Below are 144,179 nucleotides of genomic sequence, written 5' to 3' on the forward strand. Positions count from 1 at the left end.
AGAAGCCGAAGCTCGTTGATCATTGTAGTGTTTTGCTGACCGGGTGATAATCATTCCGTTGTACGGGACCAGAACTGAAAGGGGAAAACTCAAAAGTAGAATGATTAACAGTAGACGAATATAAAGATAATTATGAACTATCCAGTTCACAACGGGTTTTTCGGGAGTTTTGAATAAGCACTACCAAGTTTGTTACCTCTCAAATTAGAACTAATCAACTGCGCTCCACACAGTTGCCAGTTGTTTTATTAACATATTTTAATCTTTCGATGGGTTTGTACTCCTAATTTAATACTAATATTTCTAGGTATTAATTAAACCGTACACTACAATCATGACTAGGGATGTCGATCGATTAATCGAGTAATCAATTAATAACCCAGATAATCGAGTTTAAAAATTCGGTTGGTTTGAATCGATAATTGTGCTCGCGTTTTTTTTTGTAATTTTGTCTCAGCAGTCCTGGACTCCTTATATCGTTCCTTGCTTTGATGTGTAATCGCTGCAAGCATTTGACTTCTTGTCTGAATTTTATCGTTCATCACTCTCTGACAGTTTATCAACTGTTACGCTAGTTCATCCGTGTGCTGCCCAACACTTATGTAGCTGTTGTATCGACCGCCTTGTGGAGTTGTTTCCACATTGCGTTCAATTTACCGGTTATTGCATTACTGTGACCTTAATCTCTCGACTCCACCATTTTGCTTATATATTAAAACCATAGAGTTAGAGTTTAGTTAGAGTGAGATGTACTACCTCTGGCTTTAAGGATAAGGCAAAAAGTGGCACACATGCTTGAACATTTCACTGCGCTATAAAACAAGCATCTCATATTTAGTAGGTAGACTATTAAATTGACAAATGGAACAATTTCCAGATTTTGCTTTGCTTGACTTGCTGTCGATGTGCATAAAAATGTGGTGCAAGGTACATGACTTGCCGATGTTAGTAATCAGTTACGAGCGGATCAGCTCTTCTTGATCGAAGAAAGTTCAAGAAAACGCCTGAAGCGGGGTATTAAGTGGAAAACAAAATTAGTAACGATTTAGCACGAAAATAATGAATGAAAACATGTTATAGGAAAAGCCAAAAGCCACATTTTTAACATTTGTAGTTAAATAAAGCTAACGGAATATTTTAAATGATTTGGCCTTCCTTTTTTAGCTTCTTTATTATGTTTAGTGTATAAAATATGTTGAAATGACATCATTAAAATAGCCCTCTAATACCACCTCGCGGATCAACATAACCCGCTAAACAGACGTAAAGTTATTGCTATATGCGCCGAAGTGCCGAATGCCGACAAGCCGAAAGAAACGAAACCAATTGACGGCATACTGGTCTTCAACGAATAGTAGTTATTTAGGGTGTTTAGTACCTCATGGATCAGAAAATTGTGTTGATTATGTTGATCCGCGAGCTGACATTAGCAACCCGACATAATCTTCTAATGCACTGTTGAGCTAAGGAAGAAACATCAAATAAATAAAATTTTTCCCGTCCATCTTAGCACAAACCGGTACCCATGAGATACTAAGACCCCCAAAGCCCCAAAGGATTTTAAGTTTGCCAGACGGAAGTGGTTTGACTCGAAGTTTGGCGGTTGAGAGCACATTTTACTCTTCATTCTATATTTTATCATACTATCATACTGTGACTATTCAGATTTACCGTGTAGGAAATATAATTTCTGTGAACCACCATAACAGTTCAATCAAACCTTCATGCTACCATTTTTCTTGAATTTCAGACTATCATAGTTTTCTTAGCAGTTATCGTTGCCGCAGTTGCCACTAAGCCTGATCATGGAAACAAACAACACCACCCGCAGCAGCATACACACGGAAAACAAGTCGTAGGGCACGGAAAGTCTTCCTCGGCTGGTCATGGTCACAGTCAGAGTCACAGTCAACCCGGAGTTCATGGTCATGATAGCTCACACAAGACTCACGGATCTAATCATGGCCAGCAGCACGTCAAATCACAGCACAATCAGAAAAAGCACGGACATTAGATACCGGATTAGATTCACAAATTCTTGACAAAAAATAAACTTTATTTTACATAAGAAACAAAAATATTTGGTTATTGCATATCGTTCTAGAAGCGCCTGTCGGTATTAATTTTGAAGTTTGTTTTTGTCCGGTTTTTGCATTGAAAGTTTTTTGAGCGATTTTTGCAAAAAAGATGTTTTAAAACAATTTTCGGATTGCATTGCGTGTACGACTGGGTGTGTGTGGGTGTGTGTGTCGAATGCAAACAGTTGACTATGGAAAACCTTTCGAGGAAATTAATAACTCGATCCATTGATAATGAAACTTCTCTTAAGCAAGCAACAAACAACCCCAGTACTTTTGAGACAGAAACTGAAAACAGCCCCATCAAATAATCTCATCAAATAATCCATCAACTGTTGCCAATGTACAACGAAACGAAAACATGATAGAAAACCCTTCAACGTTACTGCCCAAGTAGCAATTAAAATTTGTTAAAATTGACATGTTTCACAATTGCTACAGAACGGTTATTCATGTTAGATATGTTTGACAAATGATTTCACGTGCAAAATTCCGATTCCAGAAATGAGCAAAACGAGTCATGATTTGGGGAAAATAGTGTATTTTCATATTATGATAATACAGCATGGTTAAAAGTTCTCAGATCATAATCCATTTGGACTGATTTCGCTGAAATTTAAGGGTGACTTGAAAAAACGCGTGGTAATCCAACCTCATACAAACAAACTCGACGTCGAATTCTTGCAAATATCACGGAATGAATTTTTCTTGATTTCAAAAAATTATTTAACAAAATAATATTAAAATATTAATAATATTTGGGTGAATCAATACAGCTTGTGTAGTTATGTCAAGGAAACAAATTAATCAAAATAGTTGAACAAATAAAATTTTCTGATTCTCGTTAAATGGTGTTCCAAATTCACGGGCAAATTTATTTCTCGGTTTACGCTAGCTCTCGAAATATTATTCTGACAACAACAGTCGCACCAAATGTGGAAGAACACATTCATATATATCTAATATATAAAATCTAACGTTGATGTTTGCCAAATGAAAGACGTAGCCGTGTTGAGTCTCTCCTGATGTCAATTTTGGGGTCATTATCTTTATGTTGTCAATTCTCTGTTAGCCTGTGGGTAATACAACACCATTATGAAATGCATATGTCTAAGGATCAAGTAAACATTTTCAGTAGTTCTTGCTTTTCAAAGTCTGCTTTTGGCCTTACCATTATTCTATTAAGCAATCCTTCACATCACTTGAGGGAGAGGGTTCAAAGAGAGTAGAAAATTGGTGTTACGACCTTTGAAAGAAGTACATTTCTCAAGTAACGAATTTTCGGACCACGATTAATTTTCATGGGAAAAAATTTATTGCTCATGGTTTCATGTGGAATAAAAATAAATGGTTTCATAATTTTCTAATCATTACAGCAGTAGCGGATTTCTTTCCCTGTGTACATGTTTTTGTAACAAATGTGAAAATCATTCATATTACTGCTTGTGAAACCAAATCAAAAACCTAAAAGGATTAAGTTCCACATCGGTTTATTGAACTGCTTCTACAATAAGTTCATTGCCGGTTTCTACTTAACAAATATTACTACTATGAAAAATATCAAACAAGAAACTTGTTGCTCATCATACACGCAAACTGCACTTTTTCAATCGCACAATCGTTGCGAGAATAGCGAAGAAATACAATGTTAGAACAATGTTTGCTACTTGGGTATCAACAACACCATAAAAACTAATAGCAGCAGCAATAATAACAGCAACATCAATTACAATAACAACGGACAATCAATGGACGATGGGGCGAATAGTGAACCAATAGCTTAATCATAGCTGGACGATAATTATATTGCCTCTCTCCCCAAGAAAGGGTTTTAACGAGATACAGATGTAAAAAAAACAGTTATATAAAAATAAGATAAGCAAAGCAGTCTTCGTATTACATTTTTATTATGGAATTTGCCTGTTCTGCTTCAACCGATTTTGCAGCCGATTCTAGGCGTACAGAACCATTTTATGGCTAGTACTACTAGCAACAATGTTGTACATAACTTCTTCGTGTAACTAATTCATTCATCCATCTTCAGTGCGAGCATCTTTATACCTATCATACACACCCGACTCGAATAATGTTGAACTGTTCTCCGCACAGAAGAGCGAAAGGTGGAAATGAACAAGTAATACTCATAGAAAACCCGAATCTACAAATGCATTCTATGCGTCGCAGTTGTACATCGTGCATGTTCATTTTTTACATTCGTTGTTTGACGTATTGCTTGAATTGGGTTGAATAGCGTTACAGCGACGATCATTGGATTCCATTATTCACGAAGCTTACTTTATCTCATACATTCGTTGATAAGTTCGAAATCAACACAGTTTCATGAAAAGTGTTTGTTTAATGAAACTACCCTGGGTCAGTTTCAGTTTTCTCAAGCGAAACGACATTAGTATGTCGAGCGTTTTTCCGGAATAGATAAGAATGGCAATTGTGTAGATTATAGCTATGACCCCATTGGTTATCGTGAACAATAAAAAACAACCTATCGCACAGTAGGATCAGCTGGACTACTATTACAACCAGCTCACAATAATTAGAAAGGTATCAGTACAGATTGAGGAAGCCGAATATGTTATAAAGAATGCATTCAATTCAGTGAAAAACATTCAAGCGGAGAGGTTGTGATTTGATTATACTGACTCGTGAGTTAACGGCTGCTACCGAGACAAATCTAATCTGCAGGTAGTTAAACTGCTGGTGCTAATCGCAAAAGCAATATTCGGGGCGTTTCCCGACTGGAAAGCTAGCAACGAAGGCTAGGCAGCACACACCAAGTTCAGTGGTGACTACGACGGTAGAGCATCGGAGATAGCAGAAAACGATACCAGAAGAATGTCGATTAGAAATCGTTGGGTGAGCTTCACGTCGTTCTTCACAACAGAGCATCAGAGACAACTGCAACAAGGTAGATTTAATTTTTTTATTTTTACTATAACTGAAATTTTATTATTCATAAGTTTTGATATTATTAATTGAAAAAAGGTAATGTAATGGGTGATCTCATGGAAGATCATCCGAATCCGGATACTATTAAGAACTTAAATGCTCACAGGGCTAAACATTATCCAGAGGGTACTTCTGGGCCATGGATAGTCTATTTTCGGCGCAAATAAAAGCCTTTGAATTTGATGCAAATTACAAAAGATTTGACATCACATTTCTCTGAAGTTGCAGAAATCTCAAAAGTTAATAGAGAAAAAACTCAAGTTGTTGTTAACGATTTGAAACATGCTAACAAATAGTAATCTGTGTTTTATTCGTTCTTGAATATCGAGTTTACATTCCATCGAAAGATGTGGAAATTGACGGTGTTGTCACTGAAGCAAGTCTGACAGTCGAAGACTTAAAATGGAGTTCGTCGTTTCAAAAACTCTATGCTTGAGGGAGTTAAGATACTCGAGTGCAAGCAATTGTACTCAGTATCCATTAATGATGGAAACAACACAGAAAGAAATAATGTAATTTACACGCCATGTAAATTAATAGTGACATTAAGCAGACATGGGTTGAATCGGAAGTTTGATTGAAAACCATCAACGATGCAAAATTGAATTGAGTTTTCAATGAATAAAACTGTATCTTTCAATTGACGTTTACTTTTGCGATTATATCATATTGAAACCTACAGAATTGTAAAGTAACTTTATGTTTAATTGCCTGCTTCAAATATGTGCATAAAAATAGATCTAAATTCACAACATATTTTTATCTGTGAAGTCTTATCGTCTCTTAGATTCATTTTTAATGACATTTGCTAGATCTGCGTTGCCGTTGTCGTCTTCTTGTTCGACTCTGTTTCACAGGTTATGAATCGCACGACCTGCAAAAAAATTCGGCCACATAGCTATTTATTGTACCATCTCGAAACAAAAAACGGGTTTTCAAATCTAGAGTCAGAGGAATCTGACTGTTGAAAATAGTTAAGGTAATAACACATGGGCTGAAAAGTCCCGGGCCTAACAAAGAGGACACGGTTTTTTTGGTTCAAAATTAACTTTATTCATCAATGTAACCTCCATGAAGAACAACGCAATCATTCCAGCACCGCTCTAACATTTCAATACCATTTTTGTAGAACGATTTATCTTTTGCCCCAGAATAGGCCTTAGTTTCAGCGATTCGTGCTTTTCTTTCGTGCAAAATTTCTTAACGGCCAGCATTTTTTTCTTGTCTGCGAACAGCCAGTTGTCGCTGGGAGCCAAATCTAGCGAATATAGTGGAAATGGGAGCAATTCGAAGTTCAATCCAAGTAGTTTTGCCATTGTGACTTGTGAAGGTACGTTTTCTGAAACAAAATTTTTTTCTTTGTCATATGCGGTTGTTTTTTTTGCAATTTCATCCTTCAAACGCTCCAATAACGCTATACAATATTCACTGTTGATTGTATTTCCTTTCTCAAGATAGTTGATAAATATTACATTAAATATTATCGAGGCCATAACCTTCCCAGCCGATTGTTGTGCTTTTGGGCGTTTTGGACGAGATTCACCAGTTGCTGTCCACTGGGATGATTTCGTCGTTGAATGCAAATCAAAGGCATGGTTCAGGGAGCTGAATTTGAGTAGGGATTTCATTCGTGTGATGTCCAGACTCATGTCCAATCATTACACGTTAAACGCACATCTCCTTTGTAGCGGACTTTCCGAAACTAATCATTGTTCTTGTGGCGAAGGTTATCGCGATATTGGCCATGTCTTTCTGAAATGCGTGGAGTATCGTGATGTCAAGTCTCAACTAATAAATTCTTTGCGTATCCAAGGTAGACTATCCAATGTCCCACATTCTTGCTCTTCGCGACATTCTCGCTATTCGTGACCTTGAAACTTCTTTATCATTTTATTAAGACCATCGGAGTTTCAAATTAATTTTTATTTTTTTATGCTAACCTTTTTCCTCCTCCATGTGTTCAACCAATAGCCAGCTAGCTTACTTACTTGATATACTGATACAAACAAGCCTGAAATAGTTATAAGACCATGAACAGTATATACAAAAATATTATATTTATTCTCTTTAATGTAATTTGTAAGCTGCTAATCGTTTGAGAAAAACAGTGTTTTTTAGTCGATTAAATAATGAATACCGAAATAATAATACGATATTCAAGGAAATTACTAGTAGTATGTTTTATTAAATAGTAACTGTCGAGACTGTGTTCGAAATATATTAAGTTTAAGGTACTATATATGGTGGGAGCTACGGCGAAAAAAACTGCCTATACTGCTGTCTGCTTTATGAAATAAAGTAATTTATAAAAAAAAATCGTCGCGGTCTTTTTCTTGCTCGCTAGACCACAAAATTGTACTCTATTCTTCATAGACTTTTTCATTCAATTTCCCGATTCAGCTGGAAAATTACTCGCTGTAGTGCTTATGAAACCTACTAAGAAATAATAATAAAAAAAGTTTCCGAATCAGTTAACATAATTGATTGTGTAATGTATTAAAACAATCAGATTCATGCGAGATTTCCATTAAAATAAGTTTAAATATTGTGAATCTTCCATGAATTACATGAAGAATGTTGCACGACTATTACTGACAATATCTCCTGGAAAGAGAAAGTAGTTGCTCAGCATAAAAGTAAAGATGACCAAGTTGTACAGTATCAATGTGTAGGGGAAAGTATTATAAAGCGTCCTTGCTGGCCAAAACGGCCCTCTTCCATTTTTAAGCGTTTAAGACCTTTCTAAACAAAAATTTTATCACTAACACTATCTTTTTGTAGGATCCTTCTGCTATGCAAGTATGGCAGTTGTCTTTTGCTGGAAAATATGAAAAAACTGAAAATATCATTAGGCAGCTTTTCGATGTAAGGCTTTGATTCGACTTAATAAGCATTTTATCCGTATGAAACGTCTAATGATCGGTTGCAATTCAGTAACTAACTTTTAGCAGTGCAAATGTCTTTATTCACGGTATAAATATGCAGAGAAACAAAGCCATATCTTGGATATACTAATTATCTCAAAACAGTCACTTTACGAACATTATGCCACATGGCAAACGAATACACTGAGAATGTGGTCGTTTTGAAAATGGGTTTATATCAATCAATTGTTATTACTTCTATATTAATCATTAAAAATTATATCCCTCAGCCGTGCTTGAATGAAATGCCCCCATTCTCGAATAAAACATATTAATACATTTATAAATATCTCAATGTTTTCTTAAACGGGCATATTATAGCACTTTACTCTAATATTTATGATAGTTCTTTCGTTGCTATGAGAGATCACATGAGCATTGGATTAATTAAAAGTTAAAACCACAAATTGGAGATTTGAGAACTTTATTAAGAAACAGATAAATTCGACCAAAAACATAGCCTTTCTTTATAGGGTTTAGATGCGACATCCATTGGTAACTGTTCTGTGAACATTTGATACCATTTACCATGGATTCCAGGCACGGTTCGCAGCGGCGCCACCAGCTGGCCAAGTTCCAGCACGGTTCCATTGGTTCCATCCAGCATTAGCTCCTCCCCAACGATTCCAGGGATCAGCATTGGCTCCCCAACGGTTCCAGCGTTGTTCGGAAGGATTGTTCCAACGGTTCCAGCTGTTGGCGCCCCAAGCGTTCGGGTTTTGCCAGGCAGCATTCGGATTGGCGTGGTTAGACCATGCAGGGTTCCACGACGTTTCTGATATATCCATGCGGTCCTATCAAAGAATACAGAATATAGAAACTGTATTTAAATTATATAATAATGGAATAAAAAAACCTACCTGTCCCGCTTTATCCGCTGGGGCGCAATAAACTGCCGCAATTAGAGCAGAGATGAGAATCTATAACAATACGAAAATGCGATTTAAAATAATTATGCTAAATTCGATGTTCGATTCACAAAGTTTAGCTTATGATTTACCAGTTTGAACATGTTGGTTGTGGGAATATTAGTTGCGTACGGAAGCAATTACTTGTTGACTACAGAAATTGCAGCTCGACACTGGATAAAATTTGAGCTAATTGGAAGGCTTTATATAGTGATTGCTTGCCATACGTCGCCTTGTACCAAAACAAGCCGGTAAATACTGGAGACTATAAGGGCTCAGTGATATTTCATCGGATGCTGCATGTACCGATAGGTTACAGCTAATGGTAACCATAGTGTTATTAACGTCAACGTGAACGCGGCTAAGAATGTCAGTTAAACTTAAATATGAGCCATAGAACCCAGTGAGGGTGGCGATTCTGAATAAATTCTAGGTAAGATCACAGCCGCGTTTCCCGTCTCCACCCTTTCTAGCAGAGATTTTCAGCAGGTGAAGTTGTCATGATTATTAATGGAAGGTAATTTGCAATAATATATTATTTATTTTATTAGTGCAAAGATTAATGGATTAGGATCGAATCTTCTGCCTTCAAGTGGTGGCTATTAATCATAACTTCATTTGCCACCCTCCGCTAGTGCTCTTTACTTTCGTGTGCAAAACTCAGAGTCTATCTTTCTATATATAAAATAATAGCTGAAAAAATGTGTGTAGCTAATGTTCTCTGGTATGCGTGGACCGATCTACAAATGATTTAGGCTATAGTACATAAGGAAAATCCTTCGGGAAAGTAGAGAAAAACTATAAAATTGTTTCGTTTGGAATTGGAAATTTCCCACTCAATGCATGCTAGATCTTCGATGATTGTTTGGCGTGTATAGAGTTGTGAAATGCTAGCTGACTATAGAGCAAAATGTGAACAATAGATTATTATTGAAATCGTATGGCGCCAAACGAGCTGATTTGTGCAAAAATTATACTGAACCTACTTGATTCACGTGTTTCTTTATTTCGAATCACATGTTCAATTAAGTAAGTGCGCCAAACGAACAGCGTACAGGTTTACATTTTCCAATATATAAATTTGGGTTCAATGCCGTCAAGTCAAATTATAGAACGACTATAAGAAAAGAAAGTAATTAACGTTATTTATGATTTGTTGTTTTCCTGAAAATCCAGAAATGTTAATCTTATCTTCACGATAGATATAATTATTGCTGTCACAATGCGCTGAAATGTTATTCAGAGACAACGGGGTTCCACTTCAAATTAACACCAAAACGGTTCGGCTCTCTACTTTTTGGAACAATTCCATTCGAATTAGAAGGATGTTTTCTGTTTTTTACGGTTCAAATTTTTCATAAGCATTTTCTATGCTATACTTTTGAAGGATTCTTCAGACGAGATTTCGTGTAAATTTTTCGCGAAACGACCTCCAAATTTCGTCAATTGCTTCAAATAGCAAGTTCGGTTATTTATTTGAGTCTAAACGTCTTCAATTGGCCCAAACACAATCCAAATTATATCAAACCCAGAGTACTACGAAATTTCAATTTTTTGAGGTTTGCTATGAACAGTTTCATACAATGTACTCGAACTATCCCCTTAGCCTCCTATTATTAAATTACATTGATGTATGAACAGTTTCATACAATGTATTCGAACTATCCCCTTAGCCTCCTGTTATTAAATTACATTGATGGAACCGAGATTTGGGAACTCATCGACATATTTTATCTATTCGAACGACTCATAAAACTCACTCTCTTGCTCATAAACTGTCAAACTGATTTTGGTTGCATTTTGCTTGGGTGATTTGGGACCTTTAAAAGCAGGAAAAACTGCTTTCCAGTGCGAAGTGTACGTTTGTACCTGTTGGGGGGAAAAAATGTTAAGATCGAATCAAAAACATTTGTCAGATGATTCATTTTTACGGAACATGAAGGAAAATACTTCTCACTGTGCCAGAAAAATACCATTTTACTTCACTGATCGTGAGCAATCATGAGGGTCGTTCGATTATTCTGACTTTAGAGTAATCGAAATAATTTCCATCCAAAGATAATTTTGAGCTGTGAGAAATTCACAGGGACAGGTACAGAAATAAAAGGAACAAGTACAGAAGCTAAGTTCAAGAAAAAATAAAGAAGGTACAGGAACAAGTGCAGAAAGTATAAAATCGAGTACAGAAATGAGAGAAACAAGTACAGGAAGTACTGGCACAATTGCAGAAAGTGCAGAAAAAGGTACAGAATGTGCAGATGGTACAGATATAAGTACAGAAGTTATAGGACCAAATACAGAAAATACTGGAGCAGGTACAGAAAGTACAGGAACAAATTCTGAAACAAGCACAGAAGGTACAGGAACAAACACATAAATTACAGAAACAAGCACACAAAGTACAAAATAAAGTGCAGAAAAATAAAGGAACAAGTACAGAAAAAAGTTTAAAGTTAATCGCAAATGTTGTCGAGGTAACAATTTTGAATGACTGATTAGAAGAAGAAAAAGTTTTTATTCAACGTATTCCAATGATGCTCACTGATATGTCATTTTAATTTGAACGTCATTTTCTCATATGTTTAACTTTTCTGTTACCGTCAATAATCGTTAGGAGTTTATAGCATGGGCAATGAGTCTGTAGCGTGAATTTAGAGTTTTTTCAGATGGCAAACTGTATGCTGCCTGTACGCGTTTCGCAAACCATCGGTTTTATACATTTTGTCCTGTTGCCCGCGATATAAAAAGGTTGGGGCCACTATCATAGAGCATTATAATGATTTTTCTCCAATAATCATTAAAATTGGTAAGTAGTTTTGATTTTCTACATCTAATCTAATATTATTGCGCTACGAAGTGTGCAGGGGTCCGCTAGTTACAAATAAAATTCATATTACAATTAACAGTTCGGCTGAAAAGTTCGTATCGTTTAATAGAAACAGACATTTTTTTGCCAAAACTCGTTTTTATTATTCAATATAATTGCCATCAGAGGCGATACAGCAATTATAGCGATCTTCCAACTTTCCGATACCATTTTTTGTAGTACGATTTGTCCTTTGCCTCAAAATAGGCCTCAGTTTCAGCGATTACCTCTTCATTGCTTCTAAATTTTTTACCAGCGAACATTCTCTTGAGGTCTGAGAACAGGAAAAAGTCACTGGGTGCCAAATCTGGAGAATACGGTGTATGAGGGAGCAATTCGAAGTTCAATTCGTTCAATTTCAGCATGGTTTTCATCGACTTGTGACACGGTGCATTGTCTTGATAAAACAAAACTTTTTTCTTCTTCAAATGAGGCCGTTTTTTTTTTTAATTTCGTCCTTCAAACGCTCTAATAACGCTATATAATAGTCACTGTTGATGGTTTTTCCCTTTTCAAGGTAGTCGATGAAAATTATACCATGCGAATCCCAAAATACAGACGCCGAAATTTTGCAAAGCACTTACGAATTGTTGCAGTCTAGATAACACTCATCAAGCCATTTTTTGGTATCGGCGGCACTTTTTTACATCAAAAAGTAGTGTTTCATCAACACACGAAATTCCTTTTTTCCATTTTTTTCACTATAACAAAAGTAGCTTAACTCAAAATGCAATATCTCACAAACTAATAATCAGACAGCTGTCGAATTTATACACGTATCTTTTGAAGGTTGGTACTAACTGAAAATGGTATGGATTTAATTCTAGTGGCGCCCTCTCATAGAAACGATACGAACTTTTCAGCCGATCTTTTATTCCTGAATATTATTTGGATCCGACTTCCGGTTCCGGAGTTATGGGGTAAAATGAGCAAAAAAAAGAAAATATGTGTTCTAACTTTTTTTCGCGACCGATTGGCACGAACTTAGGTTCAAATGAAAGGTCCTGTGGTCCCATACGTAATTACTGAATTTCATGCGGATTCGACTTCCGGATATAGGGTAAAGTGGGTTAAAAATCATCACTGAAAATGGGGAAAAACCTTAAAAAAATTTCTAAATCGACCTCAAATCTTTTCCAATTGATAGTTTTTATCAGTAGACGGTCAAACAAACCGATTTCGGTTATTCTTTTAAGAATTGAAGAAAATTATTTTGAAGAATACCACAGTATTATATATGATAGTATGATTTATATGAGAAAGGCATCATTACACCACAAGGTGGATTAAAACAGCTTTTTAAACGCGCGCTCACAATGATCAATATCAATGATCAAGTTCGTGAAAATCGGTTAAGCCATCTCTGAGAAAAGTTAGTGCACTTTTTTTCACAATATTTTGCACGTTTTACCCAATAATTCCGGAAGTCGGCACCAAATAATATTCAGGAATTTTGTATGGGACCATAAGACCTTTTTCCTTTGTATCTAAGTTTGTGAAAATCGGTTCAGCCATCTCCGAGATAAGTTAGTGCCAAAAAACGTTACATAAACACATACACACATACACACACAGACATTTTGCGTACTCGATGAACTGAGTCGAATAATATATGACACTCGGCCAGTGATTGCATAACCTTTTTATATGAAAAAGGCAAAAAGAATTATGTAAATGCGTCCATCCGTTCTTGTGTGATGCGATTACAAAGAATGATCTCTGCATTTATATATATATATATATATATATATATATATATATATATATATATATATATATATATATATATATATATATATATATGTAAATATATATATATATATATATATATATATATATATACATATATATATATATATATATATATATATATATATATATATATATATATATATATATATATATATATATATATATATATATATATATATATATATATATATATATATATATATATATATATATATATATATATATATATATATATATATTACATGTTATGTATTTTCGGACAGTTCATGTCAATGTAACTAACTACGCTTAACGCTTTGAAATTACTTCTGAACTGAAGCGATACTATTTGTATTTTCATGAAAGTGCAGTAGACTAGCATTAGGCTTATCAGCTACATTCTGGAAAACGGAATTAGAAATGCTCTTCAGTGAGCTAGCCTGAAAGTGTAGTAAAAATTTCTTAATGCCCTGTGAACATATAGTTGGTTAACTCTATCTTCGGAATTAGTATCTATTGTTGCATTTCTACTCATATGTGAGTTTAGTGTTAAAGCTATAAGCAGCTACTTAGGCAACATTTCGTAGTTTAAATTGTGAACGAATAGCTGCCCCGAAGAGACTAATAGTAAAAAAATATTTATTGCAATAGGCATCTTAAGTTCAAATTACTGAATAATTGGTTGAAACAACTGCGACAGTTTTTGCTTTCATGCATTCAGGTATCTTTGCAGGGAGTGTGTCATTGCTCAGTTGCACGAGTGACACTTCATTGAAACGTTTCATTTTCTGTTTAGGGTGTATGTCATTGCTCAACCGTAACGTTTCATTACTCGTTTGTTACTCGTTTGTGGTGCGTGTACGATAAATAAAAAAGGTAAAAATTACAGTTTAGTTAAAACAACAATTGTTTAGTTTTACCAAGTTTTAACCAATCAAATTCAGAAAAAAAACAACTAATATTTTAGTTGTATTGCGATCGCTGGCTTTTCCGTGCACACATACAAAGAGATTTTTCGATCTCATTGAGCTGAGTCGAATGGTATATAATACTATGGGTCTCCGAGGCTCCGTTCAAAAGTTGGGTTTTCCAGCAATTCTAGAGAAATGGAAAAACCTTCTTAATCCACCTAGTGGTGTGATAATACATTTCTCTTACCATATAAATAGTCTCATTAAAACATTAAACAAACAGGATGAAAAAATCTTTGAAAGATGCACACACATACACTTTCCGACGAGCTAAGTCAAATGCTATATAACACCAAATGTCTTCGAGTGCTCTGTTCACAAGTCATTTAAGAACAATTTATAATGTAAGGTCGAAATTAATATGGATTCTTAATTTAAATTATCACCATAATAAAGGGATGATAGATTTGACTTTTACTTTTGTGTAAGGTTTAAAACACAACATAAAAAATTTCTCAAAGGTAATTATATAACAGACAGTCAAAATTCCATTTATAAGGTTTTTTATTCTTCTTACTGTAAACGTTGTGCCATATTATCCGAATGAATCAAAAAGAAAATTTGAGTTTAAAAAATTATTTTGATGTCAAGTTGTCACACTAAAAGATAGATAACACTATTTGGTACCGACTACCATGTCGTAGAAGACGACCAAACCAGAAGTTACTTTCTTATACATTCAGCTGTCATGAGCTTGCAATGTTTTACCCTTTTTTAAAGGTATAGAATATGCTCAAACTTTAGAAAGTTTTTCCTAGGAGGGCCGAGTCTCTTACATCAATCGATTCAGCTCGACAAACGGAGCTAATGTTAATGTGTGTCTGTATGTGTGTTGTTAACGAAGAGTTAAAAGTTAAAATCTCTTCATTTTTAACGAAGATATCTATACTTTTTTATAAGCGACTAATTACAATAATAGCTGGAAGTACATAACGTCTTACATCCATATACCATTCGAATCAGTTCATCGAGATCAGCAAATGTGTGTGTGTGACTGATAATTTCACTCAATTTTCTCGGAGGTGGCCTAACCGATTTTTATAAACTTAGATTCAGATGAAAAGTCCTATGCTCACGTACAAGGACCTACAGGATAATATGTTTAACGAAATTTAAATAATGGTACTCATTTTTCTCGTAGATGGGTGAACCGATTTCCTCGATCTAAGATTCCAATAAAATGACAATCAAGTAGTTTTATGAAAACATCGAACAATATTCATGCAAAAAAAAGAAACACATGCGTAATGATATAAAAAGATATCATCTCACTGCTAGGTAAATTAAGCACGTTTTGTCTATCGTAATCAAATGAAAAAATGGTGTCCGATGCGAAATTGGTCAAAGATTTATTTAAATCTGTTTTCTATATTCTACATCTTTCTTATAAATATTTTAATGGGATAAATTGTTTCATATTTATTTTGGTAAATTTACAGAGATGTAGTACCCATATCACTGACGTAGGCTCGTTCTTGATAAAATTACATATGGTATTATAATTTCTTTCATTTTAGAATTCTCCACATGATACCCTCACAAGATTCTTTCGAATAAGAGTACTAAACAACTCAAGCAAGCAGAAGTTCCACAATTACTTAAAACATCCACTTTCTTGCTGCTCAAAAGTACACGCGGAACTTTTGAGAACTTGAAAGTACAGAACAAGTTCCACGTGAACTTTCTCACTGCTTAAGAGTACACGTGGTACCTTTTGGCAACTTGAAAGTTCACTGCAAAGAAGCTGAACAATGTATTTTAGAAGCAGCTTGGAAGTTCGTTTACGTTTGGTTAGTTGGAAAATTATTAGCTACACGCATATTTGGGATATTTAAGTAAAAAACCTATTTCAATCCACCTAGTGGTGTAATGATGTCTTTCTCATATCAATCATACTATCATATATAATACTGTGGTATTCCACACCTACTAAGTTTGTGAAAACACACACACACACACTCCGGGTCTCGGTTCAAAAGTCGGTTTTCACAGTGATTGCATAACCTTTCTATATGAGAAAGGCAAAAAATAATGTACATAACATTATCCGAAACACTATATTTTCACAACACTGAGCTTTGGGTGGGCATCTAAACATAGACGTAAGTCCTGCTACAATTAGTGGTAATAAAAAACCGAACTTACAACTTACCAAATGAATAATCATGTTCAACTATACGTCATGGAAAATGATGATATTTATCGACATTCAAAACAATTTGTTACTTTCATTAGAAGTAAGACATTAGATATGAATATAATGAACTTGTTTACATTAGGTAAATTAAGTACATATAATAAATAAAATTGGTATGACCTCATACAAACTGTCCAGCTGTATGCTGACTCCAATTGATATTTTCTACTATTTCATATTGCAAACTACGATTTACGATTCAGCGAAGCGTACGTCATAGTTCAGAGGAAAATGTCACTGATATAAAATTTCCGGAGACACCATTAAAGTATTAGTGTTATTCCTCTCAAACTACGATCGATTTATTGAATGTTAGTCAGTCAGTTCGTTCAGTAAACATATATAATAAATATCATGGTCGACGTTAAGCAGTAGCGGCACTTGCATCGCATCAAACGCGTTTTGTAAGCAACAAAAAGTTGAAAAGACCAGAAGCTCAATATTTCCATTGGAGCAGTTTAGCTCAACCGCATACGTTATGCCGGCGACCTGTTGAATGTTGAATACAAAACATCAAGAGAACCTTTGCAAATATCTGATGATGAAAAAGATCACAATGAAGTAATTTTATGCTTTGTTACAATATCATATTGGAAAAAGGCAATTGAAAGTTCGTAAATAGATAACACAAGACAAACATTCAAGATAGAATGAAATTACTCAAAAAAGTTAGGTTGTACGAAGTTAGAATTATACACTGAAAATATTATATTATTTAGTAATTTATAATGTTTCAACATAGTAAACAAGTACTTAAAATTTCACTTTGTGAATTTGGAACTATATTTCTTAAGGTATTTTGGCATGTAGAACAAATGTGTAGATTTATTCTGTGCAACCAGGTCTGTAACTTTCTTTTAAAACAAACTGCAAGAAACAACCCAGTAATGTAAAATTGCTTATTTATAAACAACAATATTGTAGCTTTTGTGTAGGGTACTAAACCATGATTGACGAAAATGGCAAAATTGTGTAATCAATATTTTTACAGGCATATACCGGATTTAAGTGAGTTAGATAAGAATGCTGGAGAAAATAAGAATAAGTGAAGTTAGATAAGAATGCTGGAGAAAACATATTTTTCTTCATATTTGTTCTCGTAATTGAGTGAAAATTTCTGAAAATGCAACGCAAAATAATCGGAACTTAAAGAGCATCCTCCATAAACAAACGATGATTTAGAAGCAAATTTATAAAATATACAACATGGTGTACATGGTCATTTTCAAATATCACGTGCATTCTGCGATAATGGAGTATTTTTTAAAGTAAAATAGAGCTTTTGTGTATTAGAAACTTTATTGGTTTTTCAATATTTTTTACGTAAAGTCAATCAAGTAAATGTGTTTTAATCTGTAATTGTGTATGAATATTATTTGTGCGTTTTTGTCATTTTTCGAGTAGATAATATATATTTCTAAGTGGTTTATCGTTCCAAATAACATATATTAGAATATCTCTGACACTAAGAATCTTTTTATTTATTTTATATTGTCATATCCATCGGATACGAAATCTACATGGATATGGGTGAAGAAAAACTCCTTTGAGTTGAACATTATATATGTCATTCTCTAACGGGCGCAAAAACCACAACCTTTAACAGAACAACACAAAAATCTCAATACATCTTAAAACTAATTGTTTCATAACATTATTAAAATACACAAAATTTAATTAAAAACAAAAGTAGAGACTAGTAAACGCAGCCTGCCTTCGATGCTGAACCCCGCACATAGGGTCAGAAAGTTTTGCTGGCCCGAAGAAACGAATGACCATAAGGTTAAAATCTCTATAATCGAAACAAAACAAACAAACCTTAGCGTCTGCTTAGCGGTTTTTGATAAACCGCGAGGTAGCATTAGCAGTGTTTTAACACAAACTGCTACTGCACTGATGAGTCTGAGACGAGACGTAAAAGTAAAGTATTCTTTCATGTGTCTAGTAGAAGCGATGAAAATTAAATGATAAAAACACATTTATCAAAACGTCCCCATTCTCAGTTTTTTCAATCAACATTATGCCCCATAACAATAATGCATCATGCCCCTTAAAATGTCAAAGTAGAAAAGAACGAAAAAAGTGTTTGAGTTATAAATTATTTGTGTAATCGAATACAGTTTTGTTACACATGATACTACAATTTTTTTGAATAATTGTGAAAAATCTATAAAACAATATTTTGAAACGGCACTTGATCTACAATATAAAATTTCTAGCCTTTGAACTTTCACTTATAACTACTGAATAAACTCGAATTTTCAAATTCTGCAGTTACTAAAACGCATCATTTTCTCCTAGTTTAACCACCTCAAGTGTTCAAAAATCACATTATTCGGGTAAGTAATCAGTTAGAGTGTTCGAAAAGATTTTTGATTTAAATCTATGTTTGCAATAATCGGTCCAACCATCTTCGAAAAACAGATAAATGTTTCGTCCCCGGTTGCGTCCAGTTAATCAGAAAAACTTTCTGACCCTATGTGCGGGGTTGGGAATCAAAAGGAAAATATTTGATATGATTAATCATCTCACTCCTGGTAACCGATAGTACATATTTAGTTAGATTACACGTCACACTTTAAACTATTACAACTTTCCGGATAAACTTTTTTGAATATATTGGTTTGAGAGAATGTTTCAAGTTTTTCATCGCGCTTTGTGTTAATTTTTTGTTCTATAATATTTCAATCGGTCGATACATTATGAATTACTTTTCATCGTAACGACAAAAAAAAAAGAAAAACTGACAAGTCTGTCTGTAGTTTTAAGAATTATGAAAATTCATTGTTTATCAAGATATTCTCTCATTCCTACTAACACATCTCCTATCACGAAGTACAACTATGGGCGACCTAATTCAGTTAAGCTCAGCTCTTACAAATTGGGATCCAATGAAAAAAATTTTTCAACGATTTTCTCTAATTAACCAGCGTTTTTTTTGTGTGTACACACACTCTCACAAACATTTTTCGATCATGAATTATTTTTAGTAATTGCTTAACTTTTATATATGAGGAAGACAAAAAGTTATCATAGTGTCTAAGAATTCATACCACAGCTGCCTTTAATGGAAATTCTATCTTAATTTGAACTCTAAAATCAACTGTAATTGTTACATTTAGAGCAAATACTTTCATGATCCAAATAATCAGAATCAGTTGCTGAAATACTGTAACCAAACCTGTACACCAAAACCTCAATTAACACGCCTTTTATATGTATAACAGATCGGCTGAAAAGTTCGTATCTTTTCTATGAGAGGGCGCCACTAGAATTAAATCCATACCATTTTTAGTTAGTACCAACCTTCAAAAGATACGTGTATAAATTTGACAGCTGTCTGATTATTTGTTTTGTGAGATATTGCATTTTGAGTGAAGCTACTTTTGTTATTGTGGAAAAAATGGAAAAAAAGGAATTTCGTGTGTTGATGAAACACTACTTTTTGATGAAAAAAAGTGCCGCCGATACCAAAAAATGGCTTGATGAGTGTTATCCAGACTCTGCACCGGGCAAAGCAACAATTCGTAAGTTGTTTGCAAAATTTCTTACTGGTCATATGAGCACCGAAGACGATGAACGCAGTGGACGTCCAAAAGAGGCTGTTACCGATGAAAACGTGAAAAAAATCCACAAAATGATTTTCAATGACCGTAAAGTGAAGTTGATCGAGATAGCTGACACCCTAAAGATATCAATGGAACGTGTTGGACATATTATTCACGAATATTTGGATATGAGAAAGCTTTGTGCAAAATGGGTGCCGCGTGAGCTCACAATCGATCAAAAACAACAACGAAAACCCATGCTGAAATTGAACGAATTGGGCTTCGAATTGCTCCCTCATCCACCGTATTCTCCAGATTTGGCCCCCAGCGACTTTTTCCTGTTCTCAGACCTCAAGAGAATGCTCGCTGGTAAAAAATTTAGAAGCAATGAAGAGTTAATCGCTGAAACTGAGGCCTATTTTGAGGCAAAGGACAAATCGTACTACCAAAAATGGTATCGAAAAGTTGGAAGATTGCTATAATCACTGTATCGCCTCTGATGGCAATTATGTTTAATAATAAAAACGAATTTTGGCAAAAAAAATGTGTGTTTCTATTAAACGGTACGAACTTTTCAGCCGAACTGTTATATGTATTCATAAGGGGCGGTTCAATGCATAGGGCGCTGCTCTTACAAGCCAGTTGTCGTATGTTCGAGCCACAACCTGGAAGGATTCTTAGTGTCAAGTAGGATCGTAGTAGTAGTCATGGAATGATTATGTATGCTATGAATCGGCTGCGAAGTCTGTTGGAACAGAAAGGACAAATTGCACAAAAGAAATGTAATGCCAAGGCTTTGCTTTTTACGTATTCATAGAGGCACTGTAATGTACACATATTTTATATATATATATATATATATATATATATATATATATATATATATATATATATATATATATATATATATATATATATATATATATATATATATATATATATATATATATATATATATATATATAAGCGCGTAAATTTAAGTTTTAGCACGGAACGACCGAAATTAGCTCTGTGCCTAATTCGTATTACTGTTTTTGAATTAGTTGATTTTAACAACAAAATTTCCAAAGTAACTATGAAATTAGTTAAAATTGAGAATTTACTTTGCTGGAAAAAACTCTTACTTTTAGAGAATTTGTTTAGTTGGCGAATATCCTGGACAAAAACCAGCCATATTTCAATCCAACACGAAATTCTCATTGACAACTAATTTGTTATTAAAATCAGAAAATTTGTTTCTATTTATCAATCACCATCATTACTGAAGGACAGCACAAAGAACACAAAAATGAAATTGGTTTAATTAACAAGTTTATTAGCCAAAAGCCATGAGACGTGTCAAAGCAAAACAATCCATTAAAAAGCTAAAAGGACAGTCTTGTTGAAACTGCTTGCAAATTGTTTTGATGTATTTCGTATGTGTTAAGATATATCCATATATAAATTTCAGATTCGATTTGTAAAAATGACGTAAACTCTTAGTGGAAAGTGTATTTATTCAGAATTTGTGCGCATTTGAAGCGATTGTGCGAAATAATGTTTTTGCGCGGAACAGTGAAGTGAGTTTCGAATGTTGCACTCTAATTGTATATGTCAAATGATGATTTTTGTATCTTCCAACCTTCCGGGCTACGCCGTCCGATGTGTTACTTGTATACGGTTTTTGTTTTCAGCGTGCTCAAAGTTTTCAGTGAGAGAATAGATTTCGCGAAGTCGAATGAAGAAAGCAACGATTTAGAAGAAAAATATTCAAAAAGAAGTTTATGTTTCGCTTATGTCTTTTTCTGAAATACAACATCGTATTTTTACCTGCCAATATAGAAAAGACTACCGCATCTGAAATATTTTTCGGTAGTAGTGTGCCATCTAGTGGCTAGTAGTCATTACGGTGTTAACGTTTTTTTCGGTGACAGTGCGCCACATAGCTGCAAATTGCAGAAGCTAATTCAGCCATTTATGTTGGTTGAAAACAACGTTTTAATTCTCTAATTCAACTAAAAAATTAGTCGAATGGAAATAAAGTGTGCCTTAGCTAAGAAATGACAGCACGTTGAATTGGTGAATTCAACTAAAAAAATAGCCATTTCAATGAATATTTTATTATTATTAAGGGAATCAGAAATAAAAAATCTAAATTAGCAAAAGTAAGATTTTTTTAGTTGTCTCTAAAAATAACTAACTAAAATCAGAAAATCAACTAATTTTTTCGCCAAAATGCTGATTTCGGTCTTTCCGTGAGTAAACTAAAATATGTGTTAATGATATTTCCGTCATGAAACTTTCCGTGGATTAGGAATACTTCCTATGAAATAGGTCTATAAATTACATTTATTCGTTCATGAATCATTAGGAACATTACATATACAAACGAATTTTAAATTTATTTGAATATTCAAAAAATGTTAGATCCGAAGAGAATTATTATATTATACGGATTTCCGGATCATAAATCACAACTCCAGTACTATAAGATACTATCGGTAATAGGCTTCATAATTGTCGATACTTGAAAAAAACGAGCTATGTATTAACTGCTAATTCAAATTTTCTTATACTTTATCTACAAACGTCTTCAAAAACTGATGTTTCCAGACAATTGCTGACAGATAAACTAAGGTTTGTGTACCGGCTATGACATATACTGTACGTGCCAGACCTCTACACGGCCGACGATCATACTAAATTTAACATTTCATCCTTCAAACCGACAGTCGTCTTTGCCACATCGGGCAAGCCCAACTTGATCATTGCCTTTTTTGGATTGATCGTGATACATTAAAAATTAAATATATCCTGTTTTGAGTTTTTGTTACAAGTTTAGGGGTAGAAATTGTTGATTTTTCTGAGTATTTTCCATGTAGGTATCAATTGTGAACGATGTGATATCTTGAGCCGGTTCGATAACATTTAGTTTCATTAACAAAACGAGTGTATTTTAGGCCGAAACACCCCGACGGGGGCGTTTGTGTGCGAAGGAATTTGTTGCCTTTTCTCCTTTCCCTCGGTGTGAAACGCGATTATTTTTTTTTCAAGCTTGTGTTACCGACGAACGCAAGAATGACGGACTAGACGATGAGCGGCATGTGAAATTTGTGTGTTTAAAACAAGAAACAAAGTGGCGAGTGAAAAATACGAAAACCCTTCAATGTATTATTTACTCGAACAACTACTCCCAAAGTTCCAAATTTAGAAGAACTTTATATTTGTGCCAATTCAGAAATAATCTTTACCATTACGATAGCGGTGGCAAATGAGTTATGCATTTTGCGTATCTATTCCAATGTGAAGACACGCAACTCAACTAATGTGGTCTGATTGAAGGCAATAGAAAGTTAATTTTAAAATGCTCAAACTGTTATGATACAAGAATAGATTCTATGTTTTATGCGGCGATTTACGGTTCATACTTTTTTTTTGGCTAAATATTCCAATGTAGCAGCGCCGTTCACATCACAGAATTGGCATGGTGTAGTAACTGGTAGTAGACACAAAAAGAGAAATGTTGAGTGTGTGCATTAGCAGAAGTGTTTTTTGTGGCCGTGTAATTTCCTAGATAGAGAAGAGTTTCAACGAAAGGTCCTACTATAAGCAGTTGTGTCTCGGCCGTTAAAAAATGACGTGTTTATTTGTGTTGTGAACTTAATATTGGGAGTGTCATAGCAATATTGAAAATAATTCTGGTACTGTAATTATTTGTTCTACCGCTGTGAAACGGGTGCCTAATAATCGCTGCAATACCGGGTTGTGTGTGTTAAGTATACAGTGCCGACAATCCTATATGTCTTATTTGTGATCCTCGATAGATACGTGAAGCGGATATTCGACCCATGGTGAGGTTATGTTATTGAAGCTATGAACAACACTGAGAATCGTTTTTTGTGTTATCTTAAACAGTGCCGATACCGAGACCTAAGTACGGCTTAAGATTCGATTGATTGGCGAGTGGGTTGAAAATTTCACCAACTCTCCAACTTTACTACTCAAACGCTGACCGTCATGTCGGTGTACGCAAACTAGGTCAAATGATGATGTGTTTGCATATATAGTGAAGAGTTGACGTGAGAAGAAAATAAAATCAGTCACAAAGTGTATCGCTCACCTCGCTGATTTGTTGGTCAAGCTACCCTGAACCAAGAATCGTCGCCACACACCCAATTTCCAGGGACTCAGCCGAACCAATTTTACAACATCTCTATTTTCGTTGACGTCGTCTTGGTACTACCATGCACAGTCAGCATATCTATAGTCAAAAAACGGCGAAGCAACAGTGACTAACAAACTCGCAAATACTGCAGAAACTCCGTGGGTGTGTTTATTTTTTACTCCTCGAGGTGTGGATTACAGTAGATTTTAGTGTGTTCCGAGAATAATGCAGAATATTTCAATGACCGGGATGTTATTTTAGTGTATGATATGAAGATGGTGTTGGTGGTGTCATCACTATTTCAAGAGAAATTATGAGGATGAGGGAGCAGGGAGATACAATGATTATGAAGATGTAGCATCAGTGCTTGTTGTGCTATCTGCGCTCGAAAGGAAACTATGTAACTGTATGATATCATCACGCACTGTGGTTAACAGTTGAGTTTAAGTGCGAACATAGAATGATTGTCGTTGCTCAGCTGATAATAAGCTTCAATAAATTTTGTTCTATGAAACAAGTTCATTACTTGCATACATGAAAGTATATCCTCATCTCTATGGTTGAAGTACGTACGTAAACTAATAGTGCATTAGAAATCATTGTACTCACCGAAGCATCTGAATGTAGAAAGTTAATTACAGGACTTGAATGAATTATTACATTTTATTAATACAGTTTACTGCAATTGCAAATAATATTGCAAAATGACAATGTCCTCAAAACTTTGTTATTGTTGAGCAATAGTGCAAAATTCATCACAAGAATAGGAAAACAATTTCACCGCTTTCTGAAATTTTTCAGCTACACGGAAACACTCGCAATCGCAATACAACTAAAATATTTGTTAGCTTTTTTGCATTCAATTCGCTAAAATTTTGTACAACTAATCGATTGTTGTCATTTCCAAACTGTCTTTTCAGTCTTCAAAACAACAGAACTAATGGTCAAAATAACTAACATTCTAGTGCAATTTTTCATGCTGACAGCTTAGCGAAGACACACGTCAATCAGATCGATTTTAAAATTTGTATGAGTTTTTAAATTTTTAAAGCATTATAAATGTTTCAATCACTATTTTATAGACAAAGCTCAAACGAAATGAAATAATTACCGTATTCATCTCACGCTTGATATACGCTGGGTAGAGTCAAACAACAGTTTTTAAATACTTGTCAAATCAAATTTCGTAATTTTTTAAACTTATTCAAACATATGAGAGCAAAGTTTTAATGCATCATTGTTAGCATAAATATCTATTGTTAAAGTTTGCTGTTATAATTGCCTATGGATTTTTGAAATTTTTCATTCACTTAAATTGCAACAAACTCATTGCTTTCGTTACTGTTAATTCGGAGTTCAATGTAATTATTTATCGCAATTCAATTAATTTGAGTTGATGTTGCGTTAAATGCCGATGTGAACAATATTTCAGGAAACGAATAAAAAAACTATTATCTTTTCATTTCAACAGGAATTAAACTTCCAGTTACTTTATTCTCAAATTGGTCTAAACATTTGAATTCGATGGAAAAAATAATCAATATCAAGCCTTTTGTTGGTTCAACTGGAGAGATTTATATTTGACCATTCTGAACATCTTAGTTTACATTTACAATGAAAGGAGGAATTTTGAATTGTAACAACGAGGATAAATTTTAATGATAAATTAAGTTGTGCTATGATTAAATATTAAGGAGTATAAATAAATTCGCGTCGTTGTTTTTTTCGACATTCGAAACTTTATTGTCCATCGCTAGTACTACTTTGTCCCGTCTTTCTGGCAATTCACGGATATCCGTTTCAAAAACTCAACCGGTTTCCGATCAGAAACCCATATCTGAATTATATTAAAATTATAGCTCGTTTAGATATTTATACCAAAAAGACATGTAATTAGGATGTACAGATTTCCAGTTCATAGAAATTTTCTATTTAAATTGTACCAAAATTTGATTTGTCAGTAGTGTCAACTATGATCAACAAATTTTTTGTTCTGAATATTATAGTGAAATTAATCTTTTTCTCTTTCTGTAAGCAAAGGCAAATAAACTTCAATTTACGATACACAATTTTAAACTAATTATGATACAAAAACCAATTTTGCATTAAAATAATCTTAGATATTCTCAGATACAATCGATACAAATGTTTGATAGAAAAGCTTGAAATTTTAACAGCTATCCCTAGAGAATTTTTTCAAATTCAGATAGGTTTTGTGTTATTTATAATATCAAAATTTGATACAATTTTGATAATCTCATCTGATCGGATTTGGTTCGAATTAACAAATCGAACCATTTTTTGACTTCATCATAATCGGAAAGCGTCCATGTCTGGACTATACGGCGTGTGGAGTAGAGCTCTCCATTTGAGCATTTCTAAGTACATTTTTACCGTTATGTGGACGAGCATTGTCATGTTGCAAAATTACTTTGTCGTATCTATCGGTGTATTGTAGTCGTTTATCTTGCAATGTTCGGCTCAAACGCATCAATTGTCGTTGGTCTCTCGTGATCATTTCACTCGACTGCAGTAGCTCATAATACACCACACACAGCTGGTTCTACCATATACAGAGCATAACCTTCAAGCCGAGAAAATTCTAAATGGCCATCGATGATGATGCATGGTCTGGGTATCCATAAGTTGCCCGACGTTTTAGGTTATCGTAATGGACCCCCTTTTCATCGTGAGTAACAAAGGGAAAAACCTTTTCTTTTGTACCATTGGCTACAATTCATACGGCACCCAATTGCCTGCATTTTGGTTTGCAACAGGTCTTGATCGAGAAATTCTTACAATTCTTCATCTTCAAACTTTGATTGCGATCCGGCTCGATCTTCGTTTTCCAAATCACAATTGCCTAAACCGTGCAAACCACTTCCGACACTGTTTTTGGATTTGTATGGCAGTAACCTTCCAACGCATATTAGGTAAGGTAAAACAGTGAAAAAACGTCAAATCACGCCATCTGCAAGGAAACAGCACGAACTTATGTATACACCTATTACATTAAGCAACGTTTGTGTATGGAAAAAACAGTAACTTAGTTATTGCAATTGGAGTTTTAATCAACACGATTGTTTCTTGAAATCTTTTGAATGAAGATTATTGATTAGTATCTATTAAATGGGACATTATGAAAACAGCAATGGGACATGAAACCGAGATCAAATTTATTGAAATTTGATTATTTGTAAAATAAACTTATTTTTTGCCTTTATTTTTTTCTTGACGTTAACTGATGTTTATTCTAAACATGTTCTTGCAAAGTTCATCTTTAAGCAGTAAGTTAACATTGTTAGTTTTTTTTTAAATTACTTACTGCTTACTTTTTTAGGTTCCTCGTCTATAAAATGAAAAAAAAAAAAATACTTCTGAAAGTAGTGAAATCGATTAAAAATTTTATTGACCTGCAGTATACTTTCACACAGATATGCATATTTTTTCTGCAGACATCTGAAGTTATGCTGTTTCTTTTTATTATTATAAGATACAGCCGTAATTCGTTAGTTGAAACTGTGTTGATTGAGATGTTTGGTTGTTGGATATTCGGTAGACACAAATAAAAAGCACTGCTATATCAAAATTTAATTTAAAATTTCATGGCTCGTGCTTCGATGATACTAAAACTTCGATTGCTCAACCGAAGCAACATTTTTAATTTCAATAAATACTGGTAGCAGTCTTCAGTATTACATCATAAACGTCACTTTACACCAGGGGTTCCCAAACTATTTTAGGTCATGGACCCCTTTACTAAAATAAACTTAGACCTCAGACCCCCAGTAACAAATTCCTTTGAAAATTCAATTTCTTGCTTTATTAATATTGATGAAAAATACTTACCAATTTCTTCGGATGGTCAAATAAACACAACTTTTTTAGCATGAATATTTCAAATAACAACTTATATCAAACAATAGGGGGTCGATTGCAAGACCTCGTCGACCCCCACAGTCAGTTTATGTTTACGTCGACCCCCGCAAAAAGGACATCGACCCCAAGGGGTCTATATCGACCACTTTGGGAACCCCTGCTTTACACTGTCAGAACAACTTTCAGACAATAGAGTAATTCCTATTGAAAAAACAAACCTCCAAAAAACACCCGTTATATGATCAATATTTTATTTATTTAGAAGGAATAAATTCCGTAATAAATAAACTAGCATTTTGTCATTTTTCTTGATCATGTATGTGTTATGTAGTTTTCGAAAGACTTTATAGCAAGAATATTTTTGATTTTATTCATGACTTTCTCTGAATGTAAAAACCTTTTGCGCTTTTATTATTGTGAATAATAGATAAAAATAACAATTATATGTAATCAATTCGAAATAAATACGGTTTATGCAAAAGACTAAATGATTAATAAAAACTAGTTTTTGAGATTGTAATTTTGGTGTCAAAAATTCCAAACCTGTCCAGCTGTTCTGAAAATTAATGGAAATCAATCATGTTTCCTCCATTTCTGAAAATTAATGGAAATCAATCATGTTTTCTCTATTTTGAAATTTATTCGATGTCAACAAATAACACGGTAGAACATCAAAAAGGTGACCTTGAAAATTTTCCTAATGCAAATTACACTTAGTTTTGTGAAAGAATTGAATTGACAAAAATGTTTTAAAGAGGATTCTTGAAGGCAATATTGAGAATTTTTTCATTGTTGTACACCAGGGGTTCCCAAAGTGGTCGATATAGACCCCTTGGGGTCGATATCCTTTTTGCGGGGGTCGACGAAAATGAAAACTGACTATGGGGGTCGACGAGGTCTAGAAATCGACGCCCTATTGTTTGATATAAGTTATATAAGTTTTTAGAATTATTTACGCTAAAAAAGTTGTGTTTATTTGACCATCCGCAAAAATTGGTAAGTATTTTGCATCACTATTAAAAAAGTAAGAAATTAAATTTTCAAAGGAATTTGTTGATGGGGGTCTGAGACCTAAGGTTATTTTAGTAAAGGGTTCCATGACTCAAAATAGTTTGGGAACCCCTGTTTTACACTATCACTAGTTCGTTTATTTTTCTTATCAGCTCGTGTGAAAGGTTTTATGATTGCTTCAAAAACAATTTCAAACCCGCTATATCACTTGTCAAAAGAGCAGTTATAAAACTTGTAGTTATTACTACAAAACTCTGGAAATGAAAATTACCTCTTAATTGTATCAATCCACCTAAAAACATCTTTTATAATATCACATACAATTTTGTAAGAGGAATATGATTATATATTTTCTTTCAGAAACAAGAAATTGGTCAGTCTAACAATAATGCTTTCCATTAATAAGTGAATCATACCGATTCATTTGTAGAATATACTTTTTTTAAACCTACTTAAAGCATTGACTTTTTGCATGGCATTAATATTCTCAATGTCCATTTCACTTATTTAATAAACATATTATTCACATATTATAAACACTGACATTCTAAGAAAGCTACTATATTTGTATAAAAAGTAATTTTCATTATGGATATTTGAAAAAGTTGAATTAAACGTTTTTTACTGCTTGGTCGTATTGCGGAAAATATGGGAAGAATGACAAATGTTTCTATTGTATGGAAGTTTTCAGATGGCTATAAAGTGCCACTGTTTGACAAGTCGATTTAAATACTAATATTTTATTGATTTTGATCTACAACAGAATTAGTTATTTGTTCCAAAAAGCGTCTTCCCGGATTACATAGGGTTTTTTTATCATTTCGAAACATTTAGATGAATGTTCATTTTGCCAAAATATAGTTCTGAATTCATGTTGATCAGCTGCTTATTCTGAAGAAGACGTTAATTCAATTTTTTTAAATGATTATTTTTTAGTAATACATTTTTGTTGTTTTATTAAATAAACTATCCAATATATATTACAATTTGAAAAATACTAACAAATAATAACTCTCTTTTGAATTATCTAGTGATTATATGCTTTTCACATTAATATGACATAAACATTAAATATAATTGAAATCAATAGTTTTAAAAAGATCAGATATCAGAAAAGAAAAATATTCATTATCAAACTACCGACGATACAGGGCGATGCAAAAGACGGGTTAGTTTTTGTCCGGTTTTTGTATTCAAATATTTTTCATTCGATTTTTGCAAAACAGGTCTTTTCAAACGATTTTTGCATTGCAAAATCCATGTCCGGGTTTGTACTCAATATTGTTATGTTTTTTGCATTCAAACATACTTGAACGGTTCTCCCAAACTATGTTGCACCTAGCCAATTTTTGCATTCAGTCGCTCAATTCTATCAAACATTATGCGTTTCATGAGAGATCTTGTATCGTTTTCCCATGAGCTGCTGCTGTGTATAATCAACAATAGTGTGATTCGGTAAAGTAGCAGAACAGCCAATAGTCAAGCTGTTACTTCTTCGCATTATAGTACAAATTTATCATTCTATAAGATTCAGTTATCTTTTGGAATATGTTATCATTTACTGTGGATTTATTATCGGCAATTTTATCATTTTTCGTCTGATAATAGTAGTTGAAATATACCTGTACATGTATAAGCCAAAATACTCAACCAAAGTAAAAATCAAAATTAAACATGTGAAAGATCGTTATATAGCTAAACATACATTTTTAAACTCAGCAATTGGTTTCGTATCGTTTGACAACAAATTAGGCAACGTTAAAACCTTAGTTTGGCTCATATACTATAAATACTGGCAGCGGGCCTTCAATTTCCTAATAATAAATTCTAAATCTAACGCTATGACATCATCTACTTCAAAATTCATTTCTCGTATGGTCTACACAAATGCCGCTCATCCATCCGATCGGCAAAAATCAACCCGAGCACGAGAATTGCTACATTGACTGGTATGCGCTTCACCTTTGCGTAATCATTCTTAGACGTCGAGCTATCATTATGTGAGAAGATAAACCAAACGGTATCATAAAACAAAGTAAACAGGGCGTATTCGATACTTTTATCAGTTTTTTTTGGAGCGGGTTGTGGATAATTTTTAGATGGTTTTTATGAAAAAAAAACCTGTTTAAAGAACCTAGTAGCGTAATAATGTAATTCCCAGAAATATTGACAGGACCTACAATTTGGAACAGTTTTGATACTAGTTTCGAAGAATTAGTTTCTTTTTTCGCTTCGTCATTCAAATGCCGGTTTGCATTTTTTTATCAGCCTGTAATTCTAGAAGCGGTATTCGGATCCGGATATCATCCGATAGCAGTCGATGCGGCTGCATGACCTTGAAATCTAAGTGTGTTAAAATTGGTTGAACCTCTGAGAATTCAATACGAGTTGCATTGTGGAGTTGTTTAACCACAACTTCTAATATTTCCGGAAACAGAAATCGGCGAGTCAGTATAATTGAATTAGGTTTGTTTGGTGATCAGTCCATATAAAATTTGGAATTTGGCTCTTCTTACCTTTCTCATATAGAAATGTGATACAATCGCTGTGAAAGACGACTTATGGATTAGTATCATATACCATTCGTCTCAGTTTGTGAAGTACGCATGTAAAGGTCTTTTGCCACAGAAAAAAAATTTCGGCAAAAGTCAAACATTAAACCGATCATCTCCAAACTTTCAGAGAATTAAATCAAAGATATTAATATACTTTTGATAAACCTTCCTCTTAACATTAAACACAAGGCCTTGTACGAGCATTTTTTGTTTGAAAATCTATTCATCCAGTTTCTCTTCCTTAAGATGTTCTCGACCGGTTGTCACAAATGGAGTGCTCCGCTTTCCACATGAGCAAATTGCTTGTCAAATCATATATTTTTGGCATCTTTGACATCATCTACTTTCTAACGTCTTCTGAGATTCGGTGCATTTTGAACTTTGTACGCGTGTAGTCCTTTAAAACGTTTCGTGCCTTGCACGAAAGTTTTACTTAAATGCAGTTTCACTACATCTCTCACTGAACTGTTTATTCCTCTTGAAAGCTTCACTATACGGAAATTCATTTCGGTCACTTGTGTTTCCCAGCTTCCTGCCCATTACGAATTGAGAAAGATCCAGCTTTTCAAGGTGCGAGCGCAAAATTATTTTGCGCCGCTCTTGTGTACTTCCTACTCCATCTTCGCAACGATTGCAAAACCTTCATTTACACAATGTAAACATTACACATTGAACTAGTTTCACTCGAAATTCCAATTGAAAATACCGAATGGATTGAAAGTTGCAGCCATTTGAAAGTGATGAAATTTGAGTCCGCACACCCTTTACATGTGTATGTAACGTGTGCACTAACTTTTCTAAATTCCTAAAATTTATTTGGAGTTAACTTCCGGTTCCGGAATCACAGAATGGCGAGTGTACATAATTTAATTCAGATCATTTGCTCACTTTGGCTTGACCGAATTAGATTCAAATGAAAGGCCATACTTAATTCTTAAATTTTGTTCTGATCTGACTTTTTGTTTCGGAATTACAAGGTGATGAGTGTTCAAGTCGTCGTTAAGATCACGGATGCATAAAAGGAAAAATTCTTCTTCTTTGGTTCAAATCTATTCAAATTTGTAGAATATATTTGTTGTTGGTCATTCGATTCGACTTCTAGCTTTGAAAGTATCGGAAATAGTAGTTAAAACTGCTTAAAAGATCTCACTTACTGTTGTATGGTCGAAATCATGGAAAAAATCATAATTTTTGCTTTTTTTCAGAATTATCATTCAACAAAATAAATTCGTATGTTTTGCATGATAAAAAGCATCATTCGAACAACATTTTGTAATTTTTTCGTTGAAAAATATTGAGAAATAAATCGGTGAAGAGGGTTTTTGAGAACGCTTATTAAAGATTTAGACCCCAACGTTTCTGTTTGAATTTTTTTTCAATTTTTTCAACTTTTCGCGAAAAAATTCGCCATTTTGTAGCTGTAAAACCTCCCCAAAGTAGAAAAGGAAAACGTTGGGGTATGATTTTTTATATGTAGAAAGTGTGTGCAAAATTTGAAAAAAAAATTGGTGCAGTGGTTCTTGAATGACGATGGACACGGACTTTCAAAATCTGCTTTCGAGAAAAACGCGTTTAAAGCGTTCAATGGAAACAATTTATTTCGAAATCAATGGAAACAATTTATTTCTCAAGGGAGCCCGTATGGTCTAACATTTTCAAAAAATCATATTTTTGCTTTTATAATTTATCATAATGAAACATTTCACGAATGTTTTGTCAGGTTTGAAGTCAATCGAAGCAGAAATCTTGGGCCTGTGCGCCTAGCAGTATGAGATAAGCAAAAATAAAGGCTCATAACTTGCTGAGTTTTGTTCCGATAGGCTTGAAAAAAAAAATAAAATAAAAAGAAAAAAAAGATTTTTCAAAAGTGTTAGACCCTACCCGCCCCTTAACAAACTTTGATTCAAATGAAAGGTCTAGTGATCCCATACAAAATTCCTGAATTTTATCTCGATCCGACCGTCGGTTTCGCAAATTTTGAAGGAAAACATGTGCTGTAACTTTTCTAGGAAATGTAGAAAAACTTTCTGACCCTATGTGCGGGGTTGGGAATTGAACTCAGGTGGGCATCGACTAACCCATCACGCTATACCCATCCCCTAATATCTGAACTAATTTTCACAGTTAAGTCTAACTTCTAAGAGTCCAAAGACCAAAGCAACAATTTCCTTAAAATTGGTTTACAGATATTTTGAAGACCTTGTTAGCAGATAACCCCGCTTCCGGTTCCGGGAGCACAGGTTATAGTGACAAAAAAACTCTAAAATGGAACACTTTTCAATTTCTTAGAGATGGTTGAGTCGATTTTCACAAACTTACACGGAACGACCGAAATTAGCTCTGCGCCTAATTCGTATTACTGTTTTTGAATTAGTTGATTTTAACAACAAAATTTCCAAAATAACTATAAAATTAGTTAAAATTTAGAATTTACTGTGCTGAAAAAAACTCTTATTTTTAGAGAAAGTGTTTAGTTGGCGAATATTTTGGACACAAACCAGCAATATTTCAATCCAACACGAAATTCTCATTGACAACTAATTTCGTTATTAAAATCAGAAACTTTGATTCTATTTATCTATCACCGTCATTACTGAAGGACAGCAGTGTCAAAGCAAAACAATCCATTAAAAAGCTAAAAGGGACAGTCTTGTTTAAACTGCTCGCAAATTGTTTAGATGTTTTTCGCATGTGCTACGATATATCCCTATATAATTTTCTAAACCGATATGTAAAAATGACGTAAACTGTTAGTGGAAAGTGTATTTATTCAGAATTTGTGCGCAGTTAAAGCGATTGTGGGTAATAATGTTTTTACGCGAAACAGTGAAGTGAGTTTCGAATGTTGCACTCTAATTGTACACGTCAAATGATGTTTTTTTGTATCTTCTCATTCCGGGCTACGCCGTCCGGTGTACTACTTGTATTCGGTTTTTGTTTTCCGAGTGCTCAAAGTTTTCAATGAGAGAGTCGATTTCGCGAAGTCGAAAGAAGAAAACAGCGATTTAGAAGTAAAATTTTCAAAAAGAAGTTTATGTTTCGCTTATGTCTTTTTCTCCAATACAACATCGTATTTATACCTGCAAATATAGAAAAGATAACCGCGACTGAAATTTTTTTCGGTAGTAGTGTGCCATCTAGTGGCTAGTAGTTATTAACGTGTTAACGAGCGCCATATAGCTGCTAATTGCAGAAACCAATTCAACCATTTATGTTGGTTGAAAACAACGTTTTATTTCTCTAATTCAACTAAAAAATTAGTTGAATGGATGTGAAGCGTGCCTTAGCTAAGAAATGACAGCACGTTTAATTGGTGAATTCAACTAAAAAAATAGCCATTTCAACAAATATTTTATTATTATTAAGAAAATTAGAATTAAAAAATCTAAATTAGCAAAAGTAAGATTTTTTTAGTTGTCTCAAAAAATAACTAACTAAAATCAGAAAATCAACTAATTTTTTCGCCAAAATGCTAATTTCGGTCTTTCCGTGTAGAATCAAATTAAAGGTCTTACAGTACAGTACATTTTGACCGGTTCCGAACGATTCTGGAATTGTATAGTGATGAACGCTAAGAATTTCAAAGTCATTCTAAGTGATGATAAAATAAACTTTTCAAAACTGCGCTAAAAACTATTGTAATTTGAATGTCTCGTTAGTTGATGACCAATCGAACCAACCTTGGTTGTAAGGGTCACCAGTTTCCGAATACGCAATCGTAGAAAATCTTTTAAATTGAGCTAGATCCTCGGCGAACAACGCCATTCGCATGAATTTTACACATATAATTCAACATAGAAGTAACAGGAGCTCAGAATTCAGCTTTCCTAGCTAACATTTGAAATCTTGTTTGTGTTTGTTGGGTTCATCAGACAAGCAAAGTCATGAGCTCCTGTTACTCTTGTGTGTAAACTCTAGAAACAAATTTTTAACTTCAATTATATAAAGTGACAAATCCTACATGAATGTTTCAAAATTGTTCAATTTCAATTTAATACAGTTTATCTGTTGAACAATCGATTGGGTATTCAAGGTCATCTTTCATAAAAACTTGGAATCTGCAAAGCGCTAAAATTGAATAACATTCCTCGCATTTCGCGATAAGACAAGTTCTCTCGAAATGTCGGTAATACAAACTACCCACACATCCCCTATTCTATGACTTCAAAGTGGCATACGACACAATCGATCGAGAACAGCTATGCTATATCCGTGTATTTTGAACGCTCTCGAGTTCCTTCGATATTGATACAAATATTGATAGACGGAGACGATATCGAGGTGGTTGACGCGTTCGTGTATTTGGGTTCACTGGTGAACGCCGATAATGACACCAGCAGAGAGTATTTTGGCAGGAAATCGTGCGTACTTTCGACACAAAAAAGCCCTTCGATCCAGTAAAGTACGTCACCACAAGAAATTGACCATCTACAGAACGCTCATTAGTTCAGTTGTTCTCTATGACCACGAGACCTAGACTATGTTGGCAGAGGATCAACGCGCCTTTAGTGTTTGGACAACTACGTTGGGCTGGGTATGTCATTAGGATGCCGGACGGCAATCCAGTGAAAATGATTCTTGAATCTGATCCGGTAGGCTCAAGTAAAAGTGGAGCACAGCGAGCAAGGTGGATCGATCAAGTGAAGGGGGATTTACGAAGTATTCGAGCTTTGAGTGGCTGGCGAAGAGCGGCCATGGATCGAGCTACCTGGGGACGTTTGCAGACGTTCTTAGATACTGCAAAAAACACCACAGGACTAGGTTGAAAGATCATCATCATGTTCGTTTCATTTCCCATTCGAATTTGGCGAAAAAAGTACTTTTTTCATTTGGAGTAAAAATTTACTCAAATTCCGATATGTTTATTACTCAAATCAAAGATGCGTTAATGGGTGGAGACTATGAGAACTGTGGTTAAGTCCGAAAAGCTTATTGTTCCACTGAATAACCTTTTTTTATGCATTTATTGCAATATTCTTGATTCTTCGAAACACATTGTTTCAACATTCAGTTGTATACAAACTCTATAACACTAGTATTCTAAGAAAGGTTAGTTTAAACAAAAATTTTCTGATTCGGGCTGGTGCCTTTCAACAGATGCCACGCAACTACAGAAGAAAAAAGGCGGGTGGGTTAAGTCAGGGGCATAACTGGATGTCGTGAATACGAAAACAACTGACATGTTCCTTAACACTTCCGAATATCAATTAGTTGATCAATTGTATGAATTATGCAAGCATTCCCCTTTTCACATTTTTCGCAAAAACAAAGAAGGCTTCACTTGATCTCGATTACTGTGAATTTCACACAGCGAAAAGTGCACACATTTAATCAAATTGTTCTAGATTTGCACTAAACTGAGGATATTTACCTTCGATTTGCAAAGAAGAAATCCTAATAGTTCTTTAGAAATCGTTTAGCAGCTGTGACGTAATCGCTCTTGTCGGAAGAGAAACTAGCTTTGCAAACGACACACAGTACATTTGCTCGCAGTGGCGATAGAATCCAAACTGATCCAATTTTTGTTAAGAGGTTTCTTTTTACGTGATTTCGTTTGCAGTTTTTTCACTAAAGGGCGGTCCTAACGGCTATAAAAATAGCAGCATATAGAATTTTAAAGTCGATTATTTCATTTCGAGTTTGTATTTCACTGAAAGAAACTATCAGGAAGCTGTACGGGGTTCATTCCAGCCTTTCAGAAGGACCAAATTGTGAAACTCACTACGATATTAAGCACTGTTCCGAACATTTTTCTCGGACGATTTGTTGAACAGCAGCAGATATTTTGTTATCTTCCTCAGAACGCGTTCTGATTGGCTCGATTCTATTGGTAATTAGATTATATGAATCCTTCCACAGATTACTGAGCTATGAGCTTTAAAAATACGAGAAAGGCAAACGCGCCTTATGAATTATCCTATTTGATACTCTTTTATACCAAACATTTCAGAAAAGTTTAATTTTTAATTATTTGTGATTATGTCACACAACTGAATATATTATCATAAAATTGTGATCATATTTCCGATGGCATGTAGCAAAATTATGTTGATTCGTTAGATACAACAAGAGATATTCACGATCAAAAACTTATCACTCTCTCAGAGGGTAAATTTTGAAAAGGCACCCCATAGTAAAGTAAGTCGTATTCACGACAAAAGAGCCGTGTGGGTTGGAGCCAACAATAAATGAATCTTACCACGGATGCAGTAGCTCGAAAAATGTGCTTCCAAGACGTATAAATGTTCTACTTTTAATTATGAATCAAATCATACTAGAAATGAATAACAATATTAACTTTACTTGTATTTGTCAGAATTTTTGGGCGAATTTGGGCAATTTTACCCGCATTGTTAAATACAACTCAATTATAAAAAAGTTTGTTAAGCTCGTTGCCGAAGTACATATGTTGTAGAAATGTGCATTAATTATGATATAGGTTGGAACAAATGCGTAGGGTGTCTGGCTTACTCTCATTTCCCCTTCGTGTATGTTTCAACAGACTTCACAGTCGATCCATAGCGTACAGAATCATTGCATCACTGGTACAACGATCCTAATGACACTAAGAATCCTTCCATGTCGGGGCTCGAACATTCATCAACTAATGACACTAAGAATCCTTCCAGGTCGGGGATCGAACATTCGTCAACTGACTTGTAAGACCAGCGCCCTATGCATTGAGTCGCTAACTCGGGAATTTGAATCGCATGTCACTTATTTTTAGTTTAGTTCAATAAGTGTATACTCACAAAAATTTTCCGTTCCTGACAAACTAATTCGATTGGGGTATGAAACTCGCTTCTTAAGATAAAAAAATCACTGTAATTGCATAACCTTGAATTAAACAGAAATGTGTGTATGGAGGTATATTCACATTCATCAGTGGCTCCCAACTCTTTTATATCGTGGACCTCTTTGAAACCATAAAAGTTCTCCGTGGACTCCCACGTATGAAATTAATTTCGTGCGCTGGAAATATATTTACTTTCTTTTTCGGAAATTACATAGTATCAACGGAAAATGACACACACGTTCGAGTAAACGAAAACATGGTCGTTGTATTGACTTAAAACCATTTTTATTAGAGTACCTAAAACTAGAGTGACTATAATCCTAAAACCAGAGTGGCGACATCTCATCCGTAATGTTGGCAACAATTCAAAACATTTAATCCAAAAAGTTGAAAGTTTGGATAGGTTTATCTTGTATTTGACAGGTCGTTTTCTCGTTTGGAACAAAGCTGTCATTCCAAACGAACAGCTGTCCTCACTCTGGTTTTAGGTACTCTAATTATTATATTGAATTTGATGCAACATAACAGCATGTACTGCTAAAAACAATTGCTGATAGATAGCTGACATACATAATACAATGATTACTATTCAATGAAAGATTAGTAGGCAGTTAAATACATCAAATGTAATATTTACTTTTTCTGAGAGTGATGAATTCGGTTATTGTTTTTGACTACATGCATAATGTGCTACAAAATTTGGCCTAAGGTGACTAAAATTAGTTTAAAAGCGATAAATTTGTTTGTTACAGAAAACTTATGTATTCTTCTTTTATTGTTACAGGTTGTAAATCTTAGTGTTGTGCTTTAAATTAGTAAATAAATTTTAGTAAATAATTGAAATTCGAGTTTCATAAAATTGGAAAACACAAATTAAAGAGCGGTGATATTTTACATACTTTGTGTGGAAAAACAAATTTTTATTGTTCTAAGTTTCGACGGCGACGACCATGTCATTTCGCGTAGTGAGAAGTTCAAAATTTCGGCATGTGTATGGCCAGGCACTGAAACGCGAACAGTGCTACGATAATATCAGGGTATCCAAAAGTAGCTGGGATTCCACGTTTTGCGCAGTCAACCCGAAGTTTCTCGCCATCATTGTAGAATCAGCGGGTGGAGGTGCCTTCATTGTACTACCCCACAATAAGGTAAGATCATAATCGAAACAAAATACGAAATCATTTTAAAATCATTTGATGAAACGGAAGTATATGCTAATTATATTGATTTACAGTCTGTTATAAGAGATCACAGTCACTGTTGTGAGAAAAAAATGAAAAATTCGTTCAAATATGTAATGGAATTCAAAGGAAACAAAGTGAAATTATTCCTAATATTGTTTTATTGAATCGACTTTTTTTACATATACATTAATATCACCTTCAGCATCACCTTCGGGGCATGCTTTGAAGGATTTCGCGCGTATTCCTTTGAATACATCCCCTAAGTTTTGTGAATTCGGCGAACAAACTGATTAACTCCAACAACAGGTCTTGTTTCGATGTTTCGAATCGTTGTCATTCTGGAGAATCCAATCGTCAAGGTTCATTTTCACAGAGTTTAGGTTAACTGAGAAAACGTACAACTTCCCAAATTCTTATTTTGAGAAACATCTCCAAACGTGAACCTTCACAGGATGTTCGACGGGCCCTTCAAGCTATTATTTGGTGGGTCTGGTCTATACATGCTAGTGATAGGATAGGCCTTAAAGGAAGTCTCATAGGTGAAGATAATATTGCCCCTGTTACGATACAGTGATCCATGTTCCATTCGAGACGATCATTCAATATTGGTTTTAGCAGAGTACTTCGAAATTTCAAATTATTCACAATGCATAGTCCCAGTTCTGTACGATATAGGTATTCAAACATTTTTTGAGCAATTAACATTTTTATATAACAGCAACTCCATATGAAATAGAAGGTTGATTTATTTATATAATGTATATAATATTTTCCGTTTGGCTTAAATTTTGCATAAGCATTCTTCATAACCAAAAAGGACAATTTGCATTATCAGTTTGCTATTTTAATTCTAGTCTTACTTTTGAAAAGGTCATAAGAAAAAATTCTTTGAAAATTTTCTATTTTACTGGTCGCTCTTTTCCGATTGCGCACGTCCAGCGAGTGCGAGGTATACGCCGCAGTCGACGTCTTATTGATGATGGTTCCGCTTCTCTGCACGCCGTATCTTCATATCGCACCTTCGAGCACTATATTGAACAACAAATTTGAGAGCGCGTCGCCCTGCTTCAATACATCTAACGTCACGAAAGCATCGGATGTCGTACCAGCTATCTTGACGCTTGATTCGATTTATCGAGTGCCTAACGAATCAGTCTAAATTAGCTTTGTCGAAAAGCCATATTCTAACATGATTTGTCACAATTCGTTTCGTTCTACTGAGTCCACTGAGGCTTCGAAATTTACAAACAGATGATGAGTCCGTAAGTTGTACTCCCGAAACACATCGAGAATTTGTCACAAGGTCTAGTCCGCCCGTTACAGCCGAAAATAGATTTTTTGGAAGTCAAAGCACTTTCTGAAACCCAATAAAATTTATTCAAACCAAAACTCATTGTGCGTCGTTTTCCGGTTCCTTTAGGCTATTCGGTACATAAGTGGATGAGTAAGAAGGGCTAGTGTCATAGGCGTCTCGGCACGATGTGGATAAAAATATTTGCATTTTACTAACTTGCATCAACTTGTTGGAATGGTTGTCGAGATCATGAAAATTTCTGTTCATAGATTTATCATGGCCAACTAGTTCGAAATAACCATATTACACAATATCTCTAATCCTCAGTTGCTAAAACTCAATTGAAGTAGTTATTTTAGTAATAAATTAATTAAAATTGTTCTGCAATCTATTTTCGGCTGTAGTTTTTGTGTGTCTCATTTCTCGGAAGGACAATGTATAGAACACTTGTAGAACTTATTTGATACTATCATTTTTCCGAAGGAAGTATGTTGATACGTTAAGGCGTTTAAGAGTTATGCGATGTTTTTGAGTTTTTTGAAGGTATTTTTAAAACTAATTTAAATAAGTTAAAAAAATAACTCCCTCCCAATTTTCTCTTACATTTTTACTTATATTATGACCTTTCAGGAACCGCATAGGATACATTTTTATCGATCTGGCATCTAATGAATATTGATATTTGAAGCTTGACTAGTTTTTGATGAAAAAATAATTATAACTTTTTACTGTTAGCTCATATGAAAAAGTTTGGTTGAGCAAAATTGTGCGCAATAATTAGTACAATAATTCTTCTGAAGACAACTTTTCCGTAGAACGTTTCACAAAAAAGTTAGAAAAAATAAAGTGAATTTTCAGGAGCCACCCTTTTTTTATTTGGGAAATTTAATGTAACTCGATCAAATGAAAAGCTAGAGAGGTGCTTTTTTCAGCAAAGTTGCTCAAAAATAAATTTCCTACAACTTTATTGTATAACAAAATCATTTTTGGGTTCAATTAAGAAAGTTAGATTTTAGATTTCAATCTAAATGAGGACCACCCTAGTAACATTTTTCATCAAAAGGAGCGCCATTTGATTACAAACAACTTTTGTGAAGACACCAACTACAAAAAACTAATATTTAATAGTAAAAATATTTTTGTCATCCTAATTTCCCGTTTCGGACCATAGTGCAATGGACGGGTTTTTAATGGTATCCTTTGTAGTACGCGTAACTTTTTATCTGATTGGTTTTCTTCCATTGTAAAAAATTTACCTGTTTCAATCGCTTGATGAACACATGATGTTTTTTTTGCACTCCTCGTTAAGTTCCTAGTACTGTTAAGATTTGAAAATGTAAGTAAAAATATCGAGTTTTTATTAGATTTTCAGTATGTATAGTAGAATTTTTTTTCTACAAATTTTAGTTATTTCTATTCAATCTACATAAAAGATCATAGATGTTTGTTTTACATTTTACAATACACTGGTACACTAACATTCTTGAATGCGTGCTTAGCTAAGTCACAAAAAACCCTAAGATTCAAAAGTTTCTGTAGAAATACATATTTCTTGAGATTTTAATTTTAAAATTTCTGTGAAATATCTAATTTCGGGATTTTCTTCAGTAAAATTGAAACTATTTTCCCGTATATTATTGCTGGTATTAAATTCAATCGATTGGTGTACAAAAATGCTTAGCATTCTTCGATTACTTCTAATATTCTAAAATTTCTATGAAAATATCGAATTTTTGAGATATTCTCAATATAGTTGAAATTTGATTTTTTCTAAAACATATAGCTGATGTCAAATGCAATCTATTGGTATATAAAAATGCATATGTCGTCGCTTTGAATTTAAAGATATGTCGAAAATACAGTTTTCGATAATTTATGCTTGGACTTTAGGTTACGTTTCTGATCATAACTTTCATTAATTGAAAAAACAGCTGAGATATGGCCAGCCAAAGTAAGCATCACTTTTTTCAACAGACTTTAGCTGGAACCTTTTCTAATAACTTTGAATAGAATATTCGGTTTTCCATCGTTTCAAATGGATTTTATTCCAAATGAATTTATCTATCTAATGGTAAAAAAAATTGAAATCGGTCCAAAAATGACTAGCATATAGTCAGTCAAAATTAACGTCTCCACTTTTCATGGTACCCTTGGTAGTCCGCGTAACTTTTTACCCGCTTGGTATTCGGAGTGTTAAGAACTTCGTTTTTGCAATAACCGGACAAATTCGTATTCTTGCATTCAAAGTTCTCTTGCCAACTGCCGTAGTGGACGACATGGACGTAGCATGGTTTGAATGTTTGTTACGGACAGCCAGATCCATTCTGTGTTCCGCCTCGACGTACTTAGGTCGTATCGTTTCGTAATCTATGATATGATCATCAACTCTGCACGAGAATCCAAAATCGGTATTATACATGGACGAAATTTCACAGCTCATAAATAAATCAGCTGACCAATACGTAACGTACGAATGCTTTGCCAATCCATCAATTTCATTTCGTTAACGCACAAAGTCAAAAGCTTCAACGTCAGCCGGCGGAGGATTCTGTATGCTCTGACCTAGCACAAAATGATTTTACTGGATGCTTTTTGGCAGTGGGCGACAGTGTTGGCGATGGAAAATCTAAATCTGCATAGAGGACGCTATACATCTGTGTGAAAAAGATCGTGGATATGTTGTGTGCATTCTGTTTATACTAGATAATGTAACATATGATTCGAAAGAGCCGGCACGACAACCTCGGACATTTATTTCTAGATAGAAAGTGCGTGAGCAAGCAAAAGTGAAGAAAAAAACATTTTATTTTTCAAATTTGGATAGTATAAAAATAGATGTTCGAACGTACAGTTATATTTTCGACACCAAGTTTGATACTACACCAGTTGCGCACGATATTCATAGGGATCGCTAAATATTACGTCTATAGGATTTGTGATTTTTTTTACTAAGTTAAGTTGAAAAATCATCAAAATGAATGATCAGTAGATGTAATAGACGTAATAAGTAATTTTTTGATAACCCACAAATCGATGGAAATGAAAAGTGTGTATCAGAATTTGTCTCTCCAAAGCATGTATGATGTGCCGGGAGTGTTTGAAGTTAATTTCAATAACATTTTTATTATTAACATGAAAAATCTTTATTAAGATTATAGTTAAACTCCTTGTAAATTTTTCTTGCTTAACAAACTTGTATGTTTGATTTGCACTGTATTTATGAAAATATAACTGTCTTATATAATTAAATAAATTATTTTAATACGATTAAACTATTAAAATGTATTCTATTTCAGCGATCCTTAAAATAAGATTGACTGTCTTACACTTCCCGATGTTTCGACCACTGGTTTTGGTCCGGATAAAGACGTGTTTCGATTCACTTTGGTACCAAATATTGTAATATCTGTTGAATATTTAGATAAATTCACCAACATATTTGTATAATGATATTCATTGCCCGTAATTAGTTTATTGTCTAAATAGATCATGAGATTATATTGTATTTCTATAAATCCCAAGAGGGGTGATGCTTTTATAGATCAAACACGCTGAAAACCGGTTTACAACTGCTCAGCTGTATGAAATAAAAAACAAGCCTGTTTAAGCCATCTATTCGTGCATTGATGCTTTTCTCAAAAATGTATGTTTTGTTAAAAGCTTCTGAAGTATAAATATAATTTTTACAATGTTGACACCAATCTGGTAAAATGTATCCCTCCTTCAAACTTGTTGCCTTTCTCATATAGAAAAGCTGTCCAATCACTGTGAAAACGCTGTCATATTTTGTCATAATTTTATAAAAATCAGGAAGTTCAGATAAATCACTGTGAATTCCATTTTGAACCAAGTATTTTGGTAGGGGAGACCGGGGCTAAACCGCACAGTTAACATATATTCAAAACCAGCAATCATTCGTAACCGAATGTTCGAAGTGAGCACACGCGATTTTTAACAATCGACATTGGTAAGACGAAGGTGCCTATCACAGCAGAGGCTGTAGTATAGGCATTAAATAAAAGTGATAAAAAGTAGCATCCCCGCAAGTGAGTTCTGTCTGTGCACCGGTTTTGTATCGGTATCGACAGTAGACGCTATTGTGCTATCCTCGGGCAGCAGTTATTTCTATTGTTTGCTACCCGCATCGCAGCAGCCAAATCCTGAGTCAAGGTCACGCTGAAGCACAACGAAGGAGTGAAGGAGCAACTCACCTAACAGCTTACCGTGACATACTGTTAAGTATTTTCTCAAACTTTTTCTTTCAACTTTTACTATTCATATATTTTCTTTTCATTTTATTTCTTTCTTTCTCATTTCAAGTGCGGGAGACTTCTTTACTCCCGCACTTTAAATATGAATATTGATGACAGTGGGGGTGTCTCGGAGGAGGGCGAAGCTGAACGAATGAACGAAGAACATTTAGAGGCTGAGTTTGCTTCCGAGATGCCATCTACCCCTCCTATACCATCTCCCCCTCCGATACCATCTCCCCCTCCGATACCATCTCCCTCTCCGATGCCATCTCCCTCTCCGATGCCTCCATCTCCCTCTAAGATATTGTCTGCTCGCCAAAAAGTTTACCAAGACGATGGCTCGGGGGGTCCGTGGGTGGTATACTTCCGGCCCAAATTAAGTCTCTCAGAGTTTTAAATATTGCTCGGGACCTGGAAAAACATTACTCGGCAATAAAAACAATAGATAAGGTTTCGCCAAACAAGTTACGCGTTGTTGTGTCCGACCTGAAGCAAGCAAACGAGATTGCTACCTGCGAGTTGTTCACGAAGGAGTACCGCGTGTACGTCCCGTCTCATGTGGTGGAGATCGACGGTGTGGTCCGTGACGAAAGTCTGACAATCGAAGATCTGATGAAGGACGGGGTAGGCCGTTTCAAAAACCCCGAACTTCAACCAGTGAAAATTTTGGAGTGCAAGCAATTGCACTCCAAATCGATAGATGGTAAATTTTACCAATCGGACTCATTTCGCGTGACTTTTGCCGGATCTGCACTTCCAAATTATTTGGTAGTGAGTGGAGTTCGTCTACCTGTTCGGCTGTATGTACCGCTGCAAACAGCTAGGTCATACGGCAACCTATTGTTGCAACAAACTGCGATGCGGCAAATGCGGAGAGGCCCATGAGGACGATCTCTGCAGAAGAGCAGTGGAAAAGTGTTGCTACTGCGGGGAGAATCCTCATGATCTTTCGGTGTGCCCTACGTACATACAGCGTGCGGAGAAATTGAAGCGATCCGTGAAAGAACGTTCCAAACGTTCTTATGCGGAAATCTTAAAAAGAACCACTCCATCGACCCCTGAGAACCCGTTTGCAATCTTGCCAGTTGAAGAGGATACCTCTGACGACCCAGGCGAAGGACCTTCCTACACACAGGTTGAAGGAAGCAGGAAAAGACAAAATCTGGCTTCTCCCAAGCTTCCTCGTAAAAGCCTCAGACTGTCCTCTTCGTCACAAAAGAACCAAACGGAAACAAAAAGTGCTGACTCAAAACCGAAGCAAACACCTCCTGGGTTCAAAAAACTTAGGGATGATAAGGAGTACCCAGCACTTCCTGGGGCATCAAAAAACCCGAATGACCCCAAAGCACAACCAGAAAATCCAACAAACGCTGGATTATTGAAATTTTCTGATATCGTGGACTGGATATTAACAGCCTTCAATATTACTGATCCTCTGAAAAGCTTCCTAACTGCTCTACTGCCAACAGTAAGGGCATTTTTAAAACAGTTGACTGAACAATGGCCCCTCCTTGCAGCGATCGTATCTTTTGATGGATAATTTACCACTGAGAATCGAAGATATGATCATTGTGCTTCAGTGGAATTGCAGAAGTATCATCCCAAAACTTGATTCTTTCAAACACTTAATACATACTCATAATTGCGATGTATTCTCCTTGAGTGAAACTTGGCTTACTTCTAACATCAACCTCGACTTCCATAATTTTAACATAATCCGCCTGGACCGAGAAGACTCTTATGGAGGGGTACTTTTAGGGATTAAAAAGTGCTATTCATTTTATCGTATTAACCTCCCCTCGACACCGGGAATTGAAGTTGTTGCTTGCCAAATTAATATTAAAGGCAAAGATCTATGTATAGCTTCTATCTACATTCCTCCCAGAGTCTCGATAGGGCATCGTCGGCTTGCAGACATCATAGAACTTCTTCCTTCACCGCGGCTGGTTTTAGGGGACTTTAACTCGCATGGTACAGGATGGGGCTGCTTATATGATCATAATCGTTCTTCGTTAATCCAAGATCTGTGTGACAACTTCAATTTGACAATTCTAAACACGGGAGAAATGACACGGAACCCTAGACCGCCAGCACAACCAAGTGCGCTGGATTTATCCCTTTGCTCGACTTCGCTACAGTTAGATTGCAAGTGGAAGGTAATCTGTGATCCTCACGGTAGCGATCACTTGCCGATCATAGTTTCTATCACCAACCGTGGAAGACCATCGGAAACAATCAATGTTTCGTACGATTTCACACGAAACATTGATTGGAAACGTTACGCGAGCTCGATATCTGAGAAACTAGAAACATCACAGGAGCTTCCTCCGGAGGAAGAGTATACTTTTTTGGCTGGCTTGATTCTTGACACCGCAATTCAAGCTCAGACGAAACGAGTACCTAGCGCGCAAACTAGTATGCGTTCTCCCAACCCATGGTGGGACAAAGAGTGCTCAGAGCTGAAAACGAAAAAAGCTTCAGCCTTCATCTCGTTTAGAAGGAACGGAACTCCAGATAATTATCGGAAATACGCGGCGTTAGAATTTCAAATGAAAAGTCTGATTAAAGCTAAGAAACGCGGTTACTGGCGAAGGTTTGTTGACGGATTAACGAGAGAAACAGCAATGAGCACTCTTTGGAATACGGCCCGTCGCATGCGCAATCGAAATCACGCGAACGAAAGCGAGGAATATTCTAACCGCTGGATATTTGATTTCGCTAAGAAAGTATGTCCTGATTCTGTTCCGGAACAGAAGATATCCCGCGTCGCGACATTGAATACAAACGAAACACCGTTTTCGATGGTAGAGTTCTCACTTGCGCTCTTGTCGTGTAATAATAGAGCCCCGGGGTTAGACAGAATTAAATTCAACTTGTTGAAAAATCTGCCCGACTCTGTCAAAAGGCGCTTGTTGAATTTATTCAACAAGTTCCTCGAGGGTAATATTGTCCCACACGAATGGAGCCTGGGTAATATTGTCCCACACGAATGAAACCTGGAAAACCAGCCTCCGATCACAATTCGTATCGGCCGATTGCTATGCTTTCCTGTATTCGGAAATTGTTGGAGAAAATGATTCTCTTCCGTCTAGACAATTGGGTCGAAACAAATGGATTGCTTTCAGGTACACAATTTGGGTTCCGCAGGGGCAAAGGAACGAACGATTGTCTAGCGTTGCTCTCAACAGAAATTCAAATGGCATTTGCTCGTAAAGAACAAATGGCATCAGTTTTCCTCGACATCAAGGGGGCATTCGATTCAGTTTCCATTGACGTTCTATCTGAGAAGTTGCATCAGCATGGTCTTTCACCAGTTTTGAACAACTTTTTATATAATCTATTGTCCGAGAAACACATGCATTTTGAGCATGGTGATTTGACGACAAAGCGATTCAGTTACATGGGTCTTCCTCAGGGCTCATGCTTAAGCCCCCTTTTATACAACTTTTACGTAAATAACATTGATGAATGTATCAACACATCTTGCACGCTAAGACAACTTGCCGACGACAGTGTTGTGTCTATTATAGGACCCAAAGCTGCCGATCTCCAAGGACCATTGCAAGATACCCTCGACAACTTGTCGACATGGGCTTTTCAAATGGGTATCGAGTTCTCTACGGAGAAAACTGAGCTGGTTGTATTTTCAAGGAAGCGAGAACCTGCGCAATTACAGCTTCAACTAGGGGGTGAAACCATAGCTCAGGTTTTCACATTTAAATATCTCGGGGTCTGGTTCGATTCCAAAGGTACCTGGGGATGTCACATTAGGTATTTGAAACGAAAATGCCTACAGATAATCAATTTCCTTCGTACAATAACCGGAACTTGGTGGGGCTCTCACCCAGGAGATCTGATCAGGTTGTACAAAACGACGATATTGTCAGTAATGGAGTATGGATGTTTCTGTTTCCGCTCCGCTACGAATATTCATTTCATTAAACTGGAAAGAATTCAGTATCGTTGTTTACGTATTGCCTTGGGTTGCATGCAATCAACCCATACGATGAGTCTTGAAGTGCTGGCGGGCGTCTTACCGTTGAAAAGCAGGTTCTGGGATCTCTCATATCGACTGCTAATCCGATGCGACATTTTGAATCCGATGGTGATAGAAAACTTTGAAAAGCTCGTCGAGCTTAATTCACAAACCCGTTTTATGTCCTTGTATATTGACTACATGGCTCAGAATATAAATCCTTCTTCGTTTGTTCCCAATCGTGTTCATTTTGTGGATACTTCTAATTCTACTGTGTTTTTCGACACATCCATGAAAGAAGAAATTCGTGGAATCCCGGATCCTGTACGCCCTCAAGAGATCCCAAAAATTTTTAATAATAAATTTAAAGAAGTCGACTGTAATAAAATGTTTTACACTGACGGATCATATCTAGACGGGTCCACTGGCTTCGGTATATTCAATGTAAATTTCACCGCTTCCTATAAACTCAGTGATCCAGCTTCAGTTTACGTCGCAGAACTAGCTGCAATTCAGTATACCCTTGAGATCATTGACACTCTGCCCACAGATCACTACTTCATTGTATCGGACAGTCTCAGTTCCATTGAGGCTCTCCGTTCAGTGAAGCCTGGAAAGCACTCACCGTATTTCCTGGGGAAAATACGGGAACAATTGAGTGCTTTATCTGCAAAATCATACCAGATTACCTTGGTTTGGGTCCCCTCACATTGTTCCATACGGGGCAATGAGAGAGCGGACTCGTTAGCCAAGGTGGGCGCACTAGAAGGTGATATCTATGAAAGACCAATCTGCTTCAATGAATTTTTCAGTTGCTGTCGTCAGAAAACTCTAGCTAGCTGGCAGAATACATGGAATAGTGGAACTCTGGGACGATGGTTACACTCAATAATTCCACAGGTATTGACGAAACCTTGGTTCCGGGGGTTAGACGTGAGCCGTGACTTTATTCATGTAATGTCAAGGCTCATGTCTAATCATTATATGTTCAGCGCGCATCTCCGTCGTGTGGGGTTCGCCGAGAATGGTGTTTGCGGTGAGGGTTATCATGACATCGAACATGTTGTTTGGACATGTGTCGAGTATTGTGATGCCAGGTCCCAACTTATAGGTTCCCTTCGGGCCCGAGGTATACCACCCTTCGTACCAGTCCGCGACTTCTTGGCAACTCGAAATCTTCCTTATATGACTCTCATCTATAACTTCTTGAAAACTATCAATGCTCAAATTTAGTGCTCTCCCTATCTCTTTCTCGTCTACAGCTCTACCGCACTCTTCTTTACGTTGCTGGAAGTATGGCCTGTGTAAACGATGCTTCGGAGCATGCACCTGCCTTGAACTGACTGAGTTGCTGGAAGCTACCCAAAAACGTCACATCAACGTCAGAACACACCAACGAAGCATCCCAATCCAGAATAATCTCTTCATTGCTACAAGCTGAAAAACATGAAGATTCATCGAACGCAAAATGTGTCTAAAAGATGTATGCCACAAACCAATGATGTATTCAAATTTCAATTCAATACTGTGTAGGTCCCACCCTCCCTATGTCCCCTTACTAACTGGGGAGTATGCCGCCCCGTAATACGGCATCCCTTTCTCTCTCCCTAACAACAAGACAATCGGCCACGTTAAGCTAAAGCAAATGAGCCTAATAAAAATTTTATTTGAAAAAAAACCAGCAATTATTTCGATTCATTGACTTTTTAAACGTAAGTTAGCTGGATGGCGCTGAGTCAATTTAGTTTGGCGTCAATCATGCCATGTCGAAACACGTTTTGCCTTTCTATATAGAAAGAAGGTATTAGAATTGCTGGAAAAACCGACTTTCGAACGGAGCCTCGGAGACCCATAGTGTTATATACCATTCGACTCACTTCGACGAGATCGGAAAATGTGTGTGTGTGTGTGTGTGTGTGTGTGTGTGTGTGTGTGTGTGTGTGTGTGTGTGTGTGTGTGTGTGTGTGTGTGTGTGTGTGTGTGTGTGTGTGTGGGTGTGTGTGTGTGTATGTACGTATGTGTGTGTACGTATGTGTGTGTGCACTTTTCGAAGATATTTGAACGCGCTCAATTTTCTAAGAGATGGCAGAACCGATTTTAACAAACTTGGGCTCGTTTGAAAGCTACTGTCGGACCATTGATCAAGTTCGAAGATCAAATGGATTTTTTTGGATACCGAAACTCTTAAAACACTTTTCGAAGATATTTGAACGCGCTCAATTTTCTAAGAGATGGCAGAACCGATTTTAACAAACTTGGGCTCGTTTGAAAGCTACTGTCGGACCATTGATCAAGTTCGAAGATCAAATGGATTTTTTTGGATACCGAAACTCTTAAAACTGCATTAAACATCTAAATTTAGTGTCATCTCGAAAAAAATTTTTTTGAAAATATCAACTTTCTGGGACTGTCCCAAAAAGTCAAAGTCCCAAAAAGTCGATTTTTTCAAAACAAATTTTTTTCGAGATGACACTAAATCTCGACGTTTCATGCAATTCTAAGCCTTTTGGCATCAAAAATTTTTTTTCGATTTCGAAAATTTCATGTACTCCCCCCTATGGTGATTTTTCAAGATATATGAAAATTCCACTAAGTGGACTGAGAAGCCCTTTTGAAAGTTACGAAAAATAATGATCATTACTCAAGTTTTAAACATGAAATTCAAGCATATTGCGCACAATTTCGTAGATTGGGCTTCTATCTGCGAGATTATATCGATTATTGTGTAAATTGAAGTTGTAGAGCCGAGCAATGAGCATTATATTTTGTAACATTCGCAAGGGCCTATCGTGCGATATGCCCTAATCGCATGTTACTACCGAAATGTCAAACACTAGTTTGGAAAAATGATGCTGACTGTGTGACATAAACACTGAAGCATGCTTTTGTAAACTACTCGAATCAATCTGAATCAATTGGTGTCAAAATTAGTATCCGAACATATTTAATAAAAGTAATAAAATATAGTAATATAGTAATAGTAATAAAATATAATGAAAGTAATAAAAATTAATAAAAGAAATATATTTCATGAGACTGTTATGAAAGAAGAGAAAGGCATTATCACACCACTAGGTGGATTAAGAAGGGTTTTTTACTAAAATGTTTTCTTTTAAATTTCCTGATTTAAGTTTGGTTTTTTTTTCACAATAAAACATTTTATTCGGGCCTTTTCGCGTACAAGTTTTACGTGACCGATTGGCTCAAAATTTTTGTAAATGTAGTCAGCTTCCATTTCCATCTAGCGAGGATCGAGGGTTACTTTGTCCGTGGCTCATCTCATCATCCGTTGCTTCATCATCGGTGTTTTGTGTGGTTTCCGTTTTCTTTGCGCCTTGTTGTTTATTGATGGCAGTTGATGGTTGGTTTGAGGCTTTTGATTTTTAAAGCAGATGTATCGGGTACACTAGTTACCAATTTTAATCTGGTTGGTGATTTTTAAAGTGGTGCTATGATGCTGAATTCAATGATTATTGAGTGTTTTCGAGAGAATAAATTTATTATTGCGTCTCGAAAATGGAACTGTTTGTACGGGACTGAACCGGACAAAGGAAGTGGGACTAAACCGGACACAAAATCATCGATTTGAAATTCTTAACGGATTATTGACACATACCTAAATATTGATATCTATCTTTCAATTCTATTTCATATCTCCTACTAAAACTATATTCACGCTTTTTCTGAAATATTGGATTTTGAGTTATTCACTTCATGACGACTTGGTACGAAAACTGTGCAAAAACTAAACTATGCATATTTTTCGAAATCACAAATTGGGATTTGTAGCTGAAAGTTGAAGCTACACAATGATATAGATTACTTGGATGAAAACCTAGTTGTAATTGGTGTTTTCAATTTCAAAAAAGTGTCTGGTCTGGCCCGGTCGCACCTACTACAACAATAGTTACCAGACTTAGCAATTTCGTTTTTTTTTTCTTTTTTTTAACGTCATATCTTAAAAGGTTATTTTATATCCAGTTGTATTCATCAACCCGTAGCTCCATAAACAAAACTCAGATCCGGATGAAATTGTTTAAAAGTAGATGATGTTAAATTAGCTTTCATTTAAATCTGGGTAAAAATTTGTTGTGTCATCTCTAAGAAATCGATGTGAACGTATGTGAGCTATGCGAGAAGGATGGTCAGAGTGGACTAGATTAGCACAGCTTAGAAAAAAAGAAGATGGATCCAGTGAGTGAATACGAAGAATGAAGAGGTTTTTACCTTTACCTTCTACATTTTGAATCAGGGCAGTTTTCGTAAGTATTTTCTCCGGTGTAACCACGCAGCATTACTGTCATCTGAGTATGAGTGTGAGGAAACATCGGAGCATATGGTCTTCGACTAAGCTTAGGTAAACTTAGGGCCTATATGATACTAATTCATCTTTGACCGAAGCCACAATATCATACTGTGGAAATAGATCATTCATAATCTTTTTCAGATAGTTCGAGCACATTTCATCAAGTGTGTCTGAAGCTTTAATCTTCAACAACTTCCTGCTAAAATTCGACTGGTTACAAGAATTGTGCAAATAATTTTCTAGCAAATTACTGAGTTGGATTTTATCTTGATTAAAATAACATGTCGTCCAACCGGTTCAAAGAGAAACGCCTAGAATCATCACGGAAGATGTGTCGCGATGAAAGCACCTGGATCTTGGCCTAGACAAAACAATACTCAGCTCTGAGAATGTGAATATACAAGATGAATACATATTTACTCCAGAATATACTCGATAAATTTCGTCAGCGTCTGACTTCATATTATGGATTGCAATAACTCTAATCAAAATGAATACACGAAATATGACAAATAGATAATATACATAAATGCACACGCACATGGGCGGCAACTATGGGGGGCAAAGCACGTTTACCCCTTTCGAAAGATTCATTGGAGTGGCAATGCTCTCCAAATATTTCAGCAAGTGGAATAAATATTTAAATATTTGCTAGGAATATCTTGTGATATAATACATTTTTTGTTATCCCCGTAATTCGTTTCCGTAATAGTTCATATTATTTAACTAAGTTACTAAAATTTTCAAACTAATTTACTACAATGTGAAATGTGCTATACTTTACCACTTTCGAATATTGATTATTACTGGAATAGTCAGGGCCGCCGAGAAAAAACACGAACCCGCGGAGATTGCAATACGGGCATCTTCGTTTAGTGAGCAAAAAAAAGGTCTCAAGAAATGATTTGATATTGAAGAATAAGAAACACTTTTAAATGTTGGATTTTCCGGGCTCCCCTGGGCCCGGGGGAATTCCCGTCTTTCCCCCCTCTCGGCAGCCTAGGGAATAGTAAGGAAAATGTTTGTGATTGTGTCACAACATTCGGAAGAGAAACTAAACTTGTTTACTTGGTTGCTTTTTATTTGCTCTAACCTCTCCGCTCCCTTTATAAAAATGCTTTATATATTGCAAAATTTAATGATCTGTAGTAATAATTTTTTGTGCCCCACCAATATTTCATGGAATTTGCCGCTCCTGCACACACGTACGATAACATGTACGCTGTAGTTTTTTTTACGCGGGGGATACGTACCGCACAAAATACCGCAAAACAATAGATTTCTTTTGTTGCTAAATGGTTTCAAAAGTTCATGAAACATCGAGATCTGATGTCTCGATAAACATTTGTTTGAAATAAATCGACTTTGGAATTTTCAAAATTGATAAAAAAAACTCTTTTGATGCCAAATGTCTTAGAAATGCATGAAACGTCGAGATCTGGTGTAATCTCGAAAAATATTTTATTGTGTCAGAGAATAACACCACTCGACTCTTCGAGCATTTGTAAGACAAAACAAGAAAACCGCAAAGTTCACTTTGAAAGTTCGCATAAAACACCGCGACTTCGAAAATTCGTGTTCAAAATCGCGTAACTACGAAGATCCGCATAAAAAAAGACCTCAGTGTACGAAAATAAAAACAACCACCCAAGTAGCAAACATTGTTCTAGCATTGTACTTCTTCACTCTTCTCGCAACGATTGTCACCAAATCTTTTTCATCTTAAACAAAGTTAACTTTATCACAATACCGCTGATAGATAAACACTTGTTATCGAAAATTTCTCAAATCGAATGAACACAATTTCATCAAACACTTTAACCATCGATGTTGTTTTCATTGACATTTTGAAGCGACGCGAACAGATTTCAACAAAAAAGTTGTTGATTTTGCATTGCGATTATTGTTTTGCTTTCAATTGTCTTCGGCATTTGACAGCATTCAAAACAACATATTTTTTAACTACTTAAATATATGCAAATCAAAACCCAATTTGGTTGAATCAAAAAGAAAAAAACTGCGATATCGCAATTTTATGATCGAAGGGTTCTCCGTGTGTGAAATCATTTGTCAAACATATCATGAATAACCGTTCTGTAGCAATTGTGAAACATGTCAATTTCAACAAGTTTTTATTGCTACTTGGGCAATCTTGTGAGCAATTTAACTATTTTGAACACTCGTTCGAGAAATCGATGCAAAGAAATTAGAGATCAAAAGCAAAGTCCTGGCATTACATTCCTTCCGTGGAATTTGGCCTTTCTGTTTCAACAGACTTCACAGCCGATTCTTAGTGTACAGAATCATTGCATGGCTAGTACTATGGATCCTACTGAATCCTTCCAGGTCGGAGCTCGAACATACGACAACTGGCTTGTAAGACCAGCGCCCTATGCATTGAACCACCAACCCGGGCTTAGAGATCAACAGCCTTTGATTCATGCGATCATACAAAACATAAAACATACAAAACAGCACAATAAATCTTAAAAGACTAAACAATAATTCGTTCAAATGAATACTTAGCGAAGTGAACATTTTGACATACAACAATTCACCTCGTCACACTAGCAGAGTCTTCTTTCAGGGACTATGCAGAGATTTACTCTAACATGGATGGGATCTACCTTAACATCCTGTTCTTCTTAGATGACCGTAAAAACATGGTTAGCACCGCTTTTGACTTAACTTGTTAAATTGTACTTGATACAATATTCGGGGATCATCCAGAACGAACTTAGTAGCATGTTTTTAGTTTCGAGAAAAACAGAATCAAAATTTGTTTCGCAATTTAGTTTTTAGGAGACATGGAAACTCGAAAATAAAGGAATTTTATCACGAAAATGAATATGTCTCTTGTTCAATTATTGATTCTATTACAGGTTAATGACCCTGATTTTCAAGGAATTAATTTAAAACGTGGGTAAACAATTCCTGCTTTCGAATGCTCAGATTTTATTCCCTCTAATAAATACCATAAAGTATGAAAATAGTTGGCAATATTACAAAGACTGACATAAATATAACTGTTTAATACTTATTACGTTATTAGTCTTTTGGTGCACCACCAACCCGCGATTAAAATCTCAATTAAAAAGATAAAAAATAAAAGTGGTCTGGCAAGAAAATGTCGCAAAAATATTAATCATCATTTGCGTTTTTCCTTACACGTCAGAAATTAAAAATACATTTTACAATCGTCATATAAATGCATGATCTATTTACGAACGGATATGTACAAATCCATGGAGAGGAAATACTTATTTTTTATTGTCGAGATTCTAGGCCAGGTTCAAAGTCGTACATAATAATCTAGAACGAAAAACAACGCCCGCGCGCATTTGTCAGAATTTAAGGTCAAACGTGGAAAATAGTCTTAGGATGTGTCCCATCCAATATTAGTATTTGTGGAAAAGCCATTACTGAGAAAACGTAGGTTAGCGAACGTGACCCTCGACTTCGATCGCGGTGCTCTTCGTTCGAACAGTGACGATGTTCGTGCGCAAAACTATTTTTAGCCCTTGAAAAGTCCAACAGGCATAGTGGAAATCATCATTTCGTTGCGTAGGTGGAAAATTATTGATCGAAAACGGTTAGGGCGCAACCGATGAAGCGCCAAAAAAAACTTGGATTGATAGAATCGCAATGTTTGATCGAAACCACACGTGCATTCTGTTTGTATGTTTAAAATACTTAGTCTGACATTTTTGTCTGCTTGTTTCAGGTTGGTCGAATCGCAGCCGATCATGCACTCGTCGGTGGACACAAAGGACCCGTACTAGATATTGCCTGGTGCCCGCACAATGACAACGTGATTGCATCCGGATCTGAAGATTGTGTCGTCAAGGTGAGTTAAGCTACAGCTTTGATTGTTGTATTTCTAGGGATAAATACAAATTATTTATAGTTTATGTATAAAAAAACATCGTAGTATTTTTATTGCTGGGTCTTCATTGCCATTTTCCTAGGGGGAGAGGCTGACTACTTTTCATCTAGCGAAGCTTAAAGAGCTATTGGCTCACAAATCGCGCCTTTGTCCTTTAATTCGTCCTAACTGTAGCTACTTTCGATGTTGTTTCTATTATTTTCGGATCGTTCTTGTCCGTAGCCGACGTATCTTTTTGTGATATTTCATTGATCTTAAAACAAAAGTTTTCAGTGTCCTTGGATGCAGGTGTTATTTTGCCTGATTTTTTCGCAAGGCCTGCCGAAGTGGGTAGTTTTTTGATAGTACGCCTCCGAAAACGAAGTACGAAGGAATTGACCTCTTCAAACGCATATTTAATACCATCCCGTATGCCAGGGAAAAAGTTTTTCCACACCTCTCTCTCGCTGGAAACCTCACCTTACTGCTCCATGTATTTCTGAATAAAGCTATGACTAAAGTTCGGTGGAAGATTACGCTTAGGTGCATTATTTCACAAATGAAAACCAAATAATAGCGAAGCATACACCACTTTTATAACACGATTTTTCCCAGTGACAAAATAGCGATCGTTCGATGCAAATCTCTTTCCAGTAAGCTGTTTTTTAATCTGAGAACAGAAAATATTTGCTGGGGAGCTAAATATGGTGGATGAGGTAGTAATTCGAATTTCATTTCATGAAATTTTGCCATCGTATTGAAAAGTTGTTTTTGATCAGCTGTGGGAAAACGTGGTTTCATGCTTATGCAAAAATGTTGGTATGTTTTACGATGCAGCTAGCTGGCATTGAGACGATTTCCGTAAAGCAGCTTCATTTGAACGACCATAGCATTGAGCATAATGGTATTTGCACGATTCGTTTAAATTCAGCATACCAGTCAATAATGGTTCATTTGCTTAAAGAAGAACCCGAATATTTTTTTTGCATTTTTTATAGGTTCTAGTTTTTTCAAAGTAGCGTAACTAAATGCACAACAACCTATACACTAATAATCCGGAAGTCGAGAAATTGTGAAAGATAATATCTGAAGGATATCTCTATTGAACGCTAGAAAACTTTTAAAATGGTGACACCATCTGTCTGTCAGACTGGGAACTTCGTGACTGACGTATCCTAATCGGTACGACAAGGCGAAAGAATTCATTCTTTTTCTACAGTTTTAATGGTACGATTCATGGTTACCTTTAGAGATCGCTTGTCGAACTTTAATAGAGAAATTCAGGATTTTAGATGGTATTTTCTTACTTGGTAGCTTTCAAATGAGTCTGAGACTGTTGAAATCGACTTGAGAAAATTGAGCGAATAGAAAAAAATGTGTTTTGTTGTCATTTATTCAATTATATTCTCAGAACTGGAAGTGACAACTATTTGGTCTTCGAATTTGCAAATATTCATTTCATCGCAATATCATTCGTCGATCTATCTTCTCTGTCTATTTCTCTATTGCAGTCTTTAAATAAACTTACCTTTAGAGATCGCTTGTCGAACTTTAATAGAGAAATTCAGGATTTTAGATGGTATTTTCTTACTTGGTAGCTTTCAAATGAGTCTGAGACTGTTGAAATCGACTTGAGAAAATTGAGCGAATAGAAAAAAATGTGTTTTGTTGTCATTTATTCAATTATATTCTCAGAACTGGAAGTGACAGCTATTTGGTCTTCGAATTTGCAAATATTCATTTCATCGCAATATCATTCATCGATCTATCTTCACTGTCTGTTTCTCTATTGCAGTCTTTAAATAAACTTACCTTTCCTAACAGCTATAGTCTTGGGGTGTCCTTTGCTGTATCAAGCATGCATCTCCACATAACTCAGTCCATGGCTGCACGTCGCCAGCAACTCAAGGCACGGATGCTTCTGAGATTATCCTCCACTTGATCGAACCACCTTACTCGCTGCGCTTCTCTTGTTGTTGTACCAGTCGGATTAGATTCAAGAACCATTTTCACTGGGCTGTCATCCGACATCCTTATGACATGCCCAACCCATCGTAGACGTCCGATTTTAGCTGTCCGTACGATGGGTGGTTCTCCTAGCAGCTGTTGCAATTCGTGATTCATACGCCGTCTACACGTTCCGTCTTCCATCTGCACTCCGCCATAGATGGTCCTCAGTACCTTTCTTTCGAAAACACTGAGGGCGCGTTGGTCCTCTGCCAACATAGTCCAGGTCTCGTGACCGTAGAGAACAACCGGTCTAATGAGCGTTTTGTAGATGGTCAATTTCGTGCGGTGGCGTACTTTGCTCGATCGAAGGGTATTTCTGAGTCCAAAGTACGCACGATTCACTGCCAAAATACGTCTCTGAATATCTCTGCTGGTGTCATTGTCGGCGGTTACCAGTGAGCCCAAATACACGAACTCGTCAACCACCTCGATATCGTCACCGTCTATCAATATTCGTGGTGGGAGGCGTAGTGGTTCTTCTCTAGACCCTCTTCCTCTCATGTATTTTGTTTTTGACGCATTTATGCCCAGTCCAATACGCCCAGCTTCAGCTTTCAGTCCGATGTAGGTTTCCATCATCTTCTCAAGGTTACGTGTCACAATATCAATATCGTCTCGCTCTTCGAATCACACCTTCCAAGGCAATATTGAACAAGATATAAGATTGAACAAGATACACCTTGCCGTAGCCCTCTCCGAGATTCGAAGGGACTCGAGAGCGTCCCAGATACTCGGACGTAGCCCATCACTCTATCCATCGTTGCTTTGACCAATTGCGTCAGTTTATCCGGAAAACCGTATTCGTACATTATCTGCCATAGCTGTTCTCGATCGATTGTGTCGTATGACGCTTTATCAACGAATAGGTGATGCGTGGGTACGTTGTATTCACCACACTTCTGGAATACTTGTCTTATCGCGAATATGTGATCCGTAGTGGCGCAGGCTCCAGTAAATCCCGCTTGGTACGGCCCTACGAATTCTTTAGCTAATGGTGATAGACGACGGCAAAGGATTTGGGAGAGTGCCTTGAAGGTGGCGTTCAGCAATGTGATTGCGTGGTAATTGCAACAATCTAACTTATCACCCTTTTTGTAGACGGGACATAGTACTCCATCCATCCATTCCTGCGGTAGAATCTCCTCCTCCCGAATCTTAGAAATCACCCAGTGCAGCGCTCTACCCAGTGTCTCTCCTCCATGTTTAAGCAACTCGCCTGGTAACTGGTCATTGCCCGCGGCTTTGTTGTTCCTCAGCTTGCCGATCTCCTCACTTATCCTCACTCCAACAGATCAGGTGCTGGGAGTCTATCGTCGGCTGAGCGTGCACCCAGATTGATTCCTGTGTCGTTCTCTGTATCTTGCGCTTCGCCATTCAGATGCTCATCATAGTACTGCTTCCACCTGTCGATCACCTCACGTTCGTTCGTGAGAAGGTTACCATTGGTATCTCTGCACATTTCGGCATGTGACGTGTAGCGTCTACGTGAGCGGTTCACCTTTTCATAGAACTTCCATGTGTCATTTGCGCGGTACAGCTGTTCCATCGCTTCGCGATCTTGGTCTTCCTGGTGGCGCTTTTTCCACCGGAAAACCGTGTTCTGTCTGTTCCGCGCCTGTCTGTATCGTTCCTTGTTCGCTGTCGTGCGGTGTTGCAGCATCCTTGCCCTTGCTGCATTCTTTTCTTCGACCAACTGCTGACATTCGCCGTCAAACCAGTCATTTCCTCGATTTGATAACCTCGTACCTAGTACGGTTGCATCAGTGCTACTCACGGCGGACCCACGGCAATTTTTTCCCATATGGTGTAAACTAATTTAATTATTTAGAAGTGGAAATAGTTATTATAGAACATATTTAAAAATTTCTTTTCTATTTTCCAGGTATGGCAAATACCAGACGGAGGGCTGTCCAGGACTATGACTGATCCAGTTGTAGACTTGGTATACCATCAACGCAGAGTCGGTCTGGTCCTTTGGCATCCTTCTGCGTTGAATGTTCTGCTAACGGCCGGTTCCGATAATCTGATAGTAATTTGGAATGTCGGAACCGGTGAAGTGCTGGTACGCATCGAGTGTCACCCGGACACTATCTACAGTGCATGCTGGAATTGGGACGGCTCACAATTAGTCACTACTTGCAAAGATAAGAAAATTCGCATACTCAACCCACGGTCCGGAGAAATTCTGAACGAAGCCATTGCGCACGAAGGATCGAAAGCAACACGTGCAATATTTCTACGACATGGTCTCATCTTCACCACCGGTTTCAATCGATCCTCGGAACGACAGTATTCTTTAAGAGCACCGGATGCGCTAGGTGATCCGATTGTTATGGTAGACTTGGACACATCAAACGGTGTAATGTTCCCTCTGTACGATCCGGACACAAACCTTATCTATCTGTGTGGCAAAGGCGATTCGGTTATTCGATACTTCGAAGTCACGCCAGAGCAACCATTTGTGCACTACATCAATCAGTTCCAAACACCGGATTCGCAACGAGCTATCGGAATGATGCCAAAACGAGGATGTGACGTAGCAACTTGCGAAGTGGCACGGTTTTATCGGCTCAACAACGGAGGTCTATGTCAAGTGATCTCAATGACAGTACCTAGGAAGAGTGAACTTTTCCAGGAAGATCTATATCCAGATACTCTGGCAGACGAAGCGTCCATTTCGGCGGAGGATTGGATATCCGGGTCTGATGCGGATCCACAGCTAGTATCATTGAAAGTAAGTTTCTGAAGCAATAATACACCTTTTTATTCAACAAGACAGACTTTACACGAAATGGACATGATTTAAATCAGAAACGTATAAAATCAATATTTCCTTAAATTCTATTAAAAAGTGAGTTTCAATCTTTTAGTTCATGTCCTTTTCTATCAAAACAATACACTGTTAATAAAAGCATTTAATAATACTACTTGTTATTGTAAATATTGCCTCGTGTGCTTAAGTATGTGTTGATTTGGCTTTCCCGGTGTTAAAGCATGTTGAAGCAATAGTATAGAACAAATATTGTCTTCTTGTATCTGTTTATTAATGAGATTTTGATAGAGTCAATACTCCCTAATAGTGTTTCATCAATTGAGAGAAGTTTTTTTTAAAGATTTGGTTAAAAGTGCATCGAATTATGAGAAATTCTTGTGAGATAATAAAATGTCATAAGATCTACCAGTTTAAATTATCAAATTTTGTCATTATTTTAAATTACTTTGATTTTTTTGTCAATGATAGCAGGCCCTGTCAGCTTAGAGTGAAATTAGCCCTCGCACGATATCACATTTAACATATCATGTGAAATGTATGACTGTGCAATGCTGCTATCTTCACGAGTATGCGTTTGACATTTCCCTCATCTACTTGTATGTACGAGTTTGCGTCATGCTCGCAAAAAAGTATGTCGCTTATAATTTGTTCGTAAAATGTGATATCTTGGTATTATGATATCATTGATGGGGTTTTGCTTGAACGAATTTTCTAAACTTAGACGCTCTTATTCTATTTTTGCATTAGGCCGTTCATATACTACTGATTACAAACGATTACATTGAATTGTAACACAGAATGTTGATGATGTGTATCACTTTCTGAATCATTGTTTCGTTCATTTTGAGTTTACCAGTGAAACAATAATGTGGTGGCATGGTGTGCAAATAACTACAGCATGCCATATAGTTGTACTAAGAACAATATAGATTTTCCAGATAACATATGACACAAATCACCTTTGGCCAGAGTAAGGCCAGAAAAAAAGAATGCATATGAAACAAATGGAAACCCAAACCGCTTTTGAATTCTTCTAAAAAAGTTCAAATGAGAATGATATTGGAGAAGTTTAGTGGAATTAAACACAATTGATTAAATTAACAACGGAACAATTTAGTCAGCTTAAGTAACAAAATTAAATTACTCGAAAATGTCGTAATATTTTTATGTTGGCTCAATTTTCAGAGTTATTTCCCTATCATAATATCAAACAGTTTCAGAATTTATTATTTTTTGAATCTACTATTTTAGTGTAATATCAATAATAAATTTTAATTCCAAGTTTGAATGGAATATTCAAAATGTTCATGTCATAATCAAATTCACCGTCTTGGTAATATCGAACTTATTCAAACCGTTTCAATTGCCTTCTACTTAGAAAGAAAATAGAATCCAATTAGAATCCTTACAGTACATAATTTGCATGAAGCTTTAACAGAACACACTCATGATGTTAGCTCGTTGTTTGGATTGCGTTTGATACACACCGTATACCAGCCCAAAAACACATATTTAGTTTATAAGGCACCTGTAGTATTATTAATGCAAGAGCATGGTATGAAAATCGCTCAATAGGAACATGTCTTCCTCGAAAAGGGTGGCTATGTCTCACAATCGCAAAGTACACAATTGACCGTGACGAAAAAATCGAATGTGCTGGACAAGATGCCACCTCGTGGACCAAAGAGCTCTCTATTATCTGGAGCACCATCGGGAGGATCACCACCGACCGTTACACCAGCATCGAACGGGTCATCTCCGGCCAATGGAACAACCCCGTCTGCATCGCAGGCAAACACAGTCAATGCAGTTAGTCAACAACCTGCCCCAGTTATTATCAGTGGTGTCTCGGTAAGTTTAGTAATATAATCCACAGTATTATCATCACTCACGAACAAACGATTTCAGGAACAAGCATTGACTGATCTTCGAAGTAAGTTTGAAGATGAATTCAGGAAGTTAAAGGCAATCATTGTCAAACACGAGAACCGCATTCGATCTCTTGAGGCCAACATGAAAGCCATGGCGGATCGAGCCTTAACGGAAACGGAAGGTTCCTTACTCAACACCTCAACGCCTTCTCCTACGATTGCAGCAGCGAATCAATCGAGTCATGATGACCATCATGGCGATGGTGGCAGTCACTACACCAACACACATTTGGCACCCGATGAGGTATAGACAAACAATCAAACAAATAAAGAAAACTGGAGAATTCAAGCAGTGTACTACATGCCAAGCAATGGAACGCTTCCTTTTCGATCGACGCATGCTTTTTTAACAAGGTATGCCAAAGGAAAAAAAACATACTAGCGCTCAAACAAAACTTTATTTTTTGAACATTATTTTTAAAATTATACTAAAACGAAACAGTAAACAAAAGATTATTTATTTGTAATCATTTTATTGCAAACAAAACAAAAGAATTTTTCTTCCAAAATTTGTCAAATGCGAAGAATAATGCCTTACTGCTTGAAGCTAAACAACATACTTAAGATATAATGAAATGCCTATATTTAATTAAGTGGAGCTAAAAATCAAAAAAGAAAACATTGTAAATTTGAAATCAAAGCAGGACAGAATGAAACTTATTAATTCATTTTTATTTGTATGTTTGATTATTTCTCAAAAATATCACACTCATGAGTTTAAATCAAAACCAAGTGATATAATTTCAGCAATTGTTATGTCGTGATAAATTATATCAAAGGCAAAGGAAAGATCACTGTAAATATGGTCTGTCTGCAAACCCATCGACATAGAATCAGACTGGGGACATAAAAGAAGCTTTCCTTAAGTTAAGAAATACTGCTACAGAAGTGATATTTATTTAGGTAAAATCAATTGACAATATGGCCCTAATGATAATTTTTAATAATATACAGGTATCCACTGCGTGGTAGAATAAAGTCAAATTCTAATGATAGGCGATTGAATAATGTCTGCAAATCAATAACAGCATTGTTAGCACCATAGTTGGGTCGGACGTCGATATTAATTTCGCGAAGCAAAGTGCGCAGTCAATCTTATCATTCAAAACATTTGCCATTAATAAAGCAAGGTAAAGATATCATCGAACTTGTAGAGTATCGAGACCGATTAGTAACAAACGACTTTCGTAGCTTGGTAGTTTGGGAAGATTGTTCCACAGTAAACGCCGAAGTGCGAAGCAAATGATTCCAAACGACTGAGTAGTACTCAAGGGATGAACAAACAAGTGGACAGTTAAAAGATTTTAAGCAACATACGTCTGTAAAATGTTCAACCATCCTCATTACAAATCCTAATTTGCGAGAACACAGAATTTAGAATACCGTTTTAAGGTAGATCTCTTAGTCGTTTTGAATTATTTCACTACGGCGGTCTGTCATGGTGGAGTTGGCTGGATTATTTTGATACAAAAACGATCGCTGGCTGCAGTGGCTCGACTGTGGGGGGCTTCAATGAAGCTAATCATGCTGCGTCCCAGTACAACATAGATCGATGCATTAAGCGCGTCATTGGTTCAGAAGGGCAACTGGTTCCAAACGAAGAGCAGACATCTACAATCGCGAGCAAGACCAGGATTTTGATGCAACGAGAAGAGATAATACATGCCGTTAGGTGTAGTTAGGAATACTACTTCATAACACTCACACACAGGACCGGGACGGTTGAAGTACGCTGGTTCGACTGTGGTGGGGGGTTTAGGAGCTTCCAAAATACCAACCGCACATTCCCCGGTGAACGGAAACATTTAGGTTAGAACCGGTGCTAAATAAATAGATGTAATAATAACCTACATTGCGTCCCAGTATGATCCCGAGCCGGCTCATAACGGCAGTGGTGTTTTATAGAGTCCCTCTATAAGACGATCCGGGGGTTCATTGATGGTCCATATTCACTGGCATACTAACATCATTCTCATCGGAAGAAGGCGGAGAGACATAGATAGGCGGGCACCAGATGGATTGTCCTTACGAAAGAGAAGTCACAGCATGAAATTTAGCCTGAAGACCAACTTTGAAGGAAACAAAGTTCAGGATGTTGACGTCCGTGGCCTTCTTCACTAGCCCGAAATTTAGATCCGTCTTCCGTTAGTTGCTCGATCATCTCTATATTAACGCTGAGATAAAAACGGGAGAGGTAGATCCAAAAATTAGGAAAAACTGGCGGAACCGTTTCAATATTGCAGTTTACGACCCACGCTTTAACTACCACGCGATCACACAACAAAGCACCGCATACGAGGTTCTCTCCCAAATTCTTTACCCCCGATTCTTACCATTTGCAAGAGAGTTCGTGGGACATTACCAATCGGGATTCATGGGTCCTCGCACCACCACGGATACAATATTCGCAGGTTCTGCAGAAGGGACTCGAATACAACGTGCCCATGCATCACTTGTTCAAAAACTTTTACTCAGTATACAATACAATCGATAGGGACCAACTAAAGCAGGTAATGCATGAATACGGTTTTCCTTCCATACTAGCACAATTATTCAAACGACGATGTTCATCATTTGGATATCGGGAACACTCTAGAGTCTTTTTGGATTACGAAGAGGGTTACGACAAAGTAATGGGCTATTGGGCCTGCTGTTCATCGTTGTGTTAGTAGGCATGAAAAGGAGAGCTGGAATAGCAGGTACGACTCTCAGGAAGTTCGTCAAGCTTCTTGACTTCACCTAAGACATTGACATTATTGCACGAAACTTCGAGGCGATGTCGGAAAAGTACATCAAACTGAAAACTGAAGTTAGCAGGATTGTATTTGCCATTAACGTTTCGAAGATTAAACTTCGTGTGTTTAGGGCCACTTGTAACCGCCGACAATGATACCACCTGAGACATTCAGAGACGGATCTTGGCGGGAAATCGTACGTTGATTAGACCGGTAATCCTCTACGGCCACAAGACCTGGCCTATGCTCATGAAGGGCGAATGTTGCATATCATCTATGATGAAGTGGTGCTGTTGAAAGAACCACACATCGTGCATGCCGAAAATATCGGACGTTTGAGGTGGGCAGCACTCGTCATTATGATGTGAGACGACGACCCGGTAAAGATGGTTCTTGACAGTGATCCTGCAGGAGAAGACGGCTCAGCGAGCACGGTTAAACGACCAGCTAAAGGGCGACCCTTCGCAGACTGGTAGGCGACAAACAACATCGGACCGAGTTGAGTGGAGATTGCTTCTCCATACATCAAGAAACAACCCAGCACTAGTCTGATCTCTTCCGGCAATCTCTGAAGAACCTTTCATTTCAGCAATCACCGTCCGTGTAGAATTTTCGCAAATATTGATGTAGTTTAATAACACAAAATACTTCATTCCAAAACGTAGAGCACGGCGAGTGCTATTTAAGGTGGGTTCAAGATTTCGTTAAAAAAATTAAAAAAAACTTTCCGAAAACAGCTGGCAGATTTCTTGTATGTACGAGCCAATACGCTCTCTTAATTTCGTTGGTAAGTATTTCCTCTGCTCGTTCACATGTTTTCAAAGAGACATTGGTTTGAATTTCAATTTATGTAGTATACTTTGTATTCGGTATGGTAGCGCTTGGTGGTTTTCTTGTATAGCTGATTTTTAGGACGGCTCCTCTGATGTCTCTCTTTGGTGGTTTGCCATGTTGCATAGTATCGTCGTTTATTTATCCTTAGAACAGGTGAAGAGAAAATAGCTTAAACCTCGCGATAATAATGTTATTTATTACTTATTCTTGTTGGTACCGCTTTTTTGATGGAAGGTGACCCCATGACGCTCCAACGAGAATATAGAATTCCTCATTTCAATTTCCTCCTCAATTCATTCGTGTCGTCTATTAATGCGTCTTCGCTGTTGTTGTTGTTGGAGATATCATAATGATGTTTTCAGGTATTTTTTTCGTCTTGTAGTATATTGGTAACAGTCAATGGTTTATTTTAAGGAAATGTTAGCTCTATTAAATCTTTCAGTTCCTATCGCAGAAGTACTGCGGTTACTTGGATTTACCGTATGAGAAATTCTATTTTTTTCGAGTGTAGATATCCTCTTGCCTAGTTTCAGCTCAAAGGGTTTACCATAGTGAACAGCTTTCTGGAAATATTGACATTCAGCTGAAAGTGGTAAGTGACCAGCGATTTATGTGCGTGTTTTTTTTTAGTCCGAGAATCGTAGAAGAAAAATGAGCTTCCTCATGCGCACGTACACCGTTCAAGATTCCGAGTTTTTTTTTCTTAATTTTTTTTGTGGGAAGGATTTTTTTAAACATAACGAAGTCAATAACGGATAACCTAGTGGGTGGACAGACGCGGTGATCGATTCTTTCCTTCGTTAATTTTGCTCGTCTTATTATTTAATCCATTTTACCGTTATCCCAGGTGCAAGCAACTAACTAGAAAACAAATCAAACTTGTGGAATCAAGTTTCATATGCTTATATAGTAATAGAAAGCCATATAAATTTTACATTGTAATTGCCAATGGCATTGACAAATATTTATATTCATTTTTACCAAATTGAAATCAACAACAAACAAAACTGTTTCATTTGTCATCATGTCACAATAAATACATTTAAAACTACACGAAAAAGTGTAATTTGAATGACAAACGAGTTATATTTGGAATATATATCATATTCCCGATGTATTTTTTGTTCGTTTTCAAAGTATATGTAAGGTGTGTCACAGTATATAAAAATAGGTAAGTTGTTATTCAACTTCGAGCACTAATACACTCTTTCATCGTCGTCCAATAAAAGGGTTACCTTGTACTTAAAAGTTATGCTGGGTGTCATTCATTTCAAACAGAACCTGTGAAATAGTGCGACTGGCTTCAACGTTGTTCATTGCCATCCCCGCGAGATGAGGTTCGTAGGCCCGCAAGTTTCTGAAACAGAACACAAAATGTAGTATCGTAAACTGTTACAAGGCTTTGAATGATGTTTACCTTCTTGCTGTATTATTATAAACCACCAGATTTCTGAGAATCAGAGCCGATGTAAGGCGAATGCTTTTAGTTACCGGTCCTTCGATATCATCCTGAAATTTATTAGGTATTAGTACTTAGATCTATCTTATTTTCTAACGGAGGGAAACCGGGAATCGTTGGTAGCACATTCATCAAAGACAAATATATCATACCTGAAACTCTTTAGCATTGGTCCAGTCGATGGCGTGTCTCTTAATAGCATGAAGCGCTGCCGGACCTGCAGCCGAAAGATGTCCAGGACCTTGAGATGGTACACTTGCTGCTTGTGTTGAGGGACTAGTTGAAGTTTCCGAAGTGGTTGATGAAGCTGAAGAACCGGGTGGAGTATGAGCACCCGGTTGTCGGACCAACGTAACTGGATATGCTTGTTGCGGTTGGTGAGCACCGGAACTGGCACTTGTTATACGACGCTGAACTGTTAACTTGAAGGACTGTAATATTTGAGAACTAGAACCATTAGAACGACAAGCAATTCAATGTAGAACTTACATCACTTGTGCAATGACGGTCGAAGATGTGTGTCATCAAGGAGAACCGTTTACGGGGAAGGTTATCGCAAAGGTTTGGTCCAGGGCCCCATTGACAATAAATATCCGCAGTAGAATCAACTGTATCGGGGCAATGGACAGCGCAAGCATGCATGTAAACTTCGTTTGCCGACGCAAACTTTTTCCGAGGGCATCCACGCCAATCACACACCCAGGGCCAACTTAACTCAACATCCTCGTCAACCACCTTGGACGGATCCATTGCCGGAATCATTTGTATTGTGCTGTTTGTACCAGACACAGGAATGGTCGTGGATGTTGGTTGAATCGACGTCGACAAACTGTTTGAGGGAGCTGAAGGAGATGATGGAATTGCAGAAATAGCAGAAGCGATTGTAGTTAAAGGTGTCGAGAATTGAGAATTGGAAATTGTTTTCGTAGAAGGTGTTGAGATTAGAGAAGACGTAGATGTAGACGAAGTGTTTGAAGTACTAGTGATACCTTTTGCCGGAACGGATGACGTTGGGGTTGTTATCGTCACGATATTCGTTGAGGGAGATTCCGACACAGCTAACGCTTGAGATGTCATTTTTATGTTGGCTTGCGTTTGAACGGTTGATTTTTGCTGAGATTGCTGAACTGGTTGTGGTTTAGAATGGGGTGTCGATATCTTTTGCTGGACAACTTGGATTATTTGCTTTTGTGCCGGACCGGATGAAGCAGAAGCCTGCTGCTGAACTATTATGGTTTTGGTAGGAAGTTGAGGCGAAGATTGAACAGTAACTGGTTTGGATGAAGGAGATTGTTGAGTTGATTGTTTTTGAAGAGTGATTATCTGTTGTTGCTGTTGCTGCTGCTGAGGGTGGAGGTTTTGTTGAATGAGCTTTTGCTGTGCAAGTTTTTGGCCAATTTGTGAAGGCGCAGGCTGAATAATTTGTTGAGAGATTATCTGTGGTTGAAGCTGCTGGGACGGAGATTGTATAACGATTTGTGGATGTGAAGGCTGCGCCACCTGGGGCTGAATTAAAATTTGTTGAGATGGTTGAGTCGACACTGACTGCTGTTGTGGTTGCTGAATAATTTGAAAAGTCTGCGATCCACTCTGCTGAAGAATTTGTTGAATCTGCTGAGTTGCGTTTTGCTGTTGCCCCAAATGAGTTTGAATGATTTGTGGTTGATTCGTTTTGATAATTTGTTGTGAAGGTCCTTCGATGCTTATTGTATTTCCCTGTTGGTTAGTCGTTATGTATATGGGCTTCTTTTCCACGATTTGGCCACCTGGTGACGATATTAAAGTCTGCGGATTGATAGTTATAAAAATTGAGACATTTAGTAGAGCTGTTATAGAGCGCGAATCAGTGCTATTTTATTCGTGTGGTGTTTGCTAGCACTTGAAGAACAAAAATTTACTAAGAATACGCTTATTCAGTAATTTAATCAAAACTCAATTAAAAATTACCTGATGTTGCATCTGTCGAGGCATCTGAGTCATGATGATCTGTTGACCTTGTTGGTTCACAAACACCTTTTGAGGAGTTTGCGACTGAGCCTGGGCGAATTGCTGTCCACCAGCGTTTTGGGTTGGTTGTTGCTGCAGGATAATTATAGTTTTTTGTTGTGTGCCATGTTGTGGACTTTGAGTCAGAAGAACCGTTTGTTGGAGCTGTGGCTGTGGTTGTTGTTGTTGAGCTACAACGTATGTTTGACCCTGTGGATTGGTAGCCAGTATGTATTGAGTAGGTTGTTGAGGATTGGAAATAACGGTAGGTTGCATGACAGGTGGCGCTTTTTGGAGCTGAATTTGACTTTGGTTGTGCTGTAGAATGACAGGCACAGTTTGATATCCTGTATCCGTTTTAATGGTAGCAGTTGTCTGGGCAGTCAACTGCTGTCCTCCCGCACCACCGGGAGATAGAAGCATCTGTTGTGGATTGTTTGGATTCATAATGATTTGACGCTGTAGAGGAGCAGGCACTGTGATAACCTGCTGTGTTGGTGCGGGTTGTATTTTAAACTTTGGTTCCTCCTTCGGAACTTTCATTTCGATGTCCTCTAAATCCTCATCAGCCAGAATTGAACCAGCTAGCTCGGCGTACAAATCAGCTGCCTTCGGAGTTACCTTTACCTCTTCTGTGTCTATCAAATCCAATTTTTTTGCTGGTGGCTCGGAAGAATCTATATCGCTTTTACGCTTCACTGTCGTTTCACCAATGGCAAACACAGGAGGATCATTTGTTTGTTTATCTAGTAAATCAACAAGCATTTTATTTGTTGAGCCTGGTTTGGTGAGAGCTCCGTCTGCTTGATAAGTTAAAGGGGCCAACGGTGGTGGATCTTTGTCCTGTGGATTAGTCGCGGTAATAACGGTATTCGTTGGGAGTGTACCGGGTTTGATAGAAATTGTGGAGTTTCCTACTTTTATATTGGTCAAATTGTTAGGACTATTGGAAGTGACCACAACAGAGCTGTTGGGATGTTGAGAATTTCCCGTCGGTGCAGAATTTGTTTGTTTTTGTTTCATTAACTGCTGCCGTTGTGCAACCTGGCAGAAAGAAGAATAAAACAATTAAATTTATAAAATATTTGAAAAGAAATCAAAAATTGAGAAATAAACAGCACACTCTTTCCTCACTAGGGAAACTGATTTTGGAAATTTGAAAACTTTTATCATAAAAGTCAATAAAAAATCATAAGTCAATATTTGGACCATTATATTGGCCATTGGCCTTTCTTATATCACGTATATTTTCAAAAATATCACTAGAAGATTCTGTGAAGAATTTTTTTTTTAAATTTGGATAAAATAAGAAACTGTCTTTGGGTATGAACTAACGTAACCTTTTCAACTTGTAAACAGTTATGTTAAGTTAATAAGAATTTTTCTTTATTTTGCCCCAATTTTCACTAGTCAATTTTCAAGTGATTGAATAAACTTTCTATATAAAAAAAATCTTTATCACGACTTTGTGATAATACTAACAAATAGGTACAAATTGAAGAAAAGATTTACACATTTTCACTTGAAAAATATAGATTCAAATGTGGCAACCATGCACGCTTTACGAAAATAAACAAGGCACGTTGCGAACGGATCAAAGCTGGATGGTGTTTTCTTCTTCCGTACCAGCACGTAACGACGCGTACCGGTTTTGCCTCGTCATTTTGTATGGTGGTTTGAATGTTTTGACATTTATAATTTCGGAACCGGAAGTCGGATCTGGATGAAATTGCACACTATATTTTAAGGTAATAAGAGCTTTGATTGGAATCATGATTTGTGCAAATCGGTTTAACCGTGGCTGATAAATCGTAGTGAGCTCCGTTTTTTGAGTATTTCTTCACTATTATCGGTGCTGTCGGAACCGGAAATCGTGGACTAGTAATCCCAAATTAGTTTTATGTATCCTCCAATTAACAAGATCTGCCAACTAGATGAATTTACCAGTAAGTTTTATAAAAATTTGCACCTCGTTTTGCCATCACTTGTGAAAAAATACTCATGAAATTGATAAATTTTCACTTATCGCGGTGTTAAAGCGGAACCGGAAATCGAAATAGAATTTTAAATACTTTTATTTGCTTCTTGGTTTGTGAAAATCGGTTAAGAAATTTCCGAGAAAATTGAGTGCGCATTTTTTATTAATTTTCACATATTTTCTTGTAATTCTGGAACCGGAAGTCGAATCCAACAAAAATTCAGGAGCTTTGCATGGAATCATAAGACCTTTCGTTTGAATCTAAGTTTGTGAAAATCGGTTCAGCCATCTCGGAGCAACGTAAGTGACTGTTTTTTTCCTTTTTTGCGCATATCACCTTGTAATTCCGGAACCAGAATTCAATCCGGGATAAAATTCAATAGCAGTCTATGGGACTATAAAACCGTTCATTATTGAAACACACACAGACATTTTGTGATCTCGATGAACTGAGTCGAATGGTATATGACACTCGGTCCTCCGAGCCTCGGTTGTAAAGTCGGGTTTCACAACTGTGTGATAAAAATAATACATTTATGAGTTCTGCTCGCCAAATCGGAAAGAATTTTGCCAGAATCAGTTTTCTCAAGTGTCAACATTTACAACACTTATTATGGAGCACGCCTTTTTTGAGAAATTCCTATGCAAGGCTCACAAATGTCAATTTAACTGAAACTAGAACTAACATTCAAATTTCAAATCGTCAATATTTGATGCTATGATAAATTTTGAACAAGATACTTTCGAAAAATCAATAAAATTAATCCACCTATCGGTGTAACGTTTTTTTTTAAACTTGTACATTATTATAATATTTACAGAAAAATGTGTTGCCTGTCACAAAAATCTTGAAAACTATTTACTATCGACATGGAAAACCTCCGATCACAAATTTGCAATTTTGCAATTGTTACTTCACGCATCCGTTTCCATAATCATTTAGGTAAACAAAAATCATTATTCAACGTTTCATGCTGAACGTTTGGCAATTGAACGCCATTTATATCAGCTACGTTTCATATAAATGAAAGTATACAACACAAACTTAGAATTAATTGTAAAACAAGTTTTCATTGTGCTGAATATCCATATTTGCGATATAAATTTTGAATTTCATTTGCGAGTGTTGTATTTTCGGAAAGCGCATGGAAGCGTAGGGAAAGCCGGGGCTCAACCGAACACTTGAGAAATTGAAAAAAAAACATGCATTACTACTAATTTTCTCCCGAAATTTCCCATACCGATGTGTAGCTTCAAACTTCAGCTACGATTCCCAATTTGTGATTTGGAATTATGCATTAGTTCGTACCAACTCGTGATGAAGTGACCAACCTAAAATATCTATTGACGATTGTTTGATTGTTTCGCTACATATAATGAATGTAAATATAGTTTTAATAAGTGATATCAAATAGAGAGGAAATGTAGATGTCAATATTTAGGTATGTTTCAAGAATACGATAAGAATTACCAGTCGAAAATTAAGTGTCCGGTTTGGCCCCACGTTTTTGTCCAGCTCAGTCCCGCACGGACGGTACGTCCGAGTTTATTGTGCTAAGAAAACTCCCGCTCGTAGATAATTGTAAGTAACGAGCTTACAATTTTATCAGAAGTGGGATACGATCTCGAGCAATACGTTTAAAATGTCTGACGAAGAGGAATTCCACGGATTCGAGGACAAAGACAACGCATGCGATGGGCAGGAATTAATAAATTTGATGAGAAGATTGCCAAAGAATGGTATCGTTGTTCGCAAACCGAAATCGCAAATTGGACGCAGTTTCAGCAAAAAAATCAGGTGGCTTTCCCAGACTCCGAAAATGAAGCGGAGGTTTTTTTTTTATGTTGGCCAATCTTGTGAAATCAAAAAAATGAAAGTTGCGAACATTTTGTCTTTCGAGTGGAAGATTTGGCGGCGCGAGTTCATGTGAGTAAAATAGTGAGAGTGACATACATCGTTAGAGGATTATCGCTGGACCCAATTTATGACCAGATATGTGCAAACCATTTCAACGTCAACCATCGGTGACTAGTTCCCACAAAATTTCTCAAAAATCATCTGATGCCGATATGCAAAGGACCACAGGGGATATGTCCCAACAACGTAAATGCTTTAACTGTGGCAAGCTCGGTCATTTGTCAATTAATTGCTCTCAGCCAAAACGATTCATACGATGATCCAAATGTCAGCGAGTCGGACATGATGTAGAACATTGTCATCAGCTGCCAAGTCAAGTGCGCAATCCTCGCACTCAGGACCAGCGGGTTCAGAATCAGTTTCAACAGCGGAACGTGCATCTTGCAGAAACAGAGGACAAACTATCAAATAGTTTCGAAATTGACGAAAGCGGTAGGTTCTCGGTTGGTATTGATAAACAGTCTAATGTGGATTTGCTAGTCGATACTGGAAGTGAGGCGAGTCTCTTGAAAAAGCGATTTGTTCTAGAAGGAACAATTCTACAACCTGTGAACAAAAATAGTTTGAGTATTGTTGGAATGAATAATGTACCAGTTTCGGTAGAGGGGTTTTTTTTAAAACTACCATTCATTGCACATCGTCTAACTATGAGATGGATTTCTTGGTAGTACCGGAGAGTACTATGAAAATTAATTGACTAGTGGGTCGAACATTTTTGAAAGGAAACAAAATCAACAGAATTATTGTATTGTTGGATATAGAAGATCCCACACCGAAAAATCATGACTGTCAGTTCATGTCAGAAGTCTATGGACGAATTGATAGCGATGGTGACCTAGTCTCTCATACTTTGAATGAAGTGAATCTTGACATTGGGGACGATGGATCGACACTATCCATGATGAAGGTTATCTCCGATTTATTCCAAACCGAGTATGTTCCACGAGCTCGTGCATCTGCCCCAAAAACAAAGCATTCGTTTGGAATGAAGTTAAAGCAAGATAAAGTATATCATGCCGCGCCGCAGCGATTGTCTGTTTTCGAACTTAAGGAAGTAGATAAAATAATTAATGAGCTCTTAGATTCGGGTGTAACTCAAGAAAACAATTCTCCTTACTCATCCCCACGGTAGCGATCATCTACCGATCGTAATATCAATCACCAGCGGCTCAAAACCATCGAAGACAATCAATGTTCCGTATGACCTCACACGAAATATTGATTGGAATGGCTATGCGGGGACTCTAAAAAAAGGCCGAAATATGAAAGGCGGAATAACGACGTACGGCCTTTTGTGTTTTCGGCTTTTTGTATTTCGGCTTTTCGGCGACCTCGATATCTGAGAAACTTGAAAGAACCCAACAACTTCCTCCGGAGGAAGAGTACACGTTTTTGGCTGGCTTGATTTTCGACACCGCGACTCAAGCTCAGACGAAACGTGTACCCGGCGCGAAAACTAACATCCGTCCTCCCAACCCGTGGTGGGACAAAGAGTGCACAAATTTAAACGCGGACAGAGCCTCCGCGTATAAAATATTCAGCAAAAATGGAACACCTGATAATTACCGGAATTACGTGGCGTTAGACGTTAAAACTAAGAACTTGATTAGAGCCAAGAAACGCGGTTACTGGCGTCGATTTATAGACGGCTTAACGAAAGAAACATCTATGAGCACTCTTTGGAACATAGCCCGACGAATGCGCAATCATAACACCACGATTGAAAGCGAGGAATATTTCAACCGCTGGATATTCGATTTCGCTAAAAAAGTATGCCCAGACTCTGTTCCGGAACAGAAGATTACCCGCGCCGCGACACCAAACACAAACGAAACACCGTTTTTGATGGTAGAGCTCTCACTTGCACTTTTGTCATGTAACAATAAAGCCCCGGGATTAGACAGAATAAAATTCAACTTGTTGAAAAATCTGCCTGACCCTGCCAAAAGGCGCTTGTTGAGTTTATTCAATAAGTTCCTTGAGGGCAACATTGTTCCACATGACTGGAGACAAGTGAAAGTGATCGCCATTCAAAAACCAGAAAAATCAGTCTCCGATCACAATTCGTATCGGCCGATTGCTATGCTTTCCTGTATCCGGAAATTGTTCGAAAAAATGATTCTCTTCCGTCTAGACAATTGGGTCGAAACTAATGGCTTATTTTCAGATACACAATTTGGTTTCCGCAGAGGCAAAGGAACGAACGATTGTCTTGCGTTGCTCTCAACAGAAATTCAAATGGCATTTGCTCGTAAAGAACAAATGGCGTCAGTTTTCCTAGACATTAAGGGGGCTTTTGACTCAGTTTCTATAAATATCCTATCTGAGAAGCTGCATCAGCATGGTCTTTCGCCAGTTTTGAACAACTTTTTACATAATCTATTGTCTGAGAAACACATGTATTTCGCGCATGGTGATTTGTCGACAATACGATTCAGTTACATGGGTCATCCTCAGGGCTCATGCTTAAGCCCCCTTTTATACAATTTTTACGTAAATGACATCGATAAATGTATCAACACATTTTGCACGCTAAGACAACTTGCCGACGACAGCGTTGTGTCTATTATAGGACCCAAAGCTGGCGATCTGCAAGGGCCGTTACAAGATACTCTTGTCAACTTATCCACATGGGCTCTTCAAATGGGTATCGAATTCTCTACGGAGAAAACTGAGCTGGTTGTATTTTCAAGGAAGCGAGAACCAGCACAGTTACAGCTTCAACTAAGGGGTGAAACCATAGCTCAGGTCTTCACTAAGCTCTTCACTAAGCTCAATAGAAGCTCTCCGGGCAATGAAGCCAGGAAAGTATCCCCCTTATTTCATGGGGAAAATATGGGAATACTTGCGAACTTTATCTGAACGGTCTTATTCAATATCTTTAGTCTGGGTCTCTTCGCATTGTTCCATTCCGGGAAATGAAAAGGCAGACTCATTGGCTAAAGTGGGCGCATTGGAAGGTGATATTTATGAAAGACCAATCTGCTTCAATGAATTTTTCAGTATCTCTCGTCAGAAAACTCTCGAAAGTTGGCAAACTTCATGGAGCAATGACGAACTGGGACGATGGCTACACTCCATTATCCCTAAGGTATCGACGAAACTTTGGTTCAAGGGGATGAACGTGAGTCGTGATTTCATTCGTGTTATGTCACGGCTCATGTCAAATCACTATACATTCAACGCACATCTCCGGCGTATCGGGATCGTGGAGAACGGGCTCTGCACCTGTGGCGACGGTTATCAGGACATCGAGCATGTCGTGTGGTCGTGCGTAGAGTATCGCGACGCCAGGTTGAAGCTACTGGAATCCCTTAGGGCCCAAAGTAGACCGCCTGAGGTTCCGGTTCGGGATGTGTTGGCGAGTCGGGATAGTTCATATATGCTTCTCATATATCATTACCTTAAACACATTAATATTCTAGTGTATTCTGTTACATCTTGCTTAGAAAGTTTTTCCTATTTATCGACGTTGTTTCAACTGTGGCTAAGAATAATTTTCACCTGCAGGTTCGACACTAACTTTCGCCGATTATCCCGATTCCTCATCTGTCCACCATCTTCATCGGAACTAACAAGTTTTTTTTTGCTGTCACTAAGCTTTTCGCTTCCCCCCTCCCCGTCTTTTTACCATCTCGATGTCAACTAATTAGATCTCTGTCGTTTTTAGTCATTTCATTCCCATATCCCCTTTTAAACTCCGTTTTCCGCAATATTTACTTCGCTATATTTTTTTTTTCATTTTCTTCATCATCGCCCACGGAAACTTATCAACATGCGGGCCACCCGCCGGGTATTCGTAACCTGGAGGTGTTTCCCGCGGACCCACACGGACCAAAGAATGCGGCCAACATGAATTTTTACCAACGCCATATGGAAGACACTCATGAAATATTCAATTCACCGGCCACTGCCGATCACCAGCTGAAGGCTGGATCTGCCAAAGTCAATGATACAATCCTAGTTTTAAGTTAGTCGTAAATTAAAATTAGTAAAAGCCCTTGGCATCTTAGAGCTTAAGCAGTGTGCCTTAAACATTATATTCTTGAATAAAAAAAAATTCTCCTTACTCAAGTAAGGTGGTGTTGACCAGAAAACAAAATGGGTCGTATCGACTTTGCGTAAATTTTCATGCCTTGAACAAATTAGTTGAACGATATCACGATATTCCGGTTATCGAGGATCAAATAATGAAGTTGGGAAATAAGCGATATTTCACATCTTTCGATTTAAAGAACGGTTTCCACCATGCAGAAATTGATGAATCATTCTGTAAATATTTTTCATTTGTTGTCGAAAACGGACAGTACGAATACACTCGCATGCCTTTTATGTATTGCAACGCCCCCGAAATATTCGTAAGATATATAAACAAGATGCCTTCTGATTTAATCAAATCGGGGCCTGTGATCGTTTTCTTCGATGATATACTCATTGCTACCGAATCCATAAAAGATCATCTAGAGATTCTCAGACAACTACTACGGATACTGTGCGACAATCACGTTCAACTGAACTTGTCGAAATGCCACTTTCTGAAAACCCGTTTAGAGTATCTAGGATATGATGTGACGTATAACAATTCAACCTTCTGACAAACATGTGAGTGCCATTAAAGAATTCCCGCAACCGGATTTATTTCGAGCTGTACAGCGTTGCACAGGACTAGTTAGCTATTTTAGAAAATTCATACAAAACTTCAATAAAATAGCTAGTCCATTGTACGATTCACTTGAAACCGATGATCCTTTCGTGTTCGGTCCCGTACAGAAACAATCTTTTGCTATGCTTCGTAATATCCTCTCGACGAAACCTGTCCTCAAAATTAATTCGCCTACTGCGGAGACTCAACTGCATACCGATGCATCGCTCTTCAGCTAACGCTGAATATTAAAATCCTTCTTAATCAGCGTTAGCTGAACAGCGATGCATCGGTATGCAGTTGTCTCCGCAGTAGGCGAATCTCAAGGTGGGCCTTATTCATTGAGCAATTCGATTATGAGATTATACATCGTGCTGATGATAAAATGCAACATGTAAATGCGTTATCGCGTGCGCATGTTTATACACTCGAAGATAAACGAGGTGCATTCGGAATCAACGAAAGTGCTTTGTATGTGAATCAATTGGAAGACGGAAATATCCAAAAGATAAAGCGCGACGTAGAGGATGGTAAGAACGATGGCTACAGAATTGTATATCAAATCGTGTATAAAATTAGGGAAAAGAATAATCTTTTGTACGTGCCTCAAGTAATGGAGACGTCATTGATGTTCACATATCACAACGAATTAGAACATTTCGGTGTGGATAAGGTAGCTGATATGATAACGCGTAACTTTTACATACCTAACTTAGCAGAAAAACTCAGAAAACACATCAGCGAGTGTATTGCATGTATCAGCTATAATCCGAAGTAAAGAAAAACCGATGGTTATTCTAACCTTTATGAAAAGTCATTCACATCGATCACTTGGGCCCTTTGGAGAAAACTAAGGGAAATAATCTACATATATTAGCTGTTTTTGACGGTTGTACAAACTTCTTAAAACTGTACGCAGTGAGAACAACAACGACTAAAGACGTAATGAAGTGTCTCAAATTATATTTCTTTTCATACTCGGTTCCAAAGGTTGTGGTATCCGATCGTGGCTCAGCATTCACTTCCGAAGTATTTGAATCGTTCTCACACGATCACAGATTCCATCATGTCCAAGTAGACACAGAGTGTCCAAAGGCTAATGGACAAATAGAAAGGTATAATCAAACCTTAATTCCGCTATTGGCAAAAATTCAGTTGAAGACTAATTTGAAATGGGACAATATTCTGTACAAAGCCGAATATCTCTTGAATAACACCTATAATCGTTCGATAGCCGATATACAGTCTCGGGGTATATTTGGCGTTACGCAAAGACTATCAGTAGACCGCAACTTACTAGAGCATGTAGAAGATATCAGAGTGAGGGCATCAGAAAATGTTAAACGCCAGCAGGAGTACAATAAACGGTACTATGATCGTAAAGTCACGGTGAACTCAGTATACAGGGTCGGGGATTTGGTCTTGAATCGCAACGTCGCACAGTGGTTCGAATCAATAGAAACGTGGACATAAATCAGTAGCTGCCAAACCGTTCTTCTGATGCATATAGTTGCTTCTAAGAAATTATTTACAAATATATACCGCGTAATTTCATTCTATCTCTAATTGTTCATGGCCTACTTTGACAAAAAATATAACCATAACTTTTTTTCTGAAGAGATGTAAAATTTTTTTCTTCTTCAAACTTTTAGAACTATTGAAAATAATTTACTTTGTCAAATATACCAAAAGTCTAGGTCGCACCGTTTCGGATATACAAAGCGTTTTTATGGCAACCCCCTTAAAATCAGTTTTTTATTTATAACTTGATTCGAGTTAGTTTTTTATGCATACTTTCTTTGGAATAATTGAAGAAAATAAAAAATCCCATATTTTTGTTGAAGGTAGTGCATAGGTTTCTTGTTTCCTGGCAAAGTTATACAACATTTTACCTTTTTTTCACCTCTCATAAAACCTTACACAGAAGCGAAATATGCAACTTTATGCAGCTGATTTTTACAAAATTTGTAGGAAAAGATGTGCCCAATATCATAAAAAAAAATCTAAGTGGAACTCGGTGGAACTTTTTTTTAGGTCTTTTCAAAGTTAGTTTTAATTACTGAATTATGGCAACCCCCTTAAAACTAGTTTCCTAGTCATAACTTGTTTCGTGTTATTTTTTTATGCATACTTCGTTTGGATTAATTGTACAAAATATAAAATTTCATAATTTTGTAGAAACTAATGCATAAGTTTATTCTTTTCTGGAAAATTTATGCATAATTTTACTTCTTACCTAGAATACCTTGTGCCGAAACGAAATATGCAACTTAATGCAGCAAACTTTTATAATACTTATAGGAGAACATGTACCTTATCCAATTTATTTTCCAATGAGAATATCTTGAGTACTCTTCGTGTGACTCATTCTCACTGTGGCCATGCTGAAACCATAAATGGTTAAGAAACTGAGGGCGCACAGTGGTCCAAAACTGGAAAAAGACGGTCACAAGTCTGTACCTTTCACTGATTTTTAAGAGCTAACGTGTCTTCGAAGAAGTTTTACAAAATTATATAACGCTTCTTTTGAAAGTAGCACCTTAATTTTTGTTAAGGGGGTAATACCGATTTCGAAAAAAAATAATTTTGTTTTTGACGAAAAAATTTTTTTTTTCTATCTCATTTCAAAGAAAAAAACATTTCAAGTATTTTTGCTGAAGATATGAATAATATAAAAAAAATATTTTTTGAGATATTCGCTTTATTTCAAAAACAGAATTTATCTCCATTACCTAAGTATCTACTTCAAAGTTAGCATTTAAATGAGTAACTTTTCCCAATACTTTTCACAACCTAATCAATCAACTAGGTAGTTAATGTTACCTAATAAATCATTACAATATGTCACTTAGTCGCATTGCATTCGATCAATCAGTATCAGTCACGCTATCGTCCGAGTTTTCCATATCGCTAATTTCTTGTTCTGTTGTAAGTTCTAGCATATCAATTGCTTCCAGTGACAATTTCTTTCCAGTTTTGATAGGTTTGTAATAAATATTCGAAATCAGTAGGTCAGACGCTACTAGGAGTCGAAAAAAAATTTGTCATCGTTTTTTCACGGCTGTTTTTCCTCGTGCCCAAGTTTGGATTTTTTTTATTTGTTTATTAATTTTTAACTTTTTTCATTCAATAAACTATAAAGGTTGTTTTATGGAATGGCTTATTTGAAACCTAAGAAAAAACCGTACATTCATGCCTTGGACGAATTTTTGTATCTTTGTTATATTTTACAGGCTGTTGAAAAAAGGCTTTGTGTGAAATACCCCATGGATTATTACTTTGTTACTTTTTACAATTGAATTTTTTGTTACTTTTTACAATTGACAATATTAGAATAAATCTAAGTGGAACTAGATGCAATTTTAGGCCTTTTCAAATTTAGTTTTAATTATTGAAAATCCGAAAAATTATCAAAACTTCAAAACATATTTCAAAAATGGAAAAATATTTTCTAGACAAAATATGATAAAGTATTGTTAAAGTACAAACCTTTACGAAGAGATTTCATGTTTAAACGTGTAAATAAATTGAGTTATCGCGAAGCAACACGATTTTTAAGACGAGATGTTTATCGGGCGACTGCAAAAGTGAGTTACAGAAATAGCAGACGCGTGACGCTGTTTCTTAACCATTCATGGTTTCAGCATGGCCATAGTGAAAATGAGTCACACGAAGAGTACTCAAGATATTCTCATTGGAAAATAAATTGGATAAGGTACATGTTCTCCTATAAGTATTATAAAAGTTTGCTGCATTAAGTTGCATATTTCGCTTCGGCACAAGGTTTTCTAGGTAAGAAGTAAAATTATGCATAAATTTTCCAGAAAAGAATAAACTTATGTATTAGTTTCTACAAAATTATGAAATTTTATATTTTCTACAATTAATCCAAACGAAGTATGCATAAAAAAATAACACGAAACAAGTTATGACTAGAAAACTAGTTTTAAGGGGGTTGCCATAATTCAGTAATTAAAACTAACTTTGAAAAGACCTAAAAAAAAAGTTCCACCGAGTTCCACTTAGATTTTTTTTATGATATTGGGCACATCTTTTCCTACAAATTTTGTAAAAATCAGCTGCATAAAGTTGCATATTTCGCTTCTGTGTAAGGTTTTATGAGAGGTGAAAAAAAGGTAAAATGTTGTATAACTTTGCCAGGAAACAAGAAACCTATGCACTACCTTCAACAAAAATATGGGATTTTTTATTTTCTTCAATTATTCCAAAGAAAGTATGCATAAAAAACTAACGAGAAACAAGTTATAAATAAAAAACTGATTTTAAGGGGGTTGCCATAAAAACGCTTTGTATATCCGAAACGGTGCGACCTAGACTTTTGGTATATTTGACAAAGTAAATTATTTTTAATAGTTCTAAAACTTTGCAGAAGAAAAAAAAATTCTATCTCTTCAGAAAAAAAAGTTATGGTTACATTTTTTGTCAAAGTAGGCCATGAACAATTATTGATAGGATCAAATTACGCGGTATATATTTGTAAATAATTTCTTCAAAGCAACTATATGCATTAAAAGAACGGTTTGGCAGCTACTGATTTATGTCCACGTTTTTATTGATTCGAACCACTGTGCGTCGTGTCTGTGGGAGAAAATCATAAACTGAAACCCAAATAGAAAGGCCCATATATAGTTAGCAGAGTTTTAGATTACAATCGATATGTTATAACTGATATCGACAAATATCAAGTATCCAGTCGACCATTCACTGGTATTTTCTATCCAACCAATATGAAATTGCATCAAAAATCAGACTCGAATACCGATACTAAGGACGGTGTAACCTCAAAACAGTGAATCACTTTGCGTCTTTGTTACATGCTGAAATCTAATGGGCTTAATCATCTAAACTTTCCAGTATTTAACAAAATAACTAATAGTACTGTTGTTGTACCGTTGAATTCCACTATGTCACGTCATTACACTCTCACAAAGTCACTATTTTCACAGTCACTTTTTTACGAAAGTGTATCAAACGTTATAATACAGATACGTATTTCGGAATGCTATTTCCATCCTTCTTCAGTGTATCGGTTTTATAAGTTTATTCTATAAACTCTCCTCCAACCAAGAATAGACTGCTCCGAGCTCTTACAACTTTTACAAATAGATATCCATCGCCGTAATCTTAGAAACTATTCTTTTCTTAGGACCCCCTATGCTAGAACTAATTATGGGTATAACGAACTTTTTGCCAGCATGTGCCGAATATTCAACAACTGTTCCAATTCATTCGACTTTAATCTATCACGAAACGTTGTCAAGAAATTGTTCCTAGGGTTACTATCTCATTAGTTTTAGTTTTAGTTAGTTTAGAAATACTATGTTTAAGTGAAATGTATCATTTGGATGATTGTAATCTGTTGATGCTAAAGATGAGGAGGTTTTATGCCTGTTGGAGAGCAAGTTTGACAGAAACTAACTCCACCGGGCTTTTACCTGCTCCAAATAAACAAATAAACAAATGAGCATAGTAGTATACATGCAGTGTTCTGTACGCTAAGATTCGGCTGCGATGTCTGTTGAAACAGAATAGTCAAATTCCACAAAAGAAGTGTAATGCCAAGACCTTGCTTTCCTTTACTTTGTCTAACTAGATTGTTTCTGTTAAAGCTTCTCGGTGCTTAAGATTCGTGATGTGGATGGCAAAGCACTTTACTGATGTTTATTGCCTTAAATGTCCCTATATTGTTCAGTAGTTTAAAACCCTCTTCACTGTGGCGTGCTTCAATGATAGCAGATATTTTTAACGGAAGAATTGACTGCCCCTTTTTTGCTTCGTGAATTTAATATGAAAGCTCAACCTTGTATTCTCCGTAACAACACCTTTCTTTGACTACTTCTATGCCGCACTATCTATGTAATTAGTGGATCCGTTATCGGTGTACAAAGATCGTTAGAACGATTATCATCTGGTTTCAGCTTCAACCTTCTGCATAATACAATACAAATTTTTAACCTTTTCAAGAAGTATTAGAACCAAGGATGGCTTTTATCGTATCAAAGAACGCTCACTCGCAACTCTGTACACGATTCAATAAGTGCCATCAAAGAGAGACGGATATCATCGCAGCAACAAAAAACCAACATGGTTCATTTAACATAGAATAGACACCAGTGCGAGAGCGAATTTCTCTCGATGACCTGTCTGAGAATCAAAGGTTAGCTCGCTGCTGTGGGGATTCTATCTGAAGCAACAAACGGTCGCTTATTCTCGATTCGCGATCCGATTTTGTATGGGCAGTTAATAATTGCGATAGAATCATTTTACTATTGCCGCTTATTCTAACTATGTGCATATAACCTTTGTATAAGTTGTGTCTATGAAAATCTATGTGAATGCTTCACACAGGGGTTTTGAAATATTGCAACCTAGTATGAGAATCATCAAGTCGAATCATCGATTCGATTTTCTGCGATAATTGTCAACTTGCGATTCTCTCTTGGTGAATTCCACACAGCACCAATCATTGTCAAACTGTAATTTTTTTAAGGGCCGTGAAATACTCAGAGTATGAAGTGGAGTGAAGAAATGTAGAAAAATTCTCTCGCGGTTCATGCATTGAGAGACTCGAGATTGTAAGATTTTATCATCGGCCATTAGTATTAGCTTATCAAATAACCAGATAGTGGCTTTCAAACGAGTCTAAGTTTTTCGAAATCGACTCTTCCATCTCCAAGAAATTTTGGTTCATTAAAAAAATTTCAATTACGTCACATATAAGATTACATCTCTCGAACCACAAATGTTCGCCATAACCCTTCCAAATAGGATAAACAATACCGGCATACAAATAAGGCTAAGTTCATCATCTTCGGGAAAATTCAACCGATGAAAAATGTGCGGTTATTCGGTTACGTCACTTATACTATTCTATCTTCGGAACCGGAGGAGACAACCATTTGAACTTTCGAACTCCATTAAAAAATCAATAGAAACTTTCAAAAGAAACTACACATGTAGAAATCGGCTAAGCCATCGCTGAGAGAATTGAGCAGTAAAATAAACAATGCGTTTTGTCGGTTATGTCACTTATACCATTATATCTCCGGAACCAGAAATGGCAGCTATATGATTTTCAAATTTGATCCATGGTCTGAAAGTAACTTTCAAACCTAGCTAGTAAAAATTGGCTCAGCCATCTCCAAGAAAACTGAGCAGTTAAAAAATCTTTGAAAATTACACGTACTTACACACAGACATTTTCCGATCTTGTCAAGCTGAGTCGAATGCAGTGGCGTACCGAGGAAATTTGACGCACGTGGCAAAATAAGAGTTTTGCCGCCCCCATCGTTGGATTAGTGAGCAAAAATCTAAAATCCGGAAATCCGCAAAGATCTTCAACGAGCAAAAAAAAGGTCCCAAAGATAAAAGATTTCATCGCTGGAATAATGATAAAGGAAGTTTATTTGGACATACGAAAGCGACAAGCGAAATCTACCAACAATGTGCGAAAATTAAAGGTAGGTTGAATGATGGAGATCCGAAGCATAACTCGAAATTGGTATCAAATTGATTCAAAGAACACAAAATCAACGTTTTAAAATCCCCAGACCTTAATCCGATAGGTCATCTGTGGTCTATCCAACGTCGAACGTTTACGTATTAGAAGATTTTCACTATACTATTGTAAGTAAACATGATTCCTAGAAATGGCGAGAATAATAATTCAAGATACTTTTATTGATCAAGTAATCACAATAGCATGAGCTTTGCCAAGTCATTCAATCCGCTAGTTGATATGGTAAAAATCTTAGCCTTATTGAACTGCGAAAAATTTGAGAGACTGTAATTACATCTATCTATATAGCAGAAATACGTTTTTTAATCACTTTCCATCAAAATAACCAATTTAAATCCCCCATTTTTCACTCCACACTTTGGTGAAGTCTGTTCCACCACCCCTGGATCTATCGATAAATTCTGTTTTAATTATTAGATGAGTAAACTTCACGCAAATCATTTCAAACAACGTTATTTCTTCTCGCTTGTTCCTATATCTACATGTAAACTCAATGTTTAATTTTTTGTTGTTTTTAATGTCGATTATACTAAGTAGATGTTTTTCAGCAAGGACGTGAGAGTTGTGCTGTTATTTTCAAATTACACATATAGTTTGAACATAAATCATTGAGTGCGTTCATAACACTGATTAATTCACACTCATGCAATGGAATTAGTTATTTTTAGTGTACGGGATAAGTGGTTATTTCATATTCACACACACACGCGCACTCACAAATCAGAAATGCATATTCTTTAAAACAATAGACTACTTTTGTTTGGTTTTATCACGTAAGTTACCTGATGCACGTTAACATTCGATGCAGTCAAACTATTGCTAATGGAAGAAGAAGAAGGGATGATGCTAGTGTTGCTAGTGGTAGTAGACAACAAACTACTGGTAGCAGAGGATGACACGACGACGCAGCCGGTGCTGCTACTGCTGGTAGCAGTCGATTCGTTACTCGTCACCGTTGTTACCTTGTTCGCCAACAGGCTCTTGATCAATGCCGACGGATTGGTTGTAGTCGACGAGATTGTACCGGACTGGTTCATAATCGTTGTCGTACCGGTCGTCTGCTGCGGTGGCTGAGGTGGTGCGATAACCGTTCCTAATGGCTGTGGCGAGATTGTGGTCTGATTTACTACGATTACGTTGTTCTGTGGGTCAATGGACGAATTAGGGTTTAAAATTTGCTGCATGATCTGTGCTGGCTGGTTTTGATGAGACGGTTTCTGAAAGTTATAACGTAACAAGTTAGTTTACAAATGACAGATCAGAAAACGATATGAATGTATATAAGAATGCATATAAAAAGCATTAGTAATTTATACTATTGATTATTAATACACTGCTTAGTAGAAAAACCTAATTAAGCCCATTAAAGTAAAATGCCGAAAAAAAGCTATTTATATACAAAACTTTGACACATCAAACTAGATAAACTCACCGGTAAGTAATTTTTGTGCTGAAATCATTAAATGTGATAGCTTTTGACAATATTCTATATGACACAGTCATTCCAAATACAAATTATTTATATTTGTTCATTCCTTCCATCCCAAGAAACAAGATTTGGTTTTGCATCAAGTAATAAAGACAATGATAACAAATACATCATTTACAACTCAACAACACAGAGGTGAAAACATTACAGGATATCACATCTCAAAAATACAACTATACTCAGTAGGCCAAATTCATTGTGAATATTCGTCAAATCATTCTTTTAGTAAACCCTTCCGGTACCAAACGAGATCAAATTTTTGTAACAATTTTATTTTGTACAAAATGAGTTCTGAATTTAGTGACATTATTTCACCAAGAAAAGATGGGCCAAATTTTTACCCAACTAGCGAAAGTAATACGCCATACCCAAATCCTAGTTTATCAAGAAATGTACAGTCTTCAAAAGGACTTCGACCACCGAGTGGAATTCGACCTCCAAGTGGAGGACTCCGACCACCGACCGGCAGTGGATTGGGCCACCCAGCTCCTCCTGGCAAACCAGCTCCTCACTACACGGGATTTCTGCGTCAACCCACTGGATTTCAAGTACAATCGATGAGAGTTTCTGGAACTGAAATATCACAACCACATTCATCATTATCGAATTCAAATGAACAATTTCCCTCTAAGCAACCAAAATCCGCTATTTGTGTTCCGGACAAAAGCTTGCAAAAATTGATACCTCTTCCTGGAGCACCTCAGAAACTAGCAATGATACCGAAACCAATTAGAATTCAAGGTCCAGATTTTTCCAAGTTACCATCTAAAACACCTACGCGAATTCCATCAGCGTCGCTTCTGCCTAAACCAGCATACATACAGTCTTCCGAATCCTCAGTTTATGAACGACCTGCGGAAAGACGAATAACACCAACAACTCGGTTGAAGCCTCCATCATCTAAAATAATTCAACCAACACCAATGAGAACACAGGACGTTCATCAATTACCAATTATACGGTTAACACCTAGTTCTCCACCGAGAAGCACTGTATCGAAAAAAGATCCACGTACTCCAATCTCTAGGACACGACCAGCTACTGCTCCAGCGACTACTCCGAGACGTAGCCCAATTTCGATTCCTAAAACTCCTGTTTCGATTGTGCGCCCTCCAACAGCCGCAATGAAAACTCCACATCGAACGCCAAGTTCGACGCTTTCACTACCACTACCTCGAACAGCAATCAAGAAGCGTATCGAGTCCATAGATCCTGATGCTGAAGTGTACAATATTGTAGGAAGAGATGTAGAATTTGTTGATTGGATACCATCGCCTGAGGTTATACGAGAGATGCCACCTGTAAAAAAAGCTGTTGCTCGACCGGTCGGAAAGGCCAACATTGTAAAAGGTTTAGTTCATTCAAAGACAAGCCCACCTAAAGAACATGTGCCAGTCAAACGACCACCAAAAGAGAAGAAAATTTATCAATTCCCTGATGAACCATCTGTAGTGGCAGCAAAGCAGTTTGCTGCTCAAATCAGCTCAGATCTAACCAGATTTAAACAAATGGGAACGGATATGCAAGAATTGAAAGGGAGGAAGTCGTCTGTCTTAGAGAGAATAAAGAAGATGTACGCCGCAGAAGGTCGCACCGAAAAGGAATCAACTGTGTTAGAAATGGAGGGCTTTAGGGAGAAATATGGTATAACACAGAGTCCAAAGATGCGCCAATTGCTAGAGGTGACCGGTGAATGGAATCGAGAAATTTTAGAAAACCAACAGTTCCAAGAAAGGTTAGCTCAAGCAACTCCAATCACTCCAAAAGATAGAGTAAAAGTGGTGCCGTCTTTAGACTACATAATAGAGTCTCCCGAAGCACACCAGGATGTGATGCAACGTTCTAAAATAGAACTTATTCGACGAGAAAAAATTGACGACTACAGGCAACGGATGGAAGTTCACAAAGAATATCGTAAGCTGTTGGAGGACCGAAAGAAAAATATTATAAGCCGCAGACCATTAACGAAGCAGGAACGCGACGATATTCGAAAACTTTACCAGGACGCCCAAGAGATGCGTTATACTACTCCAACGGAAGAGGAACTCGACAACGCCTTACGATTATCAGAGATGATGGAACTTGAAGAAGCACGCGTGTCTATGAAGGATTCTCCAGACAGGAATGTGGAAGTATTACTACCGGAAACGTGTCCGACAGTGGATATAACCGGTGCAGTCGGAGATGTTTTGATTCCCGTGGAAATCCCGATCGAAGAAATGGTGACCATTAACAGTTTGGATCGTAGTACGGCTAAAGTAGCATTGAAAGCGTCTTTGATACCAGCGCCTACCGATGATGCGGCCACAAAACTGTTGGAATCAGGGTAACTATATTTTTATTAGTATTATTATCACACCTGCTTTATTTCGTCTTGGTTGAAGTGAAACTACAATAATACACTGAAGTCTTTTTTACGCGAATTTACGTACCGCATAACTCTGAAAATTCGCATAAAAAACCGCATAACTCTGAAACTTCGCATAAAAAAACCGCATAACTCTGAAACTTCGCATAAAAAAGACCGCAGAAGGGCAACCGCATAACTCTGAAAATTCACATAAAAAACCGCATAACTCTGAAACTTCGCATAAAAAAACCGCATAACTCTGAAACTTCGCATAAAAATAGTCGCGTAAAAAACCGCATAAAAAAGACCTCAGTGTACTAATAATTGAAACTGGCATAATCGAGCAATTGACGCGAAGGTAACAATTTTGAAAGAATTGTGTGCAAAAAAGTTGATAACATGTGAATAATTTTTATTTAAAAACAGATTTATAAACTGTGAAATTTTAAAAAATGGAAATCACAGTTTATGTTATCTTTGTCACTTTAGTAAATGGTTTTATATAATACTTTTTATTTAAATATATTAAGAACGATGGCCCAGGTTGGCGGTTCAATGCGTTGGGCGCTGGTCTTACGAGCTAGTTTTCGTGTATCCGAGCCTCAACCTGGAAGGATTTTCATGACGTATATTACTAAAACAAAACTCTGTTGACGTTTATTTCTTTGGTTCTGCTCTTCCGGCAGTGAAACACCGTCATTTCTGCTCGAAAGTGCAAAACCAGCCTGGAAGAACCTAACTTCTTACGCCCCTATACCATTCGAATCAGTTCATCAGCAAATGTGTGTATGAAAAGCTCTGTGTTTTCATACAATGTTCCTGAATGTTATTTGGATCCGACTTCTGGTTCCGGAACTACAGGATGATATGGAATGAAATTAAAATGTCATTCATTTTTCTCGGAAAGGCAAAAACACAACCGTTGGGTACTATTTCTTTTCCAGGCATAAAGTCTTTAGTTCGGAATCTTTGAGTATTATTAAGACAAACGTGCAGTTGCTCTTAGCGGTTCAATGCATAGGGCGCTGGTCTTTCAAGCCAGTTGTCGTATGTTCGAGCCCCGACCTGGAAGGATTCTTAGTGTCAGTAGGATCCATTGTACTAGCCATGCAATGATTCTATACACTAAGAATCGGCTGCGAAGTCTGTCGAAACAGAAAGGCCAAATTCCACGAAAGGAATGTAATGCCAAGACTTTGCTTTGTTGCATTTGCTCTGAAAATACCAGCTATGCGTTGTGAAAATGAGACCTTAACTTATACTACCATCTTATTTGCAAAAGAATATAAAAATGTTGGATTACTTATTAGTTACTACAGAATTTGGTGTGCAGAATATTACAACCAGTGTATTTTATGTTACATTTGAAAACCAAGGTACTTTGAAATAAATATGTATTACATAGCTATAAGCAGATATATGAGTTCTTAAGAAAGTTAACGCAATGAAATCTGCAATCTCTATTGTTCTAAAAACCTGCGAATATATTTTAACTGAAGCATCATGGTAATGCGTTAGCCAAACTAAAAAGCAAAGCGTTAGCTACAAACTACAAAAAAAACAAACTAACTACTTATACATAATGAATATTGCTCATAACATTACAAACTGAAGAATTACTATACATTTACGTCTGACCTGGGTCATGAGGCTTTGCTTTCCACTGGTACTAGCGGTAGCACCCGTTCCGCCGCCAATCAGTTGGGGTTTAATCTGTTGAACTGGTTTAGTAGTTGGAGGCTGTTGTTGAGCTTTTGATAATGCATGAACTGAAGGGATTGGTTTTTGGATGACAGTCAATTTTCCAAAATTTCCATGATGCATTGGATTTGATTTCGCCATAGTTCCTAGTGATGTTACTGACTTGGAAGTTGCATTTGACGTCGTAGGTACGCTCATATTTGAATGTGAGTGAGAACCACTGACTATGTTTTGTCCAGGTCCACATTTGCCATTATTTGATACATTCTGATGCGGCTTACTATCATTATGGCTCATGACTGCGCCATGAGTTGCGTTACTGGTGTTACTGATGATGGTGCTACTAGATTCTACGCTTGGATTCTATCATATACGGGAGGCCGTTGGATATTGCCAATTGAAGATACGTGTAGGTTAGCATACAAACAGATTACAAATATTGTATTAGACAAAACTATGTTATTTACTACACAAACTACAAAAGATTATCCAAGTACAGATTGCAGGGCGATTCTTTGGCTTACAACATATTTTTCAATCTATTCAGTAGGAATGGTATACAAACAAAATTTAACCAAGTAGGCAAGGTGTATCTGGCAATTTGAAATTTCGGGAAAGTTCGTCCTTTGTAAGACGGTTGAAAATTTTCGTAAGCATTTTTGTTTTACACTATGAACCAGGAATCCAACAAAATTGTGTCACCAAGGAAACTTCGACAGAGCCCCACCCGTGGGAGTGGTATCAATACAACCTATCAAAATCCATTGGGAGGACTTCGGCCACCGAGTGGAATGCAGTCAACAAGTAGAAGACTGCAGCCACCGAATGGAGCGCTTCGACCACCAAGTGGACGACTATATCTTAGTCATCCACTTGGTGGTCGAAGCGCTCCACTCGGTGGCTGCAGTCTTCTAGTTGTTGACTGCATTCCACTCGGTGGCCGAAGTCCTCCCAACCGTCTTCTGAAGTACCCGCACATGCTGGTGTCGCTCAACCAGCATCAAGAATAGCTCCTCCTACTCGACTGCAAGCGCCCTTGTCCAGATTAGTTCGACCAACGGCAACAAATAGACCAGTCGCTTCACATCAAGTATCTAGAGGAAGTCCGACGCAAGCAGAAACATCGCCGAAGCAGGGCGCAGATAACACTGCTGTTGTTACTTTAGATGTAGACGACTTCAGAGAAAAGTACGGTGTCACACAAAGTCCACAGATGTGCCAACTGTTAGAACTTACCGATCATTTGAACCGAGAAATTATAAAAAAACAACTCGAAGTGGAATCAATATCTCCTGGTAAAACAGCAGGACGTGCTCGATTAGAACTTTTTTATTCCCGGAAGCGGCGCCTGTGGCAGAAATATCTGGGACAGTTGGAGATGTTCTGGTGCCGGTTGAAATTCCTATTGATACAATGATAACCATCAGCAGCCTGGATCGAAGTACGGCAGAAATTGCCCTGAAGGCCGGTTTGATTGCAGTACCAGCAGATGATGCTGCTAAAGAGATTTTAGCAACTAGGTAATAGTATTCATTGTGTTACCTAGTTGCTAAAATCTCTTTAGCAGCATCATTGTGTTCATCATGTATTACTAACAAATAACCTATGAATTAGTTCACTGTAGAACGCTGACGACTTGAATTGTCAGTAGAGTTGCAAAAAATGACGAAAAAATGAGATCCTTATGAAATCGGAATTCGTGATCGTATATTCAAGTCACCGCATTTTGAGCTAAAACCAATGAAATTTTCATATTCGTTTGTTTGTTTGATGAAACTACCCTGGGACAGATTTAGTTATCTCAAGCGAAAACGACATAAGATTGAAATCGAACTTAACATAGCTCAATAGACGAATTTCTCGCCTAATCGTATTCGGAGTAGGACTGGACAGTTTCCAAAAACGGTCTAGACTGTTTTTGAAAAGGGTCAAACTTATTTTACCATTTTTTTTTTCAAATGGTCGAAAAGCGACAAATCCCACAACAATGTTTTGTACTAGTGATCAGTGAAATTTTCGAATAAAAATACTGAAAATTTCCAAATCGAGTCTTGCGCTGATCGAGATTAATTAAAAAAAAATTTAAGTTGATTTACAAAGAAAACTTTAGTTAGAAGAACATTTTTCCCTAAAAGTTTCTATCCTGCAATATACACAGAAAAACATTATGAATTTTACAGAATTGTACAGGCTCCGAATGTAATTTGCACTCGGCTACCAAGTGCCGCTGTATGGATTTCAAGCCATGTAATTTTCAAATCATACAAAACTACAAACTTCAAAATTTCAGAAACCGCGGGGCTAAACCGGCTTTCCATGAGGCTAAAAAGATTCACACAAAAATGAAGACCGAATAGAGTAGCGCGCCAAATCTCACGATGCCATAATAAGTGAAAAAAAAGAATGTTCGAATAGATTGTCTGTTGATTTCAATTTTTCGTGAGACATAATCCTGCTCGCCGAAAATATAGGTTTTGTCTCCAAATTTGACACCCTGCTGAACAAAGGAATTTATGCAGAAACCGGCTTTAGAGTTTTTACTACAGACTATTTAATTGTAGGGGTTGGGGTTCACTAGAAGATTAGCTATTAGCTCTCACCGGACAGTACCAGCCTAGATGCCGTGTGGAATCCGGCGGAAGAAAATGAACCAAGAATAGATCCACAGGATTCCTGCTTCCATGTAGTAAAAGGCGACAATTGCAGGAGTTTCTTTTTCCTTTCAGCTATTAGAAATTTTCAATATCTAACTGATTGAAATAATTCACTTCTGATTACTCTATTTTACTAAATTATCTCTTCGTTTAACCTATTTTCGTCTAGCTTCGGAGAAAAGTTTTATTTGGAATGTTTTCTTCTTTCATGTTATTGATTGTCTTTCAGGATTGTAAATTGAATGATAAAAAACAACTAATGCGTAAATTCGTTAATATTACAAAGTTAATAACAGAGATAACATATATCGGTATATTGAATACATAATAAAAAAACACTTGATTTTAATATTTCAAACAAAAAAATATTTTTCTCGGTAGCCGACTGCCCAGATCAACCAATATAACCAATTAATAATTTTATTAAAAAATTAAAATAATACAGTGGAAATAATAAAGGATCGGGACGCGCGTGAGGTCTGTTGACCTTTGTTTGGTGATTTAAAATGATTTTACAACAACTGCTTAGAATATGTCAATGCAATGAATCAACTGTTTTGTCTAAATCCTATTAACTCGTTTATTTTGTAATTTCATTTATAAAAAATAGGGAAGTTTTTATTCTTTACCCGATAGTATTGCAATTTTTTCTTCAGTTTCCTCGAATAAAAGCTGTGAATCAAGACTTCCCGGGACTTCAGTATCGGATATTGTTGAAACGTTCACTCGGGAAGTCATTGAGTTTACTGGTGCATCCGAACATCTTGAAACCGGAACAGGTCGCGCGTGAATACTACCATTACTGAAATTTATACTAACAAATATACTTCTCCTGTGACACTTGTGGAGTGCGCAGTAGTATATACGGCCTCTAGTAACAACAAGTGTTGGACTAACATCTCTTCCCATTCCTTAGACGATCTACATTCAGGCCTGGTCGGCGCCAGTACTGATCAATGAATTCTGGGGTTACCAGAAGATGTACATTGAAGCAGAGATGTCTATCTCCTCTGTGTGACGAAGAGCAAGCAAAATTTCTCCCCTCGCACTGACAACTTCAACGAGAGCTCTGCTCTTTCACATTTATACACCACTGTTGTGTAAGTGTGCACGCATCATGAGTGCGTTTGTTTATTTCCTTTTACCACTTCCACTGAATCGCACCAAAGTGCTAGAGCATTAGCTAATAAATTCTCTGAGGAGGATGCAGATACTTTCACAGAGGTGTACACGCCGGTGAGCACTCTGCTGTATGGTTTTCGTAGATGAAGCGTGGACACGCAAAATCAGCAAAATAAAACAATTTATCGTAAAATTTTCGGTTTTCCTTGCAAATTTTTCATAGCAAGGCCAGATCTACTCTCTATTAATTGAAGTTCACAGAAGTGTTTGCTCACAATCACGCGCCAGTGGTCACTTGGGTGTATTTAGACGAGAGCGCGTGTGAGCGATTCATGCGAAGAGAATGTGTTTCACTCGCGCCAGCTGCTTTAACCACAAGCACACACTCAAATGCTGTCTATTCGACACTGAGAAGAAGTGCGCTTTCCTCTTTGTGCGGTGCTTCGTTTTTTTCATCCTCGGTGTGGCAAAAATCTGACTCTAGCGTGTATAACTCTGGTGAAATGCCATCTCTGCATTGAAGGATGATTTACCAATTTCAGATCGAATCATCTAGAAATTCTGTACAATTTCAGCTAATCCCGATCAGTAACGGAGTGGCAACCAGGGGTGGTCACTCAAGCTCAAGCTATCCTTGGAAAAGTGACAAACTTTTTTTTTATCTAGATAATTTTTAGAAAAACAAATAAAATCTGAGAGCGTGCTGCTAATTCCGAATACACCCAGTAAATTCGAACATCGGACGCATCGTGCACGAAAGCTTGTGATTGCGTTTCGAACACGATTAAGGCTTACATTGTGTATCGCTAGAACAAAAGAGTGACTAGATACCAAAGGAAGAAACACAACGGCGGGAAGGGGTATAGCGCAGGTTGGATTCTCAACCCCTAACATAGGGCCAGAGTTTTTCTTGTCCTAAAAGGCGAATGGCCTTAAAGTTAAAGCTTTTATTATCGAATCAAAATCAATGTCAGATACTCTTCATCACCCTATCGGGGAGAAGTCGACTCAAAAATGCCTTGTTTGCTACCTCGTCGTTCTTGTACTTTAGTGATACATAATGAAAGCGTATAGCTTCTTCAGGATGGCGCGGTTGATGCAAATGGCGAATCCTATACTGAAAAACTACAAGGATCAGCCCCATGAAGTTGTCCGAGCCATTGATGTGTAACAAGGCAACCAAAATTTTCTAATGGTAGACATTTTCAATCAGTCGTTACACTTTTGAATCCGCAAATGCACGAGAGTCTTCTCGATCGAAAAATCAATACGTCGTTATTCAGAATAAGGGCGATAGACTCTGTTTGTCGTAATTCTATTTGTTTTGTAGCCGACGAAATCACATCAATAGCCCAAATGTATGCAGTTATATCTTTGTTCATGCTTACGATACGGATATCGATATTTAAGCTACTCTTCACCAAGCCTGTGTTCAAGTTTTGTATGCAAGCAGTTATTTCTATAGCGTTTCTCTACCATTACTACCATTCTGCGATTTCGGTTGAAGCGATAAACTTTTTCTCATTATCAATCGAGTTCATCTTATATAAATTAGAAATTAATCTTTGGCATTCAAAATTTACCCTGAGGTAGTTGTCAATTTCTCTGGTGAAACGACATAACATGGGGTTTCATCCAATGATTCATGACACAAGATCAGAGAATAGCAATTAAAGCTTCAAATCGTTTTATGACACTTTTTGTCTTGCTGTCTAGCAACAACCTACCTCTAGCATGCTACGCGTAGGACTGAAACGTTAGCTATAATTTTGCTTTTATTTATACGCCCTTATTCTGAATAACGTCGTATCGTTTTTTTCCCTCGTATTTCATTTGTATTCCCCATAACGCTATCAAAATCAAAGGTAGCTATGATTCGATCGAACCATATTCGATCGAAAAATCAATACAGCAGTGTTCTATTTTGTCTGCAAAAAATCTCCGGCATACTGGATTTTCCTGCCATAGTCGACGGTTTTGAAGGCAATTAGCTATAGAATACACTGGCACACACAGAGAGATATATACGAGTTCTGACCTCATCGAGCTGAGTAGAATGGTACGTAACACTATGGGACTTCGGGGCTCCGATCAAAAGTTAGTTTCTTCATTATAGGGCCTGTCTATAGAGAAAGACAAAAAAAAACGAAAATAGTAACACTATCAAAATCATTCCTTTGCGACTTTTTGCCCATATCGTTACTCCAGCACTACTGTATTGGAGTGCTAAGTTCCTTCTATCGTGCCCATTCACCCTTATTCTGAATACCGATGTATCGTTTTTTCGATCGTATTTCATTCGTATTCCAAATAACGCTAGCAAAATCAAAGGTAGCTAGGATTCGACCTAACCATATTCGATCGAAAAATCAATGCGTCGTTATTCAGAATAAGGTGATAATATCACAAAATTCACTGAATGAACATCATTTGACAGCTAACGGTGGTTTGTTTACGCATTCATTCTAACTTGAATACGTGTTATTAGAAATGTAAACACATCTGTACATGTCAAACATAAACTTTATTCATCCCGAGTTCATTTGTGATGTTATCTTGCAAATCCTAATTTGCTTGCTTCGAAGACAGCAAACGATGTCATACGGGGCAGACTCGCATGAGGCTGTTTTTTGGGGGGTTCAATCTTACACTGAATGAAAACATTTAAGACTTCCATATCATGCACTGAACCAAGTAAAAATCAGTTCCAAAACGTGTTAGAAATTTTCATAAACAGTTTCATGATTTTCACAACTACACTAGCTAAACAAGAGCGGAACAGGTAACTTCGGAATAAAAAAATCTGGTCCGTATATCCGTAGATCCTTTACACAATTCAAAGCGTCGAAAATAGAGATCATCCCTTAAGTTTTACTAAAACGCAACATATTTTCTTTCGCAGTATTGAAGAAATTACCAACACATCCATTCAACCAATACCTCAAACTGTGGATTCAATGTACGAGATCGATTTGAAATTGGACCGACCTAAACGACAAAACCTAATACAATTACAGGGAACGTCGCGTCCTTCCTGGTTCCCCGGATTCTATACAGTTTTTCCTGGCCCACCCGGTTTAGTGCAAGCTACAAAATCGCCCAGTTCGACCCTGCTAACTGCACGGAGAAAAATTCAGCCATCCGTTGCAGATTAGCTGGCTAAAATTGCAAGTATTGACAAAGTTTGCGATGATCTACAACAACACAATTTTGTAGTTTGGTATTTCTTCTGGTAGTGCTCGCGAACTTCCATTCAACGTTTAAATAGTAATTAATCAGTAAAAAGAGAGCGATTAATATCCACACAATTTAGTTTACGGAATTTAATAGAAATATCACTTACCATTGCTGCACTTTTCTGCAGAGCACCCGCAGATAACGAGGATGGCTTTGGTCTGAGTTTGATACCTTCGTAGTACAAGTTACAGGTTTCAACCCCGTTATGTTCGGTTTTAACCTGCGTCGGTCCAACAGTGCCTCCAAAAACGGTTCGCATGCAACGTGGAAAATGCGCTTGCGGTACTACAGCTTTGCGACCGATTTTTGCATTCGCTGCCAAATACTGCCGATATACTTCATTCTGTTCGATTTTACTCGCCAAGGTCGATGTAGTTTCAAAGGTTGCTTTCAACCAAGCATATGCAAACTGTTCATTCTCCTGGGACTGTTGTTGCTGAGCGTGTTTGGCCGCCACCGTCACCGGACCTGATACTGAACTTTGTGACGAGGTTGTAGCTGCTACTTGAGTAACAGGAAGTTTTGGCGGGGTTGCGTCACCACGGCTTATAATATTAACAGGTATTTGAGGAGATTGAGAAGCTGCTGGACGAGTTACGCTGGTTACTTGAATGCCCGTTGTATTCACGGGCGAAGCTGTACTCGTAGTAGTTGTGTTCATTTGACCAATTGCGGTTGAAGCCGCCATTTTACTTGATACTGTGTTCTTGGGAACCTCCGGTAGCGCAGGAATAGTTGGAATCGGAATTGAAGGTTGTTCTTTCTGTTGTACCGTTAGTTGAGCCATGCTTGGTGCTTGTGATTGCATAGTGGAGCTAGGATTTTGATTTGGATTGCCAGAATGATAACCGGATATATTCCCAGGGATGGTTTCCACTACTCGCATTAGTATACAAGCATCAGGACCATAACTTTGTGCTTCCACCGTTACCAGCGAAACCAACGTGTCAATTATACCAGTTACATGCATCATCGAGGTACAAGGTTTTTCGCCCATTGACGTTAACGAATAGATACATTCCAGTGTGTACAACAGCAACATTATGTCACTCAACGAAAGAAACAAACAAATTTGATCATATATCGTTTGATTCAAACATCTGGTAAGATTTTCCTCGTTACTTTCTTTCTGAGCTATTTTACTCAGTATTTCCAAACAACTAATGATGACTCCTCGATCTGCTCCCTCTAACCCTTCCGAAATTGTGGAAAGTAAGCATCTTGTGACCTCATCCGCTTGGGGATCGCTGATGTCAATTTCAATCGCAACATTACCCAACATATCCAATCCCATATGATGCAGATTATTCCATCGGGCGTTAGCACACATGATTAAAAATCTTAAAAACGACCGGTTAGCTCCCAATACAATAATATTTTCTTCGTTGAAGCTTAGGTTTCTAAATATTGACGCAATTTGTTGCACTCGTTGCCCAATATAGTCATTGGTTCCTAAACCAGATCCCAAACTGAGGAATCCTCTTAACGTCGCCATGTTCAATTGTCCACAATTTTCTTCATCTGCGGTCTTGTGGTCTTCCTCATATATACTTTTGATGAGTTCGGTAGGATCTCGTTCAAGCTTCTGAAAGCAATCTTCGTAAGATAATTCCAGCACTTGAGGTTTTTCCAGAAGACTATCTTTCCAAAACCGTTGCAATGAGTTATTTCTTATATTTGCATAGTAAACATTGAACATGTCTCGAAGAGTGTAATGGTTAAAGACTCCCCCGTGAGCCAACAGAACCTCAACTAATTTTGGGCATTTATCAACTTTCAGAGTATGTTTACTTTCATTAGACATCAGTGTACACACGTTTATAGCAAAATCCTGCTCATTCGGCAGCGGAGACAAAAGAGATAACATTAACTTGTCGTACTCGGTTGGTTTATACAAATCACATGACAAATTCAGCGAAGCTCTCATCGCTTCTGGTATGTTATGTTGTGCATGGTTATACACTGCCGGTATAGAATGTAGCATTCGGGCCGACCATCTTCGGTTGTGTCTTTTCTCCTCGTCTTCCTCATCAGCGGGATCTTTTTCTTCCCCGTGGAAATTAACCCGTTCGTATCTGTCCAAAAATCGAATATATATTTGCTTGATAGCAATCTCATTATTAACACAGTGTTTCGGAAGTTTCATTTCATCTATCACTTCATCCCAGTCCTCGCGGGCATTAACTTTCAACCAACCACCCCGACCAATAACGATTGAGTAAAGCTTATGCAAATCCACATCGCGTCCACATATTTTCGGCAAACGCACGAAAGGTGTACTAAAATAATAAAGAATTATCAAAACAGATTAAAATACTTCATAACTCAAATCACTCACCCGTTTTTCTCATGAAATTGAAGCAAGTCCTGCAAGAAACTAGCTTTACCCTTTTCAACAAACAGCTTTACTTTAGTTCGAGCTCTTCCACCGCTTTCTTTAGCCGGAGTGCTGCTACTGTTTTGGTTCATGAAGATATCATCTTCGTCCTGGCTGCGACGCTCTGTTTTGATTTTATTTTCACTATCAGTCGTCATACTTGAGAGCAATATTGTAATGTCGTTGTTTAATTGCTCTTAATGATTTGTTTCGCAAAATAATACCAACAAATTAAACTTTTTCCTAATAGCATACCATTTCCATCCACCGCCGTTTGCGTCGGAAAAGTAAAACAGTAACTATCATCGGATACACACTTTTCATAAAACACTCAAACGTTGCACAAACGAGATCTAAGCACTGAAATAAAAAACCTTTTCATATTCGTTGATTCGAACCCCGACCTGGAATGATTCGTTGTGTCAGTAGAATCGTAGCACCAGCCATGCAATGGTTCTGTACACTCGCAATCGGCTGCAAAGTCTGTTGAAACAGAAGGTCGAATTCCACTACAGGAATGTAATACCAAGGCTTTGCTTCATATTCGTTGAATTATTAAAATTGCGCGTGCAGATTTTGTTATAGGATACATGCATGTAAAAGTACCAATCGATCAGCGTAATAATGGTTGAAATTGGGAAGTGTTCAATTATAATCATATAATTTTTGAATGCCAAATAAAAGAAAAATATTTCTCCCTGGTTTTTCTTATAATAAATCTACAATATAATTGACACCACAATCTACTTTTTGATAAACTGCATTTATCTCTTAGAAATGAGTAGTAAATGAGAACCATTTTCTTATACTGTTTTTTCCGGGTATATTTTGAATCAATACAGATTGACATCAGGAAACACTAACAGTGGATAATGTCAAAAACAATAGTGCAGGATAGACGTACACAATGGTTTGTGTCTAGGACAGAAAAAAAAACAACAACGAAAAAACCGATACGTCGTTATTCAGAATAAGGGTGAATACGTGCCTTGCTATCATTGTTGCCAGTAGATATGATTATTCATTCTGAAAAGTTTCACCCCTTATAACATGCGATTATTTATCATTTGAAAACACTTAGACAAATATTATATCAGTCAAAAATATAACTGTGGATTCATTTTGAATGTACCTAATTTTTTCTAACTTTGACACAGAATGGTTTTTGCTTCATTCGATCCCCATAACGATTTTCAGATGGTTTTAATAAGTCGGTCATTCAATTTCCCCTCTGTCAAAAACAAATTGATTTGTATGAATATCATTGAAAATTTGTTTGAAGCACATACACTTATAAATTGAATGAATCCAAAATGTAGATGATTTTCGTTTCAAAATTAATCATTACAGCAGCCATATAGGAAATACTATTCATTTTGTAGTGCGTATGATGTTCCTACATATAATCGCATACCATAAACCGAATGAATTTAATCTACACCAATCGTCGGATGATATTAGGGAGATTTTCAAGTTTTATGTATTACGGAGTCCTTATAATGCGGATTATAAGATGAATTAATATTGAAATTATACAGCTGGAAATAAAAATAAATTAAAATGCAAATGACCTACAATTAAAAAAAAAGTTTTAATTATGCTCCACTTCCATTTTTAAACATTTCTATGACAGTTGAATTTTTTTACAACTGCATTGGAGTTCAATGAGTATGAATAAGAACTGGTCAAAGTGTCAAAAAGGTATCACAGTATATGCATATTTTTCAAAATCGATGAACTGATATGTAAGTGCTCCTAACAAAGGTGGAAATTATCAGATTTGATAAGAAAAATATGACGAAGAATGTCCCACACACTTTCGTCAACCAAGATGTTGGAACGGATTTTGGCGTATACTATAGTTTACAAAAATTGATAAGATTATTCGCAAGAGTGCTTTGGGCTGGAACCGCAGGATGCCTAATAAAACTATGAAATATTGTACGAATAATTAAGTTTAGGCAATTTCAATTTATTTTATTGAAATAGTAACAAAGTCATAAAAAAGTTAATTAAATGAATAGAATTGGTTGAAGCTGCAATTTGTTTTCCTTTAATGGATTTAGATTTTTTAAAAACCATTTTCACTGAATTATTTAAAAAAACATTGAAAGAAGAAGATACAAATAACACTGAAGATAAAAATCATTTATTTAACAAAAATAAAAATATATTTGTTCAAATTTCAATTTGGTTTATTTTCGTTTATTTTGAATAGTTGATAATGTTTCAAGAAACTTACCTTCCCATTCTATGGTAGTAAAAATAATATATTTCATGAGGGACTCTGCTTTAGTTTTAAGATGCCGAGAGCAAGGTTTTCGCACATACCACTTAGACACCTGAGACAATGTTGCAGAGAAACCATTTATTGTTACATATTCATTGAAATTTTTCCATTGAACATAAGTAGACATTTCAATATTCTGTATAAACTATGCTGGAGTCGGTTGAGTTATTGTACTAATTTTTATCAGGGTATTCAATGGATTGTACACAAACTTTTTACAATGAAGTGTATAGGTTGGTAAGTATCGTAACAATTAAAAGCTTAATTTTTCGCCTCAACAATTTTTCGGAAAAGAATCAAATGTACAGTTTGAATATATTCACCATTTAGCAGCAGAAACCAACATAAAAAAACATATTGCACAGTGAATAATAAATTTTGTCATCAAAATACAATAAATTGTATTTAACCGAATAGTTCCGATTGAGAATCACTTATTTCCGCTGTGGAATTGGTTGGTCAAATGAAAAATCCAATGGTTTATTAATATAAGCAAATGTAAGCAAAACTACGATCATAAACAAGCACTGCTGTAACACCGATTTTCGTCAATAAAGACAAACGGAACGGAAAGAATCTTCCGTTTTCTGTTTTGTCACTAAAGCCGAAAGTGAACGCAGTAATCGAAACTGAGGACTTTCCCGAATAACTCGTCGCATCCACGTCCACTTCTGTGAAATAGAGTAAGATAGCGAAAGGTTACTGACAAGTATGTTGTTCATCTGCTTTTTGTTGTCATCAAACTACGTGATCGTCACTCCATATAGCTCGATAAGAGGACAAGTGGCGCCATCTACTATCCAGTAGCATCGTAAAAATAATCATTTGTACATCCTCACAAATCATGCATGGATTTTGCGAAAGCTGCGCCAATACTGTTCCCGACGGTAGCAAAGCACTAAAATGTGGAGGTTTTTGTTCTGCCTTCTTTTGTGCAAAATGTTGCGGCTTGAATGATGAACTTTTTGCGGCAGTCGTGAATAAATCGAATGTTTTTTGGATGTGCAATACGTGCAAAAATATTATGGAAAAGGCGCGTTTTCGCAATTCGTTGATATCGGTAGAAGCAGCAAACCAACAAATTATTGACGATCTTAAAGATTCTATTCGCAAGGACATCTTAGAAGATCTAAAAATGGAGATTCGAACGAATTTTAAAACTCTAATTGATTCTGTCCCAAAAACTCCACTTTCCGTACCAAAGAAATTTTCTTTCAACTCTGCCAAAAGGAAAAGAGACAGAGATGATGATAACAATAGACCGTCTAAATTGCTTCGCGGCACCGATGATTCTGTTTCTTCAGTTTCGCTAATCTCTGAGAATAAAGAGGAAAATAAATTCTGGCTGTATTTATCAGGAATCTCTCCGGAAGTCCCTGATAGTAGCGTAGCCATGCTTGCTTCTGAACGACTGGGAACGGCAGATATCACTACTGTCAAATTGGTACCACGCGGAAAAGATCCTAGTACGCTAAACTTTGTCTCATTTAAACTAGGCATACCCATTGAATTTAAAGAGAAGGCAATGGTATCTTCGACATGGCCCGTTGGCATCGTTTTCCGTGAATTCGAAGACAAATCCAATACCAGGAAGGTTTTTTGGAAACCAGAGATGTCAGCTACCGCCGGTCCGCCGATAACCATCAGTTAGACACTCAGTCGCCCTGTACTTTTACGGCTCACGTTATCGCTCCTCAGTAATGTAAAAGTAATGTAAAGCATTGTGCGGTCAATCGCCCGCCTACTCTTTCCTCGTATACTAATTGTCAAAATGTTACCCACCCTCCCGAATACCTGACCGTTTACTATCAAAATGTTCGTGGGATGAGAACAAAGACGCAACACTTTTTGTTATCTCTCTCCTCCTGTGACTACGATGTTATTGTTTTGACCGAAACGTGGCTGCGAGAAGATATACTGAACTCTGAACTCTCGACCAATTATACAATATACCGATGCGATCGTAACTCGTCTTCTAGTCAATTGCTTCGTGGAGGAGGGGTACTCATCGCAATCAAGAATAACTTGACTGGGATCGCAATAAAAATGCACGGATTTGAACACCTAGAACAAACTACCGTACGTGTCTCGCTACCAAATCTATCGCTATACATCTGTTGTATATATTTAAGGCCTAATAGTGACCCAGATCTTTACAGTTCTCACGCCTCTGCAGTTCAGCAAGTCCTTGACATTGCGAATAGTATGGACCGTGTACTCGTTTTAGGTGATTATAATCTTCCTCATCTGCGATGGACTTTTGATCATGATCTAAAATCTTATCTACCTGAAAACGCTTCATCTGAACAAGAAATATCGATTATGGAAACGATGATAGCAGGAGGTCTTTATCAAATCTGCTCACTTTCGAATATGAATGGACGAATCCTGGATTTAGCATTTGTTAATAACACGGATTTTGTAGAATTATTTGAGGCTCCGACATCCATACTTAAAGTCGACCCCCACCATAAACCTTTTGTTTTAAGGTATGAAAAGCATCTGAATGAGAATATTGTTTTCTCTGAAACTTACGACGATCTCGACTTTGATTTTAATCGTTGCGATATGGATGATATATCAGCAGATATCGAAGCTGTCAATTGGCAAGCTATGCTTGGTGGTAACGATTTGGACCATGCGGTTTCATTGTTTTATGATACAATACATAGAATTTTACATAGCAGAGTTCCTAAAAAACGAGTTAGAAACAAAGTGGATTACAAGTTTCCATGATTACATGTTACGAAAACAACGCAAACACTATTATCGTTACAAGACTGAAGACAACAAAATTGTTCTTCGACAATTTGAACTGCAATATGAAACCGCTAGAAATAATGCCTTCCGTGATTATCTTAACCGTATCGAGAATAGTCTTCGAAATAATCCCTCAACTTTCTGGACATATGTAAAGAGCAGGAAACGTTCTGGTGGCATTCCCGTGAATGTTTTTCTCAAAGATGTAAGCGCTCACTCTGCATCTGAGGCCGTTAATTTATTTGCCGATTATTTCCGTGGTGTATTCAACAGTTCCCCTGTCAATCCGTCGCAGGAATATATTGATAGTTTGGAATCGTACAGTGTTAACCTACCTCTCTTGAATAAAGGTGAAACTGAAGTCATGGAAGCACTATCCAGTTTAGATTCAACGAAAGGTCCAGGACCGGATCGTCTACCGCCAGTGTTTTTAAAACGTTGTGCCCGATCATTAGCTGTACCAGTTAATATGATTTTCAACCGATCAATAATCGAACATACTTTTCCTAGTGCTTGGAAAGTCGCTGCTATAGTTCCAATACATAAGAATGGAAACACTCATAATATTGAAAATTACAGAGGGATCTCGATTTTGAACTGTCTAGCTAAAGTACTGGAAAAATTTGTTTACGACGCGATGTACTCTAAAGCGTCTCAAATCATTGCTGATTGTCAACACGGGTTTGTGAAAAAACGATCAACAACGTCGAATTTGTTATCATACACAAACAGCTTGATTCCCACCATCGAGAAATACCAACAAATTGATGCGATATATTTCGACTTTTCTAAAGCATTCGATAAAGTACCACATAATGTTGTCATCCTAAAGTTGCAACGACTTGGATTCCCCCCATGGTTAACTAGATGGCTGGATTCATATCTTTCTGGTCGATCCGCTTTCGTCAAGATTGATACCATACTTTCAAATAAGCTCGAAATACCTACTGGTGTTCCTCAAGGAAGTCACCTGGGACCGCTTATATTTATTTTATTCATAAACGATCTTTGTAATCGCATAAAGTCTGGAAAATTGTTCTATGCTGATGATCTGAAGATTTTTCGCCCAATCGCCTCGAATCTCGACTCCGTAGTACTTCAAGAAGACATAGCTGTCGTAAACGCAGGGATTGGCCGAATCACGAGAGAAATAAAACGACGTCTATTCTCTACTAATTCACAACAATGATTGACTTTTTATTATTCTCTTCTGACAGTAATGACATAGTTAGAAATACAGGTCGGTATACACCAGGCAAAGAAACTAAATACAAGGGTTGTGTATGTAGGTAAGGCATATCATAACATTTCTCCCCCCCTTAGAAAGAATTCAGTCCCATGTTTTGTCACACAAATTTGGAGTTAGTAGATTAGTTAAACCACATTACAAGTTCAATCGACGTGGGGGTTTCCTATCTCTAAAAGATCTTCGAACAGAGCCCCTTGCGGGTTCAGTTAATAGCTTAGGATCTACCACAGACTAACAGACAGGACACTCAAATTAGATTCTTCAATCATTTTAACGGTCATTTCGAATATTCCTTTATTTGGGACAGTGCTCACATGTGTCATGATGGCGCCACGTTACCCTATCAAAAACATCCTGTCTGTCATCTAGACTGTGTTTATTTTTTTCATTTACCAACAGAGTTGCCAATTATACAAAATTACCTGTAATGTATTGTTTTGTATACGTCCATGCGAATTTCATACAGGATACAGATTTAATACATATTGCCAAAACTATATACATAATTGTGCCTACTTCTCATCCTCCAACGCAATACAAACTCGAACCCGTTTTGTTACAATATTTACTTGCTTCTGGTCTGCCGCCACTTAATTTCGGGTGAAAACTACCAACACAATAAAAAATAGTCTAGATGAACAACGCTGAGTCAAATAAATGGTTATCTTCCAACATCGCGAAAAAGTTGAATATATTATCAACGTAATCCAATAATTTATTGCGACTATTCATTTTCAAATATTTGGATGAAATCAGGCATCCCTGCAAGCAGCTGATCGGTGTTGACAAACGAGGGGAAACCAACTAGTAAAAAAACTTGTACATAACACAAGGGGTGTACAGATAGTAAATAGTTCGCGCAGTACGATATAGATGGAACTAGTGCGTCACGAAAAATTATTTTTATAAGAATTTACTCATACTGTCATGTCTGTTAGTCTGTGGATCTACTACATGCTTATCTATAAGACTCGGTTCTGTACCTGTATCATTTATTGCAGCACTGAGGGGTGTATTTTGTCCGATGTGATCGGATTCGGTAGGAGATTCTGTATTCCGAGCAACATCATCATCAGTATCCTCAAGTTCTACTTTTACTGGATCGGGAAACTTATAATAACGTGATGGGCTTGAACTGTTACGGGACCGCTGAATATGAGTAGTGTTTCGAATTTCTGGATGCCTCTCTTGAAGAATGGGTCCTTGTCTGAGTTGGTCAATATGGCGTTTCCACATTCTGCCGTCATCTAACTGGACCATGTAGTGAAGTTTTCCTACTTTTTCTACAACAACACCGAATCTCCACTTCTCCGAAAGAGATGTATAATCTCGTGCAGCAATTCTATCGTTAACCGAAAACGAACGTACCGGTTTGTCTCCCTCTCGAGAAAAATTGCTCAATGTTTGTTCACTGGGAATCATTAGATCAATCCTAGATTTGATTTGTCGTCCAAAAACTATCAAGGATGGGCTTTTTCCTGTAGCAGGGTGCGGGGTTCTCCGATAGGCCATCAGCATCTGTTGTAATTCCTTTTGAACGTCAGATCGTGAACACTTTAGTGCTTTGATTTTGTCCTTGAACGTTTGAACATAACGCTCCGCCTGTCCGTTTGTTGCGGGATGGTACGGTGCTCCCATTTTGTGCACGATACCATTTTTCTTCAGGAAGTGCTGAAACTGATCCGACGTGAATTGTGTTCCTCGATCCGTAACTAAAATCGATGGTAATCCAAAAGTAGCGAAATACTCCCTCATCTTTTCGATAGTAGTTGAGGTTGTCAAGTCCGGAATGATTTTTATTTCCGGCCACTTGCTATGTGCATCTACGATAACAAGGAAATACAGTCCCATAAACGGTCCGGCAAAGTCAGCATGAATCCTCTGGAATGGTTCAGAAGGTTGTTCCCAGCAGTGAATTTGCACTTTAGCTGGACTTGCTTTAGCACGAGCACAGTCCACACAGTTCCGAGCTATCTCCTCTATGTCTCGGTCAATGTTTTCCCACCAGCAGTAAGATCTGGCCAGTGACTTCATTCGAGATATTCCAAAATGACCAGAGTGTAACTCGTTGAGAACACGACCTCGGAGAGATGGGGGCACATAAACTCGAATCCCCCGCATTAAACACGAACCTTGCATTCCAAATTCGTTTTGTTCGATTCCAAACCTGTGGCAACCCTGTATAGCTCTACCTGCCTTCAAGGCTTGGATCAACTCTTTGACACTCTTATCCGCCATAGTATACTCTCCTAGCTCTTTTGTGTTTACCGGAAGTGTTTCGATTTGATTGATTTCAACAATATCAACTTCCTCTACCACATTGCGATTGCTCCTATCAGGAACCGGAAGACGAGACATTCCATCTGCGTTTCCATGGTCCTTTGAGGCACGGTAATGAATTTCGAAGTCGAATGACTCGAGGAAAACGGCGTAATGCTGCATACGCAATGCACAGAGTGTTGGCAGGCCTTTGCTTGGTGAAAATATTTGTACTACCGGTTTATTGTCGGTAATCAAGACAAACTTTCGTCCAAAAAGATATTGATAGAATTTACGCACTCCGAAGATAATTGCGTACGCTTCTTTGTCGATCTGACTGTATCTTTGCTGAGTAGCGTTGAGCGTCTGCGAGGCATACTGGATGGGACGCTCGCTACCATCAGGATAAAGATGACTCAGTACCGCCCCGACACCGTATGGTGAGGCATCTGTAGCTAACAACAACGGTAGGTTCACGTCATAGTGTACAAGCAAACTTTCGGACTGCATCTCTCTTTTCACCCATAAAAAAGCTTCTTCACAAGCTGTTGTCCACACAAATGGGGTTTTGTCTTTCAACAGGTTGTTGATTGGGTATAGTTTCGTACTCAGATTCCTCATGAATCTACCGTAGTAGTTCACTAGACCTAAGAAAGCACGAACTTGTTCGCGATTCTCTGGACGCGGCATCATCTGGATAGCATCAATCTTTTTCTGCATCTTGTGAATTCCTTGTCGATCGATAACATATCCACAGTACTCAATACTATCCGAGAAAAATTCGCATTTCGATGCATTCACACGCATATTGTGTTCATGTAATCTCCTCAAAACTTCCCGCAGCCGACGCAAATGTGTTTCATCATCGGGGCCGGTAACTTTCACATCGTCGAGGAAAACTGTAACTCCCGGTATTCCCTGCAGAATCTGAGATATCTGTCTCTGAAAGATAGCAGGAGCAGATGCCACTCCATACATCAACCTCGTTGGTTGAAAGAGACCCAGGTGTGTGTTCAAAGTTAGCATAAATTGATCCTCTTGTTTGACAGACATCTGCATATAAGCTTGAGACAAGTCCAATTTGGAAAATTTTTGTCCTCCAGCCATGTTAGCAAACATTTCGTTGATGGTTGGTAAGGGATGTTCATCGATCAGCAAACTTTTGTTGAGTGTGAGCTTGTAGTCACCGCACAAACGAATTTTTCCACCAGATTTCATAACCGGAACGACCGGTGTAGCCCACTCACTTCGATCAACCTTCAGTAGGACGCCACTTTCAACCAACGTTTTAATTTCCTTTTCTACAGCATCACGGATCGAAAATGGTAGTGTGCGAGCCTTAAGGAACACAGGTTTTGAATTTGCTTTTAAATGTAACGCAGCTTGAATGCCCTCGATTTTGCCAATCGAGTTGTCGAAAACAGAGGAAAATTCATCTATCAATCTTTTGACCGCTGTCGGACGAGGAGGATGTAACGTAATTTTGTCAACAGAGTTCACCGAACCCCCCAGAATATCATTCCAGTCCAAACTTAAAGATCGCATCCATTCGCGCCCTAGCAACGGATGTCGTTTACCCTCAACTACGAACAAACGCAAATGATTATCTTTGTCTCCGTACAGCACTTTTGTTTCGATAACACCGAGAACCCCGATTTTGTTCCCACAATAACTTCGCAACTCGATATCCGTCGGTTGTAATGATAAATTGCTCAAATACTTGTCCTTATCAGTGCTGCTGATCAACGATACTGGTGAACCACTGTCCACCTCAAACTTAATTATAGATTTTTCTACTTTAATCCTAAGATAAATCTTCGACAAATTATCGAACTTATTTCCCACTTTACAGACATCAAGTACATAAACACCATCTTCGTCTGAGCATTCTGTTCCCGACCCTTCATTATTTTCTACAAGATTCGTTGCATGTTTCTTTGACCTGTTCTTATTATCATCGAGTTGTCGGTATTTAGCACTGGAGCTGAGGCACACCCGTTTCAAGTGCCCTTTTTTCTTACACAGGCCGCAAATTTTATTTTTGTGCTCACACTTGTCAGCCAAATGTGCCTCACTTCCGCAACGGAAACACATACACTTGTTAGTGGGATTAGTTACCTTAGCAGCTGGAGTAGTAGCTGCGTCTCTTCTTGGTTTCCTCTTATCTACCAAGTGGACTTCTTGCATCCGTCGGTTCAGAACTTCTGCACCTTCACCAGAAGCCTCCATAGAAAGCGCAATCTGTTTAGCTCTTTCAAATGTCAGGCCCTTCTCTTCAATCAACCGGGTTCGAATTCGCTGGTTGTGTAGACCAAACACCAGCTGGTTCCGTAATCCATTTTGTAAATAGTCTCCAAAACCACAATATTTCGCATCCCGCTGCAACGCCGTTACATAGTCCGCCACGGTTTCACCATCTCGCTGCATCCGTTGGCGAAATTTCCACAGCTCAACCATCTCCAATGGTTCCGGATCGAAATACTGTTCTAGCAACGTAACTATTTCGGCATACGTTCTATCTTCAGGATCGTCAGGTGACAAATGGTCGCAAAGTACATTGTAGGTTTCAATCCCCATAAAGTGAAGCAGCATACTCTTCCTCTTTGGTCGTCCAATGCCAAAAATCTCCAGCGCTCGTTCAAATCGTTTCACCCAGCGGGACCATTTCGATTTATTTTTGTCGAATGGTTCGATTGCAAACGTGGATGGCGTAGCAGCAGCAGCAACTGTACCTCCAGCTGGGCCTCCAGCAGCACCATCTTCGTCTTCACTGGCGGACATTTGATGTTTGTCCCGCACCGATTACACAAGCACAGTGACAATACGTACGTAGTAGTGTACGTTTGTACTTTTCCTTCTTCTCTTATCAAACTGATTGTTTAAAGATAGTAGATACAAATAAAATATAATTGATAAAAATGATGAAAATATAATTGATGTACGGATTCAAAAAGGCTTTGAATTTATTAAATCAGGGGGGCGATATTCAATCCTAGAAAAATAGAATTGACCACAATAATTGTTTGTCTAAAGCAGAAACTGCCCTTATATTACGTGAATTCTAAGTCTACTACAGACTCTTACTTCACTGAATACTCACCAAAGTACTCTGACACCAGGTTTTCCAATATTTCCATCGAGCACCATTCTTAATCACTGACTTCATATCACCACCACAATACGTATTAAATAAAAACCTTAAACGTAAAAGTTCGGTTAAAAACGCGTTTTGTTTACATTCTGTCATTGACTTTTCTGACAACTTATCCAAAAATATTTTCACAATTGGAGGAAACGCACTGATAATTAATAATAAAATCATGCTTTTTCCTTCAACATCGCGAATCATCAAAGTTTCATTTAAATTTCGAAAGAAGAAATTCTTCTGGGTTCGATTGTATGAAACACTGCAAAATGAAAATAATACATGCATGGAAAGATTTTTGTTACGGGAATATCATATAACCACAGATAACAGATATACAGGCTCACATATGAACTGTGTGTAAAATTTGCTCAATCAGCATGGCGAACACTTGCAGATGTCACCACTATCGACACGAGGTGTCACCACTATTTGGGTGCCGCTTTCACTTGAGCCACAACTTTGGGTGCAACATTCACTTCTCGCTAGATTTTTGTTTTGCTGTTGGTTAAAATGACAAGTTTATTTTTGTTTTATTCCGATCGAATTCTCGTGTGATTTATGCGACATGGTAATAAAATTGTCTTTAACACTTAGGGAAATCGTGTGATAAGTGTTAAAATTGTTGTAGTTGGAATATTTCTACAACAGGCAGGAGGATTTTGTTATCGTTCCGGAACGTAGTGGAACGTTTTGAAAGATCGCGGCGAACAGTCGAGTAGGTGGCAATAGTGTTTCCAACGTATAGCAAATTTTAAATTTACACAGGATTTTGAAAATTTTTGTTCGAGCCTGTATATCTGTTATCTGTGATATAACCAATTCATTTCGATTCTATCAATATTACATACAGTTGTAATACAATTCCATATATTTATGCTAATCCTATAAATGATGGAAGAAAATCAAAAGAAATGAGTATGAAACTCATTTTCCGCTCATCATAAAATTATTCGAACTGTTCTATAATTCATTATTAAGAATAAACTCTTCTCAGGGATTAAATGACAATGGGTAACATACATTCAGTCTGATTCATGATGATTAACACACAGTTTACAAACATTTCAAACGTAACTGACAGTCATATAATATATGAATGGCAATCACACATATTAGAAGTGAACCTCACTGAATATTGATCATATGATCATGCAGATTGTTATATCATTCAATAGTCGGAATTCTCAGTTATTTATCGCATTGAATGAACTTTGGCGTTTTCTTTCAGTGTATTAAAAAAAACTGTGACAGAATAACTAAAAGCTAGTGCAGTGTGCCTTAGTGCATATATCGTTAAATATAGAATAAAAAAAGATCACAGAATTTTAAGCAATCCTTCCATTGTGTACATATTGTGACTTTCCTGGGCAATCTAGTGTTAAATTCGCATCCTTACATTATATAATTTAACAAGCTCACTAACACCTGATTTTATTTTATTTTCTTGGCGAGAAACGAGACTGTTAAAATAAAAGATTATCATCGAAGATTTAAGCACAGACTAACAGACATGACAGTATGAGAAAATGCTTATAAAAAATGATTTTTCGTGATACACTAGCTCCACCTATATTGTACTGCGCGAACTATTTACTATCTGTACACCCCTTGTGTTATGTAAAAGTTTTTTTTTACTAGTTGGTTTCCCCTCGTTTGTCAACACCGATCAGCTGCTTGCAGGGATGCCTGATTTCATCAAAATATTTGATAAAGAATCGTCACAATAAATTATTGGAATACGTTGATAATATATTTAACTTTTTCGCGATGTTGGAAGGTAACCATTTATTTGACTCAACGTTGTTCATCTACTCTATTTTTTATTTTTTTGGTAGTTTTCACCCGAAATTAAGTGGCGGCAGACTAGAAGCAAGTAAATATTGTAACAAAACGGGTTCGATTTTGTCTTGCGTTGGAGGATGAGAAGTAGGCACAATTATGTATATAGTTTTGGCAATATGTATTAAATCTGTATCCTGCATGAAATTCACATGGACGTATACAAATCAATACATTACAGGTAATTCTGTATGAATGGCAACTCTGTTGGTAAATGAAAAAAAATAAACACAGTCTAGATGACAGACAGGATGTTTTTGATAGGGTAACGTGGCGTCATCATGACAAATGTGAGTACTGTCCCAAATAAAGGAATATTCGAAATGACCGTTAAAATGATTGAAGAATCTAATTTGAGTGTCCTGTCTGTTAGTCTGTGATTTAAGGCCAAGGAAAAAAAACCTGGAATGTCGCAAGAAAATGAAGAAAAATAGGTATTTTATGTAATTACCTAACTTCTGATAAGTTACGATATGGTAAAAGAATAACCCAAGTAGCATGTTAAGTTGCTGTCCTGTATTTTTCTACTGATTGTGCAAATCAAGTAAGTTTATTTTACTATTCTTGTAACTGTTGTGTTATGTAAAAAGCGCAATTTTCTGTGTTGTGAAACATATCTTCAAGTTCTTCCGTTATTAACATTTATTCACAATTATTGTGTAACTGATACAAAACTCATGCGTCGATCCCATAACAGAGGCAGTCATAAAATCAGCGAAAAAACAATTGTGAAACTAGTGAAAACTACTACCTACTGTAAACAAGAAATCGAATGACGTTTACAAAAACATAACAAACCTAAGTTCTAATAAATAAGTTTCACATCTGATTTTCAATACAACTTTTCTTAACACAAACATGGATCTTGTAAAATAACGTGCACATGAAAAATGATAATGCTACATATTGTAGAATTGATCTTTTGAGTTTTTGTAAATGAAAAATCGTCAACGAACTACTTTTTGATGGTGAAACATGTATTCGTACGCATGAAATTTTCAAGCGCCTTTGAAATCACGTGTTTTGATGATTGTACACCAACTTCTGTGAAAATAACAATCTGTTATTTTTAAAGAGAATCATCGGAATGGTGTTTAAAATACGTATATTCAAGCATACTTAAAATTTCCAGACGGTTTTGATCGAACTAATGTTTTATTGAACCTGAAAAATCTCGAAATGAATTTTTCTTCAATTTTTTTAATATGGCATCGATGGTAACAGTGAGTTGAATAGAAAATGGTTCACGCAACGTAATGATTTATATTATTTAAATAACGGTATACATTAACATGTGAATATTTCAGAGAGAAATATTATACGTTTTTATTTTAAACAAACTAGTTGAATTATAGGTAACAATACAGTATAAAGATTCTTAACGGGCCCGACATTTGTGATACGCACTGTAGGTATTATTTTGGCAAGCCCATGTGTTGGAGTTTTACAAACAAGTTGCACAAACAGTATCATGAGAGTAACTTCAATGAACTTAACTTTTCGTTCAAAAGTGATGTCAGATCTGCTAATTATTTCAGCACGATGAAAACCAAACACAATTGTTCTGATTGAGTTTTGTTTTCATTGCGTATGTAATGTTGTATTTCCGCAACATTTATGATAATATTCTCATCTTTGTAAGTTTTGTTTTTATTTCAAATAAATAAATCTTGCATAACGTTTTTGTAAGTTTTGGATTTCATATAATTGTTTTTCTAGAAATGAAGAAAACTACTCACACTGACCTTCAATTTCATGAGCAAGCAAATACTATGCAGACTTAACAGAAACTTTTTTTCACAGTAATGTTATAATTCGGCGTATCAATTTTTATCTTCAGGAGTGCATCATTTTGTGAATTTCTCTTTCCCAAGAGATTAATAATCATTTCGACATATTTTGCGTCCAATACAATTTGGAAATTTGTTTATAAGTTGCACAATTGGTGTAGTTACTTCCATTTTACATGACGATGTGAAATTTTTCACAGAACTTTTAGAACTGTTAGTGCAATATGGACAAGTTGATGATCTGCTGCATAGTTGTGAAACTTTACAAGGATAAATTGCACAATCAATTTTAATATGTTTAAAAATCTCTCTGAACATTGATAACATAAACAATAATTCTAAAACAATTGTATAACATTTGAAATATTTTGGAAAAATATGGCTGGCAAACATTCTGGTGACCGACTGCCTCACCGCTGCCAGATATAAAACTCAAACGATACAACCGTATCCACCAGGATTTTTCCACATTGAAATCTTTGACATTTTCAGCAAATGTGAGAAGATGAAAACGCTCGGCTAACTTAGATACAGGCGACTTTGTTTTGCCAAATTGGATTTGACAACCGTCACTGAATCAATTTTGGTAGCCGTCTGGTGGCCATGGCCGTCTGGTGGCTATGCAGGATACAGACGCACGACTCAATGATTGACTGGTTACCGGGTGAAGCACACACTTCCTGCCCAAGTGACAAACTCTCTGGTGAACTTGCAATAGAAGATATTCGTATCTTTCGTTACATGCTGGAGGGAACCTATCAATTATAGGTCGGTTTCCTCCTTCGTTACTAGTGTTCATTTGGGCACCATAGCCTAGTTCGTCTGGTACGGAAAGTGCGGAGCGTTGTAACCACCCCCTCGGCCAGAGTATCCCATAAAGGAAAAAAACAACTTGTACTTGTTTATGTCAATTTCAACCAATCACGAGCTGGTCCGAAACTAGTTCTCGAAGTGGATTAACACTTGTCAGGTCCTGTCTTAGGTTAGAACTACCATTATGTTCTTTTCAGTGTATGATCTTTATTTTTCTGTGTGCTCATAAAACTTTAATTCTCGGTAAACTGAAATAAGTGTGTAGTCATCGAAAAACGATCGCGTTGGTACTCAGTTTATTGACAAGGATCTCAGTTCAATTCGTATTCACTCAACAGTTGACGGTTTAGGATTTAGTTACAAAACTTTCGGTTAATTTTTTTTGTTTCATTGTTCTTTGTAAACTGAGATTGTTTAGAAATTGTATATTTCAAACAGATACTGGAATTGAAACAAATGCTTCAAATGTAAGTAAGCAGCTAGACTAATATCGAAGTATGTGTAAATATGAATAGTTTGATACTTGGATTTACAGAAATTTTAATTTTGAATTGTGTTTTTTCAACTATTTTTTTCATAATTTGAAGGTTTAACAAATTCAAAATGTAATAGTAAGCCGTTTTCTAAAGTGTCCAGTCGTTTGGTTACGAACAAAAAAAAAAGATAACGTTCCAAAACGAAACGTGTTACGGTTTGTAGGGTGTTGAGATAGGGATGCACAACTTCATTCGCTAAGAGTTCAACAATAATGCAATCAGATGTTTGATCACTCAATGATCCTTTTTTGGGTATAATACAGAATAAAAGCTATTTCTATACAATTCATCGTAATGATACGTCCGTAATTCAGATTTCAAGTACACAAAGCTTATTTCATCGCTAAGACAAATCCAGATTTAATGCATGTTTTCATCAGTAGTAAGTTGAGCAACTGGGATATTCTTTTCTGTTTTCTAGACAAGCGAAATGAAACGAGCTCAACCTTCTTTCTTGCATGCTAGAGAAAACAGCATTGATCGCAGAATGCGACCTCGGCCGAACACACGAGTCAACCTGGAAGTCTTGATGTCGAATGAGAGTCAACATTCATCGTCCCGGTCTTCGTCGCCGTCGCGTTGCAGTTCTCCGGTTTCGGTTGATCATTGTGAAAACGCACAAGATGCTACAAAAGACGGTGAAACTGTGAAGGTTTGCCTACGGCTAAGACCTTATTTGAAGAATCAAGCATACCGATTAGCGTTTAGAATTCAGGAAAACACGCTCGTTGCCAGAAATGTCGACGAATATTCGGCTGAAAGACAGTACACGTTTAGCGAAATATTTAACGATCAGGTACCACAAGCGGATGTATACGAAAAGTGCATAAAAGCAGCTATCAAAAATATTACTGGAGATCGAGGGGCAACATTTTTAACATATGGCACTTCAGGTTCCGGGAAAACCTATACCTTACTGGGAACGAATAGCAATCCCGGAATCGTACCCCGAGCAATCGAGCAAATTTTTGTTGAACACGCTGCTAACATTTCCCCTCATCCTAGTTTGAGGATCGATAGAACGATGGTTAGTTTTCTGGACGATGATACAATTTGCGACGAATTGAAAAAAGTGGAAAATATGAAACAAATGCTTCAATTCAATAACAGCTGCCATTCGAAAATGAAATCGATTATTAGAAAGGAACATTCATTTCAAACTAAACACGATACGGACGTGAGTGTTTTTATTTGGGTGTCATTTGTTGAAATTTACAACGAAAATGTTTTTGACCTGCTGGCCCAGGAATCAATATTTGGCAAACGCAAGCCGATGAAAATTGTGTCAAATGAAGGCAATGCGTATATAAAAGATCTCTCATGTGTATATGCTGGTAGCAGTGAAGATGCATTTAATATACTTCAATTTGGTCTTCAAAGTGCTACGTACGGTTCAACAGATGTCAATAGCAATTCGAGTCGCTCTCATAGCATATTTTCCATAACTGTTGTTTCCTATTCCCTTGCCACGCAACATATAAATTACTCCGTCTATAAGTTCTGCGATCTTGCCGGTTCTGAACGGTTAAAGAAAACCGGAAACTTTGGAGAGCGGTTGAAGGAGGCACAAAAAATAAATACCTCATTGATGGTTCTCGGTCGGTGTTTGGAAACAGTGCATAAAAATCAAAAATCGAAAAAACTAGCAGATTTAGTACCGGTGCGAGATTCCAAACTTACGATGTTGATACAATCCGCATTGCTCGGAAAGGAAAAGCTTACTATGATTGTGAATCTTTATCCCACCGAAGAATACTACGATGAAAACATCAATGTGTTGAACTTTTCCTCGATTGCCAAACAAATTGTGCTTCAGAAAAAACCAACTCAGAAGAATAATCGAACTACACGTTATTCTTTCTTTTTGGCACAAGCTACCAGCAGTCCGTCCTCACGTATCGACAGTAAATGTCTATTGTTAGAGAATGAAAGGTATTTCATAGGTCTAAGCTTTGTCCATCACGAATTTATTTACTTTATTTATTTTTAACAGACTTAAACAAGAACTGTCGCAGGAAGCCGCCGTTTTTCGTGAACAATTAGGAGAAAAGGAACTGGAAATTCAACTGTTGAAACGGGAGTTACTCGAGCAAGAATTACAGCTACGCAATGAGCTGACAGATGATTTCGAATCTTATAGCACTCAGCGCGAAGCCACTTTCAAAACTCGTTTAAAGCAGGCACAAGAAGCGGCAATTTTACCGTATAAGCTACAGGTATTTAACAAGTGATGGTGTTCTGAATTGATTATTGCAAGTGCACGTTTTTACAGATTACAAATCTAAACGCTAAAATAGAAGAGTTAAGAGCTACAATTAATGACATGGAGTACGAAGAGGACGAATACGAAAAACAGCTAAATGCATATAAAGATGAGCTACAAAAGTACCGCGAAAAAGAAAATCGAAATAGAAGATTGTCATTGTAATTTAATTTTGTTTTTATTGAAAATTGAATAAAACAGCGCTTTTATAGCACACACTTCAATTTGCTTTGAATTGGTGTAATGCCCGCCTTTTTAAAATTACATCTGCGCAAACGAACATAATTCATGCTTCCATAAGAACTTTAATACAGTCGGCCTATTATCAAAAACACCCATGTCACTCAATCAAGCACTCATTTTTTATATCCCAATTTGACAGACGCCGAAACGGAGAACATCATAATGTAGAAATAAGAAACGTCAATGGTTGCAAAAACTAACGCAGTAGTAAAACAATTGAGTGATTTTTTTAGATATAATTAATGAAAAGCTTTGCAAAAAAAAAGAATTTAAACGTGGATTTCTGAACTGACTAGATAGTGACATCGAAATGACGAAAATGTCGTAGTGTGTGTCGAAGTTGGTAGTTTGATAAACGGCAACAAAAATTGGATATGGAACGCAATGGATAAACTTTTCATTGTGGAAAAACTGGTGGAAATGAGTAACTGAGGGGGGTTTTGATATTAAAACAAAGCTATTTGGAAGAGGTGGAGAAATTAAAAAATCAAACAAGTGTTGTGAAAATGAAGAAACTTTCTTCAATGATACAACAAACGCTTGCATTAGTTTTACTAGCTCTAATTGTGTTTGGAACCACACCCGGTCGAATTTTACAAGTCTCTGCAGCTGCTAATGTTCATCGAGATAAAGGAAGTCTATCGACAGATTGGGATGATCCTTTGGACGAGGAGGATGGGTATTGTGCACCTTACAATGGAAAAGTATGTAAATCATTCATAAGCAGCCGTCAAGTATGGTATAGTAGGGCGGATGGAACAGGTGGCTGGGAAAACGAGAAGATTGCAGCAGCTTTGTTTCGCGATTTGATAAACGATTTGTCGGATTACTGTCGACCAGCTGCTGAGGTTTGTATGAATGTTGTTTGAAATTCTGCCGGGAATTTTAGGAATTACATTATTTGTAGAAAATGCTTTGTGCATACGCCTTTTCTCAATGTGTTATTACCGATGGAGTAACAATTCGTTTACCATTATGCTATGAAGATTGTGTGGCCACTCATCTTCAATTTTGTTATAACGACTGGGCACTTATCGAAGAGAAGAAAGAGCGAGGTGATGTCATTAAATCGAGAGGACACTTTCGGTTGCCGAATTGTGAAGAGCTTCCTCGATACAATAAAAGTGCATCACAAACTAGCTGCACTCATGTAGGGCTAACGGAATTGGTCCAGTCAGATGTAACTTGTAAGTGGCTTTTGAAATGCTTTTATATCTGTTTTGTAGAGACATTTATATTTTTTTTCTAGATGACTGCCGCATGGGGAACGGGCAACATTATTTGGGTACAACGAACGTAACCGCAACTGGTATCCCGTGCCAAAAATGGGATTCTCAAGAACCACATTCCCATCATAAGCCGCCGTTGGTATTCGCTGTACTACAAGATGCTGAAAACTACTGTCGAAATGCAGGCGGAGAAGAACCGACACCTTGGTGTTACACAACCAACAAAACGGTTCGCTGGCAAGCTTGTGATATTCCACTTTGTCGTGAGTATCGATTTTTCGACCCGTTAAATGATGTTGTAGAGGTTTATATTGTTGGACATAGCTTGGCTTTTTCAACTAGGTAAAAAAAATATTACAACAGAGTCTGTACAATCATTTATTTTTGAAATCTAAAATTTTCTACTGCAAAAAAGTAACTTCTAAATTAGAACCCTCAAGTTCGTGCTTCCATATCGAAAAAGCATGAGTGGTTTTTTGTCAAATTTTACTTACCAGGGAATTTTATTACTTTACGTCTTGTTGATCTACTTCACTGAAGTGTTTCCTCGTTAAACAAACAGTTTGCTCTAAATTATTGTTCCTTTATTTTGCTTAGATTTTTGTTGTCTGTTCGAGCATCTAAAAGTAGTTTTATATGTTAATTTTCTTTTTTATCAAAATCAACTGTCGACCGGGTTGGCGTTGAAGCAGAAAGGCCAAATTCCACAACAGGAATGTAATGCCAAGACTCGGTTGTTGTTGTTTGTCGAAATAATCGGCTACTTTTATAAATAAATCTGTTATATTACTATATACACCCTCATTCTTGTTTACGTCCATATTGAGCATACGACGAACGTATGCTTTCGAACGAATACGAATAAACCACTTTTGTTTTCACTCGAATTAATGTGCACGCGACTCGTTTGCCACAAAATATTTAAATATCAATAAACTTCTTCAAATAAATGCTAAGCCATGATGAAATGCCAGTTTAGTTTCGAACGATACGTGTATTCGAACTTCACTCGTTTTTAGAATAAAACATTTATGAAACATAGTAGTCATAGTAAAATGCTTGTCGTAAACAAGCATGATGATACAAAATCAGAAAAAAATAAAACAAACCAAATAACAAATAATATCAAACATTTTGTATTACAACTTAAGTCAGCACCAGAACTGATGCTTGAAAGTTGGATTGGCGTTGTTCTTATGCATGTACGATGTTTGAAAATGTGATTCAAACGTAAACGGTAATACGAGTTTGACATACTCTCGAACGTATCGCATACGGCCGTAAACAAGAATGAGGGTGATAATCTCTATTGCCTTTTGGAATACGCCAAGGCGCATCGTCCTTACTGAGGTGCTAAACGTAAAATACTTTCGAGTTACTGGCTGAACTGAGAACTGATTTTACTTCTGTTAATTGTACCGAATTTCAAATGTTTTGCCTTTCTCATATAGAAAGGTTATGCAATCACTTGAAAAACCGACTAGTGAAAATTGGCCCGGAGGGCCAAGTGTCATATACCATTCGACTCAGTTCATCGAGCTGAGCAATGTCTGTGTGTGTGTGTGTATGTATGACTGTGTGTGTGTGTCAAATAATCTTGTTGTTCTCACTGACAACACAACTGCTTCCGAAACATGAATAAAAACACCTTTTGTTTTAGGTATTTAAAATTTTAATTTCCTGCAGAATTTCAATAGTTAGGAAAGGATATTTATAAGAAATTTTAGCTTACGTTTAGTTTTCTTCTTCTCGCTTACTGTGGTTCGTTCAACTGTTGTTCACACGCAGGTGTTCAGGCTATATAGGTTAGAATAGTTTAGGTTTAGTATTAGGTTATTCAATATTTAGTTTGTTATTGTAATAACATTTCAGTAGAATAAGAGAGTTTAGATTTCATACCTAGGTTTTAAAGTTCACTTATAGTATATAATTACTAGTAATAAAGTAAACAATACTTCACTGCACTGTACTGTACTGCTATTGCACCGTGACTTTCAACTTTTTCAGTTTGACAGCGGTTCCTGCTTCCTCTTCGTTCCATTGGCGCAGTGACCTTTTGACTGCTCGATGGGGGCACCACCAACTGACGGGAGAAGCACGTTCGCAAACGGCGTAACAAATCTCACTAGGTTTTCTCGGAGATGGCTGAACCGATTTTGACAAACTAGGATTCAAATGAAAGGTCTCGTCGTCCCATACGGAATTCCTGAATATCATCCGGATCCGACTTCCGGTTCCGGAATTATAGGGTAAAGTGTGTTCAATATTGTACACCGTCACTTAAACCGGCGAAACAAAAAACGTAAAAAAATGTCTAAACTGGTCTCAAAACTACACAAATCGATAGTCATTATCAGTAGGCAACTAATCAAACCGATTCCGGCTATCCTGGTTCCCGGTATCCGGTTCCGGAAGTACCAGAAATAGCGGTCATATATACCAAAATGGATCTCACTCACTTTTCTCAGCGATGGTTTGACCGATTTCCACAAACTTAGATTCAAATGAAAGGTCTTCCGGTCCCATACGGAAATCCTGAATTTCATCCGGATCCGACTTCCGGTTCCGGAATTATAGGGTAAAGTGTGTTCAATATTGTACACCGTCACTTAAACCGGCGAAACAAAAAACGTAAAAAAATTTCCTAACTGGTCTCAAAACTACACAAATCGATAGTCATTATCAGTAGGCAACTAATCAAACCGATTCCGGCTATCCTGGTTCCCGGTATCCGGTTCCGGAAGTACCAGAAATAGTGGTCATATATACCAAAATGGATCTCACTCACTTTTCTCAGCGATGGTTTGACCGATTTCCACAAACTTAGATTCAAATGAAAGGTCTTCCGGTCCCATACGGAATTTCTGAATTTCATCCGGATCCGACTTCCGGTTCCGGAATTATAGGGTAAAGTGTGTTCAATATTGTACACCGTCACTTAAACCGGCGAAACAAAAAACGTAAAAAATTTTCTAAACTGGTCTCAAAACTACACAAATCGATAGTCATTATCAGTAGGCAACTAATCAAACCGATTCCGGCTATCCTGGTTCCCGGTATCCGGTTCCGGAAGTACCAGAAATAGTGGTCATATATACCAAAATGGATCTCACTCACTTTTCTCAGCGATGGTTTGACCGATTTCCACAAACTAATATTCAAATGAAAGGTCTTCCGGTCCCATACGGAATTCCTGAATTTCATCCGGATCCGACTTCCGGTTCCGGAATTATAGGGTAAAGTGTGTTCAATATTGTACACCGTCACTTAAACCGGCGAAACAAAATATCTAAAAAAATTTCTAAACTGGTCTCAAAACTACACAAATCGATAGTCATTATCAGTAGGCAACTGATCAAACCGACTCCGGCTATCCTGGTTCCCGGTATCCAGTTCCGGAAGTACCATAAATAGTGGTCATATATACCAAAATGGATCTCACTCACTTTTCTCAGCGATGGTTTGACCGATTTCCACAAACTTAGATTCATATGAAAGGTCTCCCGGTCCCATAGGGAATTCCTGAATTTCATCCGGATCCGACTTCCGGTTCTGGAATTATAGGGTAAAGTGTGTTCAATATTGTACACCGTCACTTAAACCGGCGAAGCAAAAAACGTGAAAATTTTTCTAAACTGGTCTCAAAACTACACAAATCGATAGTCATTATCAGTAGGCAACTAAACAAACCGATTCCGGCTATCCTGGTTCCCGGTTCCGGAAGTACCGGAAATAGTGGTCATATGTACCAAAATGGTTCTCACTCACTTTTCTCAGCGATGGTTTGACCGATTTCCACAAATTTAGATTCAAGTGAAAGGTCTCCCGGTCCCATAAGGAATTCCTGAATTTCATCCGGATCCGACTTCCGGTTCCGGAATTATAGGGTAAAGTGTGTTCAATATTGTACACCGTCACATAAACCGGCGAAACAAAAAACGTAAAAAAATGTCTAAACTGGTCTCAAAACTACACAAATCGATAGTCATTATCAGTAGGCAACTAAACAAACCGATTCCGGCTATCCTGGTTCCCGGTTCCGGAAGTACCGGAAATAGTGGTCATATGTACCAAAATGGTTCTCACTCACTTTTCTCAGCGATGGTTTGACCGATTTCCACAAATTTAGATTCAAGTGAAAGGTCTCCCGGTCCCATAAGGAATTCCTGAATTTCATCCGGATCCGACTTCCGGTTCCGGAATTATAGGGTAAAGTGTGTTCAATATTGTACACCGTCACTTAAACCGGCGAAACAAAAAACGTGAAAATTTTTCTAAACTGGTCTCAAAATCGATAGTCATTATCAGTAGGCAACAAAACAAACCGATTCCGGCTATCCTGGTTCCCGGTATCCGGTTCCGGGAGCACCGGAAATAGTGGTCATTTATACCAAAATGGATCTCACTCACTTTTCTCAGCGATGGTTTGACCGATTTCCACAAACTAATATTCAAATGAAAGGTCTTCCGGTCCCATACGGAATTCCTGAATTTCATCCGGATCCGACTTCCGGTTCCGGAATTATAGGGTAAAGTGTGTTCAATATTGTACACCGTCACTTAAACCGGCGAAACAAAAAACGTGAAAATTTTTCTAAACTGGTCTCAAAACTACACAAATCGATAGTCATTATCAGTAGACAACTAAAAAAACCGATTCTGGCTATCCTTATCCCGGTATCCGGTTCCGAAAATACCGGAAATAGTGGTCATATATCTAAAAATGGATCTCATTCACTTTTGTCAGCGACGGTTTGACCAATTTCCACAAACTAATATTCAAATGGAAGGTCTTCCGGTCCCATACGGAATTCCTGAATTTCATCCGGATCCGACTTCCGGTTCCTGAATTATAGGGTAAAGTGTGTTCAATATTGTACACCGTCACTTAAACCGGCGAAACAAAAAACGTGAAAATTTTTCTAAACTGGTCTCAAAACTACACAAATCGATAGTCATTATCAGTAGGCAACGAAACAAACCGATTCCGGCTATCCTGGTTCCCGGTATCCGGTTCCGGGAGCACCGGAAATAGTGGTCATTTATACCAAAATGGTTCTCACTCACTTTTCTCAGCGATGGTTTGACCGATTTCCACAAACTAATATTCAAATGAAAGGTCTTCCGGTCCCATACGGAATTCCTGAATTTCATCCGGACCCGATTTCCCGTTCCGGAATTATAGGGTAAAGTGTGTTCAATATTGTACACCGTCACTTAAACCGGCGAAACAAAAAACGTGAAAATTTTTCTAAACTGGTCTCAAAACTACACAAATCGATAGTCATTATCAGAAGACAACTAAACAAACCGATTCTGGCTATCCTTGTTCCCGGTATCCGGTTCCGAAAATACCGGAAATAGTGGTCATATATCTAAAAATGGAACTCATTCATTTTTGTCAGCGATGGTTTGACCAATTTCCACAAACTAATATTCAAATGAAAGGTCTTCCGGTCCCATACGGAATTCCTGAATTTCATCCGGACCCGACTTCCGGTTCCGGAATTATAGGGTAAAGTGTGTTCAATATTGTACACCGTCACTTAAACCGGCGAAACGAAAAACGTGAAAATTTTTCTAAACTGGTCTCAAAACTACACAAATCGATAGTCATTATCAGTAGGCAACAAAACAAACCGATTCCGGCTATCCTGGTTCCCGGTATCCGGTTCCGGGAGCACCGGAAATAGTGGTCATTTATACCAAAATCGATCTCACTCACATTTCTCAGCGATGGTTTGACCGATTTCCACAAACTAATATTCAAATGAAAGGTCTTCCGGTCCCATACGGAATTCCTGAATTTCATCCGGACCCGACTTCCGGTTCCGGAATTATAGGGTAAAGTGTGTTCAATATTGTACACCGTCACTTAAACCGGCGAAACAAAAAACGTGAAAATTTTTCTAAACTGGTCTCAAAACTACACAAATCGATAGTCATTATCAGAAGACAACTAAACAAACCGATTCTGGCTATCCTTGTTCCCGGTATCCGGTTCCGAAAATACCGGAAATAGTGGTCATATATCTAAAAATGGATTTCATTCACTTTTGTCAGCGATGGTTTGACCAATTTCCACAAACTAATATTCAAATGAAAGGTCTCCCGGTCCCATACGGAATTCCTGAATTTCATCCGGATCCGACTTCCGAATCCGGAGTTATAGAGTGCGTACTAGAAGAGTTTGTGTGTCATGTTAGTTGGTGGCCGTACGAACCGACTTTGACTATACCGGTTCTCGGGTTCCGGTGCCGGAAGTGCATATAATAGTGAACCCATTTCGTTCTTTTATGGCTTACGCAATCAAAGCACTGTTTTATTCTGTATGTTATGCATAAACAATCACTTGGTTTCTTTCAAAAATCGAAGAGAAAATTTTTGAATAGAATACCACAATATTATATGTACATGAGAAAGGCATCATTACACCACTAGGTGGATTAAGACAGGTTTTTTTTTTATTTGGTCACACTAGATATCATTATATGATATTGGTAATATGTTATTTGGATGACGACATAAAATCATTTTGGGCTGCAATTTCTTGTGTGTCATTTGAACTAATTTGTATCAATAAAGAGATTTTTTTCAAAAATAATTCCTTAAGAACTTTGGATGCCTTGAAAAGCCACTTGAACTTATTAGTTCTGATTCCTGATTATGATTGGCATAAATTTCTTTAGCATAATAAATTCCTTAGGCATAAATTAGCCTGCACGCAGTATCAAATGACAACGGCCAACGATGCGTGAACTTTTCAGCCTCCCGAATAACGGTAGTTCGAAAAAGCTTCTTCCCCTGCAAGGATATCAACAAAGCAACCTGGAGATCATCTGACCAACATACGGAAAACCAAATTGACCACGTTCTCATCGACGGACGATTCTTTTCCGAGTTATCAATGTCCGCACTCACCGCAGTGCCAACATAGATTCTGACCATCAGCTTATCGCGATGCGTCCAGTAATACGCTCCGTTGCATGTTGAACCTTAAACATTCGAACAAAACGTGCTCCGCCGTCTCTACCACCTCTAGTCAACCGGGACAGGCAGGTGATGCCGCATGTTAAGATCGAAACTGCCACGCCTGCCAGCAACCTTCGCAGTTGATGCGCGCTTGCAAGCGACTTCTAAAGCGAAGCTAATCTCACAATAGCCGACGTTTATTAACGTCTTTACTCCGATTTGCCGTTATTCACTATGATCATCCCCGTCTTATGGTGCACAGTAATGGGCCCAGGATGGAAGGTTGTAGAACTCCAGCCGTGACGGAAATGAAAGTAACTTTGATGCTCCTGTACAATCCTAACGGCACTGCCAGTTGAAGTAACGCATCTGCGATTTCTGCTCAGCTGGTGCTGTTAAAGGCATTGTTACCACCGAACAGTAGCGAGTATCACGCTGCTTGCGTTGCATTGCCACCTCTGCGGTTTTTATCACCGACTTGATGATATCTGTCGTCGACCTTTCTTTTAGAAATCAGGGCTGATATTATGCATCTCGAATCGAGTTGCTCGAAACGATTATTTTTGAAGTCGATTCGACTGAACTGAGGCATTACGTATCGCCTTCGACCTCGTCATCGAGATCCTAACAATGTGGTACTAGATTTCGACTGATGCTGCTCGAACTGTCATAACATACAAAGGTAAACAAACCCATATACATTGCAATCATACAAAAAAATAAACTGTGAATTATTGTTTGGGTATTTTCGATTACATTTATTCAGTTCAAGTACTGAAAAGAAGCAAACTGTTTGTAATAATGCGGTTTTAAGTTGCCACGAAATTAACATGAACACATTTCTGAAATTTAAATCAAGAAGCAGATTCGTTTCCACTCCATTTGAAAATGTAAAGAATTTTTTCAAGCGTGTTCTTGTACACAATTTATCGATGAACTTTTGAAATTATAATAAAAAAAATTCTGTGTTTTTCATGTATTGTTTCAAGTCTAATACAATTTACGTCATCCATATGTGTAGTTTTAATAAAAGGCTTTTAGGTTTTGCAGCTTTCTTTGTAGTATTTTATCATATTTATTAGAAGATATTGCTTTAGCTAATATACCAGGAGCAACCCATTCTTTGTAGTATTCATAATCTATTTAGGTACTATTGAAGAGTCAAATACACGCTAATAGCACGAGATTGTGATGCTTTTGGCATATTCTGAATACTTACAAGGTGTTTGGACAAATTTGTCAATTTACTTGAGTTAGATAACAGATCGGCTGAAAAGTTCGTATCGTTTCTATGGGAGGGCGCCACTAGAATTAAATCCATACCATTTTCAGTTAGTACCAACCTTCAAAAGATACGTGTATAAATTTGACAGCTGTCTGATTATTAGTTTGTGAGATATTGCATTTTGAGTGAAGCTACTCTTGTTATTGTGAAAAAAATGGAAAAAAGGAATTTCGTGTGTTGATGAAACACTACTTTTTGATGAAAAATAGTGCCGCCGATACCAAAAAATGGCTTGATGAGTGTTATCCAGACTCTGCACCGGGTGAAGCAACAATTCGTAAGTGGTTTGCAAAATTTCGTACTGGTCATATGAGCACCGAAGACGATGAACGCAGTGGACGTCCAAAAGAGGCTGTTACCGATGAAAACGTGAAAAAAATCCACAAAATGATTTTCAATGGCCGTAAAGTGAAGTTGATCGAGATAGCTGACACCCTAAAGATATCAAAGGAACGTGTTGGACATATTATTCACGAATATTTGGATATGAGAGGATTGTGCAAAATGGGTGCCGCGTGAGCTCACAATCGATCAAAAACAACAACGAAAAACCATGCTGAAATTGAACGAATTGGGCTTCGAATTGCTCCCTCATCCACCGAATTCTCCAGATTTGGCCCCCAGTGACTTTTTCCTGTTCTCAGACCTCAAGAGAATGCTCGCTGGTAAAAAATTTAAAAGCAATGAAGAGGTAATCGCTGAAACTGAGGCCTATTTTGAGGCAAAGGACAAATCGTACTACAAAAATGGTATCGAAAAGTTGGAAGATCGCTATAATCGCTGTATCGCCTCTGATGGCAATTATGTTGAATAATAAAAACGAATTTTGGCAAAAAATGTGTGTTTCTATTAAACGATACGAACTTTTCAGCCGAACTGTTATATGGGTAAAAACATTATTTGCTCATTGTTATCGAGCGAATAAGCTTTTTCCCGCAATCCGTTTAAGCGGCGTTTTATGTTCACAGGATTCAGAAAATTTATTACAAACTACAGTTACTGGGCATAGGTTAGTTTCGGCTTGCTTTTGTTATTTTAAATAAACACCACGCAGCTTTCAATTAATATGCTTTCTAAACAGTTCGACTTGTACATAATATGCCAAACACACATAATATATAACGATATACAAAACAATGCATTAAAATAAAGGTTATCAACACTAATATGTTTATGAAAATCTAAGATGTTATCGATAACTACCTTTAAATAAAAAAGAAACGTATTCGAAAACTCATAGTCGATAGTAATAAGGCTTTCGACCATTTCTTATCGAATTCAGTCGTTTACGAGCTCGATTGTTTTGGTTCCATAATGCCAAAACTTCTCGATAATCTAATACTTTTTCGAGTGAAGTCGAACGAAGCTCGATGATCGACTTCGAATCGAGAACCATAATACGAAACGTGGTCGATTCGATAAAATTTTAGTCGAATCGAGATACATAATGCCACCCCAGAATTGCTCATCGAGGATGATTCGCTCCAGGAGCTCTATCAATCAGATTGGTCTATACGTTGACGCGTTGCCTGGCGGTTTTGCGGGTTTCGGTAGTAGTACTAATCTTTGCCTGTTCCATCTCTGCATGGCCTCCCTCAACATGTCTGGTTTTCCACTGTCACAATCTTTAACACTGCGTTGGAGATGCCATCTGGACGCTACCATCATAAGCTCTTCGTTCGTCACTCACTCCACTTCTTACGCCAAAGCTACATCTGGAGGTGCTGGTAGCCAGGAAGTTGTGTCGTGAACAGAGCCCATATGATCGCTTTCAATCTCTCTGGACGCCTTTCAGGTGGTTCCATTGCGCCTCTAGTCTTGGCAATCACTACTCTGTAAGCATTGCTCAACCGATAGCTATATTCAAAGTTATTTTTGCTGCCCTAAATAACGCCCAGCGTTCATCTCAGGTTTCCGCAGAGCGAGCCCTTTTGTATCCTTCTCCTAGTCCTTAGGCTATCAGCGCAATCTACTATGTGCTTACTGCAGCATTACGCCGGTTTACGGTTGCTGTTCGGCTGACCTTTCCTCAGTATAGTGGCATCGCATGCTCGGGATATCACTGACCTCGACTCCATCACCTAGGATTTCCTGGGCTCTCCAAACTATCCCGACCGCTTTTTCTGTCTTTGTCCTTAGGCTATCAGCTATTAGAAGGTAAACCGCTCACTTAGAGGAAACACGTCATAGGCCGAAATGTGCAGACACCAGTGGTAACCTTCTCACGAATGAGTATGAATTGATCGACAGGTGGGAGCAGTACTACGACGACCATCTGAATGGTGAAACACAAGATGCAGAGAACGGGTTGACACTGACTTCTTTGGAAATCACTGTTCTAGACGTTGCATGATACTATTTTTTTTTGCTATCGACTTTTACTAATTGACTTTTCGAGTATCATTCAGAAAATTTGAAAATTTGAAATAAAACATCGGGTTACAAACCATCTAATAAACTATTTCTTTTATTACAGCTAACTCTACGGACATCAGTGCCACCAAGAAGCCTGTAAACATTGTAATGGAGTCTGTATTTACCCCGTCGATGATTTTCTTACTCGCCGGTATCGGATTCGTAGCTATCGTGCTGCTTCATCTGATGGTGTTTCTCTGCTATCGAATTACCCGGTATAATCGTAGCCGCCGCCAAGGTACTGCCGGTTACAACACAACCTCGACGCAGGATACGCAAGGTATCGACATTAACAAGCTACCCAATAATATGAATTATCACCGAACAGGAGCCCAACTGAACCCAAAACTAGAGAAACTGGAGTTTCCTAGAAACAATATTATCTACATCAAAGACTTGGGACAGGGTGCGTTTGGACGAGTGTTCCAGGCGAAAGCTCCAGGACTGATCGCCGGAGAAGACTTTACGCTAGTTGCAGTAAAAATGCTTAAAGATGAAGCCAGTCAGGATCTGCAGGTTGATTTTGAACGTGAGGCTTGTCTGCTCGCCGAGTTTGATCATCCAAACATTGTCAAGCTACTTGGAGTATGTGCCATTGGTCGCCCCATGTGTCTTCTTTTTGAGTTTATGGCTCGGGGTGATTTGAATGAATTTTTACGTCAATGTTCACCTTTCGCTCAGCAAAATCGGGCCGACAGCATAAGTACGGAACTTTCACATGGCGACCTTTTAAGTATTGCGTTCCAAGTTTCCTCAGGGATGGTTTACCTTTCAGAGCGAAAATTTGTCCATCGGGACTTAGCTACAAGGAATTGCTTGATCGATGATAACATGGTGGTGAAAATCGCCGACTTTGGACTCTCCCATAAAATATATTTACAGGACTATTACAAGGGAGACGAGAACGATGCAATCCCGATTCGCTGGATGCCACTGGAAAGCATCCTCTACAACAAGTACACTATCGAGTCGGACGTTTGGGCGTACGGTGTATGCTTGTGGGAGATTTTCTCCTTTGCAATGCAACCGTACTATGGCATGACCCACGAGGAGGTCGTCAAATTTGTCAAGGAAGGCAATATGCTTAGTTGCCCTGAGAATACTCCACTGACAGTGTATGATTTAATGAGGAAATGTTGGAGCAGAAAACCTGCCGATCGACCAAGCTTTTCTATTATATACCAAAAACTACATCAGATTCGTGCTGATTTCGAGGGGAAACTGTTGTAGTCTACCCCCGGTTATCAGCACTATGCACGAATTGCTCTGCATTTATGCACAGCACTGCCAATTTACTGTATGATTACGCATTTTGTTACTAGTTTAAAGTTGGGGACATTTTATTTTGTTTTTTTAACGTAATTTGAGACTATGAAAACTGAGTTTTCGACTGATTTTTTTTATTCAGAAATTTTAATATTTTAGGATATTTCGTATTTCGTGAATATCAACAAATTTAGTTGTCGTAAGTGACTATTGAATACGACAGTATTATAAACGTTAAAGTACAACAAATCACGCAGGATGTAGGAACCCATCAAAATTTGTAAGGGAGTAATATTTTATATTTAATTTGTGTTAATCCGACTCACTCATTAGAAATAGTTAGAGTTCGATATTGGATATACGGCTTAACGAATAACGAGTTAAAAAGGGAGATGTGTTCTAGATGGGTTCAGGGAAGACGCCTGATGGGCACGAAAATATGATTTGACTACGCCTTCTTTTGCGAAATGAACAATTCTAGGCCGCCAATTATATTCATGTGATGGGAGACGTAGTGTTCCTCCTTTAGAGCCCCTTCCTCTATTGTATTTTGTTTTCATTGCATTTATTACCATTCCGAGTCGCATACCTTCATCTTTCAGTACGATGTATGTTTCCATAATAATCTTAAAGTTATGTGTCACAATACCGTCCGATTCGTATTTCTAGCTAGGTCATTCGTAATGAGTGTTTTCCGGATCGCTCGTTAGTCCTGTCTCAACTAGGAATGGTACTCGGAAGGTAAAGTATTGAAACCTAGGGTATCGGGATGCCAAAACTTTGGGTATCGATACAAGGTATCAAAAGGCAATAAAGTATCGATACCTCTAAGTATCAATCGCTGCAATCATTTCGAAATAAAATAAAATTATCGACTGTGACATTATTTTATGATGTACAGAAAGGTTTTTCCATAAATTTGTTGTGCCACTGGTATACGTATAGTTCTTGCCACACAGATTGCATTCGTGACTTTTGGTTCACGTCAAAGAATTTCCGCAAGCCACTTTGTGTTGGAGCCATGATGATTTCACATTTCACTCATTTTCTCAAAAATTTTCATGTCATAACCTATATGTCGATACACGGGTACACTAAAAGCCAATTCCTATTGAACATTTAGGAGTTTTGTGGGTTTGTGCAAAAAGCACATATTTTGTTTCTATTTCTACGGCTCATCAGTGCTAAGCTTGCGGTTCAAATTGAACTACTAAGCGCAAGATGGCAGTTCAATTTGAACTGCTTTAAGCGCTGATGAGCCGAAGGCAAAACGTGAATAAATAGAAACAATCCCTATTGTTATTACGACGGGACCAGGAAAGGACAGAGCGGAAGCACCATGCTCGCGCATGTATTGGCATGACGTGGGCTAGCCGTCGTTAAAATGCGTACTCGATCATCTCGCGTCAACCCACAGGCACACTGAGAGAGAGAGAGTTCAATGAGTGTGAAAAATTGAAATGATTGTATCCTCTGGGAGTATGGTCTTTATGTGCGTGTTTTGTTGATGGTCTTCGCTTATTTCACTCTTTTTCAGTGCACTTGTGGGGCGAAGCGAGATGATCGAGAACGAATTTCAACGACGGCTAGTCCATGTCATACCAATCCATGCACGAGCCTGGCGCTTCATCCAATCCGAAGAAAAAAAAGTTCCATTGGGGACGGATATAGCGGGATGGGTTAGTCGATGCCTTTCACGCAGCCCACCTGTGTTCGATTCCCAACCCCGCACATAGCCTTAGAAAGTTTTTCTGGCCCGAAGAGGCGAATGACCTTAAGGTTAAAGCCTCTATAATTGAAACAAAAAAAAATCCGTCGTAATGGGAATTGGCTTTAACCCGTCGCGATACTGTAAGTATCGAGACCAAAAGTATTGATACTAACAGTATCGCCCTGATGCGATATCGATAATAAAAATATCCGATTCTTGAAAGAAAGTATCGACTCGGTATCGGACCTAGTCTCATCAACCCCCCTTTCACGACTGAAGGCCATCGAGGGATTTTTTTGTTGTCTACCACCCCACAGAACTGACACCAGCGTCAGGTATTTAGTTTTGCCTACGATTGGGATTTCGCACCTTGCTTATTTGCACCCTCTCATTCTGCTACTAACGTGAAAGGTGTTAGCACGTAGCCGACGTCGGTCATCATAAGACACTTGGGAAGGTATGAGATAGAGACTTGCGAGTGGCGACTCAACATTTGACGACTATCATTTCCTCAATTAGTTGTAATACTGTGCCATATTTGCTGCTGCTCGTGCGAACCAACTTCGGCTATACTGACCTTTTTGATCGATTTAGTTCATTCCACTAACCGCTCAAAAAAAGTAATTTTTGACAAAACTGATTTTCACACACCTAGATTCAAATGTAAAGTCTTACGGTCTCGTACGAGATTCCTGAATTTGTTACTGATCCTACTTCCAGATTCCGAAAATACAGGATGTTTTGATTTGTAGATTTTGCTCGTTTACGCCCGAGCAAACATTCCTGTTCGCTTCCTGAACAGCTTTTTAAGAAGTCGACAGTTATATTTACGGTGGTATGAATAATATGAGAAAGGCATAATTACACCGCTAGGTGAATTAAAACAGGTTTTTGTAATGAATTTTATCATTGGGGCACCTTCTAAGTTGTCCATACTTATTTGAGCTCGAACAGTTGTTTTTGGAGAGCTGCACACTCGATTTTACAATTTACCAATTCCCAGTGGGGAACCACGGTATAGGAATAAATCATGTCTCCAATCTAAAAGTAAGAGTTTTCTTCAAATGCTCAAGAATCGTAACTACATGAGAATGTCTTAGGAACATCTGTCGGTGACCACTCCATACGTTTCAGAAAGTGAGTGTCAAACGCAACAGTTGAATACATAACCTTCATCCGACAAGTTCTTTAGTTCTTATGAAACCGACATGACAGTCCTTCGATATCGAAAGTAACTTTATCTACTAGCCTCGTTAAGCCTCAGACGATCGAGTCGACACGAACGCATCCGACCCATCACTGCGTCGATGGTTCCAAGATCTTCTGCAGAGTTTCCTAACTCTAACAAATTCAGCATTCCACTCGCACAATTTGAATTGGACAAGCTTCTTCGTACGTTGCTACTATGAGTAAGTTGGTCTCATCTACATCATTATTCAAGTCAATTCCGGTTTCAAGTGTTGGTTAATACCTGTAAAATCTAATCGCAAAACCATCTTCATAGAGGTCCCAGTTTCTAGATCTGGGATTACGATATGTAAAAATATCAAATTTAAGGTTCAAATGATCAAAAAATATTTACCTATGATCAAATAACGAAGGTTCGAGCTCATCGGGGACGAGTCCATATACCAACTCATACGAAACTATTTGAACAGAGAGTTACCTCCAAAACCCTTCTCTCTTCTAGATTTCGCAAAAGTAGGACGATTTCCTGCATTGACTGTGTGCATATTTGTACTGCTCACAAATTCCATCATATCAGAACCTCTCGAATTTATATCTGTGCTGCCTCAAATGATATGGTGAGCATTGATGTCACTGCCGATAATAAGCGGTAATTTACTTTTGCAGCACTACGGAGTGTATCGAAAATAAGCTATCCACAAATTTTTCTTTCAAATTATGATAATAAACGATATTTTATTTAAACTAAAAATTGATCCTTTATTGTACGAGGTTAAACTTGAGCATAATAAAAACCAGGTGAAATTAAAGTTATTCCTCCACGAATTTTCGAACTTTTGTTCGAACGCTCTTCATGAAGTTCCGGACAAGTGTTGCATCGCATTTTTTGGACGCTTGAGCCCAAATTTTTTTGAACTCCTGCATGTTCCCAGCTGCCTTACAAGTCTTCTTGAAGACCCCCTTCACGATTGCCCAGTAACGTTCGATGGGTCGAAGCTGAGGGCAATTTGCTGGATTGATATTTTCTCAACGAAATTTATACCCTTTTCCGCAAGCCAATTGATAGTGGTTTTGGCATAGTTAGCCGATGCTAAATCCGGCCAAAACAGTGAAGGTGTTTGTAAAGTATTCTGAACCTGGAAGGGTTTTGAGTCCTCCTTTACATAAGTCTCATCATCCATCAAAACGCAAGCAACCGGACACCGCAAACGACGCGAATACAATTTCCGGGACCTTTTTACAGCTCGCTTCTTCTGTTCTACACTTTATTTCGAGATTTTCTGCTCCTTGTAGGTCTTCAGGTAATTTCGCCTCTTGATACGCTGGATCATTTCGACACTCGTTCCTGCTTTTTTTTGGTGAAATCACGTATTGACATTGATTTGTTCTTCATGATTAGAGATACCACTTTCTGGTCCTGTTTCGGGTTGGAAGAGCCGGGTTTTCTGCCTCTTCCTGGTAGCTCATCCAAAGAATGATGTGCCCCAAACTTATTAATGATGGTTTTAACACTGGCATGATGAATTCCAAACCGCTTCGCCAATTTTAATACCCTTCTCACTTAGCCATTTGTCCAGAACCTTATTTTTCACTTCCTCTTCAAGACGCGACATTTTGAAAACGCAGAATTTCAACCGCACAAACAAGTAAACAAACGAAAGCTGACAGCCAAACGCACAGCATGCTGTGATCTGAGCATAAAAACCATCACAAATACATGCGTACAATACAAATGTATGTGGATAGCTTATTTTCGATACACTCCTTATGATACAACCTTTTGAGGACATCGCTTGGAGAAGGTTGGTCATGCGGTAAATATGCCAAACAATAAACATATTTCCTGTCTATGCCACCAGTAGGCAGACCAACTGAGACAGCACATATATCCCGAGTTGTGAGAGATACATCGAGAGCACTTTTTGCAAGTATGCATGCTTTCGAAAATTCCTTTCGTTCCTTTCTTGATACAGACTGTCAAACCTCAAAGTTCAATGTATAGCTATGTAGGTTATTTAAATGTTACTATTTTCTGAAACAATTAAATTTAGGGAAACGGCACGTTTATTCATCTCAGCCCCACTACTCACCTCATATATTGAAACCAATCGTTAACGTGAATTCTACTTTCTCTGGACGATGCAAGAATAATGGGGAATATTGAAGCTTTTATTTCGAATTTTCACATCGCTATTACAGCAGTATAGCACATTTATCGAACTATTTTTCTGTGATATTGCTTCTTAGAACTAAAGCGCCGATTTTATCACAATTCGTTGATTGGAAGTCAAGTAATCTACAAAATAACGTGACATCTTTACTAATGAAATGACTATAACCCAAATGTTGTACATGTCGCTCAAAAAGTTCTATGCCATTTAATCATTCATCCAGGTTGTTTTACACAAATCAATACTCCATTCAGCCTGTGTGATTTGAATTCTATCTGTCTTTGTTCGGAGTTTTGGATATCATTTAAGTTTTACCTTACCTACGTTATTCATTGTATTAGCGTTTAACGAGACTGATCATAAACCATTTAGACCAAAATATGAAAATTTTCTCCCAAATGTTTGAAAATCAATGCACTGGGCTTCAATTTATCAAACGATCGAAATACAGTACGTGAAATTTTACATTCGGTTGAAATATTTCTAGTCGATCGAAATATAGTATGATTGTTGCAAATTCTTTCCACCCCGCTTCCCTCTCACCTCTCGCGACTGTAAATTTTTATGAATCTGATTGGTTTATGAATAGACTCAACTTACCACCAACCACCCAACCACGACAAATAGGGTTTCACTGCATCCGTTTTATGTTGTTTTAATCCTGATTTCCATTATTCATCACAACGGAGCAATATAGATACTATTCTGCATATCGATGGATGTTTTTGTATAAGATATTAGTTTTAACGATACGAACTGAACAATAATTGAAGAATCCTCTCTGTATTGATATATAGTAATACCGATTAATATCTTAAACTTGTAGTTCAAGTAATAATGGTTATACTTTTTATCTGGATATTTATTTGATGCACTGTTTGTGGTAGCGGAATAAACCAATTATATAATTTCAAATAGTATTATATATTTCAATAGTTAGTTATTTTGTTAATTATAGTACCATGCTCCAAGTTTCATAAAGTTGCATCAAAACGCTACTCCATTTCCAGCCGAATTCTAACACCATTTGCCTGTAAAAACTGACAAACATGATTGCGATTTCACCATTAAATAAAATAAATTGTCACAATTTTCGTAACATTGGTTTTGTTACTACAGACAACAGCAGTCCCAGAATGCGTTTTGACTTTGTAGTATGAAAATAGCATAATGTGCAATTGTTGCAGTCTACACACATTTTTTATTTCGATATTTCCTATGATATTCAAGCACAGGAAAATTTAACGATGTTAGATGATCTCGAATGTATGCACAGGCTAGTGTCAAATTTTTTTTATAAAAAGTTACCTCGAGAAAAAAGACAGCCGTATAAGATTGAGGTGGTTATGTTACACCTCCATTTCGCATGTCATTTACCCGCCCCCATTGTACAATTTATTCAAGCTGATTGATTATATACTCTCCTAGATCATACAGTTAATGGGTAAACCGACTAAACTTATAAAACAAATCCAGATACAAAAACGATTAAACATAGTACGAAGCAATTTTTGTATAGCTAGTAAGAGTGCAGCGCTATTTTATGTAACAAAAAGTGACGGATAGCGATAATAATAGAACATGGAGCATGATTTGAGAGAGTATTACATTGATTGAAAATACGAGTATTTTATATGACTTATCCACATAACTGTCTCACCTTTGCTATTAATAAGATAAACCCTGGTTCGAGAAAGTATAATAAAAAATCTGCGAACGAACTGCAAGAAACGAGGCGAATCCAAAGAGACCATTCGATAGTTTTAAGCAAATCAGAAAAAAATCCATTGTAAAAAAAGTGAAAAGTGTTCTAATGATATAGAATATACATGTGTTTGACCACTCAAACTATAGTAAACTTTTATCAGATACATTATAGATATCCTTGGAGTCCAGAACATGGAATAAATATTCTTATTTCAGAGTTTTGTATTAATCCAAGTCATCCGAAACAATTTATCGCTATAGTTTGGATCCATTCTCTCTGTCTATATTTCTTTATCTTCATTTAGGGGTTAGCCAAATTTTTGTGCCAGGGCACATAACCGTTTTTGTTATTTTTACGTTTCGTCTTTGACTCATCAGTGCGGAGCAGCTCAAATTGAACTGCTTAGTGCTAAACTCGGCAGTTCAATTTGAACCGCTAAGCAGACGTAAAGTTTCTAATATTTACAGAACACTTTCTGTTTTGCAACGGAGTGCAATGTCTGTGTGTTTTCGACTATTTCTGGCCGATGCAGGTTTGGTTCTTCATCTTGTTTATACTGTGATAACCGAAATCGGCATTCGGTTTGTAATATAAGGCACCTTGTGGCATGCCATTCAGTAAAATTCACATCGAAATCCAAATGGGCTTAGGCCGATCCGACCGACAGCCCTTTACGCTTGGATAGGCTCAGCCAGCTTTGAGCGCAACCATGCTGCAGTTTAATTTGCCTATCACATGGCATCAAATTCAACATCCGCTATATAGCTTGCTAGAGAGGATCACAACCTTCGTGGTCCTTGATTTACTATCTTCTGCACTCTTTTGCTATAGTGAGATACAGTGTAAAATCAAAAAAATTTTGTCGTACCGATTGAGCATGATATCGGCTCGATCGTAGCGCTGCGATCGGGCCGTCATCGGACAAGCATTACCATCAACCTCGTCAACCTAAAAGTTTTGGCGTTTACATTGTGTATCGATAGCGCAGAAGAATGAAGGGAAACTAAAACAAGGCATTATCGGGTCGACGTCACCCCAGTATAGTACTGAAGAACGTCGGGCATTTTATTGCTTCGACTGTAGAGGTTTTAAGGTCATTCGCCTCTTTGGGCCGGAGAAACTCTGATCCAATATTCGAGGTTAGGAATCGATCCCAGATGGGCTGCATGGAAGGCATCGATTAACCCATCACTCTATTTCCTTACTCTTACTCTTTCAGTCGTAGACCACGCGAGTATCTGCTGTATACAGGAGGCGTCTCCATTCAACTCGGTTCATGGCTGTTCGCCGCCAGCCTCGGTAGCTGCGAAGGGTCCGCAGGTCGTCTTCAATTTGATCGATCCATCTTGCCCGCTGCGCGCCTCTTCTTCTTATACCGGTCGGATCATTATCGAGAATCATTTTAACCGGGTTGTTCTCCGACATTCTAACAACATGCCCGGCCCACCGTAACCGCCCGACCTTGGCCGTTTGGACGAGGGTTGATCCTCCCAGCAACTGGTGCAGTTCATGGTTCATTCGCCTTCTCCACGTCTTCCATCCGTCTCCGAAGATGGTTCGCAACACCTTCCATTCACAAACACCTAGTGCGCGTTGATCCTCCGCAAGCATTGTCCAGGACTCGTGCCCGTAGAGGATAACCGGTCTAATCAGCGTTTTGTAGATAGTTAACTTCGTGCGACGGCGAATTTTGCTCGATCGAAGCGTCCTGCGCAGTCCAAAGTAAGCACGATTTCCTGACAGTATGCGTCTCTGAATTTCTCTGCTGGTGTCATTATCGGCAGTCACCAGTGAGCCCAAATACACGAACTCGTCGACCATTTCGATTTCATCACCACCAATCAGAACTCGTAATGGGTGGCTGACGTTATCTTCTCTCGAGCCCCTGCCTTTCATGTACTTTGTCTTTGACACATTGATGTCAAGTCCGATCCGCTTGGCCTCAGATTTTAGTCCGATGTACGTATCTTCCATCTTCTCAAATTTGCGTGCTATAATATCAATATCATCAGCGAAACCAAGTAGCTGAACGGACTTTCTGAAAATCGTGCCACTCGTGTCTATCCTCGCTCTTCTTATCATTCCCTCCAAAGCAATGTTTAATAGCAGACACGAAAGGCCTTTACCTTGCCGTAGCCCTTTGCGAGTTTCGAAGGGACTCGAGTTTATCCCCGATACTCGAACAACGCACATCACTCGATCCATCGTAGCCTTGACCAATCGTATCAGTTTGCCCGGGAATCCGTAGTCGTGCATGATTTTCCATAGCTGTTCTCGATCGATTGTGTCGTAGGCTGATTTGAAATCGATGAATAAGTGATGTGTGGGCACATTGTATTCGCGGCACTTTTGCAACACCTGGCGGATGGCGAACACTTGGTCCGTGGTAGCGCTTCGCCCATAAATCCTGCCTGAAACTGTCCCACGAATTCGTTTGCAATCGGTGAAAGTCGACGGCATAAGATTTGGGAGAGTACCTAGTAGGCGGCGTTCAGCAGAGTTATCGCGCGGTAATTGCAGCAATCCAGCTTATCGCACTTTTTGTAGATGGGACACACGATTCCTTCCATCCATTCTTCAGGTAAAATCTCGTCCTCCCAGATCTTGGTAACGACCCAGTGCAGTGCTTTCACTAGTGCATTACCACCGTGTTTTAGTAGCTCGCTTGGTAGTTGGTCAACGCCACTCCTCGACTTCTTGGAGGTCTGGGACCGGCCACCTCCTCGACTTCTTGGAGGTCTGGGACTGGCAGTCTATCGTCCTCCGCACGCGTTCCCAAGTTCGTTACTGCGCCGCCACTTTCGTATTCCGCCACATCGCCATTGAGGTGGTCGTCGAAATACTGCCGCCACCTCTCG

General features: G+C 37.4%; 8 protein-coding genes across 15 annotated transcripts in view; 5 read left to right on the forward strand and 3 right to left on the reverse strand.

Moving 5' to 3' along the window:
• The window catches only part of LOC131438718 (zinc transporter 7-like), a 4,373-nt gene extending 2,295 nt beyond the window's left edge, over window positions 1-2,078 (forward strand). Inside the window, exon 2 of the mRNA XM_058608924.1 lies at window positions 1,751-2,078. Coding sequence (XP_058464907.1) covers window positions 1,751-2,014 — 264 coding nt within the window. The 3' untranslated portion in view covers window positions 2,015-2,078. The remainder of the gene's footprint in view (window positions 1-1,750) is intronic.
• A 6,295-nt stretch (window positions 2,079-8,373) lies between these two features.
• On the reverse strand, window positions 8,374-9,112 carry LOC131438778 (bifunctional endo-1,4-beta-xylanase XylA-like). Its single transcript, XM_058609034.1, has 3 exons — window positions 8,967-9,112; window positions 8,827-8,886; window positions 8,374-8,760 (listed from the first exon to the last, which is right to left on the reverse strand). Exons 1-3 carry the CDS (start codon window positions 8,976-8,978, stop codon window positions 8,491-8,493), a joined length of 342 nt encoding a protein of 113 aa, XP_058465017.1. The 5' UTR covers window positions 8,979-9,112; the 3' UTR covers window positions 8,374-8,490.
• Window positions 9,113-22,904: 13,792 nt separating this feature from the next.
• On the forward strand, window positions 22,905-64,838 carry LOC131435188 (coronin-6). 6 transcript variants are annotated; one of them, XM_058602824.1, is made up of 6 exons: window positions 22,905-23,044; window positions 39,357-39,720; window positions 57,310-57,432; window positions 61,343-62,194; window positions 63,809-64,084; window positions 64,142-64,838. In XM_058602824.1, the coding sequence occupies exons 2-6, from the start codon at window positions 39,523-39,525 to the stop codon at window positions 64,412-64,414; spliced, it is 1,722 nt and encodes a 573-aa protein (XP_058458807.1). In that variant the 5' UTR covers window positions 22,905-23,044; window positions 39,357-39,522; the 3' UTR covers window positions 64,415-64,838. The 6 variants fall into 6 exon arrangements, with proteins under 6 accessions (XP_058458807.1, XP_058458803.1, XP_058458806.1 ...); XM_058602820.1 differs by lacking the exon at window positions 22,905-23,044 and adding an exon at window positions 23,113-24,896; XM_058602823.1 differs by lacking the exon at window positions 22,905-23,044 and adding an exon at window positions 23,113-24,493.
• A 3,956-nt stretch (window positions 64,839-68,794) lies between these two features.
• On the reverse strand, window positions 68,795-102,479 carry LOC131434478 (AT-rich interactive domain-containing protein 2). 3 transcript variants are annotated; one of them, XM_058601217.1, is made up of 10 exons: window positions 102,148-102,479; window positions 99,916-102,088; window positions 92,734-93,159; window positions 88,039-88,473; window positions 71,140-72,222; window positions 70,182-70,977; window positions 69,682-70,034; window positions 69,345-69,623; window positions 69,151-69,242; window positions 68,795-69,090 (listed from the first exon to the last, which is right to left on the reverse strand). In XM_058601217.1, exons 1-10 carry the CDS (start codon window positions 102,342-102,344, stop codon window positions 68,976-68,978), a joined length of 5,949 nt encoding a protein of 1,982 aa, XP_058457200.1. In that variant the 5' UTR covers window positions 102,345-102,479; the 3' UTR covers window positions 68,795-68,975. The 3 variants fall into 3 exon arrangements, with proteins under 3 accessions (XP_058457200.1, XP_058457199.1, XP_058457201.1); XM_058601216.1 differs by having other exon boundaries at window positions 69,682-70,977; XM_058601218.1 differs by lacking the exon at window positions 92,734-93,159 and having other exon boundaries at window positions 69,682-70,977.
• On the forward strand, window positions 90,173-99,869 carry LOC131434479 (uncharacterized). Its single transcript, XM_058601219.1, has 2 exons — window positions 90,173-91,071; window positions 99,475-99,869. Exons 1-2 carry the CDS (start codon window positions 90,254-90,256, stop codon window positions 99,725-99,727), a joined length of 1,071 nt encoding a protein of 356 aa, XP_058457202.1. The 5' UTR covers window positions 90,173-90,253; the 3' UTR covers window positions 99,728-99,869.
• A 4,131-nt stretch (window positions 102,480-106,610) lies between the features above and the next one.
• On the reverse strand, window positions 106,611-113,525 carry LOC131434101 (uncharacterized protein K02A2.6-like). Its single transcript, XM_058600747.1, has 2 exons — window positions 109,469-113,525; window positions 106,611-106,723 (listed from the first exon to the last, which is right to left on the reverse strand). Exons 1-2 carry the CDS (start codon window positions 113,523-113,525, stop codon window positions 106,611-106,613), a joined length of 4,170 nt encoding a protein of 1,389 aa, XP_058456730.1.
• Window positions 113,526-118,660: 5,135 nt separating this feature from the next.
• Window positions 118,661-121,357, forward strand: LOC131436398 (kinesin-like protein subito). Its single transcript, XM_058605105.1, has 4 exons — window positions 118,661-118,801; window positions 119,292-120,802; window positions 120,864-121,086; window positions 121,143-121,357. The coding sequence occupies exons 2-4, from the start codon at window positions 119,301-119,303 to the stop codon at window positions 121,296-121,298; spliced, it is 1,881 nt and encodes a 626-aa protein (XP_058461088.1). The 5' UTR covers window positions 118,661-118,801; window positions 119,292-119,300; the 3' UTR covers window positions 121,299-121,357.
• A 173-nt stretch (window positions 121,358-121,530) lies between these two features.
• Window positions 121,531-141,537, forward strand: LOC131434950 (tyrosine-protein kinase transmembrane receptor Ror2). The gene is made up of 4 exons (XM_058602291.1): window positions 121,531-122,224; window positions 122,284-122,563; window positions 122,626-122,868; window positions 133,339-141,537. Exons 1-4 carry the CDS (start codon window positions 121,883-121,885, stop codon window positions 134,505-134,507), a joined length of 2,034 nt encoding a protein of 677 aa, XP_058458274.1. The 5' UTR covers window positions 121,531-121,882; the 3' UTR covers window positions 134,508-141,537.
• Window positions 141,538-144,179: the final 2,642 nt, after the last annotated feature.

The sequence above is a fragment of the Malaya genurostris genome, chromosome 3 (assembly GCF_030247185.1).
Source record: "Malaya genurostris strain Urasoe2022 chromosome 3, Malgen_1.1, whole genome shotgun sequence".
Taxonomy (NCBI): Eukaryota; Metazoa; Arthropoda; class Insecta; order Diptera; family Culicidae; genus Malaya; species Malaya genurostris.

Coding starts and splice junctions, on each gene's coding strand:
- LOC131436398 (XM_058605105.1), top strand. CDS start 119,301: ATGAAACGAGCTCAACCTTCTTTCTTGCATGCTAGAGAAAACAGCATT. Junction 120,803..120,863: donor CTATTGTTAGAGAATGAAAG/GTATTTCATAGG, acceptor TATTTTTAACAG/ACTTAAACAAGAACTGTCGC. Junction 121,087..121,142: donor TTTTACCGTATAAGCTACAG/GTATTTAACAAG, acceptor ACGTTTTTACAG/ATTACAAATCTAAACGCTAA.
- LOC131434950 (XM_058602291.1), top strand. CDS start 121,883: ATGAAGAAACTTTCTTCAATGATACAACAAACGCTTGCATTAGTTTTA. Junction 122,564..122,625: donor GGTCCAGTCAGATGTAACTT/GTAAGTGGCTTT, acceptor TTTTTTTTCTAG/ATGACTGCCGCATGGGGAAC. Junction 122,869..133,338: donor TTGTGATATTCCACTTTGTC/GTGAGTATCGAT, acceptor CTTTTATTACAG/CTAACTCTACGGACATCAGT.
- LOC131438778 (XM_058609034.1), bottom strand. Junction 8,761..8,826: donor CAGCGGATAAAGCGGGACAG/GTAGGTTTTTTT, acceptor ATTCTTTGATAG/GACCGCATGGATATATCAGA.
- LOC131434479 (XM_058601219.1), top strand. CDS start 90,254: ATGGGAACGGATATGCAAGAATTGAAAGGGAGGAAGTCGTCTGTCTTA. Junction 91,072..99,474: donor ACAAAACTGTTGGAATCAGG/GTAACTATATTT, acceptor TTTCTTTCGCAG/TATTGAAGAAATTACCAACA.
- LOC131434478 (XM_058601216.1), bottom strand. CDS start 102,344: ATGACGACTGATAGTGAAAATAAAATCAAAACAGAGCGTCGCAGCCAG. Junction 93,160..99,915: donor TGCAGAAAAGTGCAGCAATG/GTAAGTGATATT, acceptor CGTATATGATAG/AATCCAAGCGTAGAATCTAG. Junction 69,243..69,344: donor CCAATGCTAAAGAGTTTCAG/GTATGATATATT, acceptor AATAAATTTCAG/GATGATATCGAAGGACCGGT.
- LOC131435188 (XM_058602824.1), top strand. CDS start 39,523: ATGTCATTTCGCGTAGTGAGAAGTTCAAAATTTCGGCATGTGTATGGC. Junction 39,721..57,309: donor TTGTACTACCCCACAATAAG/GTAAGATCATAA, acceptor TGCTTGTTTCAG/GTTGGTCGAATCGCAGCCGA. Junction 64,085..64,141: donor TTATTATCAGTGGTGTCTCG/GTAAGTTTAGTA, acceptor AAACGATTTCAG/GAACAAGCATTGACTGATCT.
- LOC131434101 (XM_058600747.1), bottom strand. CDS start 113,525: ATGTCCGCCAGTGAAGACGAAGATGGTGCTGCTGGAGGCCCAGCTGGA. Junction 106,724..109,468: donor TGCTGCAATAAATGATACAG/GTACAGAACCGA, acceptor AGTCCATCGCAG/ATGAGGAAGATTATAATCAC.